This window comes from Phycodurus eques, chromosome 2 (assembly GCF_024500275.1).
Source record: "Phycodurus eques isolate BA_2022a chromosome 2, UOR_Pequ_1.1, whole genome shotgun sequence".
Classification (NCBI taxonomy): domain Eukaryota; kingdom Metazoa; phylum Chordata; class Actinopteri; order Syngnathiformes; family Syngnathidae; genus Phycodurus; species Phycodurus eques.
In genome coordinates this window covers 44,708,731-44,852,909 of record NC_084526.1, presented here as the reverse complement: position 1 = coordinate 44,852,909, position 144,179 = coordinate 44,708,731, and the positions used below count along the sequence as shown (strand labels likewise).

General features: G+C 43.9%; 3 protein-coding genes across 3 annotated transcripts; all 3 read left to right on the top strand.

Annotated features, from left to right (window-relative positions):
* Nucleotides 1-25,585: 25,585 nt before the first annotated feature.
* Nucleotides 25,586-47,739, top strand: c1qtnf4 (C1q and TNF related 4). The gene is given in 3 exon segments (XM_061703863.1): nucleotides 25,586-25,758; nucleotides 33,787-34,150; nucleotides 45,344-47,739. Coding segments are annotated over 3 exon segments (1,350 nt in total). The 3' UTR covers nucleotides 46,157-47,739.
* A 24,907-nt stretch (nucleotides 47,740-72,646) lies between these two features.
* On the top strand, nucleotides 72,647-100,086 carry LOC133399394 (V-type proton ATPase subunit d 1). The gene is made up of 8 exons (XM_061670973.1): nucleotides 72,647-72,839; nucleotides 75,121-75,292; nucleotides 88,121-88,299; nucleotides 90,023-90,102; nucleotides 95,349-95,426; nucleotides 96,711-96,887; nucleotides 97,068-97,145; nucleotides 98,909-100,086. Exons 1-8 carry the CDS (start codon nucleotides 72,713-72,715, stop codon nucleotides 99,068-99,070), a joined length of 1,053 nt encoding a protein of 350 aa, XP_061526957.1. The 5' UTR covers nucleotides 72,647-72,712; the 3' UTR covers nucleotides 99,071-100,086.
* Nucleotides 100,087-111,217: 11,131 nt separating this feature from the next.
* foxr1 (forkhead box R1) lies at nucleotides 111,218-115,713 on the top strand. The gene is given in 8 exon segments (XM_061703849.1): nucleotides 111,218-111,287; nucleotides 111,290-111,433; nucleotides 111,934-112,026; nucleotides 113,958-114,172; nucleotides 114,371-114,433; nucleotides 114,558-114,685; nucleotides 115,354-115,586; nucleotides 115,685-115,713. Coding segments are annotated over 8 exon segments (975 nt in total).
* Nucleotides 115,714-144,179: the final 28,466 nt, after the last annotated feature.

The window sequence follows — 144,179 nt, the reverse complement described above, 5'->3', positions numbered from 1 at the left end:
TTTAATTCTTAATTTTTATATCTCCTTATCCAATCCTAGCTCCTAATCTTAACCACTTACATCCCCTTCTAACCCTAGTCCTATCCTATCCCCATTTCCAACCCCACACCCTAATCTTAACATTCTATCCCCTTATCCTACCCTAACCCTAATCTTAACCACTCCCAATTAATTCTTAACTCTATTATATCTCCTTATCCAATCCTAGCTCCTAATCTTAACCACTCACATCCCTTTCTAACTCTAGTCCTATCCTATCCCCATTTCCAACCCCATACCCTAATCTTAAACCCTAACCACTTCAAACCCTAACCACTTCAAACCCCAACCACTTCATTCCTATCCCTATCCCCATTTCCAACTTTAACCCTAGGGGGAACAAAGTTTATTTAAGGTTACATCACAGAAAGTTGAGGGGACCTAGAGGAGTTGAAAAATTGTGAAAATACATTAAAAAGTATAAAACGGCATAAAACTATGAAAAAACTACACAATTATTAAAATGGTATAAAAACGAGTTACAATACAAAGGTTCAATTACATTGGGGATTTTTGCATTCAGAATATCAATTGTACAGAAGGATTGGCAATTATGGGGTTAATTTAAAGTGGGTGTTACTTTGGACATATTCTTTTTGAGAAGCCAAAAAACAGCAAGTAGAAAGAGGGGGAGAACGTTTGCACTGACTCAGTTTGGTTTGGGAGTTTGGACAGTTAACAATACTTATTTGTACAAGTGCAATTATTGAATTCAGTGTGCCAAGACCTGAGGAAGGCTCCTTAGAGCCGAAACGTTGTCGAGGCACACCGTTTGGTCGACAAAAATTGTTTTTTTTGAAAAATTTTTTTTGGGGTTTTTTTGTTTTGTGTTTTTTTGTTGTTGTAATTAGAGATACATTACAAATTAATAACTGTTAATAAATAGCACATTTAAAATACAAAATATTACATAAATAACAAAGGCGACTCCATACAATTCATTTTGAAATATAAAAAAGAACAGGGATGACTGGTGGAGAGTGGAAAGTGGTCCACTATGACCGGCGGGGCCAGCAGGCACGCCGCCAGGAATGGGGAAATGGAGACGGGAGATGGCGTAGGGGGATGGACCGTGCATCTCCCCCCCGATCCCGGAAGGGGAATTATTTCCCCTATACTGGGAGAGGGAGGGTTCGGTTCCCCTCACCTAACCCTAACCCTAACCTCTAACCCTAACCCTAACCCTAACCCTAACTAACCCTAACCCTACTAACTAACCCTAACCCTAACCCTAACCCTAACCCTAACTAACCCTAACTAACCCTAACCCTAACCCTAACCCTAACCCTAACCCTAACCCTAACCCTAACCCCTAACCTAACCCTAACCCTAACCCTAACCCTAACCCTAACCCTAACCCTAACCCTAACCCTAACCCTAACCCTAACCTAACCCTAACCCTAACCCTAACTAACCCTAACCCTAACCCTAACCCTAACCCTAACCCTAACTAACCCTAACCCTAACCCTAACCCTAACCCTAACCCTAACCCTAACCCTAACCCTAACCCTAACCTAACCCTAACTAACCCTAACCCTAACCCTAACCCTAACCCTAACCCTAACCCTAACCCTAACCCTAACCCTAACCCTAACCCTAACCCTAACTAACCCTAACCCTAACCCTAACCCTAACCCTAACCCTAACCCTAACCCTAACCCTAACCTAACCCTAACCCTAACAGTAGGCAAGGTACTACACAATAAAATAAAACAAAATTTTAAGGAAATTTCGGAAACGACTACAAGAATCCCAAAATTAAATATAATCTCAGCATATAAAAGGAATAAGAATTTGAAAGATTTGTTAGTTAGAGCCAAATTACCATCACTATTAACACAAAAACAATTGTTACTAGATAAACAATTTTTGAAACTAAAATTTATCAAAAACACATTGGAGAAAACGATCATAAAAATTGAGCAGACATTTACTGCGAGGTCCACAAATTGTATTTATTTAATAATTTGTAATAAATGTGGGATTAAATATGTAGGGGAAACAAAGAATTCGTTATCAGTACGAATTACACAACATAGATATAATATTAAAAATAAAAAAGAAATGGAAACACCCCTGGTACAGCATTTCCTAATACATGGATTAGAGTCATTACGAATGGCTGGATTACAAAAAAATCTTAATTGGACCGATTTAGAAAGAAAATGTAAAGAAAGACAATGGATACATAAATTAGCGACAAAACAACCATATGGGTTAAATAAAAAGATGGGTTGAAATTATGAGTGACAATTGACAGAAGAAAATTACAAAAACATTTTTTAAGATTATTAAATTAATTTATATACACATGCATATCCCTGCTTATTTAACCTAACCATTTAATCCCAAACTAAATTCAGTTAACCCTAAATAATCCTAATTCTAAATTTAACCCTAATCTTCACCCTAATTTTAATTTCAATTCTACCCTGATTCCACTTAACCCTAATTCAACTAGTCCAACTTCTAAATTAACCCTAACCTTAACCATTTTATCCAACCCTAATTTTAGTTAACCCTTAATTTGTTAACCCTAATCTGTTAACCCTAATTTTAAGTCCCTAATTTATAATTAACCCTAACCCTAGAGTTAACCCTAACCTTAACCATTGGTTCACCCTAATTTAATTTTACCCAAATTCCACTTAACCATAACTCAATTAATCCAATTTCTAATTTAACCCTAATCTTAACCATTCATCCAACCCTAATTTTAGTTAACCCTTAATTTGTTAACCCTAATTGTAAGTAACCCTAGTTAAATTAATCCCAACCCTAGATTTATTAACCCTAACTTTGATTTAACCCTAACCTTAACCATTGGTTAACCCTAATTTTAAATTAACCCCAATCACACTCAACCCTAATTGGATTAATCCTAATTTTAACCTTACCCTAACCTTAACCATTTCATCCAACCCTAATTTTAGTTAACCCTTAATTTGTTAACCCTAATTGTAAGTAACCCTAGTTTACCCAATGTTAAATTAATCCCAACCCTAGATTTATTAACCCTAACTTTGATTTAACCCTAACCTTAACCATTTGTTAACCCTAATTTTAAATTAACCCCAATCACACTCAACCCTAATTGGATTAATCCTAATTTTAACCTTACCCTAACCTTAACCATTTGATCCCACCCTAATTTATGCAACCTAATTATCAATTAACCCTAATTAACCCTAATTCCATAATTAATTAGTTATAAATTTGATTATTTAAGGAGTTCTACATTTACAGAATTAAAAACAAAATAATAATTGCTAACCTACTATATACACAATATACAGGATTTAATTAATTAATTAATTAATTAAAAACATATATATACACTATTTACACTAATTACATATAAGAATAAGACTGGTGAAGAAAAGACATTGGAATAAATACACTGGTAAAAACTAAAAATGAGTCACTAAAACAGAGACTATAAAAGGGGAACCAGCTAAATCTTGTCACTTCACTTTCACTTTTGCTAAAAGACTTCACTTTCACTTTTGCTTTCGAACGAGCAACAGCTCTTGATATAACAGTAGGATAGTAGAAATTGTGTGCTAAAACCTGAAGAAGGCTTGACATAAGCCGAAACGTTGTTGGCACACACAAAGACAGAATTGGATAAAGACAAATATAATTGAATAAAAACAACTTTGTTTGATAGTTTCTTTATTATTTTTTATTTTTTTATTAAAACATTTTTTTTGAAAAAACATTTTTTGGCATCTTTACAATAACAATCCATACATTAGCAATACTATACCTGATAATTCATTGTAGAACATACAATTTATAAACTAGACAATAGAACATTTATTAATTATATAGCAAAGGCGACAGGAAAATCCGTAAATGAATGACAAAGACAGAAAACTAAGAAACAGATACAAAAACAATAAAAACTGAAAAAATACAACAAAACATACAAAAACATTACAAAAACATATACTAAAACAACAAAAACAATTAAAAAACTAAAAGTATAAAAAAACAAAAAAAGTGTTCATAAAAATACAAATTACACAAATTGACAACAAAATGATGGATGAGGGATGGACAGTGGCCCGGTATGGTCGCCGAGGCCAAAATAAATATCAGACAGGAGTTGGGAATCAAGGTGGAGGGAGATTCCAAGGGTGGAAGGCCAGTGCACCTCCCTTTCGCTCCGACGGTCGGCCGGAGGCCTTTAACCATCGGGGTGGAAGGGTTCAGCCTCAATTTCCTAACCCTAACCCTAACCCTAACCCTAACCTAACCTAAATTCTATCCATTTATAACCCACACCCCCTTCCCTGTCTAACCCGAACCCTAATCCTATCCTATCCCCATTTCCAACCCTAACCACTTCCATCCCTGTCTAACCCCAACCCCAGTTCTTTCCTATCCCCAATTCCCAACCATTTCTTATTTTCTATTCTATCCCCTTATCCAACACTATCCCCTAATCTTAACATTCTATCCCCTTATCCTACCCTAACCCTAATCTTAACCACTCCCTTTTAATTCTTAATTTTTATATCTCCTTATCCAATCCTAGCTCCTAATCTTAACCACTTACATCCCCTTCTAACCCTAGTCCTATCCTATCCCCATTTCCAACCCCACACCCTAATCTTAACATTCTATCCCCTTATCCTACCCTAACCCTAATCTTAACCACTCCCAATTAATTCTTAACTCTATTATATCTCCTTATCCAATCCTAGCTCCTAATCTTAACCACTCACATCCCTTTCTAACTCTAGTCCTATCCTATCCCCATTTCCAACCCCATACCCTAATCTTAAACCCTAACCACTTCAAACCCTAACCACTTCAAACCCCAACCACTTCATTCCTATCCCTATCCCCATTTCCAACTTTAACCCTAGGGGGAACAAAGTTTATTTAAGGTTACATCACAGAAAGTTGAGGGGACCTAGAGGAGTTGAAAAATTGTGAAAATACATTAAAAAGTATAAAACGGCATAAAACTATGAAAAAACTACACAATTATTAAAATGGTATAAAAACGAGTTACAATACAAAGGTTCAATTACATTGGGGATTTTTGCATTCAGAATATCAATTGTACAGAAGGATTGGCAATTATGGGGTTAATTTAAAGTGGGTGTTACTTTGGACATATTCTTTTTGAGAAGCCAAAAAACAGCAAGTAGAAAGAGGGGGAGAACGTTTTGCACTGACTCAGTTTGGTTTGGGAGTTTGGACAGTTAACAATACTTATTTGTACAAGTGCAATTATTGAATTCAGTGTGCCAAGACCTGAGGAAGGCTCCTTAGAGCCGAAACGTTGTCGAGGCACACCGTTTGGTCGACAAAAATTGTTTTTTTTTGAAAAATTTTTTTTGGGGTTTTTTTGTTTTGTGTTTTTTTGTTGTTGTAATTAGAGATACATTACAAATTAATAACTGTTAATAAATAGCACATTTAAAATACAAAATATTACATAAATAACAAAGGCGACTCCATACAATTCATTTTGAAATATAAAAAAGAACAGGGATGACTGGTGGAGAGTGGAAAGTGGTCCACTATGACCGGCGGGGCCAGCAGGCACGCCGCCAGGAATGGGGAAATGGAGACGGGAGATGGCGTAGGGGGATGGACCGTGCATCTCCCCCCCGATCCCGGAAGGGGAATTATTTCCCCTATACTGGGAGAGGGAGGGTTCGGTTCCCCTCACCTAACCCTAACCCTAACCCTAACCCTAACCCTAATCCTAACCCTAATCTTAACCACACTCTATTCTCACAGCTAACCCTAACCATAGTGGTCTTCTGATCTCTACCCTACCAACCCAACTCACTAACCCTAACCCTAGATGTTACTGAATTCTAATTAACTAACCCTAGCTGTCTTCTGATTGGTACTCTACTAACCCTACCCACTAACTCTAACCATAGTCGTCATCTTCATCTTTTAACTCTAACTATAGCTGTCTTCGCAACCCTAACCCTAACCCTAGCATATAAATAAATAAATAAATAAAAGATATCATTGGATGAAACAGACTTATACTTTACTAACCCTATCCACTAACTCTAACCCTAGCCGTCATCTTCACATTTAAACTCTAACTCTAGCTGTCTTCGCAACCCTAACCCTAACCCTAACCCTAACCCTAGTATAGAAATAAATAAATAAAGATATAATTGGATAAAACAGACTCGTACTTTACTAACCAACCCTATCCACTAACTCTAACCTTAGCCGTCATCTTCACCTTTTAATTCTAACGCTAATTGTCTTCGTAACCCTAACCCTAACCCTAACCCTAGCATAGAAATAAAGAAATAATTAATTAAATATATCATTGAGTAAAACAGAGATAAAAACCATTTAGGGTTAAGGGTAATGGTGAAAAATAAATTCGGTTCATTGTTGGGAGAAAAAGTTATGCAAATGAGGGATATAAAAGCCAGCGCACACGAAGAGCCTCAGTTTGCATTTGACCACCGGAGTGACAACACAAAGAGCTGCGCTTGGGGAATCTGTGTGCCAGGGACCTGAAGAAGGCTCACAAGAGCCGAAACGTCGTCCAGGCACACGGGGATACAATTCTTGGGGGGTTTTTTTTTGGTTGTTTTTTTGGTTTTTGGTTTTTTTCAATTGTTTTTTGGTTTTTTTTGGTTGATTATTATAAAAATACATTACAAATTGATACCTTGGCTAATAAATACAAAACAAATCAAACAATTCATTACTTATATAACCAAGGCGAATTCATTAATTATATAACCAAGGCGAACTCAGAATTAAAAAATAAAAATAAATAAATAAATAAATAAATAAATAAATAAATAATTACAACCTAAGTAACAAAACATGGGTTGGGATGGCCAGTGGACTACGGTCCGTTATGGAGGACGTGGCCGGACGGACCGTCAGCAACAGGGGCGGCGGGAGGACGGGTATGGGCGCGGGGGGATGGACCGTGCACTTCCTTCCCGATCCCGGGGTGGGGATTATCGCCCCAACACCGGGAGAGGGAGGGATCGGTTTCATTCCCCTATCCAGCCAGTGCCTCCCCCACGCGCCACCCGTCAACCCAAGCCCACGCGCCAATCGTATGCAGACGCAGTACGCAAAGGCCCTAAGGACCCCGTTAATACGGGACGCTCCTCCTCAATGGAGAAAGAGGCGGTCAGGCGCCAGCCAGCGGATCCTCAATTAGGGAGGCTTGTGAGAAAGCTGCATGCGCTGATTAAAGTGGTACACCATCTGAACAATGTGGACCCGAGGGGGGACCAGCCGCAACCCAGGGCGATTGCTCGGATGGTCGGCATGCTGTCAAATATGATCAAGCCAGCCCTTCCTAAGGGGCGCACCCTCGAGTTCATAGTGGGGAATGCGAAAAACTGGGGGCATACCACGTGCCAGGTGTTGGCCCAGCACTATGAGGAAGTGCTGGAAGAGCTGATGGAAGACCTGGAAGATCTCCTCACCTCTGACTGGGAGGCGGCCTTTGAGGTCGCGGCCAGATGGGCCAAAAGGAATCTTTTTTGGATTGGTCAGGATGTCATTGACCATGCAGAGGCATTAGTGGTTGACCTGTGGGATTCTGGGAGAAGTAGGGCCCGCCCCACGCTGAAAAGGGCGGTGCCGCCGGATCCACCGGCTCCGACCACCAGGGCGCTACTGCCAGATCGACCTGCTACGGCCACCAGGGCGCGGGTGGAGGAGAATCCACCCTTGACTATCCTGGAGGCTCCACGGGAGCGCAGGGTGATTCAGCGCTTCCAAATGAGACCCAAGGTGGTGACAGCGAAACCGCCGGTCTCTATACAGCTGCCTCAAACGGAGGAGCAGATGGAAACCCCACGCCTTGACAGACGCACCAGAGGGGTTGTCTTAACCGAAGTCAATGCGGAAGAGGAGTTGCGGAGACCTCAAGCAGAGGATCCGGAGGAAATTGAGGCCCTGGAATCTCCGGCCCAATCCTCTTCTCACATTGAACGGGAGCAATTTTTGGAAGAGCCACAGTCGGATGAAGGGGGAGGAGCCAGGGTTGTTCTGGGACCGGAACAGATACAGGTCCATAACGAGGAAGACGATGGGGAGTTCTTTTTGGATTCCTCGGACCAGGACCAGGTCCACGGGGAAAAGAACAACGAAGAGGTCTTTCAAGACTCCCCGGACCGCTTCACCGACCCGGAACCCAGGCGGTACAGTGTTATCAGGCACGATAACACTCAAAGGAAGCTGACTGATTGGGATTTGGTGGCGAGGAAAAAGTGGTTGATCATAGGGGATTCAAATCTCAGTATGATCCCAGCCTATTTCAACAAAAACTTGCAAATAGATAGCTTTCCGGGCAGCCATTTTCGGCACGGACAAGCGTTGCTTGAAAAGATGAAGGCTCCGGAGGACTTTGTGGTCGAGAAACTGGTTCTCTCGTTTGGGATCAATAGTAGGGTCAACAAGTCCAGGGAGACGACAATCAAGAACCTACAGGGGGCCATTAGGGCAGCCAAAAGAAAATTTCCCTACGCGGAGATTTGGGTCCCGCTGATCAATTTTTCCGACAACCTCCCAGCGGAGGAAAAGGAGAACCTGGGGATACTCAATGACCATATTTTGAAAAATATGGGTCATCTGCCAGTGCTACCGGAGAGCCGCTTTGAAGTGCAAGCGGACGATATTCACTGGACTCGGGAAACAGGGGCTGAAATGTTGGCTCATTGGACCAGCTGTTTAAACTTGACCGCCCTCTGAGCCCGCATAAGGAGGAGGGGGTCAAGGGATCGAAATCCTTGGTGGCCCAAGAGGTGGTGGTGCTTGCAAAAAACTTCAAGTTGACCAAACCACAACATACCCTGCTGAGCAAAGGATTGTCGTTTGTACCATCTCTAGACCTAGATAAGAATCAAAAGATGCAATTCCAGTTTGATCTACAAAATTTTCACCGCAAAGTTAAATTGGCCGCCTATTTTGGGAACTCAGGTAGGAGGGAACCGCTCCCCTTTGTCGGCCCTTCGACCTGGGTGCCTCCGAAGAGCGGTTTGCCTGAGGAAATTATACGGTTGATAGAAGAAGATTTGGAAACATTTAAAAAGTACTACATACCACAAAAAGAGAAATACAATTTATCAGTGGATGAAGTCAAAGCACTGCGGGATCTCATGCATGCCAAGCAGATTGTCATCAAGCCTGCAGACAAAGGGTCGGCAGTTGTCGTCATGAGCAGGGACCAATACATCATGGAAGTGACAAGGCAGCTAAATGATAAAACGTACTATCAAAAATTACAGAAACCAATATTCTGGGATACTATTCCGATGATTGTGGAAATTGTAAAAAGATTAAAAAAGAAGAAATTCATAACGGGCAAACAACAACAATATTTAATTGGAAATACAGAACCTCGGGAACGCAGATTTTATGTACTCCCGAAAATCCACAAGGACCCCGAAAAATGGACGGTGCCGTTCGAGGTCCCTCCGGGCAGGCCCATTGTGTCGGACTGCGGTAGCGATACGTATGCTACGGCGGAGTTTTTGGATTTTTTCATGAACCCGCTGTCTACCAAGCATCCGTCTTATGTCCGGGACACCTATCAGTTTCTAGAGATGGTTAAAACGATACGGGTTGAGACGGAATTTTTCTTTTTCTCAATGGATGTGGAGAGTTTGTATACAAATATCCCAACTGAGACTGGAATGCAAGCGGTAAAAAAGATTTTCGATAAGTACCCAGATCCGAAACGACCGGACAGTGAACTGTTAGAATTATTGGCGATCAATCTCACAAGAAATGATTTTGTGTTTAATGAGGAATATTACCTACAAATTAAAGGCACAGCCATGGGCAAAAAGTTTGCCCCTGCCTACGCAAATATATTTATGGCCAATTGGGAGGATGAAGTATTGACAAAATGTAAACAAAAACCAGCATGTTATTTACGGTACTTAGATGATATATTCGGAATATGGATTGGCACTGAAAAGGAATTTGACCTATTTGTGAAAACACTAAATTCGCATGATCCCTCCATTCAACTGAAAACAGAAACAAATCATCATTCCATAGATTTTTTAGATACCACAGTGTTTAAAGGACCAAAATTTCATCGAGATTTCAAATTAGATATCAAAGTTCACTTTAAAATCACGGATACACACGCGTTGGTGCATAGGTCGAGTTTCCATCCAGCACACACGTTCAGAGGGATTATGAAGTCACAAATTCTCCGCTTCCATCGGATTTGTACACAAAAGAAACACTTCTTTGAGGCAGTGAAAATTTTATTTATTTCTTTGCGAAAACGTGGATATGGAAGGACTTTCTTGAGACACTGCTTAAAAAAATTTCCTAAAGAAAAAAGAGAAGACCACAGAAAACTTCATTCCACTAATTACAACATATTTTACGGCATCAAAAACATTACATGGAAAATTAAAACAAAATTTTGAGAAATTATTGGGAACGGTAAAATGGATGCCAAAGACAAGAGTGATTTCTGCATTCAGGCGAAATAAGAATTTGTCAGACTTACTAGTTCGGGCGAAATTGTCTTCGTTGAGGAAAGTAAGACCACAGCCATTAAGTAAACACTTTGCAAAAATGCAATTGGTCAGAAATGCCACAGACAAAAATATAACTAAAATAGAACAGGATTTCACGCCCAACTCAATAAATTGTGTTTACATGATTTATTGTGAAAAATGTGGCAAACAATATGTTGGGGAAACAAAAAATTCTTTAATAACACGCATCACTCAACATCGATATAACATTAAAAATGGGAAGGAATTAAACACGCTCATAGTCCAGCATTTTATAAAACATGGACTGACGGCTATGAAAATTTGTGGTTTACAGCGAAATGTGAATTGGACAGACAGGGAACGGAAAACAGGAGAACGGCGCTGGATTTACAAACTGGGGACCAAATTCCCGGGGGGGTTGAATCTGGAATGAAAAAGGAGAGATTTGGTTAGAAAAAAAAGGGGGGGTTAGATTTTGGGTTGACCGAATTATTGGCAATATGCCCTAACCCTAACCACACTATTCCCATATCTAATCCTAACCCTAATCTTAACCACACTCTATTCTCACAGCTAACCCTAACCATAGTGGTCTTCTGATCTCTACCCTACCAACCCAACTCACTAACCCTAACCCTAGATGTTACTGAATTCTAATTAACTAACCCTAGCTGTCTTCTGATTGGTACTCTACTAACCCTACCCACTAACTCTAACCATAGTCGTCATCTTCATCTTTTAACTCTAACTATAGCTGTCTTCGCAACCCTAACCCTAACCCTAGCATATAAATAAATAAATAAATAAAAGATATCATTGGATGAAACAGACTTATACTTTACTAACCCTATCCACTAACTCTAACCCTAGCCGTCATCTTCACATTTAAACTCTAACTCTAGCTGTCTTCGCAACCCTAACCCTAACCCTAACCCTAACCCTAGTATAGAAATAAATAAATAAAGATATAATTGGATAAAACAGACTCGTACTTTACTAACCAACCCTATCCACTAACTCTAACCTTAGCCGTCATCTTCACCTTTTAATTCTAACGCTAATTGTCTTCGTAACCCTAACCCTAACCCTAACCCTAGCATAGAAATAAAGAAATAATTAATTAAATATATCATTGAGTAAAACAGAGATAAAAACCATTTAGGGTTAAGGGTAATGGTGAAAAATAAATTCGGTTCATTGTTGGGAGAAAAAGTTATGCAAATGAGGGATATAAAAGCCAGCGCACACGAAGAGCCTCAGTTTGCATTTGACCACCGGAGTGACAACACAAAGAGCTGCGCTTGGGGAATCTGTGTGCCAGGGACCTGAAGAAGGCTCACAAGAGCCGAAACGTCGTCCAGGCACACGGGGATACAATTCTTGGGGGGTTTTTTTTTGGTTGTTTTTTTGGTTTTTGGTTTTTTCAATTGTTTTTTGGTTTTTTTGGTTGATTATTATAAAAATACATTACAAATTGATACCTTGGCTAATAAATACAAAACAAATCAAACAATTCATTACTTATATAACCAAGGCGAATTCATTAATTATATAACCAAGGCGAACTCAGAATTAAAAAATAAAAATAAATAAATAAATAAATAAATAAATAAATAAATAATTACAACCTAAGTAACAAAACATGGGTTGGGATGGCCAGTGGACTACGGTCCGCTATGGAGGACGTGGCCGGACGGACCGTCAGCAACAGGGGCGGCGGGAGGACGGGTATGGGCGCGGGGGGATGGACCGTGCACTTCCTTCCCGATCCCGGGGTGGGGATTATCGCCCCAACACCGGGAGAGGGAGGGATCGGTTTCATTCCCCTATCCAGCCAGTGCCTCCCCCACGCGCCACCCGTCAACCCAAGCCCACGCGCCAATCGTATGCAGACGCAGTACGCAAAGGCCCTAAGGACCCCGTTAATACGGGACGCTCCTCCTCAATGGAGAAAGAGGCGGTCAGGCGCCAGCCAGCGGATCCTCAATTAGGGAGGCTTGTGAGAAAGCTGCATGCGCTGATTAAAGTGGTACACCATCTGAACAATGTGGACCCGAGGGGGGACCAGCCGCAACCCAGGGCGATTGCTCGGATGGTCGGCATGCTGTCAAATATGATCAAGCCAGCCCTTCCTAAGGGGCGCACCCTCGAGTTCATAGTGGGGAATGCGAAAAACTGGGGGCATACCACGTGCCAGGTGTTGGCCCAGCACTATGAGGAAGTGCTGGAAGAGCTGATGGAAGACCTGGAAGATCTCCTCACCTCTGACTGGGAGGCGGCCTTTGAGGTCGCGGCCAGATGGGCCAAAAGGAATCTTTTTTGGATTGGTCAGGATGTCATTGACCATGCAGAGGCATTAGTGGTTGACCTGTGGGATTCTGGGAGAAGTAGGGCCCGCCCCACGCTGAAAAGGGCGGTGCCGCCGGATCCACCGGCTCCGACCACCAGGGCGCTACTGCCAGATCGACCTGCTACGGCCACCAGGGCGCGGGTGGAGGAGAATCCACCCTTGACTATCCTGGAGGCTCCACGGGAGCGCAGGGTGATTCAGCGCTTCCAAATGAGACCCAAGGTGGTGACAGCGAAACCGCCGGTCTCTATACAGCTGCCTCAAACGGAGGAGCAGATGGAAACCCCACGCCTTGACAGACGCACCAGAGGGGTTGTCTTAACCGAAGTCAATGCGGAAGAGGAGTTGCGGAGACCTCAAGCAGAGGATCCGGAGGAAATTGAGGCCCTGGAATCTCCGGCCCAATCCTCTTCTCACATTGAACGGGAGCAATTTTTGGAAGAGCCACAGTCGGATGAAGGGGGAGGAGCCAGGGTTGTTCTGGGACCGGAACAGATACAGGTCCATAACGAGGAAGACGATGGGGAGTTCTTTTTGGATTCCTCGGACCAGGACCAGGTCCACGGGGAAAAGAACAACGAAGAGGTCTTTCAAGACTCCCCGGACCGCTTCACCGACCCGGAACCCAGGCGGTACAGTGTTATCAGGCACGATAACACTCAAAGGAAGCTGACTGATTGGGATTTGGTGGCGAGGAAAAAGTGGTTGATCATAGGGGATTCAAATCTCAGTATGATCCCAGCCTATTTCAACAAAAACTTGCAAATAGATAGCTTTCCGGGCAGCCATTTTCGGCACGGACAAGCGTTGCTTGAAAAGATGAAGGCTCCGGAGGACTTTGTGGTCGAGAAACTGGTTCTCTCGTTTGGGATCAATAGTAGGGTCAACAAGTCCAGGGAGACGACAATCAAGAACCTACAGGGGGCCATTAGGGCAGCCAAAAGAAAATTTCCCTACGCGGAGATTTGGGTCCCGCTGATCAATTTTTCCGACAACCTCCCAGCGGAGGAAAAGGAGAACCTGGGGATACTCAATGACCATATTTTGAAAAATATGGGTCATCTGCCAGTGCTACCGGAGAGCCGCTTTGAAGTGCAAGCGGACGATATTCACTGGACTCGGGAAACAGGGGCTGAAATGTTGGCTCATTGGACCAGCTGTTTAAACTTGACCGCCCTCTGAGCCCGCATAAGGAGGAGGGGGTCAAGGGATCGAAATCCTTGGTGGCCCAAGAGGTGGTGGTGCTTGCAAAAAACTTCAAGTTGACCAAACCACAACATACCCTGCTGAGCAAAGGATTGTCGTTTGTACCATCTCTAGACCTAGATAAGAATCAAAAGATGCAATTCCAGTTTGATCTACAAAATTTTCACCGCAAAGTTAAATTGGCCGCCTATTTTGGGAACTCAGGTAGGAGGGAACCGCTCCCCTTTGTCGGCCCTTCGACCTGGGTGCCTCCGAAGAGCGGTTTGCCTGAGGAAATTATACGGTTGATAGAAGAAGATTTGGAAACATTTAAAAAGTACTACATACCACAAAAAGAGAAATACAATTTATCAGTGGATGAAGTCAAAGCACTGCGGGATCTCATGCATGCCAAGCAGATTGTCATCAAGCCTGCAGACAAAGGGTCGGCAGTTGTCGTCATGAGCAGGGACCAATACATCATGGAAGTGACAAGGCAGCTAAATGATAAAACGTACTATCAAAAATTACAGAAACCAATATTCTGGGATACTATTCCGATGATTGTGGAAATTGTAAAAAGATTAAAAAAGAAGAAATTCATAACGGGCAAACAACAACAATATTTAATTGGAAATACAGAACCTCGGGAACGCAGATTTTATGTACTCCCGAAAATCCACAAGGACCCCGAAAAATGGACGGTGCCGTTCGAGGTCCCTCCGGGCAGGCCCATTGTGTCGGACTGCGGTAGCGATACGTATGCTACGGCGGAGTTTTTGGATTTTTTCATGAACCCGCTGTCTACCAAGCATCCGTCTTATGTCCGGGACACCTATCAGTTTCTAGAGATGGTTAAAACGATACGGGTTGAGACGGAATTTTTCTTTTTCTCAATGGATGTGGAGAGTTTGTATACAAATATCCCAACTGAGACTGGAATGCAAGCGGTAAAAAAGATTTTCGATAAGTACCCAGATCCGAAACGACCGGACAGTGAACTGTTAGAATTATTGGCGATCAATCTCACAAGAAATGATTTTGTGTTTAATGAGGAATATTACCTACAAATTAAAGGCACAGCCATGGGCAAAAAGTTTGCCCCTGCCTACGCAAATATATTTATGGCCAATTGGGAGGATGAAGTATTGACAAAATGTAAACAAAAACCAGCATGTTATTTACGGTACTTAGATGATATATTCGGAATATGGATTGGCACTGAAAAGGAATTTGACCTATTTGTGAAAACACTAAATTCGCATGATCCCTCCATTCAACTGAAAACAGAAACAAATCATCATTCCATAGATTTTTTAGATACCACAGTGTTTAAAGGACCAAAATTTCATCGAGATTTCAAATTAGATATCAAAGTTCACTTTAAAATCACGGATACACACGCGTTGGTGCATAGGTCGAGTTTCCATCCAGCACACACGTTCAGAGGGATTATGAAGTCACAAATTCTCCGCTTCCATCGGATTTGTACACAAAAGAAACACTTCTTTGAGGCAGTGAAAATTTTATTTATTTCTTTGCGAAAACGTGGATATGGAAGGACTTTCTTGAGACACTGCTTAAAAAATTTCCTAAAGAAAAAAGAGAAGACCACAGAAAACTTCATTCCACTAATTACAACATATTTTACGGCATCAAAAACATTACATGGAAAATTAAAACAAAATTTTGAGAAATTATTGGGAACGGTAAAATGGATGCCAAAGACAAGAGTGATTTCTGCATTCAGGCGAAATAAGAATTTGTCAGACTTACTAGTTCGGGCGAAATTGTCTTCGTTGAGGAAAGTAAGACCACAGCCATTAAGTAAACACTTTGCAAAAATGCAATTGGTCAGAAATGCCACAGACAAAAATATAACTAAAATAGAACAGGATTTCACGCCCAACTCAATAAATTGTGTTTACATGATTTATTGTGAAAAATGTGGCAAACAATATGTTGGGGAAACAAAAAATTCTTTAATAACACGCATCACTCAACATCGATATAACATTAAAAATGGGAAGGAATTAAACACGCTCATAGTCCAGCATTTTATAAAACATGGACTGACGGCTATGAAAATTTGTGGTTTACAGCGAAATGTGAATTGGACAGACAGGGAACGGAAAACAGGAGAACGGCGCTGGATTTACAAACTGGGGACCAAATTCCCGGGGGGGTTGAATCTGGAATGAAAAAGGAGAGATTTGGTTAGGAAAAAAAAGGGGGGGTTAGATTTTGGGTTGACCGAATTATTGGCAATATGCCCTAACCCTAACCACACTATTCCCATATCTAATCCTAACCCTAATCTTAACCACACTCTATTCTCACAGCTAACCCTAACCATAGTGGTCTTCTGATCTCTACCCTACCAACCCAACTCACTAACCCTAACCCTAGATGTTACTGAATTCTAATTAACTAACCCTAGCTGTCTTCTGATTGGTACTCTACTAACCCTACCCACTAACTCTAACCATAGTCGTCATCTTCATCTTTTAACTCTAACTATAGCTGTCTTCGCAACCCTAACCCTAACCCTAGCATATAAATAAATAAATAAATAAAAGATATCATTGGATGAAACAGACTTATACTTTACTAACCCTATCCACTAACTCTAACCCTAGCCGTCATCTTCACATTTAAACTCTAACTCTAGCTGTCTTCGCAACCCTAACCCTAACCCTAACCCTAACCCTAGTATAGAAATAAATAAATAAAGATATAATTGGATAAAACAGACTCGTACTTTACTAACCAACCCTATCCACTAACTCTAACCTTAGCCGTCATCTTCACCTTTTAATTCTAACGCTAATTGTCTTCGTAACCCTAACCCTAACCCTAACCCTAGCATAGAAATAAAGAAATAATTAATTAAATATATCATTGAGTAAAACAGAGATAAAAACCATTTAGGGTTAAGGGTAATGGTGAAAAATAAATTCGGTTCATTGTTGGGAGAAAAAGTTATGCAAATGAGGGATATAAAAGCCAGCGCACACGAAGAGCCTCAGTTTGCATTTGACCACCGGAGTGACAACACAAAGAGCTGCGCTTGGGGAATCTGTGTGCCAGGGACCTGAAGAAGGCTCACAAGAGCCGAAACGTCGTCCAGGCACACGGGGATACAATTCTTGGGGGGTTTTTTTTTGGTTGTTTTTTTGGTTTTTGGTTTTTTTCAATTGTTTTTTGGTTTTTTTGGTTGATTATTATAAAAATACATTACAAATTGATACCTTGGCTAATAAATACAAAACAAATCAAACAATTCATTACTTATATAACCAAGGCGAATTCATTAATTATATAACCAAGGCGAACTCAGAATTAAAAAATAAAAATAAATAAATAAATAAATAAATAAATAAATAAATAATTACAACCTAAGTAACAAAACATGGGTTGGGATGGCCAGTGGACTACGGTCCGCTATGGAGGACGTGGCCGGACGGACCGTCAGCAACAGGGGCGGCGGGAGGACGGGTATGGGCGCGGGGGGATGGACCGTGCACTTCCTTCCCGATCCCGGGGTGGGGATTATCGCCCCAACACCGGGAGAGGGAGGGATCGGTTTCATTCCCCTATCCAGCCAGTGCCTCCCCCACGCGCCACCCGTCAACCCAAGCCCACGCGCCAATCGTATGCAGACGCAGTACGCAAAGGCCCTAAGGACCCCGTTAATACGGGACGCTCCTCCTCAATGGAGAAAGAGGCGGTCAGGCGCCAGCCAGCGGATCCTCAATTAGGGAGGCTTGTGAGAAAGCTGCATGCGCTGATTAAAGTGGTACACCATCTGAACAATGTGGACCCGAGGGGGGACCAGCCGCAACCCAGGGCGATTGCTCGGATGGTCGGCATGCTGTCAAATATGATCAAGCCAGCCCTTCCTAAGGGGCGCACCCTCGAGTTCATAGTGGGGAATGCGAAAAACTGGGGGCATACCACGTGCCAGGTGTTGGCCCAGCACTATGAGGAAGTGCTGGAAGAGCTGATGGAAGACCTGGAAGATCTCCTCACCTCTGACTGGGAGGCGGCCTTTGAGGTCGCGGCCAGATGGGCCAAAAGGAATCTTTTTTGGATTGGTCAGGATGTCATTGACCATGCAGAGGCATTAGTGGTTGACCTGTGGGATTCTGGGAGAAGTAGGGCCCGCCCCACGCTGAAAAGGGCGGTGCCGCCGGATCCACCGGCTCCGACCACCAGGGCGCTACTGCCAGATCGACCTGCTACGGCCACCAGGGCGCGGGTGGAGGAGAATCCACCCTTGACTATCCTGGAGGCTCCACGGGAGCGCAGGGTGATTCAGCGCTTCCAAATGAGACCCAAGGTGGTGACAGCGAAACCGCCGGTCTCTATACAGCTGCCTCAAACGGAGGAGCAGATGGAAACCCCACGCCTTGACAGACGCACCAGAGGGGTTGTCTTAACCGAAGTCAATGCGGAAGAGGAGTTGCGGAGACCTCAAGCAGAGGATCCGGAGGAAATTGAGGCCCTGGAATCTCCGGCCCAATCCTCTTCTCACATTGAACGGGAGCAATTTTTGGAAGAGCCACAGTCGGATGAAGGGGGAGGAGCCAGGGTTGTTCTGGGACCGGAACAGATACAGGTCCATAACGAGGAAGACGATGGGGAGTTCTTTTTGGATTCCTCGGACCAGGACCAGGTCCACGGGGAAAAGAACAACGAAGAGGTCTTTCAAGACTCCCCGGACCGCTTCACCGACCCGGAACCCAGGCGGTACAGTGTTATCAGGCACGATAACACTCAAAGGAAGCTGACTGATTGGGATTTGGTGGCGAGGAAAAAGTGGTTGATCATAGGGGATTCAAATCTCAGTATGATCCCAGCCTATTTCAACAAAAACTTGCAAATAGATAGCTTTCCGGGCAGCCATTTTCGGCACGGACAAGCGTTGCTTGAAAAGATGAAGGCTCCGGAGGACTTTGTGGTCGAGAAACTGGTTCTCTCGTTTGGGATCAATAGTAGGGTCAACAAGTCCAGGGAGACGACAATCAAGAACCTACAGGGGGCCATTAGGGCAGCCAAAAGAAAATTTCCCTACGCGGAGATTTGGGTCCCGCTGATCAATTTTTCCGACAACCTCCCAGCGGAGGAAAAGGAGAACCTGGGGATACTCAATGACCATATTTTGAAAAATATGGGTCATCTGCCAGTGCTACCGGAGAGCCGCTTTGAAGTGCAAGCGGACGATATTCACTGGACTCGGGAAACAGGGGCTGAAATGTTGGCTCATTGGACCAGCTGTTTAAACTTGACCGCCCTCTGAGCCCGCATAAGGAGGAGGGGGTCAAGGGATCGAAATCCTTGGTGGCCCAAGAGGTGGTGGTGCTTGCAAAAAACTTCAAGTTGACCAAACCACAACATACCCTGCTGAGCAAAGGATTGTCGTTTGTACCATCTCTAGACCTAGATAAGAATCAAAAGATGCAATTCCAGTTTGATCTACAAAATTTTCACCGCAAAGTTAAATTGGCCGCCTATTTTGGGAACTCAGGTAGGAGGGAACCGCTCCCCTTTGTCGGCCCTTCGACCTGGGTGCCTCCGAAGAGCGGTTTGCCTGAGGAAATTATACGGTTGATAGAAGAAGATTTGGAAACATTTAAAAAGTACTACATACCACAAAAAGAGAAATACAATTTATCAGTGGATGAAGTCAAAGCACTGCGGGATCTCATGCATGCCAAGCAGATTGTCATCAAGCCTGCAGACAAAGGGTCGGCAGTTGTCGTCATGAGCAGGGACCAATACATCATGGAAGTGACAAGGCAGCTAAATGATAAAACGTACTATCAAAAATTACAGAAACCAATATTCTGGGATACTATTCCGATGATTGTGGAAATTGTAAAAAGATTAAAAAAGAAGAAATTCATAACGGGCAAACAACAACAATATTTAATTGGAAATACAGAACCTCGGGAACGCAGATTTTATGTACTCCCGAAAATCCACAAGGACCCCGAAAAATGGACGGTGCCGTTCGAGGTCCCTCCGGGCAGGCCCATTGTGTCGGACTGCGGTAGCGATACGTATGCTACGGCGGAGTTTTTGGATTTTTTCATGAACCCGCTGTCTACCAAGCATCCGTCTTATGTCCGGGACACCTATCAGTTTCTAGAGATGGTTAAAACGATACGGGTTGAGACGGAATTTTTCTTTTTCTCAATGGATGTGGAGAGTTTGTATACAAATATCCCAACTGAGACTGGAATGCAAGCGGTAAAAAAGATTTTCGATAAGTACCCAGATCCGAAACGACCGGACAGTGAACTGTTAGAATTATTGGCGATCAATCTCACAAGAAATGATTTTGTGTTTAATGAGGAATATTACCTACAAATTAAAGGCACAGCCATGGGCAAAAAGTTTGCCCCTGCCTACGCAAATATATTTATGGCCAATTGGGAGGATGAAGTATTGACAAAATGTAAACAAAAACCAGCATGTTATTTACGGTACTTAGATGATATATTCGGAATATGGATTGGCACTGAAAAGGAATTTGACCTATTTGTGAAAACACTAAATTCGCATGATCCCTCCATTCAACTGAAAACAGAAACAAATCATCATTCCATAGATTTTTTAGATACCACAGTGTTTAAAGGACCAAAATTTCATCGAGATTTCAAATTAGATATCAAAGTTCACTTTAAAATCACGGATACACACGCGTTGGTGCATAGGTCGAGTTTCCATCCAGCACACACGTTCAGAGGGATTATGAAGTCACAAATTCTCCGCTTCCATCGGATTTGTACACAAAAGAAACACTTCTTTGAGGCAGTGAAAATTTTATTTATTTCTTTGCGAAAACGTGGATATGGAAGGACTTTCTTGAGACACTGCTTAAAAAATTTCCTAAAGAAAAAAGAGAAGACCACAGAAAACTTCATTCCACTAATTACAACATATTTTACGGCATCAAAAACATTACATGGAAAATTAAAACAAAATTTTGAGAAATTATTGGGAACGGTAAAATGGATGCCAAAGACAAGAGTGATTTCTGCATTCAGGCGAAATAAGAATTTGTCAGACTTACTAGTTCGGGCGAAATTGTCTTCGTTGAGGAAAGTAAGACCACAGCCATTAAGTAAACACTTTGCAAAAATGCAATTGGTCAGAAATGCCACAGACAAAAATATAACTAAAATAGAACAGGATTTCACGCCCAACTCAATAAATTGTGTTTACATGATTTATTGTGAAAAATGTGGCAAACAATATGTTGGGGAAACAAAAAATTCTTTAATAACACGCATCACTCAACATCGATATAACATTAAAAATGGGAAGGAATTAAACACGCTCATAGTCCAGCATTTTATAAAACATGGACTGACGGCTATGAAAATTTGTGGTTTACAGCGAAATGTGAATTGGACAGACAGGGAACGGAAAACAGGAGAACGGCGCTGGATTTACAAACTGGGGACCAAATTCCCGGGGGGGTTGAATCTGGAATGAAAAAGGAGAGATTTGGTTAGGAAAAAAAAGGGGGGGTTAGATTTTGGGTTGACCGAATTATTGGCAATATGCCCTAACCCTAACCACACTATTCCCATATCTAATCCTAACCCTAATCTTAACCACACTCTATTCTCACAGCTAACCCTAACCATAGTGGTCTTCTGATCTCTACCCTACCAACCCAACTCACTAACCCTAACCCTAGATGTTACTGAATTCTAATTAACTAACCCTAGCTGTCTTCTGATTGGTACTCTACTAACCCTACCCACTAACTCTAACCATAGTCGTCATCTTCATCTTTTAACTCTAACTATAGCTGTCTTCGCAACCCTAACCCTAACCCTAGCATATAAATAAATAAATAAATAAAAGATATCATTGGATGAAACAGACTTATACTTTACTAACCCTATCCACTAACTCTAACCCTAGCCGTCATCTTCACATTTAAACTCTAACTCTAGCTGTCTTCGCAACCCTAACCCTAACCCTAACCCTAACCCTAGTATAGAAATAAATAAATAAAGATATAATTGGATAAAACAGACTCGTACTTTACTAACCAACCCTATCCACTAACTCTAACCTTAGCCGTCATCTTCACCTTTTAATTCTAACGCTAATTGTCTTCGTAACCCTAACCCTAACCCTAGCATAGAAATAAAGAAATAATTAATTAAATATATCATTGAGTAAAACAGAGATAAAAACCATTTAGGGTTAAGGGTAATGGTGAAAAATAAATTCGGTTCATTGTTGGGAGAAAAAGTTATGCAAATGAGGGATATAAAAGCCAGCGCACACGAAGAGCCTCAGTTTGCATTTGACCACCGGAGTGACAACACAAAGAGCTGCGCTTGGGGAATCTGTGTGCCAGGGACCTGAAGAAGGCTCACAAGAGCCGAAACGTCGTCCAGGCACACGGGGATACAATTCTTGGGGGGTTTTTTTTGGTTGTTTTTTTGGTTTTTGGTTTTTTCAATTGTTTTTTGGTTTTTTTGGTTGATTATTATAAAAATACATTACAAATTGATACCTTGGCTAATAAATACAAAACAAATCAAACAATTCATTACTTATATAACCAAGGCGAATTCATTAATTATATAACCAAGGCGAACTCAGAATTAAAAAATAAAAATAAATAAATAAATAAATAAATAAATAAATAAATAATTACAACCTAAGTAACAAAACATGGGTTGGGATGGCCAGTGGACTACGGTCCGCTATGGAGGACGTGGCCGGACGGACCGTCAGCAACAGGGGCGGCGGGAGGACGGGTATGGGCGCGGGGGGATGGACCGTGCACTTCCTTCCCGATCCCGGGGTGGGGATTATCGCCCCAACACCGGGAGAGGGAGGGATCGGTTTCATTCCCCTAACCCTAACCCTAACTAACCCTAACCCTAACCCTAACCCTAACCCTAACCCTAACCCTAACCCTAACTAACCCTAACCCTACTAACCCTAACCCTAACCCTAACCCTAACCCTAACCCTAACCCTAACTCTAACCCTAACCCTAACCCTAACCCTAACTAACCCTAACCCTAACCCTAACCCTAACCCTAACCCTAACCCTAACCTAACCCTAACCCTAACCCTAACCTACACATATAAAACAATTAAAACACCAATACATTCAACAAACTTCAGATTAAAAGTTAAAAATATCAAAGGTGGTATGAAGATTAAAATCCATTTAATAATAATTAATATAGTTATAATGCATTATATGTGCAGTTTTACAATGGCAAAACTCATGAGAACTACATTTCATTGGGGGATTATAGGGTTAAGGGTAATGGTGAAAAATAAATTCGGTTCATTGTTGGGAGAAAAAGTTATGCAAATGAGGGATATAAAAGCCAGCGCACACGAAGAGCCTCAGTTTGCATTTGACCACCGGAGTGACAACACAAAGAGCTGCGCTTGGGGAATCTGTGTGCCAGGGACCTGAAGAAGGCTCACAAGAGCCGAAACGTCGTCCAGGCACACGGGGATACAATTCTTGGGGGGTTTTGTTTGGTTGTTTTTTTTGTTTTGGTTTTTTCAATTGTTTTTTGGTTTTTTGGTTGATTATTATAAAAATACATTACAAATTGATACCTTGGCTAATAAATACAAAACAAATCAAACAATTCATTACTTATATAACCAAGGCGAATTCTTTACTTATATAACCAAGGCGAACTCATAATTAAAAAATACAAATAAATAAATAAATAAATAAATAAATAATTACAACCTAAGTAACAAAACATGGGTTGGGATGGCCAGTGGACTACGGTCCGCTATGGAGGACGTGGCCGGACGGACCGTCAGCAACAGGGGCGGCGGGAGGACGGGTATGGGCGCGGGGGGATGGACCGTGCACTTCCTTCCCGATCCCGGGGTGGGGATTATCGCCCCAACACCGGGAGAGGGAGGGATCGGTTTCATTCCCCTAACCCTAAACAATTACATTGCTAAAAAGATGAGAGTATTACAATATAGAATATCGGGATAGAAACTATACATAGGGGTATATAGGGTTCCTATTAAAATGAAAAAAACTATATAACATTAAAAAAACCCAAAAACATTATAAAAACTATAAAACATATTAAAAAACTAAAACAGTTAAAAGATATAAATAAAGTTAAAATTTTAGTTGAAATGGTTAAATACAGTTAAAATATAGGTTATGTAATGCATTTAGTAGTAAAAGATAACAACATAGGGTTAATTTGGAAGTTATGTTACTTTTAACACAAGTTAAAATGTTTTTTTAAAAAAGAGCAGCAAAAAAAAGGGGGACATGCCTAGAAGCCTCAGTTTGTTTTGGATGTCGGAGGGTGAACATCACTTAAGAGTAGAGCTGCTTTGCTAGTGTTATTATTAAAAGAAAGTGTGCCACGACCTGAAGAAGGCCCTTACAGGCCGAAACGTTGTCAGGGCACACGCATAATAGGTTGTTACAGGTATTTTGCTTTGAATTACGGATTTTTTTGTTTTTTTGTTTTATTGACTTTTGGTTTTGTTTCTTTCATTCTAATACATTATAAATTGATACCGAAACTAATAAATAAGAAACAACAAAAATAAAGATTACGTAAATAGCCAAGGCAAACTCAAATTAAGGAAGTAAATATCATGGAGGGTGGGGGTTGGACAGAGGTCCGCTATGGGCGGGGCCACCAGCCCACATACCCCAGGGATTGGAACCAGGGTTACGGGAGGCGTAACCAAGGGTGGATGGACCGTGCACCATCCTTTCCTACAGGAAGAGGGGGCAATGCCCCCAATTCCTGGTGGGGAAGTGTTCAGTTCCCCAAACCTAACCTCAGTTCCCCAAACCTAACCCTACTAACCAGCCTCACTTTCCTAACCCTAACCTAACCCTATGAAAAACATAGACCATAATGCCAATGTTAGTGGCGGTTTCACATATCATCATCTTCCAATGTCAGAGCAGACGCATGCTGGACTTGGTTGGCCTCATTCTGGAGCTCTGCTGCCCACTCTTAAATCTATTACTGTGCGTGGGGCAAAATACAAACAGCACAGCAGTTTGCTGCAAAGACTAAGATGATCAGATGCAATCGAATTCAGCAGGCTGCCAAATGCCTGTGGGGGGGGGGAAGCGAAGCACAGGAGAGGTCTGTGCATATTTGAGTGAGACATTTTAAATATAGGGAATTAGGGTGGGCTGAATTTCAATTCAAAAGCGTTACATGTATTTTCTTTGTCTGCTGCACCATAAATAAAAAGAATGGTGAGATGAAGACATCTCACAATGAGGTGGGGGTGGGGGATGGGGTCTGCTGAAATATCACCAGCACCCAACAAATCTCATCTAAACTGCATCTCTGCAGTGTATGCATTGCACCTCTAAAAAAAATCAGATTACAACCCACCATAGTATATGATATGTGTGTAAGGGTGGGGGAAGGGGTGGAGTGGAGGTGTGTTAACAGAACATACAAAATGAGAGAAAGAGCACATGGAACAATGAGTGATGGGCAAAGGAGGGGAGAGCTAATAGAAGGAAAAAGAGGAGGGTGAGCAGGGGGAGATAGAGAGGAAGGGAGAGAGGTTTATCCAAACGGCGCTCGGGAGTCGGAAGTTTCAATGCTGCTCTATGCTTCGCGCACACAACCAAGAGAGATTACCCAAAACACATATGCAAAGGTGAGAATACATCATCATTATCACCATCATCACTGCGATCACTATCCTCATCATCATGTGATACTTTTAGTGGTTTTGCCAAATATGGTATGTGATGCTGACATCCAGGCATGAATGTGAATGCTGTGTGCAAGCAGTGAACTTAGCCACAGCCCAAGTTTAGAGTGTGTGGGTATGCAATATAAACAGCAACACCGCCAGGTTCTGGGGAGTCGTTCTTGCATCCTGAGAGATTAGTGTTGCCATAAACGGGAGCAATAGAATTGTTCTTATTTTATTTGGTAACAAGTAAGATTAATGAATACTTAATATCTGTGGGTTGCATGGATTTTTCTGATAACAACAGATTGCACATCACGCTATAGCGATGCATGTTGGGGTATAGTGATTTCTGTTTACATTCAGCACATTTCAGCAGTATGTGATATTTATCTGCTGCTAAATAGCGATATCTCAACTAGGAAAGGAATCTATACACTGTACTCTAAAGCATGCCTCCATTGTTATACAGTATGTGATACCAACACTGATAAATATGGGAGAAGAGAAGACCCAGAGAAGAGCCGTAACACTTGCTTATTAACACGGAAGAGTATGCATGGCAATTTTAGGATTTACATACAGTATATCTCGTTATCTGTGGTGGTGGCAGTGGAGGTCCCCCAGGCAACAAGAAGCTGTGATGTGAATAACGCTGAGGTGATGAGCTCTCTCATCTAAAATGGGCTTCCACACAAAGGGGACCTTTTGTTTGCGGTTACACTATCCTATTCCATCAGTGTAAGACATGGCTGCTACAGAAAACCCAGTGCGGATATCAAATTTGTAAGCAGCACAGGTTTCTGTTTGTTACAGTCTGTGTGTGTTTGTTCTTCCATTCCTGTCATACGCTGGTGTATATGTGCATGCTTTTTGCACAAACCAGTAAGACAAAATGCATTCTGTATTTCTTTCAATCTTGACAGTGACCACAGAATGGTGAGGAATGACATTATGTGGCTTAGGTGCAAAAGCCAAATAAAAGGCAAATAGGGTTAGGGTTAATCTGTTGTTGATAAGCAGCGAGATTGTATACTGTATATGTGGTTGCAAGCTACAAAAGATAGATGGATATGTTCCCTGTTCACAGTCTACAAATCAAGGAATTGTGTTTTGTGAATTGCAGTATCTTGTTACACGTTACCACTACTACTTACTATTGCAATTGCTACCTCACAGAAGCGTGTCAAAATGCACATAGCAATTTTGACTACTCTTTTTAACTTTTATCTATGAAAGCCAAACATTTCTGTGGTAATCTGAATCAAATGAGATTTTCTTTTAGCCTGCTGCCATATTTCTCGTCCTTCTGCCCTTCCCCTGTTCATTCTTTTTAGTTGTATTTGGTAAAAGAGTAGCAGTCTTGTTGCTGCTTTGTTGTCAGGCAGTGGCAGGAGATAGAAGACAGGATGGCTTGAAGCTCTGAGAAATACATCTCCTCTGGTGTCCAAGCTTCAGATGACAAACCTGGCATGTAGGTTGAAATCTTACTTTCTATCTTTTGCTCTTCCCTTCACTGACATTCATTACGTCGCAAGGCTGGTTCTCTGTCTGCAGCCAAACAGGCATCTGACAGCTTACTGACAAGTGTTGAAGATGAGAAGCAGGGAAGAGCGGAAGTGAGACTAATGAGAGGGATTGCAGCAGTAGGGTCTATCACTGCACCTACAGATAACTTACTGGCTCTTTGATATGTTCCAAGTGCCCAGGGGCCTCATGTACAAAAGGTGCATACACACAAAGAACATGGCGTACGTTCTTTTTCACAGCAAAGGTCAGATGTATCAAGAGTGAAATGAGTGTGGAAATGTGCGGTGCCTCACGCCAATTGCATGGCTGGCGTACGCACATTTCCACAGCTTTTGGTGCTTTGGAGACACTTAGAGGTGATGATGGGAAAGTGTTATCATAAATCTGCATATCAGAGACACATGAACAATTAGCACTGATGAACAATTCATGCCCGGTAACATTTGATTTCAACAATGTAATTGAGGCAAGGACTCAGAATTCATTTGTTAATCAGTGTATTTAATGAACCACTGATATTTGTGAGAACACCTATTCATTGATCAAGGCGATCATTTATGCCACCTCACAATCGGTTCGTGACTCCAGCACATGCACTGAAAAAAAAAACCTTTGAATGTACTTAATTTGAACATGTACATTGGTTGCACATGATTAAAATGGGTTTAAATAAAAAAAATTTTTTAGGAGAAGAGGGGTAAATTATGTAATTTTAACATATTTTAATCACGTGCAACCCATGTACGTTCAAATTAAGTAAATTCAAAGGACTCTTTTTATCACTCTGCACGGGTGCAGCAGCAGCCGGTTGTTGGAGCGTAATTGGATCGGATACCCTGGGGATGCCGGAGGAGACGATAGAGACGGTGGACGAATCCCCCGAACATGTCGCGCATGGCTGCGAATGCACATAAAAACAGTCCTTTGAATTTCCATGTACATGGGTTGCACATGATTAAAATGTGTTCAAATGGCATAATTGACATAAAAAAACAATTGGTTATTTTTTTAGGAGAAGAGTACCCCTCTTCTCCGAAAAAAAAAAAAAAATCTTTTTCAATGTGCCTGTCCTCTCCTGTGTATTAAAATAATAAATTGAGTCATCAAAAAGGACTCAAAGTTTTTGATATCCTCTTTCATATGCTGATGTGCTTCTATTTGAATTCAAAAGATTTATTACAAATACCATACATACAACATTTACACATGAACCTTTATCTCACAGGGCTGAGTGTAGGTTACTGTATGAACACATTTGTTATGAGTTATAAAAATACATGGTATTAACCTTATGGGGTGAGCAGAGTCACCCATGATCGCAACGATTCTCTCCTGGAACGGGGTGAGGCCCTCCGCGTCGGTTCTTCCGCCTGTTTTGGGAACACTTTGGGGGTGGGCAGCTGTCCTCCGCTTCACATCCACCTTAATGTCTGACCACTTCTTTTTTAGTTCAGCATGTGTGGACTGTTCCGACCCCACAGCATTGACAGCTTAGCGTTGAGTCACCTCAACGCTAAATTTTAACATTTTACTTTTACATTTGTTTTCACTTTTTCAGACTATTTAGAATTTTTTATAGAAGAGTAGCCCTGTTTTCGAGGCTACTGGTTTCAGCCGCATCACTGCCGGACACCGACGAGGTTATTTGGCTAACCCCACAGACTTCTCCTCGAAATCTACGACCAAATAAATATGAGTATGGACTCGTGCACCACAGCCATTTTTTACAATTTTGACAGATTTTTGAAGGCGTCCAGAAAATTGTGTTCTATCACTATAAACACATGGAACCCAGCACAGAAAGATTTAACCGTCTTCTTTCATCAGGAAAAAAAAGTACATTTCTACCTTATACCGTTCTGTAGTAAGCAGCAGTTGAACATGGGTAGGTTTCGTGAAAATACCCGTTTCCAAGAAAAAAACTGAGAAAAAGCGCTTTTTGTGAAATTATGCATTTCAAGCAGAACTTTCACTTTTATGCTATTGTTTTCCCTTTTATGATAGCTCAAATATCTAAAAAATGTTTTCCTACTATATAACAATGTAAAAAAACATTTGCAGCGGATGATTTCATGCAATTTGTTACTAAAAAAAATCAGCTCATTAGGAATGAAATTAAGGGCAGAGAAATGGACAGAGGGTTTGGGGGAGGAATCATAAGAAAATGTGCATAACATAGAGTAGATGTTGTCACGTTACGATGGTATAATTTTACTCTGGACCCAGAAGCAAGCAGAAGCTGAGATGGTTGTGGTGAAAGGTTTATTGGAGGAGAATTATCAAGGTGGATCCCTGGGGCATATTGGCAGGTCGTCGGGACAAGGAACTTGCAGAAGGCGGTGGAGTGAGCAGGTGGATGGCTTGGCGACGTGATGGAGGAGGTCAGCACAGCAGGGAATGAACTGAGGACAAGGAAGAACAGGGAGGTCAGAGGTATGGCATGACTGGCGTAGCATACATGCAGTTTTGAGAGCCGTTGTACCACAGAAGAACGTTAATACTCTGGCGAGAGTTTCTGGCAGGCTTTTATGCAAGTGATGATGAAGGCTGATTGATGACAGGTGCACGGCCGAGGTGGTGCTGATTAGAGAGAGAGAGAGAGAGACAGAGAGGGAGGGAGAGAGAGAGGGCAAGAGGAGCGCAAAGCACCACCCAAGCTCCAACGAAAGAACTGCAGGGCACAGCACATGACAAATGTATCAATAACAGTAATAATGCTGTGATGAAGATTGATAGTGAGGGCAGTACATTTGTAAAACAACTATTAATAGGATTACTACTACGACTGAGAATAGTAGCACTGAACCTATCATCCATCCATTCTCAACACCGCTTATCCTGTTCAGGGTCGCAGGGCGATGGAGCCTATCCCAGCTGACTTCGGGCGAAAGGCGGACTACACCCTGAAGTGGTCGCCAGTCAGTTGCAGGGCACTTATAGACAGGGCACATATAGACACGGACAACCATTCGCACTCACATTCACACCGTCACTGAGTGGGAACTGAACCCCCAACGGACACAAATTCCGCATCACTGCAGACGCTGCACCAATCCGCCTGTCAAGCTCCCTTTCCATTCTTACCTCACTGGTGAACAAGACGCCAAAATACTTGAACTCCTCCACTTGGGGAAGGATCTCAACCCCAACCTGGAGAGGGCACGCCACCCTTTTCTGACTGAGGACCATGGTCTCAGAATTGGAGGTGCTCATTTTCATCAGAATAATCTTTATTTGCCAAGTATGTCCAAAAACACACAAGGAACTTGTCTCCGGTAGTTGGAGCCGCTGTAGTACGACAACAGACAGTCAATACAACACTTTGAAGACAGAAAGACATTGACAAAAAAAATAAAACAGTCACTGAGCAGTAAAGGGTTGCTAGTTATCTGGTAATGCCGTAATGCCATTTTTTTTTTTTTGACAATTGTGCAAAAAGATACAGAGTCCTCTAGCACTTAGAGCAGTTCGAATGACTAATATTGCAATAGTCCGGTGCAATGCATCACAGCCACTTCACACTCGGCTGAGAGTTGGAGATCATGGCTTGATGAAGCCAACAGAACCACATGATCTACACAATCCATATTTATTTATCAAAACAGATTTTATTTAAAAAAAGTGCATTGAACCTTTCTAAGAAAACAAGGGGGCTGATCAAAATCTTTACACCTTCAAAGCCAATCGCGTTGACATCTGTGGTCATGAAGTCCTTTGAACGTCTCGTGCTGGACCACCTCAAGAGCGTCACAGGTCCCCTGCAGTTTGCCTACCGAGCAAACAGGTCTGCGGATGATGCAGTCAACATGGGACTGCACTTCATCCTAGAACCCCTCGACAGTGCGGGGACCTACGCGAGGATCCTGTTCGTGGACTTCAGCTCAGTGTTCAACACCATCATCCCTGAACTCCTTTCATCCAAGCTTCTCCAGTCCAGGAATCAGTCCTGTGTTCTTCCATCACAGTCTGGTTTGGTGCTGCTACAAAAAAGGACAAAGTCCGACTGCAACGGACAATCAAAACTGCTGAAAGGATTGTCGGTACTCCCCTACCCACCCTTGAGGACTTGCACGCTGCCAGAACTAAGACAAGAGGTGCAAAATCCTCTCGGACCCTCCGCATCCCGGTCACCGGCTCTTCCGGCTCTTTCCCTCAGGTAGGCGCTACCGATCAATACAAACTAGAACTAGCAGACATTCCAACAGCTTCTTCCCTCTTGCAATCATCTTCTTAAACAGCTAACCTACAATTCCATTACAACATGCTGGCAATTTTTTGACTTGAGTTCGTTGTCACATTTTACTCGTGCACTCACTGTAGTAGTCTTGCCACGCTGCGCTATTTGCATATCTGTTGTTGACCAATACTGGCCACTCATGCCAGAGTAGCATCTGCTCCATTTGCACACTGACTGAGGAGTATCTGCAACATTTGCGCAATCAACATTGTCCCAGATTATCGCACTACTCGCTTGACGTCTCGGCGCCCTTTGCACAATGGTCATTGCACCGGACTATTGCAATATGAGTCATTCGAACTGCTCTAAGTGCTAGAGGACTCTGCATCTTTTTGCACAATTGTAAAAAAAAAAAAAAAAAAAAAAATTGTACCTCCATTACCAGATTACTAGCAACCTTTTATTGCTCAGTGACTGTTTTTTTTTTAAATCAATGTCTTTATGTCTCCAAAGTATTCTCTGTCAATACTTCTTCTCAGTCAATCCTTCTGTTACCTGGATGGTCAATCCTTCTGTTACCTGGATGGTCAATCCTTCTGTTACCTGGATGAGGACTTCGGCAGGTTGGTTTGAAGAAAAAGGAGAAAAGAGAAAGAAACAGCAAGGACAGAGTGGCTGAAGTGCCTGGGTGACGTTGTTCGCCACGTGCTCAGAAAAAAATTGCAGGTGCAAATCCTTCCTACCTGATTCCTCTTGCTGGTGACTCACGCTCACACAAAAGTGGAGTTGGGGAGTTAGCAGAATAACTCTGCGGTAAGCAATTGTCAGAGCAGCAAGGAAGATTTGGCAGGGCCTAGGCGGTTTTGGGTCACCCCCCCCTTGTGGTGACTTTTTGGCTGGGAGCCAGTGTCTTCGGCGGAGCAGGAAACAAGCCAGAGAACGAAAGGCTTCGGTCTTTTGTACCAAGAAAAAGGGGAGTTGCCCCAAAAGGGCAGAGCAGGAAGGACAGACCACACATCCAATTGTGAATTTCCCTCGAGAATCATCTGTGGTCTAAAACCATTCATCCATCCATTTTCTGAACCGCTTCTCCTCACTCGGGTCGCGGGCGTGCTGGAGCCCATCCCAGCTATCATCGGGCAGGAGGCGGGGTACACCCAGAACTGGTTGCCAGTCAATCGCAGGGCACATACAAACAAACAACCATTCGCACTCACATGCACACCTACGGGCAATTTAGAGTTGTCAATTCACCTACCATGCATGTTTATGAGATGAGGGAGGAAACCGGAGTGCCTGGAGAAAACCTACGCAGGCACGGGGAGAACATGCAAACTCCACACTGGCGTGGCCGGGGATTGAACCCCGGTCCTCAGAACTGTGAGGCAGACGCTCTAACCAGTCGCTCACCGTGCCGCCGGTCTAATCAATTCCCAGCTTTTGTATTGTCTCACACACCATGGTTAATCTATGGAATGTCTGTTTCAACCTTATTTAGTAGCTAAAAACACTTAATGTCTGTGATGTAACATTTTCGTGTTGTCTGAGGTAAAACACAAATCTTATTCGGTTGACAAACAGATTTGACAGCAGACCTGAAAGAAACAGTAATTAGTGACATTGGTATCATTATATACACTGGGAGCATACAAAATAATAACATTTCAAAAGAGACATTTAACGTAGTAAAACTGTGAAACGAAGGTCAAGCTTGCAGTGACTCTTAAATGCCAGCTGGCGTTGCCCATGCTCCACCAATGATCCCTGATGGTCCATTGTAATTCATTTGTGTTCCTGCGGAGGCCTGTGTGTACTATTTCAATTTGTGGCCTGTCTAACTAATAAATCCATTGTTGTCAATGGTCCCGAACTGTCACATTTGAAAAGAAGGTTTCCCAAATTCATGGTCATTAGATCAATCTGCAGAAAAAGGTCTTTTTTGGAGAAATCAGTCAGAATGGCTGGAGGAGGACTCTTGACCAGTTTATGGCCCAGGTGACATAAACCAGATTTTCTGTGTCTTGTGGAAACAGACTGGCTCGTTGAGGGTCAGAAGGCAAAAGTGCAAAGGTTATCAGCTCGTGGGGGTGCCGTCGACACATGTTCCATAGGGCGTATTCGCTACATAGTATAAGTAGTCATGTTCAAATATATCCTGTCCTTCTTGTTTGTTTTGCTGACACTCTCATATATCACAGGTTATTTATCTTTTAACTGCAATGTTATTGTCAGGTGAAATTACAAAAGTTTTTTCAAATTATTTTACATTTCCTTCCTTCCAGAGATACGATGCTGCTCTCAGCAAGCCTGATGATTGGCTTGCTGTGCCTGAGCCACACGGGTGCTGTGATGGGTTTCGCTCAGCTGCTGAACAATGCTGAATTACGGTCAGCTTTCTCAGTCGCACGAACCAACAGCATGGAAGGTGGACCCAAGATGACGGTGATCTTTGACACAGTCTACGTCAACATTGGTGGAGATTTTGACCCAAAAACTGGCTTGTTTCACTGCCGCATCCCTGGGGCCTACTACTTCTCATTTACAGTGGGAAAATTCCCCCATAAAGACTTGTCTGTGATGCTGATGAAGAACAGAAATGAGGTGCAAGCCATTGTGTATGAAGAGAATGCTGGAGAGGAGAGGAAGGTAGGTCGGTCACTGCAGCATTCCAAACACACTGATGCATTGGAGAGGAATGGCAACTCCATTCCTCTCCAATGGAAGGCCGAAGAGGGGTGCACATACGCACATCCAGCAAATACATGGAAAAACACAATTCTAATATTTTTTTCTTTTTCTTTGGCACTTACAAGAAATAAAATATTTTTGTTGCAATTGTAATCATCCATCAATCCATTTTCTGAGCCGCTTATCCTCACTAGGGTTGCGGGCGGGCTGGAGCCTATCCCAGCTGACTCTCGGCGAGAGGCCGGGTACACCCTGAACTGGCCGCCAGCCAATCACAGGGCAGATATCAACAAACAACCATTCGCACTCACATTCACACCTACGGGCAATTTAAGGTCTTCAATTAACCTACCATGGATTTTTTGGGGGAATGTGGAGGAACCTGGACTACCCAGAGAAAACCCACACAGGCATGGGAGAACATGCAAACTCCACACAAGCAGGCCGGATTTCAACCCAGGTTCTCAGAACTGTGAGGCAGACGTGCTAACCAGTCGTCTACCGTGCCGCTCAGTTGTAATCATTACAGATTGAACATTCAGTATATTCATCCATGACCCAAAGGTTTGTTTCACAATGGAAAACAATAATTATGTATAACCATATACAGACAATTCTTAAATAGGTAATGTTTGCTCATCAGTCAGATAGTTTTGGTTTGTGGTTGGTTATGTAATTTTGGGATAAAATAGAGAATAGAGAATTTGGCTTTTGTACAGGTTGTACCCTTGGAGTGTTTATGGCCCTGACCCTTGACCTTCGTAAGTGTAATGATGGATCATGTGACATAATTAATGACTCCCCCTGAAGTTGTAAAAGTATCACGAGATATAATTAGTGAGCACTTCAATGGGTTATGATCAGTGTTACAAAGTTACTCCCAAAATCCGCCATTTTGAGTAACGAGCAAAGTCACGTGTTACTTTCCCCGGGAAAGTAATTAGATGACAGTTACTTCTTCAAACCAACAATAGTTACTTTTTCATCATCAATGTCTCTTACCAAATACTAATTTCTCGCTGGTGATTCGAACAAAGAGCTGTTCAGCTTTGCAGACCCATTTATCCAAGATCGCTCTTTTTTTCAACAAATGGAAGAAAGCGATTGGGAAGTGATTGTTTATTACACAATGCACAGTGATGGTGCAGTAGCATAAACGTGCAAAGAAATGCACGATTTCACTATCGGCACACTATTTGTTTTTTTGTGTACCAACAAAATCTTTTCGCTAATTCAACAACAACAAGCCGTGGTTCACTGCTAAACTTAAGCAGCTTCGCCAAGCTAAGGAGGATGCATATCAGAGCGGGAAGAGGGCCCTGTATAATCGAGCTAGAAACCAGCTGACTAAAGAAATTAACATTGCAAAAAGAAACTATGCAGCAAAGTTGGAAAAACAGTTTAGCACAAACGACTCTAAATCAGTCTGGCATACATTCCAATCGCTGACTCATTACAAGCGATGATCCCCCCGAGCTGAGAACAATAGCACACTAGCCAACGACTTGAATACCTTCTACTGCAGATTTGAAAAGGACACTTTCACACCACACACCCACCCGGCCGCACCCGCGACCTCAACCACACCGCTGACTTCTGCGTTAACCATTAATGAACAGGATGTGAGACGCATCTTCAAACAACGAAAGATTAACAAAGCGGCAGGCCCGGACCATGTGTCCCCATCCTGCCTCAAAGTCTGCGCGAACCAGCTCGCTCCAGTCTTCACTCAGATCTTCAATAGATCTCTGGAACTGTGCGAAGTTCCATCCTGTTTCAAACGCTCCACCATTATTCCAGTCCCCAAGAAACCTGCAATCTCGGGTCTGAATGACTACAGGCCTGTCGCTTTGACATCTGTGGTCATGAAGTCCTTTTAACGGCTCGTGCTGGACCACCTCAAGAGTGTCACAGGTCCCCTGCTGGACCCCCTACAGTTTGCCTACCAAGCGAACAGGTCTGCGGGTGATGCAGTCAACATGGGACTGCACTTCATCCTAGAACACCTTGACAGTGCAGGGACCTACGCGAGGATCCTGTTCGTGGACCTCAGCTCAGCGTTCAACACCATCATCCCTAAACTCCTTTCATCCAAGCTTCTCCAGCTCAGCGTCTCACCTGCCATCTGCCAGTGGATTTACAGCTTTCTGACGGGCAGGACACAGCAGGTCAGGCTGGGGGAGGCCACCTCATCCACACGCAGCATCAGCACTGGGGCACCCCAAGGTTGTGTCCTCTCTCCGCTGCTCTTCTCTCTCTACACGAACGACTGCACCTCAGCGAACCCGACTGTCAAACTCCTGAAGTTTGCAGATGACACCACCATCATCGGCCACATCAAGGACGGTGACGAGTCTCCATATCGACAGGAAGCGGAGCGGCTGGAGCTGTGGTGCGGCCGACACAACCTGGAGCTGAACACGCTCAAGACTGTAGAGATGATCGTGGACTTCAGGAGGCATCCTTTGCCGCAGCTGCCCCCCACGTTGTCCAGCTGCCTTGTGTCAACCATCGAGACCTTCAAGTTCCTGGGAATTACAATCTTTCAGGACCTGAAGTGGGCGACTAACATCAACTCCGTCCTCAAAAAGGCCCAGCAGAGGATGTACTTCCTGCGGCTTCTGAGAAAGCACGGCCTGCCACCGGAGCTGCTGAGACAGTTCCACACAGCGGTCATCGAATCAGTCCTGTGTTCTTCCATCACAGTCTGGTTCGGTGCTGCTACAAAAAAGGACAAACTCCGACTGCAACGAAAAATCAAAACTGCTGAAAGGATTGTCGGTACCCCCCTATCCACCATTGAGGACTTGCACGCTGCCAGAGCTAAGACAAGGGCGTGCAAAATCCTCTCGGACCCTCCGCACCCCGGTCACCAGCTCTTCCAGCTCCTTCCCTCAGGTAGGCGCTACCGATCAATGCAAACTAGAACTAGTAGACACTCCAACAGCTTCTTCCCTCTTGCGATCAACTTCTTAAACACCTAACCTATAATTCCATTACAACAAGCTGGCAATTTTGTTTTGACTGAGTTCGTTGTCACATTTCTGTGGGGCCAATTATGTATTACTCGTGCACTCACTGTAGTTGTCTCGCCATGCTGCACTATTTGCATATACTGGCCACTCATGCCAGAGTAGCATCTGCTCCATTTGCACACTGTTTGAGGAGTATCTGTAACATTTGCACAACCAACATTGTCCCAGATGATCGCACTACTCGTCACTTTAAACCACATACACTCCTTGAAGTCTCAGCGCCCCTTGCACAATGGTCATTGCACCGGTCTATTGCAATATTTGTCATTCGAACTCCTCTAAGTGCTAGAGGACGCTGCATCTTTTTGCACAATTGTTTTTTGTCAATGTCTTTGTCTCCAAAGTGTTCTGTAAATTGACTGTCTGTTGTACTCGAGCGGCTCCAACTACCGGAGACAAATTCCTTGTGTGTTTTGGACAAACTTGGCAAATAAAGATGATTCTGATTCTGATTCTGATTCGGATTTACGTATTAAGAATACAGTTTTACTGGCGTGTTAATCATGCAATTTATTGTGGGTTAATTATTCATCCGGAAGTGCGCGGTCATAAATTGGTCATGGAGGGTAATACCTAGCTAAATAATATTTACAATGAAAAGTGAGAACTCTCAACTTCGTCTGGACTCCGGACTGTGAGCTGGTTTAACGCGCTGCACGGTTGACGTCATGTACCGTATTTTCACGACCGTATGGCGCACCGTTATAAAAGGCGCAGTCTCGGTTACGGGGTCGATTTCTGTATTTAACACAAACATAAGGTGCACCGTACTATTGGGCGCTGGCAGGGTAAAACATACGCTAGCTTAAAACATACGGTAGCATGCATGCACGCTAAAACAATGTTTTTAAAAAGGCAGCGGGAGCAAAACTGAGTTCGGTTGTACTTTATTGAAGTATTTAACAATGTACTCGCGTTATTTTTAGATCAATCCTCATCCACAAATCCATCAAAGTCCTCATCTTCTGTATCCAAAATGAACAGATGGGCAAGTTCTCAATCAAACACGGCAGGTTCGAGTCAGTCTCGTTGCCGTGCGAAAGCTCGAACAACAGTGCAAGCAGACACGTTAGCCCAGCATCCACAATCCATTCACAAATTGTGGCGTAACTCGCCCGGTGCTGCCTCCTAGTCTTAATAAAGCTGTGTTCGCCATCTGTCATCCGCGGCTCCCACGCCGCTCACAACTTCACTTTGAACGCCCTGTTTACACGGATGTCCAGCGGTTCGTCAAGCCTCCCGGAATGATGGCAAGTTATTGCACTCAGTCGAATGGTAACTGTAGAGACGCTTCTCCCGGCTGTTCGTTGCTCATTAATCCCTTGCCCGGGCACCTCCCCTTGTTTCCGTGTTTTGTTTTTCTTTTTTTTCCGCGGAAACTCAGCTTTGACTTCTTGACTTGGCGAAGCTCGTTTTCCTGCTTCCTCCACTTGCGAACCATGGATTAATTGACTGGACTCGTGGCTGCTCGATGCCCATGTTCATCCGCATAACTGATAGCTTGCAGTTTAGACTGTGCTTCGTAAGCATCTCTTTGTAGGTAACATTTTCGGGGGTCCTTAGCCAAACCGACGTTGTTTTGCACAATGCACACCCCGGAAATGCTCCCAGTCAGTCAAGCGGTAAAAAAAACAAAAAAAACCTGCCGCTATATACCTACTGGGGGCGTGGCTTTAGCGTCCTACTTGATGCACCCTTCCCCTGTCCTCAGCCACGTCCTCTTTTCCTCTGTTTAAGCAGCGTGTCGGCAGGAAATGCTAAAATAAATAAATAAAATGAAAACAATTCAAGCAGAGCGCTCATCACACAACAACATTTATAGATGTTGTCGGTGCACACATAAGGCGCGTCGCATTATAAGGCGCCCCGTCCATTTTGGAGAAAATTTAAGACTTTTAAGTGCGCCATATGGTCATGAAAATACGGTAGTAAGGAAGAAAGGTTTTCTTGCTCTTCGCATCAAAATTACTGTGGTGGGAGCAATGGTGTGTGTGTCTGTGTGTGTGTGTCACTCACTTTTATGTTTACGTACATGCATGCACAAACGCACGCACACACACACAGTTGCCTTCATGGACCAAAATCGGCAGTATACTGAGAATGGTGTGCTTGTTTAGGTTCTTACTGGACTGTGTTGGCATGTCTAGTCTGCACTAAGTTATTGATTTAAATTGTGATAAATTTAAATTGATTTAAATTCCATTGCAACATGCTGGCAATTTTTTGTCTTTTTGTCTTGAGTTTGTTGTCACATTTCTGTCGGGACAATTATATATTACTCGTGCACTCAGTGTAGTAGTCTCGCCACGCTGCACTATTTTCATATCTGTTGTTGACCAATACTGGCCACTCACGCCAGAGTAGCATCTGCTCCATTTGCACACTGACTGAGGAGTATCTGCAACATTTGCACAATCAACATTGTCCCAGACTATCGTACTACTCGCTTGAAGTCTCGGCGCCCTTTGCACAATGGTCATTGCACCGGACTATTGCAATATTAGTCTTTTGAACTGCTCTAAGTGCTAGAGGACTCTGCATCTTTTTGCACAATTGTCAAAAAAAAAAATGTACCGGCATTACCAAATAACTAGCAACCCTTTATTGCTCAGTGACTGTTTTTTCAATGTCTTTATGTCTCAAAAGTGTTCTCTGTCAATTCACTGTCTGTTGTCGTACTAGAGCGGCTCCAATTACCGGAGACAAATTCCTTGTGTGTTTTTTGGACATACTTGGCAAATAAAGATGATTCTGATGATTCTGATTCTGATTCTGAAATCCACCTACTGTGGGTAGAAGACGAAGGAGAGGTGGAAAGGGGGTTCTTTGGCAGAAAGAGAAGAGAAAAGCACAGAGTGTCACAGTCTATAACCGTAAGATAATGGACTGGACCCAAAATCAGCCGGAAGTAGAGAGAACAGGTTTATTCGGGGATATCTCGGAGGCAGGATATTTGAAGGGTGAGGGTGGTTGGCCGGAGCAGGGATCATGCAGGAAGCAGGAGCTTGGGCAAGAGAAGGAGCTTGGCGGTGTGGCTGGAACAGACGGCAGGGCAGGTGACACGGAAGGAGCACTGGAGGCGGAGAAGACAAGGGTAAGGGTACTAGTGGAGACAGGCTTGAGCAGAGACACATGGAATGTAGGATGGATTTTGAGGGATTGAGGAAGCTTTTATTGAATGACTGATCATTTTAGTGATCTGAAAGGGACCAATAAATCGTGACGTGAGCTTACGTGATTCGGTTTGGAGGGGAAGGTTGTGGGAGGAGAGCCAAACCGATTGGCTATGCCGATTTACCCTTGTAAATAGGCATAGGGGAGCAATGCAGGTCCGGCAACCGCTTGTTTCTTTCAGCTATCCGACCCAAGGCAGCCCTGACGTCTTTCCAAAGGGATTTTACCCGTCGCAGGTGCTCCCTCACCAAATGAACCGCCACTGTGTGCTCTTGTTCCTTAAACAGGGGTGGTTGGAAACCATAACAAGCCATAAATGGAGACACACCTGTGGCGGAGCTGGTGAAGAAATTGTGGCCATATTACACCCACAGAAGAAAGGTGCTCCAAGAGGTGGTATGCGTGCGGCGACGCATGCGAAGAGCTGACTCCAAAGTCTGATTTGCCTGCTCCGTCTGGCCGTTGGACTGTGGACGGTACCCAGAAGACAGACTGGCTGCTGCGCCAACCGCCTGACAGAACTCCTTCCATACCTGGGAGGAGAACTGAAGACCTTGGTCCGAGCCGATGTCAATAGGGATTCTGTGGAGTTTAAAGACGTGACTGACAAGGAGGTTAGCGGTTTCAAAGACAGATGGTAATTTGGGAAGGGGTGCGCAAGGGAAATACTTGGAGAATCGATCAATAATAGTAAGAATGATAGTATTACCTTAAGAGGGAGGTAGGCCGGTTACAAAGTCCAAGCTGATGTGGGACCAGGTGGGGCTAGGGATAGGAAAGGGGCGCAGCAGACCAGCTGGGGGCAGATGTGAAGTCTTCCCTAGGGCACAGACGGAGCAGACTCGGACAAACTCCCGGGTGTCTTTCACAAGGCTGGGCAACCAGAAGTGCTGTTGTATGAACTGGATGGTGCGGGTGATTCCGGGTTGACAGGTAAGCTTGGAATTGTGGGCCCACTGAAGGACGTCAGAGTGCATGGAGTTGGGCACGAACAGCCGGTTAGGAGGTCTGGTCTTGCGTCTTCTGAGCCTCCTTAACCACCTGTTCAATCTCCCACATGGCCGCCCCAACAAAGCAATTAACTTGGGCTGGAAGGGGGGAAATGGAGGCAGGAGAGGGCATCAGGCTTGCCATTATGGGACCAGGCTTGCCAATACGGGACCAGGGCGGAAGGAGAGGCTGAAGTTAAACCGGCTGAGGAATAATGCCCAACGAGCTTGACGGGGGTTCAACCGCCTAGCAGAACGGAGGTAAGCAAGATTTTTATGGTTGGTCCAGATGATGAATGGAGTAACGGTCCCTCCAGCCAAGGCCTCAATTCTTCTACAACCCAGACGATGGCTAGAAGCTCCCTGTTTCTGACGTCATAATTGCGTTCCGATGGAGAGAGGCGACGGGAAAAGAAGACACAAGGATGACGTTTTTGGGATTCAGGGTCTTTCTGGGAGAGCACAGCACTCCGCTCCAGTGTCATAGGCGTCAACCTCCACAACGAATTGGAGGGAGGGTTAGGGTGTCTCAGGATGGGGGCACTGGTGAATAAATCTTTTAGGCGACCGAAGGCTTGGGGTGCAGCAGGAGTCCACCGGAAGGAAGAGCTGGTGGAGGTGAGGCTGGTGAGAGGAATGGCCACTTTGGTGTAATTAACGATTAATCTTCGGTAGAAATTGACAAATCCCAGGAAACGTTGCAGCTCTTTGCAGGTAGAGGGAATGGGCCAGTCAACGACTGCTTGAATTTTCGCTGGGTCCAGTTGTAGTTCTCCCTTGGCGATGATGTAACCTAAGAAGTGTACGGCGGTAAGGTGGAATTCACATTTCTCAGGTTTGACGAAGCGATGGTTCCCAAGAAGACGCTGTAGGACTTGGTGGTGATGTTCTTCAAGAGAGCGGGAGAGATGAGGATGTTGTCCAAATAGACAAAGATGAACCGGTTCAGCATATCACGGAGGACATTGTTGATAAAGGTTTGGGACACAGCGGGCGCATTGGTTAACCCAAAGGGTATGGCAAGATACTCAAAATGTCCGTGGGATGTATTGTAGGTGGTTTTCCATTTGTTCCCCTCCTTAATGCGGATGAGATGGTAGGCGTTGCACAGGTCCAACTTTAATATTTGGGCGTCACAGAGGGGTTTGAAGGAAGGGTTTATGAGAGGTAGTGGGGCTGTATTTTTCCCAGTGATGTCGTTGAGGCCTCGGAGGTCAATGCAGGGGCAGAGAATGGTGTCTTTTTTTATCAACAAAGAAAAACCCGGCCCCCAGGGGGGAAGAAGAGGATCGGATAAGTACAGAGGCAAGGGAATCATGGATATAATTCTCCATGGCTTCCTTTTCTGGGCGGGAAAGGCCTCGGCTGGTGGGGAGAGGGGCTCCAGGCAGCAAGTCAATGGCGCAGTCATAGAGGCGGTGGGGGGGAAGTGAGATGGCAAGGTATTCACTGAAGACAGGAGAGAGGTCATGGTATTCTTTCGGAACCCGGGAGGTGTGGCAGGTGGCTGAGGTTTGCTGGAGGGCAGAACAGCCGAAAGAAGATAATGGAAATGACAGAAAGGACTCCACCCGGTGAGCAATAAGTGGGTCGAGTCGAGGGCGGGGTTGTGCTTCTTGAGCCAGGGGATACCGGAACTAATGGGGTGTCCGGGATGGTTGGCCGGTGATTACCTGATATACGTAACGTAAAGTTTGGTGAGTGACGGGATATGAGTCGTCCATCCAGGGCAGTGACTTTCTTAGGGACCTGAAGCGTTTCGAGGGGGAGCTGAAGTTGACGTGCTAAGCCCTCATGAACGAAATTATCGTCGGCGCCGGAGTCGATGAGGGCAGGAACCAGAGTTTTACCTTCAGAGGCAAGGACAAACAAAGAAATTGTCCTGCAGGAGAGAGAGCTGGGTATGGTATTGGTTTTGCTCACCACGACGTCCTCCGTTTGTGGGGAGCCCTGTCTTTTTGGTTTAACGGAGCATGTAGCAATGAAATGGCCTGGCTGTCCGCAATAGATGCATAAATCCTGGCAAAAGCATCGCTGACGTTCCCGAGGGTCTAATCTGGGCCAAGCCACATGGACTCCTCTTCAGCAGCGTGGGATGACAAGGAAGCGGCCGGAAGCTCAGGCTGCAGCGCGGTGTCAGCGGAGGGTACCAAACTGCGAGCTAGAACCTCTCTCTCTCTTACCCTTTCCCGTAATAGATTGTCCAGTTTAATAGTCAAGGAGATTAATTCCTCGAGTGAGGTGGGCTCGTCCCTGGCTGCGAGCTCATCTTTGAGTCACTCCCAAACTCCCTTAAAAAAGATTTCTCTCAGCGCAGCGTCATCCCACCCACACTCACTCGGTAAAATCCTAAACTTAATGGAATATGTTGCAATGGAACCAATGGAATCAAAGACCTTCTTCAGTTCGGCCGAAAAACAGTCAAGGTAGCAAGTACCGGGGATGAATTATGCCACAGCGTGGTTGCCCATTTAGGTGCTCTGCCGCGTAAAAGGTTGATAATGAATGCGACTTTGAATCGTTCTGTGGGATAACTTAACGGTTGAAGGTAAAAAACTAATGAAAAGGTTAACAGGAAATGACTACACGTACCTTGATCCCCCGAGTACGGTTCGGGAAGTAAAACGTGAGGCTCTTTGAACAGGAGGAGGGGTAATCTGGGCGGAAGTGACGAGAACACATCCACAGATCTTTCGTTAGCTCAACTCTTCCATTCCGCATCCTCCCACCGTTTCCTCAACTTTCTCTCTTTAGGAAAGCTATGAATGCCTACCACCTTTTTTGCATTCCGTCCTGATTGGAAATTGCATCCAAAAGCGGCGCAGTATGGCATTTTTAACTCTTTTCGCTGACGATAATTTTTTCGCAAGTGGCTATCTTAGCTCCGCAGAGAGCAGCAACGTAACAATTTTCCAACAGCCATTCTACGTCATCATTCCCAGAATGCTTTCCACACGCTAAAACATGGCGGCGATAAAGTATCAAATTGTCTAAAGGTAGTTGTAAAATTAAATGTATTTGTCATTTCAATCGGAGCTCACTTTAAATGCTCACTTTAAATTTCAGCCGCTGTATAAATGAATGAATAAATAAAAAAAATATTCATGAATACAATTAGTCTCCTGGGCAACATGTAAAAGTAAAATAAAACTACGTATTATGTATTGTATCTATACTGTAATGTTCATGTTCATTCAGTGACATTTTCCAAAGATGTAATTAAATCCCTAACCATTATCATTAACAAATGTAATGAATGAGCTATCTTTAGTTCAGTTTATTTTTTAAATATAGAAATCAATACATCCTGCGATTGGCTGGCGACCAGTTCAGGGTGTACCTGCCTCTCGCCTGAAGATAGCTGGGATAGGCTCCGGCAGGCCCGCGACCCTAGCGGGGTTCAATCCCTGGCCCCGCCTGTGTGGAGTTTGCATGTTCTCCCCGTGCCTGCGTGGGTTTTCTCCGGGCACTCCAGTTTCCTCCCACATCCCAAAAACATGCATGAATTGGAGACTCTAAATTGCCCGTAGGTGTGCATGTGAGTGCGAATGGTTGTTTGTTTGTATGTGCCCTGCGATTGGCTGGCAACCAGTTTAGGGTGTACCCCGCCTCCTGCCCGATGATAGCTGGGATAGGCTCCAGCACGCCCACGACCCTAGTGAGGAGAAGCGGCTCAGAAAATGGATGGATGGATGGGCATCCGTTTTTTGAAAGAGCACACCTCTTCTCCTTTTTGGAGTTAATTTGATTTAGTCCCGTGCATACTGTAACTGCAACTGGACCTCTCCAGTTTTTGCCCACCTCTCCGCTCCAAGCATTTTTACTGTAGCTTGGTAGTACGTTAAGGTTGATGTTGCTTTATTAAAAGCTTTTATCTAAATGTGTCCCCAAAAAAATCTTAGAATTGTGTCGATTTGTTGAGACCTCACATGCAGTCTGCTTCAACCCTTTAGGTACAGAGCCAGAGTATCATGCTGCAGCTGGAGTTTGGCGACACCATCTGGCTCCGTCTCCATGGGGATCCGCGCTATGCCCTCTATAGCAACACTGGGCACTACACCACCTTCAATGGTTACCTCATCTACCCTGACACATACGACTACCAGGCACACCGCTCGCAGCAGCACCATACAGCCTATAACTCCCACAAGCTTCAACAGGACAACATGCCAATGTGGAATAGTCACCAGACCACAGTGGATGTTGGGTCTGATCTGAAGAACACGGTGGGCGAGATGGAGCCACGTCGTGATGATGACGAGGAGCAAGAGGAAGAGGAGGAGGAAGACCCACAATCTGCTTTCTCAGTGGGGCGTACACAGAGTATATTAGGAGTGAATAAGATAGGTATGTCACAGCACAAGCCAGTCAGCTTTGACACGGCGTTTGTCAACATCGGGGAGGACTTCAACTTGACGGAGGGGATTTTCAAGTGCCGTGTTCCTGGTGCGTACTATTTCTCGTTCAACATGGGCAAGCTTCCTCAGAAGACTCTTTCCGTCAAGCTGATGAAGAACCACCTGGAAGTGCAGGCAATGATCTATGATGACAGCCCCGGAGAGAAAGCTCTGCAGAGTCAGAGCTTGATGCTCTCGCTGAAAGCAGGTGACATAGTGTGGCTCTACTCCCACCAGAGAGATGGCTTTGGAGCTTACAGCAACCACGCCAAATACATCACTTTCACTGGCTTCTTAGTGTACCCAGACTTCCCCGCCACAACTGCTATTAATGCCACCAGTCAGTCACATGCAGAAAAGAAGCCCTAGCTACAGTGTCTTCGCTACAAACTAAATGTTGAGGGTGGAATTCATGCAAATTGGTGGGCATTATTGATTATTCATGGCATACTTCCTCTTCCTGTGAATTCCTTTGTTATGTTACAAAGACCTTGGACTGAAAGCAGAGCTTGATTGAATGAATGATTATCTCCATAACTTCCAGTAAAGGGCCTCCAAAGATGAGACTTAATGTTTTTTCCTTATACTGTGTTGTAGTTCAGACTGTGGTTGAAAGTTAGTGGTTGAATGTCATGAAAACATCATTACCTCATATTCAAATCATTATTGTCTCACATCGAACTGAACAAAGCACAGCTGAATTTACTTCGAACTGTAGTTTAATGTCATTAAATGGGGTGGCACATTTTTTTAATTCCTGAAACTTCACTCTGGACCTTTGGTCATGTGCAGAAATGTGAGCCAACCTCTTCAGTTTTTTAAACAGCTATTAAACTAAAAAAAGTAAGGAAGGACAAATGTTTAATTTTAAATTTATTGTGTCTAGTGTTTCTGCCTGTAAGTCTTCTTTTTCATTCTATTTACCAAAACAAAACAAAAATGTCATTGTTGACAAAATTGATTATTCCCATTTTAAGTGTCACTCACACTTTAAAAGAGCCACAAGGACAGCTGAGGACAAAACTAACTTAACACCTCCATATTCATCCCTTATGCGTTGTTGACCACATGCCATGACTAAGCCTGTGGAAGTGGGCAGTGTAATTTGATTTCTAATGAACGCAGTAAAATATTTAATTTCAACCTTTTCTTAAAGTAATTAATTAAAGCACTCATGCAAAGAGGATAACCAATCACCATATCAGAAGGCTCAGGCACTTGAAGAGATTTTACAAATCAACATGTTTTTATGACATCATTTAAAAACAAGATTCAATATTTGTAAGAAAAAGAGCAACAGTGGGGGAATTTTTGAAACATGTATAGGAATGATTTTACCTTGAGCAAAAATAAAGCATTTATATTTTCACCTCTAAAAATTATTTATATTAAATTTGACAAAACATAGCTCCATCAAGTAATATAAAGCAACTTTCTAGTGAAAGCATTTATACTGCACTCATCATAACAGAAGACTGCAGAAAGAGTTTCTTTTGCAGGAGTAGCAAAAGATTGACTTACTGTACAGTCATGGTTCATTTTCCGACAGACACACGCATGCATGCACGCACGGACACATAAACACACACACTTAATTCTCCAACCTCACAGTGATCTCTTTGGCACAAAAGAGATTTTAGTCTGACTCATCTGATTAAAAACTAACTACGTGTTAAGTGTCCTGGCTCACACTCCCATCAGACTGCCCTCTGCCTCAGTCGCGTTAATTGACATTTTTGTAAAGGTTACTCAAATTACGCTGTGAGCTGCAGCTCATTCCATTTGTATGTTCTGTTTTTTGCTGCAACTTTTCCCGATCCAGCCACTTAGTGTCATTCACAGCGGACCCTTGTGAAACTCACGATCTTTCCCAAAACATTGTACTTGTTACAAATTATGGAAAATCCTAATCAATCCGTGTTGTGTGAAGTGATTTGACTATTCTCATCTGAAACGTCCAGAAGCATTTAATGTATGCATGTAACTGAAAGTGTAATGAATTAAAAAAAAAAAAGATCACAGCCCCAGGTGAATGCCTGTTACTGTTTTTTTTTTTTTTCTTTCTCTTAATTCCACTGTAATTTATCTTTACAGTTCCTGCAATATGTTTAATGCTGCTGCTCGGTGTTTCCCTATTATAAAGGATGATTATAATTTATTAAGTTGACACGGCTCAAAACGTACCTAAAAAGGCATTTTGAAACAAGATACTGTCAGGTGTGGGATGTAGCTGAACCCAAGAGCAGGCGGAGGCTGATGTAAAATGATGAACAGTTTATTGAGCAAAGGTTATGGAAGTGGTCCTGGATGTGTTGACAGGCGGCGGCGTGGACAGGTGGCGGGCAGTGGACAGAATAGGGGGCTGGCAGGAATGACGTGGGTCAGGAACACTGGGAACGAGGAGACACAAGAGTTAACAAGGGAACGAGGAGTTGAGTAGCTTACATGAGTACGGTGGGCCGTGGTACCGCTAGGAGAGGCTGCAATACTTTGGCGAGGATTTCCGGGAACAGGCAGGCTTAAATGTAGGTGGTGATGAGGGTTGATTGGAGACAGGTGCATGGCTTGAGGAGAAGCTGAAACAGAGAGGGGAGGGGAGAGAGAGGACGAGAGGGCGCAAAGCGCCATCCAGGCTCCAAAACGGTACTGCAGGGCAGCACATGACACATACCCCACTTAACTCCATTTAACTTGACCTGTTGAAAACAAACTGACGAAATACATTTTGAACCATGATAAATGTGGCTTTTAATTGTTAAATTCTTTTCAATTGACTGAACCAATTTTGGTGATTGACAAAATAAAACAATTTTAAAAAGATGTATTGGTTCCATGTATAAACACACACACACTGGAACCTTGATAATAATAACGGAAATCGGATAAAACTAAACGTCAGGACAGAACCGTGTGTCCAAAAATAGTGTCTATTTGTCACTTACACTGCTCTTTCAGTATCAGAATTGGCCGCTGTTGTTTACTGGCAGTGGCTCAATGCTGGTAGAGAATGGGACTGACGTATTTCCGGGTCACAGATATACAATATGACTACATCCAAGTCCAAAAGAGGTACCTTCCATTCCTACGTGGTGGCCATGTTGAATGTGCGGCATTGACGTGGCGGCCATGGTGATAATGGCTATTGTCTATTGTGCATAGAGCGCTGTACAGAGAGAGAGAGCGGCATGGCTGGGGTGTTAACTCTTGTGAATACAAAACACGAGTATCTGGAGTCTGGAACATGCTATTTTTGGTACAGCCAAAGGTTCTTTTGTCAAGCCGTTCGCCAATAGCAACAGATTTGGGACAAGGACGCACACTTAATTCCTTGTGGCTCATGAGAGCGACTTGCCTATGATGTGTACTGTACGTCAACAATGTCACCATGAACAAGTACACTGGCATGGTAAGTTTGGATACAAGGTGAAACTTTCAAACATTTTCAAGCTTTTTAAAAATGTATTTACAATAACATTCTGCTGGGCATTTTAGGCCATGAAAAAAACAAACCAAAAAAATAATTTTGTACTGTAAAGTAATATGGGTGCATATGGCTAAGCCCTTCAGTCCAGCGGAAAATTGCCGATATCAGACAACCCCCCCCCCCCCCCCCCCCGCCTCTTTTAGTCTGTTATATTGAGGTTCCACTGTATATACATTAGGGTTCGAGACTCTGACCAAATTGGTGGGATATTTCAGCTTGTGCGATTAAAAATTTCATTTTGTCGTATTTGCGGGAGTACGCCTTTTTTCAATGTAGTCTATTGTACGCCATGAGAGAGAGAGAGAGTGAGAGTGACAGAGAGAGAGCGCCATCTTGATCATTGTTACAAATTGATTTGAGTTAAAAGTGACCCGCTGCAATAGGATTGGCTGTCTGCTGCAACATAATTAACTGCTTTTTACAGACAGGACACACTATTATCCACAGCATTGTCGAGTTCAAGAACATTTGCGCGTCACAGACAGGCCAGTACGCCCTTGTGTCTGGCCAGTGGCCACCATTTATCTAATTGACGCTGGCCCGGCTGCTACTTATTCATTTTAAATGACGTGTGAGCTGTCAACACATCTGGAATGCAGGTGAGCAAGCTAGCTAGTCCGTACCTACCTTGTAAACTAAGATAAGACAGTAAACTCCTCCCACCGCAAGTCACCCTCTGCTTTTCTTTTCACACACAACATTATCAATGCTGCTTGCTACATTTGTTGTTGTTTCCCTGAGTGACATCACGTATGATCGTCTCAAAATTACGAGGGTCCGAAGGTTCGCAACGCGGCTTTTAGATCTGGGGATGAGGAGGACCTGAGGACAGCCAGGGCCAATTTGTCCCGTGGCATCAGGGAGGCCAAGAGGGAGTACTCCAGGAAGATCGCCTACCGCTTCATTGACAGTAGTGACACCAGGTGTCTGTGGCGAGGTATTCAGACCATTACGGACTATAAACCCTCACCACAGACCATAGACAGCTCCACCTCTGCTAAATGAGCTAAATGACTTATTTGCTCGCTTAGAGGCACACAGCAGCACCCCTGCACACAAGACTCCACCCCCTCCTGGATGTGGTGACACTGACCCAGGACAACGTGAAAAGTCTCTCGACAGGATCAACACACGAAAAGCCCAGGGCCCAGATAACATACCTGGTAGTGTTCTGAGGGGCTGTGCAGCTGAACTCACAAATGTCTTCATGGACATCTTTAACACCTCCTTGATTGGGTGTTGTGTTGTCTCCACATGCTTCAAAGCCACCACCATCATCCTGGTCCTGAAGAAATCGTCTCCCTCCTGCCACACATCCATCACACGGCCTCTTCAGTCTACTTCCATCAGGGAGGAGACTGCGGATACTGCGGAGTCTGCGGGCCAGGACTAGCCGACTCAAAGACAGTTTTATTCATCAGGCTGTCAGGAATTTGAACTCTCTGCCCGCTCTGCCCCCTCGACCTCTTCTGTCCTCTGCCCACCTGAACTCTGACGCCCCACATACATCCACATGCACACACACACACACACACACACACACACACACACACACACACCAATACACACAGATGCAAAGATTGCTTGATTAATTTGTATCTCGTTTTCATTTCACTCGTTATAACAAATAGTCATGTGCAAAGGTTAGCTAACATTATCTATCTATCTATCTGTCTATCTATCTGTCTAATCTAAAGCTTGTGAACAGGTGGGTGCCATTATTGGGTATAAAAGGAGTTTCCCTGAATTGCTCAGTCATTCACAAGCAAAGATGGGGTGAGGTTCACCTCTTTGTTAATAAGTGCGTGAGAAAATAGTTGAACAGTTTAAGGACAATGTTCCTCAACGTACAATTGGAAGGAATTTAGGGATTTCATCATCTACGGTCCATAATATCATCAAAAGGTTCCGAGAATCCGGAGAAATCACTGCATGTAAGCGGCAAGGCCGAAAACCAACATTGAATGCCCGTGACCTTCAATCTCTCAAGCGGCACTGCAACAAAAACCAATATCAATGTGTAAAGGATATCACCGCAAGGGCTCAGAAACACTTCAGAAAACCAATGTCAGTAAATACAGTTCGGCGCTACATCCGTAAGTGCAACTTCAAACACTACTATGCAAAGCAAAAGCCATTTATCAACAACAGCTGGAAACGCCGCCGGCTTATCTGGGCACGAGCTCATCTAAGATGGACTGATGCAAAGAGGAAAAGAACCATCCGGACTGTTATGGACGCAAAGTTCAAAAGCCAGCATCTGCGATGGTATGGGGCTGTGTTAGTGCCAATGGCATGGGCGTGGCTTCGTAGTAAAAGAGTGTGGGTACAAGACTGGCCTACCTGCACTCCAGACCTGTCTCCCATTGAAAATGTCTGGCGCATTATGAAGTGTAAAATACGACAACGGAGACCCCGGACTGTTGAACAGCTTAAGCTGTACATCAAGCAAGAGTAGGAAAGAACTCCAACTACAAAGCTTCAACAATTAGTGTCTCAGTTCCCAAACGTTTATTGAATGTTGTTAAAAGAAAAGGTGATGTAACACAGTGGTAAACATGACCCTGTCCCAGCTTTTTGGGCACGCGTTTCAGCCAAAAACAAAAAAGCTTATCAGTTTGAACATTAAATATCTTGTCTTTGTAGTGGATTGAATTCAATATAGGTTGAACATGATTTGCGAATCATTGTATTCTGTTTTTATTTATGTTTAACACATCCCAACTTCATTGGAATTGGGGTTGTAAGTCTCGTCTTTACCTTCAAATCCCGAGTCAAACTGCATTTTGTCTACAAACAATTTCAAACATAAATACAAATAAATAAAACACAAATATAAATAGATTTCAGTTTAAACTTGGCATTTCTTGTATCAAAAATATAAGGGATTAATTTAAAAACCAGGAACACAAGAGAGTGGTAATAGCCAGCAAATGCCATTTTTACAGATAATGATTCATGACATAATGACTTCATCTCGTCTCGACTTGTCTAGCCCCCTCCCCCCGCCCCCCATAAATGGCATAACCCCCTTCCATCGACAGGTGGCCTCTTTTTATCGATAGAACATATACATTTTGACAAACAAACGAGTGGACAGGGGGAATAGGGTTGCAAACCACAGCAGAACACCAATCTTATTTGTGGTTGGGGGGGCAGCCAGTGAGAACGCGCAACAACTAGCCGGTGAGCTCGTCCAGCGGAGGACCCAACCAGGGGGATGCCATCCTCTCCCCAGGCCCCAGGGCGATCCCCAGCCCAACCGAAGCACCCCGACCAGTCCCAAAGGGAGGGGCACGGGAACCGGCCCACCGTCCCCCACGCCCAATATCCCCCCCGACCCCCCACGCAGTATGCCCCACTGCCGCCACCGCCCCCACCACCCTAGGAGAGCATGGGGTTCGCAGCCACCAACAGAGCCCAACGCAGTAACCAGCCGCCACCCAATAACGGTCATAGCCCACCAAAAACGAGCCTATGTTAAAAGCATCCATCATGAGCAAGGATGGCCAGGGTGCTGAGAGAGGGGAGAGTAAGGCGGGGCCCCAATGGGAGGGAGGGGCCGGGGGACAACCAGACCGGAAACCAGCACAGATGTGCCAGTACCCGGCCTGGTGCCCTCCCCATCATGCCTCGTGCCAGTCCCCCAGGGGACCCTGAATGAGATGTGAATGTGCCCAATGTGTTAAGTATGTACAGTGTGAGTAGTAGAAGCGTGCAAAGGTGTGAAGTAAGAGGCGGGAATCTTGCGAGTCCGGCTCGGCCCGACCGGCTGGAAGGAACTTGGAACGGCCCCAAGTCAGCCATGGACCCCACACAGCCCGAGAAAGAGATGGGCAATGACCACGGTGGAGGCCCCAGGGAGAAGGAAGAGGACGACACAGGCCCGGCGCAGCAGCACGGCCCCCAAGCCAAAAACTGGTGACCAGGACGAGACCAGGACAACCAGACCCAAGAGGAGTAGGGGGAACAGGCCCAGCATCCCCAGAGGCCCACATCGCAGATCCAGAAGGATAGGGGTTCAAGTACATGCAATTGACCCTATGGCGTGCACAGGGGTCTAAAATGAGAAGCTATGATTTGGTCACATTACACTACATTTATATTACACCTGACATTACATGACATTTCTGGATGACATTCTTTCCCAGGCAAACAAGAATCAAGCTTCAGTTGAATAAAAGGTGAACACTTTTTCTTAAACCTATCCATAGCTTATTACGTTTTGCAGAGATATTTTCGAGTGTTATATATGACAAGATTTTGCCATTGGTTAATGTTAATAGCTTGTTTATCTTTCCAGTTTAACAATATTTTTTTTTTTTTTTTTAGCAATTGCTAGAAGTCCAAGTATTGGTTGAGCATGTCTATTTGGAAAATCTATATTAGGAGAAATTGGAATCCCACATTTCAAAACAGGAAAGGTTCTGTGTAACTAGTGACCAGAAGCGCTGTATGGGTGTACAATACCAAAGAGCGTGAAAATAAGTGTCTGGAGCGTTTTCAGTACAATGAGTGCATATGTTTGATTTTGAATCGCCCATTTTATGCAACTGAACTGGATTAGCTGTAAATTACTGTTTTTTTTTTGTCATTGAGAATGCATTTCTGCATATTTGTGCCCAGTAATCATTGTCAGTAGACACAGAGTTCTTTTTCCCATTTTGTTATTGGTAAGTTTACTGAATTTGTACTTGAGATTAATTTGTATACTTTTGAAAGGAGTTTTTTAGTTTGTGGGAGTAGTTCTACTATTTTCTAGGCGTCATGAAATTGCTTCAGTTTGGTTCAATTGTCTCAGTTGGGTTCAATATGGGGAAGACTGCAGACTTGACAACTGGCCAGAAGACCATCATTGATACCCTTCATAGGATGGGTAGCTAAAAAAAATAATTCATAGCTAAGGAGGCTGGCTGTTCACAGAGTGCTGTGTCCAAGCATATCAATGAAAAGTCTAGTAGAAGGACAAAATGTGGCAGGAGAAGATCCACCAGCAAAAGAGACCGAGGGCCGCAGCGGATTATCAAACAGAGAAGATTCAGGAATCTAGCAGAGATCCAGAAAGAGTGGAATGAGGCGGGAGTCACAGCTTCAAAAACCACCACATTCAGATGCATCCGGGAGATGAGCAACAACTGTCGGATTCCTCGGGTCAAGCCACTTCTGAGCCTGAGCCAACGTAGGAAGCGTCTCAACTGGGTCAAGGAGAATAAGGATTGGATTGCTGGCCAGTGGTCCGAGGTCCTCTTTTCCGATGAAAGTAAAGTGTGCCTTTCATTCGGGAATCAAGGTCCAAGGGTTTGGAGGAAGATGGGTGAAGAACATAACCCAATCTGCTTGAGGTCCAGTTTGAAATATCCACAGTCAGTCATGATTTGGGGGTGCAATGTCCAGTGCAGGTGTTGTTAAACCCCATCCATCCATTCATTTTCTACCGCTTATCCGAGGTCAGATCGTGGGGGCAGTAGCTTTAGCAGGGACGCCGAGACTTCCCTCTTCCCAGCCACTTCATCCACCTCTTCGGGGTGGATCCCGAGGCGTTCCCAGGCCAGCCGAAGGACGTAGTCTCTCCAGCGTGTCCTGGGTCGTCCCCGGGGTCTCCTCCCGGTGGGACGTGCCCGGAACACCTCACTAGGGAGGTGTCCGGGAGGCATCCGAATCAGATGCCCCAGCCACTTCATCTGGCTCCTCTCAACGTGGAGACGCAGCGGCTCTACTCCAAGAGCCTCCCGGATGAATGAGCTTCTCACCCTATCTCTAAGGGAGAGCCCGGACACCGTGCGGATGAAACTCATTTCAAGCGCAGGGTCGATGCCTCTCGAAGCAGGCTGAGCAGCTTGCTACCCTCCACTTTCATCTAGAGGGACTGTCAGAGCATCAGGACAATATGATGAAACAGGTGGCCTCACAGTTTGACATGCTAATGAATATGCTTCAGAAGAAGAAACCAGGTGGCGCAGCACTTTACCATCGTTTCCAGGTGAAGCAGTCACCTGCCACCTTCGTTGCTGTCTGCCCACAGCTCTCTCGACCGGAGAGGTTCTCTGGAGGTTCTGGGACTATTAAGCCGTTCATCACTCAGTGCGAACTCCACTTTGAGTTGCAGGCAGCTGCCTTCCCCACCGAGGGGGCAAAAATCGCTTTCATCATTTCCCACCTGACAGGTCGTGCGGCGGCGTGGGCTACTGCTGAATGGAGCCGCAATTCCGCTGAGTGTCATTCATGGTCTTTGTTCATAAAGACTATGGAGCAAATTTGTCAGTTTTCCACACCAGATTTTTCTTTGTGGACAAGAAGGACAAGACTCTGCGACCCTGTATCGATTACTGGGGTAACGACAACGACATAACAGTGAAAAACAGGTACCCTCTTCCTCTCATCTCCACCGCCTTAGAGTTCCTGGAGGGAGCCAAGGTTTTCATCAAACTCGACTTAAGAAATGTGATGGAAAAATGTAAATAAGTTATCATGTGTTGTGCTTTTCTGCTTACTTCTAGTTAGAGAAATGTTTTATCACTGTGTGCAAAGCTTTTTCCCACAGGATGAGTCATGTGCTTGCAGGTGCAAGGACAAACTTGAGCCGAGGAGTTTCCTGTTTCTTGATAAGAAGCATATAACTCTTCTACTGTCTCGACCACAACAAAGAGTGTTATGTGCTGATCACATGAGTTGCAACAAGCATGTATGCCCCCATCTTTTAGACGTTGTAACTCACATGCAACAAGGGAACTGCCCTAAGGAAATAAAAAGAGAGGGTTCGGCAGAGTGAACTTAGAACGGGTTGGAGATTGTAACTAAGTACACTCGTCCGTCCTCCTTGCAAGTCTGAAAACTGAACTGCCTCTGTGTCTGTCTTGATTTTACAAATGTTCTACGTGTCTTGAACCTGACAAAATGCATATCATTTAGTCAGGATAAGGGAGGGGGATGAATGGAAAACAGCATTCAACACACCAACGGGACATTACGAGTATTTGGTGATGCCTTTTGGACTAACTAACGCTCCAGCTGTGTTCCAGAACTTTGTCAATGATGTCCTGCGCGACATGTTGAATGTGTAAATGTTTGTATATTTGGATGATATTTTGATATTCTCCCCGGATAAGGTGACTCACATCATTCATGTCCGCTCTGTGTTGCAGCAGTTACTTAATGAATGAACTATACGTCAAGGCTGAGAAATGTGAGTTCCACAAGGCGTCCGTTTCTTTTCTGGGGTTCGTGCTGGCTCCAGGTGAAATCAAAATGGACCCTTGCAAAGTTGATGCCGTGACTAATTAGCCCACTCCCATGTCACGCAAAGACGTACAAAGGTTCTTAGGGTTTGCTAATTTCTAGAGAAAGTTCATTAGAAACTTCAGTTCTATAGCCTCGCCTTTGCATGATCTTACCCCACCACACAGACCTTTCGTATGGAACCCGCTTTGTCAAGCAGCTTTTCAGAAACTTAAATCGAGCTTTACCTCTGCTCCCATCCTCACTTTGCCAGATCTCAAACAGCAGTTTGTGGTAGAAGTCGATGCGTCTTATGGAGCTGTGCTCTCCCAGAAATGTCTCAAGGATGGTAAATTACATCCTTGTGCTTATCTCTCCAAAAAACTGACCCTAGCCGAGAGAAATTATGACATTGGTGACCTTGAACTGCTGGCAGTCAGGGTGGCTTTGGTGGAGTGGAGGCACTGGCAAGAGGGGGCACATACTCTGTTTTTAGTATGGACAGATCACAAGAACCTGGAATATCTTAAATCTGCTAAGAGATTAAATGCGAGGCAGGCTAGATGGGCTCTGTTTTTCACTAGATTCAATTTCACGTTATCCTACCAACCTGGTTCTAAAAACGGTAAGCCAGATGCTTTATCACGCATTTTCTGTGCAGAGAATTCTTTGTCCGACCCTAAGACTATTTTGCCCAAGTCATGTTTCATTTCTGCTTTTGTTTGGGACATTGAGACTGCGGAGGCTCAGAAGAACACTCTTAACCCTGAAAATTGCCTTGAAAACAGGCTTTATGTGGTTCCGACCTTAAGGGGAAGAGTCCTCCACTGGGCCAATACTAACCGGACTGTATGTCACCCAGGCATTGCCAAGACTCAATCTGTGGTCGAACAGCGCTTTTGGTGGCCCAATGTTAGAAGGGATGTTACCAATTATATCAATGCTTGCCAGGTATGTGCTGCTAACAAGTCCTCTCGTAAACGTCCTTCTGGGGAGTTGCGACCCCTGCCAATACCACAACGTCCTTGGTCAGACATCACCGTAGACTTTGTGACGGGATTACCGGCCTCGAAAGGAAATACCACCATTCTTACAGTCGTGGACAGGTTCTCTAAAATGGCACACTTCATTGCACTCCTGAAACTCCCCTCAGCTAAAGACACTGCCGAGTTAATGATACACCAGGTATTCAAGTTCCATGGTTTCCCCAAGAATGTGGTATCCGATAGGGGTCCCCAATTCATTTCGCAATTTTGGAAAGAGTTTTGCAATCTCATAGGTGCTACCGTCAGTCTGTCATCTGGGTTTCACCCTAAAACCAACGGCCAAACCGAGAGGCTGAACCAGGACCTGCAGACTGGGCTCCGATGTCTCGCTTCACAGGAGCCACGATCCTGGTCTCAGAAACTGGTTTGGGTCGAATTCTCGCACAATTCCCTCCCCTCTGCATCCACTGGTCTATCGCCTTTTCACGTTTTGCATGGGTACCAACCATCTCTATTTCCTGCCATAGCCCCAGAGTCCACAGTTCCAGCGGCATTGACCTTGGTGAGATGCTGCAGGAGGACCTGGGAGCGAGCCCTCCAGGGACGGACCTACAAAACCGCTGCTGACCGTCAGAGGACACCGGCCCCGAGCTACAAAGTGGGTCAGCGAGTTTGGCTCTCCACCAAGCATATTCCACTCCGGGTGGAGTCCCGGAAGCTCGCTCCCATGTTCGTTGGGCCCTTCCCCATCACAAAGATCATCAACCGTGTCACCGTGAAGCTTAGGCTCCCAAGGTCGATGCGGGTCCACCCTGCTTTTCACATCAGCCTGCTCAAGCCAGCCCGGGTGTCCCCTCTGGTCCCGCCTTCCAGGCCCCCTCCTCCACCCCGGTTCGTGGATGGGGGCCCTGTCTTCACTGTGAGCCGGCTGTTGTGGTCTCGTCGGAGGGGGAGGGGGTTTCAATATCTGGTGGACTGGGAGGGCTACGGGCCTGAGGAATATTCATGGGTGGCGTCTGCGTTTATCGTGGATGACTCGCTCATTCGGGACTTCCAAGTTGCGCATCCAGGGTCTCCGGGGCGTCTGTAGCCGGCGTTAAGGGGGGGGTGTGTGTTCCGGTTTTTGTCTTCACCCTGTTTCATACACACCTGATCCTGAGAGCATCTTCAGCAGCTGTGCCTCGTTCACCCTAATTACACCTTGCATTTAACCTCGTGTCTCATTCTTTCTCGTCCCCAGTTCGTTGTACCTTGTCGTCGCATTCCAGCATTCCTTGTTTCCATGTCACCGACTCACAGTAAGACTAGACCCTGTTCCGATTATCGACCTCGTCTTTTTGCCTCACGTTTTGGGATACTGTTGCCTTTTTTGAATTACCTGCCTGTGTACCGACCTCTGCCCATATATCAAACCTCTCTTTTTGAAACTGTCAATTTGTTTTGGAGTTGTGCATTTTTGGGTCCTATTCTCTGTTCCGTTCATGACACTGGAAGCCCAAATTATGTAAAAATCCATCCATCCATCCATTTTCTACCACTTATCCGGGTCGGGTCGCGGGGGCAGTAGCTTTAGCAGGGACGCCCAGACTTCCCTCTCCCCAGCCACTTCATCCAGCTCTTCCAGGGGGATCCCGAGGGCATTCCCAGGCCAGCCGAAGGACGTCTCTCCAGCGTGTCCTGGGTCGTCCCCGCGGTCTCCTCCCGGTGGGACATGCCCAGAACACCTCACCAGGGAGGCGTCCAGGAGGCATCCGAATCAGATGCCCCAGCCACCTCATCTGGCTCCTCTCAATGCGGAGGAGCAGCGGCTCTACTCTGAGATCCTCCCGGATGACCGAGCTTCTCACCCTATCTCTAAGGGAGAGACCGGACACCCTGCAGAGGAAACTCATTTCGGCCGCTTGTATCCGGGATGTTGTTCTTTTCGGTCACAACCCACAGCTCATGACCATAGGTGAGGGTAGGAACGAAGATCGACCGGTAAATTCGTCTTTCGGCTTAACTCCTTCTTTACCACAACGGACCAATACAAAGTCCGCATCACTGCAGACGCTGCACCGATCCGCCTGCTGATCTCCCGTTCCATTTTCCCTCACTCGTGAACAAGACCCCAAGATACTTGAACTCCTCCACTTGGGGCAGGATCTCATCCCCGACCTGGAGAGGGCATGCCACCCTTTTCCGACTGAGGACCATGGTCTCAGATTTGGAGGTGCTGATTCTCATCCCAGGCGCTTCACACTCAGCTGCGAACTGCTCCAGTAAGAGTTGGAGCTCACGGCTTGATGAAGCCAACAGAACCACATCATCAGCAAAAAGCAGAGATGTAATACTGAGGCCACCAAACCGGACCCCCTCTACACCTTGGCTGCGGCTAGAAATTCTGTCCATAAAATTTATGAACAGAATCGGCGACAAAGGGCAGCCTTGGTGGAGTCCAACCCTCACCGGGAACGAGTCCGACTTACTGCCGGATATGCGGACCAAACTCTGACTCCGATCGTACAGGGACCACACAGGGGGTTCGGTACCCCATAATCGCGAAGCACCCTCCACAGGACTCCCCGAGGGACACGGTCGAACACCTTCTCCAAGTCCACAAAACACATGTAGACTGGTTGGGCAAACTCCCATGCACCCTCGAGGACCCTGCCGAGGGTGTAGATCTGGTCCACTGTTCCACGGCCAGGACGAAAACAACACTGCTCCTCCTGAATCTGAGATTTGACTTCCCGACGGACCCTCCTCTCCAGCAACCCTGAATAGACCTTTCCAGGGAGGCTGAGCAGTGTGATCCCCCTGTAGTTGGAACACACCCTCCGGTCCCCCTTCTTAAAAAGGGGGACCACCACCCCAGTCTGCCAATCCAGAGGCACTGTCCCCGATGTCCACGCGATGTTGCAGAGGCGTGTCAACCAGGACAGCCCTACAACATCCAGAGCCTTTAGGAACTCCGGGCGAATCTCATCCACCCCCGGGGCCCTGCCACCAAGGAGCTTTTTAACTACCTCGGTGACCTCAAACCCAGAGATAGGAGAGTCCCCCTCAGAGAACCCACACTCTGCTTCCTCATGGGAAGGCGTGTCAGTGGAATTGAGAAGGTCTTCAAAGTATTCTCCCCACCGACTCACAACTTCCCGAGTCGAGGTCAGCAGCGCCCCATCCCCACTATACACAGTGTTGGTGGTGCACTGCTTTCCTCTCCTGAGACGTCGGATGGTGGACCAGAATTTCCTCGAAGCCGCCCGTAAGTCTTTCTCCATGGCCTCACCGAACTCCTCCCATACCCGAGTTTTTGCTTCAGCGACCACCAGAGTTGCATTCCGCTTGGCCAGCCGGTACCCATCAGCTGCCTCAGGAGTCCTACAGGCCAAAAAGGCCCAATAGGACTCCTTCTTCAGCTTGACGGCATCCCTCACCGTTGGTGTCCACCAACGGGTTCGGGGATTGCCGCCACAACAGGCACCGAGCACCTTACGGCCACAGCTCCGGTCGGCCGCCTCAGCAATGGAGGCGTGGGACATGGTCCATTCGGACTCGATGTCCCCCGCCTCCCCCGGAACATGAGCAAAGTTCTGTCGGAGGTGGTAGTTGAAACTCCTTCTGACAGGAGATTCTGCCAGACGTTCCCAGCAGACCCTCACAATACGTTTGGGCCTGCCACGTCGGACCGTCACCTTCCCCCACCATCGGAGCCAACTCACCACCAGGTGGTGATCAGTTGACAGCTCCGCTCCTCTCTTCAACCGAGTGTCCAAGACATGCGGCCGCCAGTCCGATGACACGACCACAAAGTCGATCATAGAAACTGCGACCTAGGGTGTCCTGGTGCCAAGTGCACGTGTGGACACCCTTATGCTTGAACATGGTGTTCGTTATGGACAATCCGTGACGAGCACAGAAGTCCAATAACAGAACACCGTTCGGGTTCTGATCGGGGGGGCCGTTCCTCCCAATCACGCCCTTCCAGGTCTCACTGTCATTGCCCACGTGAGCATTGAAGTCCCCCAACCGAACAATGGAGTCCCCAGCGGGAGCGCTCTCCAGCACCCCCTCCAAGGACTCCAAAAAGGGTGGGTACTCTTAACTGCTGTTTGGTGCATAGGCACAAACAACAGTCAGAACCCGTCCCCCCACCCGAAGGCGGAGGGAGGCTACCCTCTCGTCCACCGGGGTGAACCCCAACGTACAGCCGCCGAGCCGGGGGGCAATAAGTATACCCACACCTGCTCGGCGCCTCTCACCGTGGGCAAATCCAGAGTGGAAGAGAGTCCAACCCCTCTCGAGAGGACTGGTACCAGAGCCCAAGCTGTATGTGGAGGCGAGTCCGACTATATCTAGTCGGAACTTCTCGACCTCACACACCAGCTCGGGCTCCTTCCCTGCCATAGAGGTGACATTTTATGTAAAAATAAACAAATACTTGAAATTGTTTAAGTGTTGGGACCCGAATCTATAATCTATGTAAATGTAACTTTTTTCGTGGAATTATGGAAATAAATTAACTTTATGATATTCAAATTTTTTGGAAAGGGTCTGTATGTGTGGCTGACTGGTTAGAGCGTCTGCCTCACAGTTCTGAAGACCGGGTTTCAATCCCCGGCTCCGCCTGTGTGGAGTTTGTATGTTCTCCCCGTGCCTGCGTGGGTTTTCTCCGGGTACTCCGGTTTCCTCCCACATCCCAAAAACATGCATGGTAGGTTAATTGACAACTCTAAATTGCCCGTAGGTGTGCATGTGAGTGCGAATGGTTGTTTGTTTGTATGTGCCCTGCGATTGTTTGGCAACCAGTTCAGGGTGTACCCCGCCTCCTGCCCGATGATAGCTGGGATAGGCTCCAGCGCGCCCGCGACCCTAGTGAGGAGAAGCGGTAAAGAAAATGGATGGATGGGTCTGTATGTGCTCAGCCTCAGCTACCATTGAATAAATCAGTGCACTAACCTGGACAGATTTGTTAGCTTTATAGCTTCCCTGTACTGTGAAAACCTTTGTTTCAAATCCTGCCAGGTGGTGGGCTTTGTCAAATCCAGCAGGCAAAACTTCGCCATGGCAACACACAAACTTGTCCAAAGTGATTCAACGCAATTGTTTGATTTCTCCTCTCACCCTCAGTTTGACTTCTGACACCATGTAGCCTTGTCACATGCTCGATGAATTAACACGATGGTGATATAAATGACGGACATGCAGCTGCTCAGTTTACAGTGCATCCAGAATGTATTCACAGTGCTTCACTTTTTTTCACATTTTGTTATGTTACACCCTCATTCCAAAATGGAATAAATTCATATTTTTCATCAGACTTCTACACACACACCACCTCATAATGACGTGAAATTTTTTTATTTTACAAATTTATGAAAAATAGAATTCTAACTACTTGTACATAAGTATTCTCAGCCTTTGCCACAAAGCTAAAAATTTATCTCAGGTGCCTCATGTTTTCACTGATCATCCTTGAGAGGTTTCTACAGGTTAACTGGAGTCCACCTGTGGTAAATTCAGTTGATTGGACATGATTTGGAAAGGCACACACCAGTCTATATAAGCATCAGATCAATCTCAATTAATCAATCAATGAATCTACTTTATTTCTCCCTGAGGGCAATTTAATGTCATGAGGAGTATCATTTAAAAAAAAAAAACACACAACAACAAAAGGGGCTTTTCCACCAACCAGCCCAGCAACTTTAAGTCCCTGGTCGCAGGAGTTCCTCATATTAAAAGGTTCCTGTGGCACATGTGGTTTGTGTTTCCATGTCATGAAAGGAACAGAGGATAGGACCCAGATGGGACTCCCGGGCTGGCTTGAGTAGGCCGACGTGTAAAGCAGGGTGGACCCGCATCGACCTTGGGAGCCTAAGCTTCATGGTGACAGGGTTGATCTTTGTGATGGGGAAGGGCCCAATGAACCTGGGAGCGAGCTTCTTGGACTCCACCCGGAGTGGAATAGGTTTGGTCGAGAGCCAAACTCGCTGACCCACTTTGTAGTTCCTCCAACGGTCAGCAGCGGCTTTTTAGGATCGTCCCTGGCGCAGCAGCAACTGGTGGACTAACTCCCAGGTCCTCCTGCAGCATCTCACCAAGGTCAATGTCACTGGAACTGTGGACTGTGGGGCTATGGCAAGAAACAGAGATGGTTGGTAACCATGCACAACGTGAAAAGGCGATAGACTAGTGGATGTAGAGGGGAGGGAATTGTGGGAGAATTCGACCCAAACCAGTTTCGAGACCAGGATCGCAGCTCCTGTGAAGAGAGACATCGGAGCCTAGTCTCCAGGTCCTGGTTCAGCCTCTCGGTTTGGCTGTTGGTTTCAGGGTGAAACCCAGATGACAGACTGACTGTAGCACCTATGAGATTGCAAAACTCCTTCCAAAATTGGGAAATGAATTGGGCACCCCTATCAGACACCACATTCTTGGGGAAACCATGGAATTTGAATACCTGATTGATCATTAACTCTGCAGTATCTTTAGCTGAGGGGAGTTTCGGGAGTGCAATGAAGTGAGCCATTTTAGAGAACCTGTCAACAACGGTGAGAATTGTGGTATTTTGTTGAATAAATTGGAGAAGTTATCATTTATTTGCTAAGCTTGCATTAGTATTATGGACGATTTTGAGAAAGGAAGATATCTCGCCTTCAAGATGACTCAGCAGGAATCAGCCGATGGAAGGGCGTCTTGACCAAGGACGTGGTCGCGGACGTGGCAGGTGTTGGTCCCATGTCTTCACCTTGAAACCCTCCCCTTAGTGTGTTGTGTCTTGTTGCTTAGAACGTTATGTCTTGTAAAACCTTCCTATTTCAAATAAATGCAGGAGCGACGCGAGAAATTGTTTAGAGCGTGATGAGAGGCTGTAATCTGAACAATCTCCCATACGCCCTCCTCATGAGAAAAAGGAACCAGCGTCTTCATTCCTTTTGTGCATTTTTATAGGTGTTGGGTGAGATAGATCCAACATATTTCCTTTCGAAGCCGGTAATCCTGTCACAAAGTCTACTGAAATGTCTGACCAAAGATGTTGTGGTATTGGCAGGGGTCGCAACTCCCCAGAAGGACGTTGTCGAGAGGGTTTGTTAGCAGCACATACCTGGCAAGCATTGACGTAATCGATAACATCCCTCCTAACATTAGGCCACCAAAAGCGCTGTTCGACCACTGATTGAGTCTTGGCAATGCCTGGGTGACATACAGTTCGGTTCGTGTGAGCCCAGTGGATGACTCTTCCCCTTAAGGTCGGAACCACATAAAGCCTGTTTTCAGGGCAATCTTCAGGGCTAAGAGTGTTTTTCAGAGCCCCTTTAACCGCAGTTTCAATTTCCCAAACAAAAGCGGAAATGAAACAGGACTTGGGCAAAATAGTCTTAGGGTCGGACAAAGAATTCTCTTCGCAGAAAATATGTGACAAAGCATCTGGCTTACCATTTTTAGAACTAGGTTGGTAGGATAACATGAAATTAAATCTAGTGAAGAACAGAGCCCATCTAGCCTGCCTCGCATTTAATCTTTTAGAAGATTTAATATACTCAAGGTTCTTGTGATCTGTCCATACTAAAAACAGAGTCTGTGCCCCCTCTAGCCAGTGCCTCCACTCCATCAAAGCCACCTTGACTGCCAGCAGTTCACGGTCACCTATGTCATATTTTTTGTCAGCTGGGGTCAGTTTTTTGGAGAGAAAAGCACAAGGATGTAATTTATCATCCCTGAGAGATTTCTGGGAGAGCACTGCTCCTGTTCCGGCATCAGACGCATCGACTTCTACCACAAACTGCTGTTTGAGATCTGGCAAAGTAAGGATGGGAGCGGAGGTAAAGCTTTAAGTTTTTGAAAAGCTGCATGACAAAGCGGGTTCCATACAAAAGGTTTGTGTGGCGAGGTAAGATCATGCAAAGGAGAGGCTATAGAACTGAAATTTCTGATGAATTTTCTGTAGAAGTTTGCGAACCCTCAGAACCTTTGTACATCTTTGCGTGATGTGAGAGTAGGCCAATTAATAACGGCATCGACTTTGCAAAGATCCATTTTGACTTCACCTTGAGCCAGGACGAAACCCAGAAAAGAAACGGACGCCTTGTGGAACTCACATTTCTCAGCCTTGACATATAGTTGATTCTGCAGTAACCGCTGCAATACAGAGCGGACATGAATAATGTGAGTCTCCTCAGCCGGGGAGAATATCAAAATGTCGTCCAAATAGACAAAAACAAACATTCAATGTCTTGTCCTTTTTGTCCACAAAGAAAAATCCTGCTCCCGCAGGGGATGAAGCTGGCCGAATGATCCTGGCTGCCAGTGATTCTTCCACATACTCCTTCATGGCCTTGTGTTCCGGCCCTGAAAGAGAGAACAACCTCCCTCGTGGGGGTGTGGTTCCAAGCAGCAAGTCAACAGCACAGTCATAAGGTCTGTGGGGTGGAAGAGATTTATCCTTGGACTTGGAAAAAACATCTTTAATATCCTGGTAACAGGTGGGCATTTGAGATAAATCAGGATCCCCAGATGGGGTCTGTGGATTGTCCTTAGAATCATAGCCCTGAACATCACATGGCAGCTTGAAACAGTTCCGGGTGCAATTGGTGCCCCATGACATAACCTGCCCAGAGGACCAGTCAATGTGGGGGTTATGTAATTTCAACCATGGGTTCCCTAAGATAAGGTCATGATTCATGGCATCAAAAAAATGAAAACTAATGCGTTCCGAGTGAGAATCAGGAAATGTCAATGCGAGTGTTTGGGTGCGGTGAGTGATCTTGCCCATAAAACTGCCGTCTGCAGCATAGGTGTTGCGGTGGAGTTTTATTTGAAAGGTTCTAAAGGTGCATACGTCTAACGAGGAGGGAGTTAAGTAAGTTAGCGTCAGAACCAGAGTCAATTAATACAGGTGTATGAATTTCTTGATTAGGAGAGCATAGTGTCATTTTCGGAAGAACCCGTGTAGGGTCTTCCTTAATGAAATTCAGACTCACCTCTCCCGTGCCCTTGCTACCGGCACCGGCAACTTTGACGTGACAGTTGCTCACGGAATGACCCAACTGACCGCAGTAGAAGCACCGCCCTTCCCTCAGCCGGCGTTGACATTCCTCAGGGGAGAAACGGAACCTGCCCAGTTGCATGGGTTCATCCGTGGGGACGCAAGCCAGTGGGTTGAGACTGGAAACAGGTGATCTGCCTTGGTTTGGCTGGTCACCGAGGCTCGTCCTCCAAGTGCGCGGTGACGCAGCCCTCCGCCGATCTCCATCCAGCTCGGGATCCAAAAGACTCTTGTCGATTTTTACGGCGAGAGCAATGAGAGTGCCCAAGTCGGTCGGCAGGTCTAGCGGGACTAAATGATCCTTGACGGCGGGGGATAGTCCTTGAAAAAAGGCATCGAGTAGCGCCCGATTATTCCAATGACTCTCAGCTGCTAGAATGCGAAACTCAATCGCGTAATCTGACATCCTGCGCTTGCCTTGTTGTAAGGTGACAAGGGAGCGAGCTGCCTCACGATCTGGTGTGGAAAATTGAAAAATTTGCTCCATAGTCTTTACGAAAAAAGCCCATGAATGACACGCGGCGGAATTGCGGATCCATTCAGCAGTAGCCCACACTTCCACATGACTAGTCAGGTGGGCAATGACGAAAGCGATTTTTGCCCGCTTGGTGGGGAAGGCAGCTGCCTGCAGCTCAAAGTGGAGTTCGCACTGCGTGATGAACGGCTTAATGTTCCCAGAATCTCCAGAGAACCTCTCCGGTCGAGAGAGCTGTGGGCAGACAGCACCGGAGGTGGCTGCATGGTGACTGCTTCACATGGAAATGTTGGTACCGTGGCGGTATCGGGTGTGGTGCCAACTGGTTCCTTCTCTTGAATCATTTTCATAAGAATTTCAAACTGCGAGGCCACCTGTCTCATCATATTGTCCTGATGCCTTGACAGTCCCTCTAAATGAAGGTGGAGGGCAGCAAGTTGCTCATCCTGCTTCGAGAGGCGTTGACCCTTCGCTTGAAGGGCTTTGCGCACCGGGTCTGAGTCTGCTGGGTCCATGTTATGGCCAGTTCGTTCTGTCATGAACGGAACAGCGGGTAGGACCCAAAAATGCACGACTCCAAAACAAATGGACAGTTTCCAAAAAGAGAGGTTTAATATACGGGCATAGGTCAGTACACAGGCAGCCAATCCAAGAAAGGCAACAGTATCCAAAAACATGAGGCGAGGTCGATAATCGGAACAGGGTCAAGTCTTACTGTGAGTCTGTGACGTGGAAACAAGGAATGCTGGAACGCGACGACAAGGTACAACGAACTGGCGACGAAAGGGCATGAGACACGAGGTTAAATACAAGGGGTAATTAGGGTGAACGAGGCACAGGTGGTGAAGATGCTCACAGGAGCAGGTGTGTGTGAAACAGGGGGAAGACAAAAACCGGAACACACACCCATGACATTCCATCGCACTCATTAAGCAAAGGAGGCTGATATTGCTCATTACTGACACCTACTGGATAAAAAAATGCTGGTATTTCAAGCTTTCAATGTCTTATTTTATATCTTAAAATCCATCCATCCATCCATTTTCTGAGCCGCTTCTCCTCACTAGGGTCGCGGGCGTGCTGGAGCCTATCCCAGCTGTCATCAGGCAGGAGGCGGGGTACACCCTGAACTGGTTGCCAGCCAATCGCAGGGCACATAGAAACAAACAACCATTCGCACTCACAGTCATGCCTACGGGCAATTTAGAGTCTCCAATTCATGCATGTTTTTGGGATGTGGGAGGAAACCGGAGTGCCCGGAGAAAAGCCACGCAGGCACGGGGAGAACATGCAAACTCCACACAGGCGGGGACGGGGATTGAACCCCGCACCTCAGAACTGTGAGGCTGACGGTCTAACCAGTCGGCCAACGTGCTGCTATATCTTAAAATTTCAAACAATAATGTTGTTATAATATTTTAAATTTCTAATATTTTTGATACATTTAAAACCTAACCTTTTATCCAGCTGAGGCAATTGAGAACTGATTCGCATTTGCAATGCCAACCTGGCTGCAGACACTCTTTGAGGCAGGAGGTTTTTTTATATACAGGTACATTCCAATAAATTAGAAAATATTTATTCTATTTTATTGAGATGACATACCTAAATAGATTCTGCAACAGAAGCTTGCAGATGACTATAGATCTGATTTCTCAGCTGGAAAAGGCAATAGGGACACGAGCCTGAATCCTGACAGAGCTCTACTACAAATTTAAGAACAATAAATCTCATCTATAGTCATCTTCATATGGTGATTATTCATATATGTTTTTATTCAAAAAGACAAGTTTTTCTTATGTCTTGGCATTCAGGCAATTACATTGTCAAGTTTTATTTTATAGGTCACATAACTTTGCGGAGGAACCTGTGTACGAATATTTCAGGCCCCATTTTGTGCGTATGCAGGGTTGCTAAATGAGGCCTGCATGCTTTTTCCCCCCGTCAAGTTTTATTTATTAATTTTTTTTTTTTTTGATAGGTCACTTGGATACATATATTTCAGGCCCCATTTTGTGCATAAGCAGTGTTGATAAGTGAGGTCCCTGGACCTGAATGATCCCAGTTTTTGAGTACAGGGGAGGTTAAATCAGAATTTAGGTTTAAGATTAAGAGCATTTAGAACCTGCTTGCTGGAATACCCCTCTGGGAAATAAAATTATTGATTTTTAACTGTTATTATTTAAAATTATTTTGATGATTATTGATGCAGCTATCAGAATCAGAATCATCTTTATTTGCCAAGTATGTCCAAAACACACAAGGAATTTGTCTCCGGTAGTTGGAGCCGCTCGAGTACAACAGACGGTCAATTTACAGAACACTTTGGAGACATAAAGACATTGACAAAAAACAATTGTGCAAAAAGATGCAGAGTCCTCTAGCACTTCAAATAACCATTAATAACATTTTATAAATGAATAAAAAGTAAATAATAATGAATAACAATGTAAAATGGTTTATTTTCAAATATTTATTTATTCTCATTTCAAAATGTAATTATTTAGAATTAAGGTAAATTAACTTCAATAACCAAATAATTATTACAAATAAATCATTGTTAAATGTATTTGTATTTATTTGTATTAATATTCAATCAAGCAACCAATTCTAAGAGAAATGATTACAAAATAGAGAAAATGAAAAAATACATTTAATCCCATTTTTAGATAAATCAATTGAAAAAAATTTTGTGACTCTTGATAAATCCTCGTTGGGACATGATTTGATAAAACTAAATATGTTTAGATAAATGATTTGTACATCAATCACTTGCAATCCTGGGGAACTCTTTTTTTTCTTAAACACCATAACAGCCATTTCACTGCGACGGTGACTTTTGTCATCGTCGGACACGTCACTGCACAAAATTTGCACAGACATCAGCACAATTCCGCTGTGTTGAATGGGTAAGAAGTACAAAGGTTTTTGATCAGAAATTAGTTTGGAAATACCAGCATATCATTTTATTTATAGTTTTGCCTCAATATCGATGAGATTGCAGAGAAACAGACAAGCCGTGTTTGCTTAAGATGTGAGGAGACTCGTAGAAAGTCAGGATTTAGCATACCTAGCGAGTAGATTCACAGAGTCAGTTACTGTGGTAACTGAGTCAGAATTCCTCTTCCCCAGCTCTTTGGAATTAAATGATCAGGCTTTTTCTCATCTCGGGGTCAACTTCCTCTGAGTTTTCACATAACCTGCTTGCTGGAATACACCCCTGCCCTCTGGAAGATGTTGCTGATGTCACCAGCAGTTGTTTTGGGCTTTTCTTCTGAGCTGTCAGAATATTTCTGTCTTCAATGAATGAGAGGGGCGGAGGGGGAAGAGTGAGGCTACAGGGAAAAGAGATTGCAAGGGTGGATGACTTTAAATTATTGGCATCAACAGTCCAGAGCAATGGTGAGTGTGGTAAGGAATTGAAGAAACGGGTCCAAGCAGGTTGGAACGGGTGCAGGAAGGTGTCAGGTGTGACATGTGACAGAAGAGTCTCTGATAGGATGAAGGGCAAAGTTTATAAAACAGTGGTGAGGCCAGCCATGATGTACGGATTAGAGACAGTGGCACTGAAGAGACAACAGGAAGCAGAGCTGGAAATTAATATGTTGAGGTTCTCTCTCAGAGTGAGCAGGTTGGATAGGATTAAAAATGAGCTCATCACATGGACAGCCAAGGTTAGATGTTTTGCAGACAAAGTTAGAGGGCCAGACTTTGATGGTTTGGACACGTCCAGAGGAGAGATAGTGTTTTGGTAGAAGGATGAGCTTCCAGGCAAGAGAGCTCGAGGAAGACCAAAGAGAAGGTCGATAGATGTAGTGAGGGAAGACATGAGAGCAGTTGGTGTTAGAGAGGAAGATGCAGGAGATAGGCTTTCATGGAAAAGGATGACGCACTGTGGTGATCCATAACGGGACAAGCCGAAAGGAAAAGAAGAAGACTGGTTTCCTCCCACAGTCCAAAAACATGCATGGTAGGTTAATTGAAGACACTAAATTGTCCGTAGGTGTGAATGTGAATGGTTGTTTGTTTATATGTGCCCTGTGCTTGGCTGGCGATCTGTTGTTCACAAGTGAGTACAGTTGTACTTGCCCCCATTTTAGCGAGTACATTTCACCATCTCTTGCTATTAGTACACAGCATTTCTCCTGCATTACTATGGAGACTACTTACAATAACCTGTTAGCGAACACTCTCTCCTGCTCCGAGGGGGAAAAAGCTCACTTCTGATCAATCTTTCCTGAAATATTACATGTATCCATAACATATACTCCCATATCCTTAAACATACAACATGACAAAAAATACTTTATTTTCAAAATTTCATTGTCAATTCCACTTGGACACTGAAAGGTGGTTAATTGACAACTCAAAATTGCCCGTAGGTTTAATGGTTGTTAGTTTTGTATGTGCCCTGCAATTGGCTGGCAACCAGTTCAGGGTGTACCCCGCCTCCAGCCCGATGATAGCTGGGATAGGCTCCAGCACGACCGCGACCCTAGTGTGGAGAAACGGCTCAGAAAATGGATGGATGGATGGATGGATACATTGAAAGGTCCAATCACTTCATCATTTTTCTCACAAATACCTGCGTGGGCACAGATAATTGTGGGTTCCTAACTCTTAGTTACCAAAAATATTTGTAATAAGCTGTTACAGGTTAAATATGTTTGATAATATGCATTAAGCCAGCAAATGAGTATAAGACTGTATCAGCATGTCTGTTTAAGACACGTCATCACGTGTTAGATCTTCACTTTGGCACCATCCGGTGGACGTTTACGATACATCTGGTTTATCATCATAATGTTTTCCTGGGCCTGTACCCGACCTGTAATTTGAGACAGAATTTGTACCATCAATTATACTAATTTAGACAGAATTTGTACCATCACTTATACTATCTATCCTCAATCGGGTCACGGGCGTGCTGTAGCCTATCCAAGCTGACTCTGGGCGAGAGGTGGGGAACACCCTGGACTGATCGCCAGCCAATTGCAGGCTTTGTTGACCATTTGAGGTAATATTGCGTTACATAACATTACCTGTAGGTAATATTACATTACAAAAGGAAAATGGAAGGCACGATGGACGACCGGTGAGAGCGTCTGCCTCACAGTTCTGAGAACCGGGGTTCAATGCCCGGCCCCGCCTGTGTGGAGTTTGCATGTTCTCCCCGTCCCTGCGTGGGTTTTCTCCGGGCACTCCGGTTTCCTCCCACATCCCAAAAACATGCATGGTAGGTTAATTGACGACTCTAAATTGCCCGTAGGTGTGACTGTGAGTGTGACTGGTTGTTTGTGCCCTGCGATTGGCTGGCTACAAATTCAGGGTGTACCCCAACTCCTGCCCTATGATAGCTGGTATAGGGTCCAGCACGCCCACTACCCTAGTGAGGAGAAGCGGCTCAGAAAATGGATGGATGGAAAAGGAAAAAGGAAAACTATTGAGCTGTGTGAAAGCAAGTTACATTAAAATAGTTTTCTTTGACTCTTAAGGCACTATCAACTGTTTGGAATATGTTTTAAATTTAGTGCAATTTTATTGTCACATTTTTAAAATACAGATTTGGCGTCATCTCGTGTGCATTTCTTAAAACAAAACCTGTCACAAATTGGTGGCGAAAGAGAACTGATGACAGATCCGATCAGGTGACAGTCACATGGTTTGGTCAGCTGATCCTAAAGCTAATGCTAAAGCTAAGCAAGTAGTCGGACGGTTCTGACGATCGGACAAGATGCCTTTCTCTGAGCTTTACTTTAACGTCGATAACGGCTACCTCGAAGGCCTGGTCAGGGGGTTTAAAGCTGGAATACTGTCTCAGGCTGATTATTTAAACCTTGTTCAATGTGAAACCCTCGAAGGTGAGTTTCATATGACAAGTGATCCCTACCGTGCAAGCTAACTGCAGCAATGCTAGCTGTCATGCACAAACTGGCCGGTTAAACGAACAAAAATGAATAAGCGACGTGAACAATTATCCCGCTGTATTTTATTTTGAGACTAGCAAGGTATTTAATGTAATACGCAAGACTCGTTTGGTATTTGTCATCAGTAAAATGGGAACTACAGTGTAACTACCAACCTATCCTCAATATTTCATAAAAGCTGAAAATACTATTATAAGTTAAAATAAGTATATAGCCACATAATTAAATAATTCAAAAGGAATTCCTGAGCCAAGAGATATGCTTTAGACAAATACATAATCTTCTCTGATGATCAGTGCAGTAAATGAACAAGAAATAATTTGTATAGTTAAAACACTAAAAATTAAAAGGTCCACTGATTGCTACAATATTGACATGATATGAGGTAAAAGTATTATTAATCATATAGTACAACCTGTCGCACACATTATTAACCGGTCCTTTCGAATTGGAATTTTTTCATCTAAAATGAAAACAGCTAAACTAATACCAGTCTTCAAAAACTGAGAAAAACATTGATTCACGCGCTACAGACCAATATTACGACTTCCGCAGTTCTCTAAAATCTTGACAGACTTGACAGATTCGAAGACAAACACGGTCTTTTAAGTGAAAAACAATTTGGCTTCAGAGCAAGAAGGTCCACGTTGATGGCAGTCATAGAGTTGGTGGAGGAGATATCCACAAATATAGTGATATAATTAATTATTGGTGTTTTTATAGTCTGTGATCTGCGAGTCTGTGATGCGTTGCATTTTTGTCTCTTGTGAATATATTACAAAACAATGTTTGACAAAGTAATTTCCCGACAAAGTATATAATACATTTTCGGAAAATGGCATGGGCTGAATCAGGCAGAGGACTTTGAAAGTGGTTCTTTAGAAATCACAGTTTATTCTTTTTTTTTTTTTTTTTTTTTTTTTTTTTTTTTGCTTTAAGTGAGTCATTTAAGAGTAAGTGGGGAACAGTAATTTTTCCTTTCCCAGTTAGGTTTTATTGTACCCTACTTTCTTGGAACATAATAAACACCTCACCTTTGAATAAAATAAGAAACGGTGGGAAATAGTTCTTGATAAACAAATGTAGGGGGCACGTTGGAGACTGGTTAGCACATCTGCCTCACAGTTCTGAGGACCGGGACTCAAATCCCGGCCCCGCCTGTGTGGAGTTTGCGTGTTCTCCTCGTGCCTGCGTGGGTTTCCTCCCACATTCCAAAAACATGCGTGGTAGGTTAATGAAGACTCTAAATTGCCCATAGGTGTGAATGTGAGTGTGAATGGTTGGTTGTTTGTATGTGCCCTGTGATTGGCTGGGAATCAGTTCAGGGTGTACCCTGCCCCTCGCCCGAAGATAGGCTCTAGCACGCCCGTGAGTCACGGGCGTAAGCGGTACAGAAAATGGATGGATGGCTAAACAAACGTAATTAATAAGCCTCAAGTTCCATCCATCCATCCATTTTCTGAGCCGCTTCTCCTCACTCGGGTCGCGGGCGTGCTGGAGCCTATCCCAGCTATCATCGGGCAGGAGCCGGGGTACACCCTGAACTGGTTACCAGCCAATCGCAGGGCACATACAAACAAACAACCAGTCGCACTCACATGCAAACCTACGAGCAATTTAGATTCTCCAATTAATGCATGTTTTTGGGATGTGGGAGGAAACCGGAGTGCTCGGAGAAAACCCACGCAGGCACGTGGAGAACATGGAAACTCCACACAGGTGGGGCTGGGGATTGAACCCGGGTCCTCAGAACTGTGAGGCAGACGCTCTAACCATTATTTTATGTGGCCCGCGAAAGCAAATCATGCTCCTCAACTTCCGTGATTTTTGCTAAAATCTGTACCCAGATTCCAAATTGTCATACTAATAAACACTAATGTTGAGATATTGCATTTTTCTGTTACCAAATCCTTCTTCTACAGTCACTAAAACAATACTTGAACAAACTATTATCCTTGTCTTCTGATTTCAAAAGTAGTTATCCCTCAATTTGTTGTGTAATGGTAATAATATGATTGGTGATTAAACATTTTCATGGTTTCACTGTTCTAACGGCTCTCTGAGGGAAATCATAACTACAATGCGGCCCGAGACAAAAATTAGTTTGACACCCCTGCTCTATGTTGTACTGAAACTCAAGTTATTATCTCTTAGCGTTGTTTTGAAACCGTAGATATCTACCACTCAGTCGATCTTGTTATTGTCTCCCTTGTAGACCTGAAACTTCACCTGCAGAGCACAGACTATGGCAGCTTCCTGGCTAATGAGGCTTCACCTCTCACTGTGTCTGTCATTGACGACAAGCTGAAGGAGAAGATGGTTGTGGAGTTTCGCCACATGAGGAACCAGTCGTATGAGCCACTGGCCAGCTTCATGGATTTCATCACGTGAGGAAGTTGCTCTTGTGTTGGAAGACTTTATATAACATCACATTTCCTATATACACCAACTGTATTCTCCAGTTTCTTGACCACTTACACAATCCAGTGAGGTCCAGTACAAGAGCTCCAACCACTAGAAGATAGGGCTGCATAATTAGGGTGAAAATGATCATCACAATTATTTTTCTCAATATCATAATCATCATTATTAATCACGGTTATTCCTCATATTTGGGAAACATCTTGATTTTTATTACATTACTTTTTCAACAAACGTGAATAGTTTTCAGTGCAAAATGAATCTTTAGATAAGAATAAATGATGGTTAATAAAAATATAATGTATCCAAGAAATACAAATTTACCAAGGGCTAACGGAATAAATATACTATTACAGAGTGCAATCACAAATTACAAATAATGGAAGCAAATGCTGTTTATGCATAAAAGACAATAACAGGCTGCAAGCATTGACTTTTCATTTGAAAATCCATGTCAATATAGTGAATTGGCAAGGACAGCTCCATTGTTCTGCTTGACCAGTTATGGTCGCAAACTGCAAAGAAGTCGGCAGTTGTGATTTCCCTCTCGGTGTTTTTCACTGCGGTTAGTTAGGCCAGCCTCTAGTCGAAGTCAAGGCAGCCGCTACAACAATTGTTAATACTATGCATTACGGTAACACACTGCCAAAGTGCTTCGAGGGCCAACTTAAAAATAAAAGCCTCACATATTAGTCTCTGGCCTTGAATCAAAACATTTCCAGACAATGGATGTGGATCCCGTTCCGAGTCGCTAGCTCTAATATTTGCTGTACTTGACTCTCTTGGTATTATTCACTCTCGTAATTCCACCGAGAGTGACTGAGAGGCTACCGCTGCAGAGAATGCTGTTTAGGGAGCTCAATGAAGCCTTCGCCCCCTGGTGGCTGGCTGACTAAGTTGAGAAAGTGCTTCATATGCCACAGAGCCTGCTTTTTAAATGTAAAAAAAGATCAAATAAAAATCACGACGATCAGGCTCATTTAACCGTGGCAGCCGAAATTGTGATCACGATTAAAATGTGATTAATTATGAAGCCCCACTCAAAGATAATGTTCAATTATGATTGAAATTGTCAATAGGGTCAGACGTTAAGCCTTTTTGAGTGGTGGCCTGACAGCTTGTAGTGGCCCTCTCAGAACCTGTTCTGGCCCTGTATATTTATGATATAATATGTTAATTAACATGAGTTTTTGTGATAATTTCGTAGTCCGCCTCTTTACACTGTATTATTTAGGCCCCCTTAAGAAATTATTAGTACGATTGCATTCAAGGTACTAACCTCAATAAAATCAAGGCATTGCAATTGCACGATGAATAATAATCCCTCAAAGAATAAATCACTTAAATTCTTATATTTACTTAGAGCATTGTTGGAATGTCAATGCTATCTTGTTTCTTGATGTTGTGTACACTACACATATATATTCATATACATGTACATGCATATTGTAAAATATTGGCTGGTTGGTTGAGGTTTAGGGGACCATTGTGTGTTTTTGTGTGTAGGTCTGTGTGTGCGTTATGATTTTGATATACAACCACAATTCCAATGAAGTTGAGACGTTGTGTTAAACATAAAAACAGAATACAATGATTTGCAAATCATGTTCAACCTATATTTAATTGAATATACGACAAAGACAAGCTATTTAATGTTCAAATGGATAAACTTTATTGTTTTTAGCAAATAATCATTAACTTTGAATTTTATGGCTGCAATACGATCCAAAACAGCTGGGACAGGGTCATGTTTACCACTGTGTTACATCCGAGGTCTCCGTTGTTTTATTTTATGCTTCATAATGAGGCACACATTTTCAATGGGAGACTGGTCTGGACTACAGGCAGGCCAGTGTAGTACCCGCACTCTTTTACTACGAAGCCACGCTCACGTGCAGAATGTGGTTTGGCATTGTCTTGCTGAAATAAGCAGGGGCGTCCATGAAAAAGAAGTTGCTTGGATGGCAACATATGTTTCTCCAATACCTTTCAGCATTAATGGTGCCTTCACAGATGTGTAAGTTACCCATCCATTGGCACTAACACAGCCCCATACCATCACAGATGCTGGCTTTTGAACTTTGCATCCATAACAATCCGGCTGGTTCTTTTCCTCTTTGGCCCGGAGGACACGACGTCCACAATTTCCCAAAACAATTTGAAATGGGAACTCGTCGGACCACAGAACACTTTTGCACTTTGTATCAGTCCATCTTAGATGAGCTCGGGCCCAGAGAAGCTGGTGGCGTTTCTGGATGTTGTTGATAAATGGATTTTGCTTTGCATGGTAGAGTTTAAAGTTGCACTTACAGATATAGCTCCGAACTGTATTTACTGACAAGAAGTGTTCCTGAGCCCATGTGGTGATATCCTTTACACATTGATGTCGGTTTTTGATGCAGTGCCGCCTGAGGGATCGAAGGTCAAAAGCATTCATTGTTGGTTTTTGGACTTGCCGGTTATATGCAATGATTTCTCCATATTCTCTGAACCTTTTGATGATGATATGGACCGTAGATGATAAAATCCCTAAATTCCTTGCAATTGTACGTTGAGGAACATTGTCCTTAAACTGTTCGGCTATTTTGTCACGCACTTGTTCACGAAGTGGTGAACCTCGCCCCATCTTTGATTGTGAATGACTGAGCAATTCAGGAAAGCTCCTTTTATACCCAATCATGGCACCCACCTGTTCCCAATTAGCCTGTTCACCTGTGGGATGTTCCAAGTTGAGCATTCCTCAACTTTCTCAGTCTTTTTTTACCACCTGTCCCAGCTTTTTTGGAATGTGTCAGCCATAAAATTCTAAGTTAATGATAATTTGCTAAAAACAAAGTTTATCAGTTTGAACGTTAAATATCGTGTCTTTGTAGTGTATTCAATTAAATATAGGTTGAACATGCTTCGAAAATCATTGTATTCTGTTTTTATTTATGTTTAACACAATGTCCCAACTTCATTGGAATTGGGGTTGTACCTTTTAATTATCATTTTGTATACTGGTGATTATCTGTATGTATTGACAGGACCTCTTGAAAATTAGATGATGCATCCCAACGGGCTATCCTTGAAATAAATAAATACTGTTACATTAACCATTTATGCACAATGTAAAATATTTTTTATATAAAAGAAGTGTTTCCCAAACTTTTTACCGCCTTTGGCCGGTTTAATGTGAAGGCATTTTTGGTTCTTTACACCATAAAGATAAAAACCATGTTTTTACGATAGCTATGATTCACACACGCCCGCACGCTGGCCGTATGCCGTATTTCGACAAGTGTTGCCACAGTGTAAAGTGTCGTGTTTGTTGGTGTGCTTTGCCTTACTTTTTTTGATAACTAGTCCTCGTTAGCACATGGTTTTTGTCCGCACATTATTGAACATGATAATCTGGTAATGAAACTTCACTTTGTGTCGCTATCCTTGTTCTTCGCTGCCATTTCGTGGTCCCGTTACCACTCGAGTGACTGTGTTAAGTCTAGCTTTGTTAGCTTCGACAATCCTTGTTCTTCGCTGCCATTTCGTGGTCGCGTTACCACTCGAGTGACTGTGTTAAGTCTAGCTTTGTTAGCTTCGACTGTTGTCTTGAGGCTGTTTGTGTCCGTTTATCCAGTAAAGGCTTCTTTATACTCGCGTGGACGGCGACCGCGCTGACATCACTGCGGCTATCCCGCACGCAGTTTGCCTTTATACTCGAGCACAACCCACGCGCGCTGTTTTGAAATTGTGCTGCAGTTCTCCTCCAAGTCGGGAGTGTCACTACGGCTGGTATGGGCTAGGACGCCACAGGGTGGAGATGCCTCTGCATTTCTTTGGCCATTTCCGGTAGCCGTTTTTACTTTACTTTCCGTAACAAGGAACAAAGCAACAACAGTGGCGACCGTGGAACAGTCTGCTACAACAAATGGACCTAGATGGCCAGATGATGCGTTGAATTATGCTGCAAAATCGATCAAGAAGGCGGGGGCGTAGGGTCTATGTGGAACTGGGAGGAACGCTGATTACATCATCACAGCATGTGACTAAAACGGACCAATCACGAGAGATGATCTCCGCGGCATTCTATGCGCAGCAACAATTTTTGCCGTGTGCGCGTCAAGCGACGCAGAGGCGTCGCGCGGGCCAATTCGTCGGTCACGTGATGCAATGCGGGTGTTTAAAGAGGCCTTAAGAAGGTACTCGCCGCGGTTTCTCCTTGCGTCATCACAACATCCTGTCTCGGGCGGGATGTTTCGGTGATAAAAAAAATTTAAGACCGACACTGAAAATTTTAGTTCCGGGCCATTTTTGGCGGCCGAAAATCTTCGTTGACTTGGAAATTTGTACTGGCCTAAGCGGGCCATCGTCTATACGTAGACGCATTAGCGTAGTGGCCCCAGGCCATTGGACCACCGTTAATGTCAGACCCTGTTTCAAAGAGGTATTGGGTTAACAATATGTTTATTACTGGGGTTGCAGTGTTGTAGAACTACACACTCAGAGCTGTTTCTAATAATTTGACTCATATGGCGTGAAATGAGGTATCCATCCATCCATCCATCCATCCATTTTCTGAGCCACTTCTCCTCACTAGGGTCGCGGGCTGAAATGAGGTAATTAACTAAAATACATGATATTGCCAAAATTATTTGCTCACCTGCCTTGACTCAGATATGAAATTTAGTGACATCTCATTCTTAATCCATAGGGTTTGACATCGGTCCACCCGCTGCAGTTCTAACGTCTTAAACTCTTCTGGAAAATGAAAAAAATAGAAGTAAAACAGCATACAAGATCATTTAAAAGTGGAAATGCTCTAAAATGCATGAGGGGAACAATGTATGTGCGCAGCATAACAGCTAAATGCTGCTTCACTATGTTGGCTTTGGACTCTGTGCTCCACTATTTGACCTGAGTCTGTAGATCGTAGAGCCCTACTGGGTTTATATCCATTAACATTTCTTTCATGTATTCAGGACATAAGCCATTTAGTGATTTATAGACCACTAGCCGAACTTTAAAATCTATTCTGAAGCTGACTGGGAGCCAGTGTAGAGACTTTAGAATTGGAGTAATATGTTCTGACCTCTTTGTACTGGTCAGAACCCGAGCTGCAGCATTATGAAAGAGCTGCAGCTGTTTAAAGGTCAGAGGACAAAGGAGGGCAATGTTTCTTGATAACTCTAGAACCCCTTTACAAACCACATCTGCCATTTTTTTGTGATCATATAGCAGATATACAGCAGTTAAATCGATAAATATGATGCAGAATGAGCCTTCTGCTTTTTGCATCTAGCGCCTTCCGGTCTTTGACGCTATTCCGGTGCTGTGATGTCACACGAGCCAAACAGCCTGTTCATTTGGCGTTGTGTGCTGTTGTTCCATGCTGTTGTTCCCGTCCTTATATATTTGATGTCCTATGGTATAACAATGCCACGATGCATTAGTCTGTGGCAGTTGGTTATTCAAATGGTTCAGCCATCCATCCATCCATCCATTTTCTGAGCCGCTTCTCCTCACTAGGGTCGCGGGCGTGCTGGAGCCTATCCCAGCTGTCATCGGGCAGGAGGCGGGGTACACCCTGAACTGGTTGCCAGCCAATCACAGGGCACAGAAACAAACAGCCATTCGCACTCACAGTTATGCCTACGGGCAATTTAGAGTCTCCAATTAATGCATGTTTTTCGGATGTGGGAGGAAACCGGAGTACCCGGAGAAAACCCACGCAGGCACGGGGAGAACATGCAAACTCCACACAGGCGGGGACGGGGATTGAACCCCGCACCTCAGAACTGTGAGGCTGAAGCTCTAACCAGTCGTCCACCGTGCCGCATGGTTCAGCCAGTGGTAAGAATTTTTTTTGGCTTTCCAAGTGAAAAAGGAATACGTGACCAGTGGATAAGGAAAGTCAATCGACAGAGGGAAGAAACGTGGTCAACTATGGGTGCCTAGCAAGCATTTCAAACTCTGTGCTGATCACTTAGAACCGGCGTGTTTTGAGAAAGAGGTAGAAGCTGAAATCAGCTGCGTTGCCAACTATTTTTCCTACGGCCATCAGGACCTCAAACGCCAGCAAGAGAACTAAATTGCACAGCTGCCACGGTGCCACGGCATGCTTTTGACATGGCAGTGTTCTAGGCTAGCTCATTCACTGCCAGCCGTTTCCTGAGAAGGGAACCCCCAGACTGCCAGGCATTTTTGAGCAATTTCACTCATTTTTCAAGCCCCACAGAATATTGTGGACTATGACTGTGTAAACACCAAAACCACCAAAAGAAAGATCAGACTCTCTTCTTTAATCAGAAAAAAGTTTGTCTCGAGCTTATACCATTCTTTAGTAATCAGCATTCAAATATAGGCTAGTTTCAGCCAAATCTGTTTCTGAAGAAAAAAACTGAGAAAACAGCCTTTTTGTGGAAGCAGACAGATCAACCAGAACAATGACTTTGACACCAATATTTTTTTTCTTTTGTGAAAATCTCAAACATCTGAACATAAAACAACACTGAGAAAGTACTTTTGACAGAAAACATTATTTATTTATAAGAACAACTATGTACAGAATTTACATTAGACAAAACTGCATGAACGAATGGGGCTCCCACAATTGCACTTTCTTCCTCTTAATTGTCCTCCTCTACCGTTTTCTCAATAGTCCAGGTTTTTATTACTTTGCGCATAAAATCTCGCAAGATTTTATCCACATCTGGATTTTATTCTTCAGTGGTGGTGAATGGGATCTGGTGTGGTTGTCATTGTCCTTGAAACCAGTCCCTACCTTTGCTTGAAGCACAACGCAGTTTAGAAATATAACTATTACCATAAAAGTACATTGTTAAAATTGCTGTCGTGGGACGTGGAGAAAAAAAAGCTTTCAATTACCTTTTTTTTGTCTGCACTGCGTACTGGCATGGGAGTCGAATGTCTGCTACATGCATAACCTGTAAGTTTTAAAAAATACATACGATTACTAGACAATACTTTTTATTGATGTGTTTTGCAAGGGTAAAAAACATTACTTTTCTTCGTCGCAATTCTAAAAGACGTTCGACTCGCGGGTGTTGAATTACTGCAAGATGGACCAGCTGGAAATGGGAAACTGAAATCAGTACTGGCAACAGATATTACATTGTAATGTGAACTAGTGGGACTAAATTAAGTGTATGTAACAAGAATTGAAGGAGCGTGTTTGATCGCTAAATGTAGCTAACGCTAGCTGGAAACGAGTTACCTTCGTTTCCGTTATCATACGGAGGAAGCTCGCGATGAAGCTCGGCTGCTTCCAGGCGATCTAGAAGAAGTTCACTCATCACGATTCCGGATCCCGTTTACTCAAATCCTGGTCGGCAGATGATCAGGTGGCAAGCGGCCGAGAGCATTTCTCCATATGGTAACAAGTGTATCCGGTCGCATTTGAGTTGACAAGATAAAGCCCAATGATTGTAAAAAAACGAGACATGGTGGTATCGGAATACATGCTTTTATTGCAGTAGTCTGACACAGTGCAATCTTGAAAGAGCAAGTTTGTCTTGTAGTCTGATCCCCCGGGAATTACATGATTTCTGTCTCAGATGTGTTGTCTGTCCCACATTTTTTTTTATAACTTTATTGGCCGTCAGATATTTACAGTACTACGTCAAGACACGCGACAAGGCTAAAAATAAACTAGCCCATACCGATCACGCCGATAAAATCGGTGTAAAATCTATTAATTCCTTGCATGATCTAAGGCGTCATTCCTGTCGGTCGCAGGAATATTTTTCTTGCCTTGGCACAATACATTTCTTGTTTGTTTTTCATTGACTTCTCTCTTTTCCACCATTATGCTTGCATCTTCTCATTGTCTCCTTATCCCCGCCTCCTCCTTCCTCTGAGGGAGGGATGTTCACCTCAAGGCATTGTTGCCCTCTACAGGGTGCCATTCCTCATTGCAGTTATCCAGAGGCTTGAAGATTACACATGAACTGCACAAGATCCTCCCTCAGCCATTCCCGTTAAAAAACACCATTAACGTCTTTAGACGGCATTGGCAGGGAATAGTTCAATACTGAATTACTTTTTTGGACGTTATTGGCAGGGAATGAGTTCAAGAAATTTCTGAGTTGATAAAAAATAACTTTCTCGAGAATCTTGGCTATGAAAGGGAGATTTGATGAAATGGGTCTACAGCTTGCTAACATGGAGGCGTCCAGCGTTCTATTTTTTAGAAGAGGCTTTTTTTTTGGTCCTGTTTCGCTGTAGGTCAAGCAGAAAGGAAGATCTGTATCCCTTTTATGCCGGAACAGTTTTACTGTGTCAGAGTGGACTTTTTATGCTGCCACTGTGTTTTTTTGTATTCTGATGGATATTTATTGAGAATTACAGTCGTTCAGTTGAACAGAACAAAGTTTTTAAAGGGGAGTCACAGAAAAAACAAAGGAGAGTGTGAAATGGTAAATACATAATATAGAAAAAGAAGACAACAAAAGACAAAGCACTCTTCTTGTAATATATATTTATATATATATATATTACAAGAAGAGTTGGCTAAGAATGTCTTGGAGGTGAAAAGAGTATCAGATCGAGTGATGAGGCTGAAACTTTAAATTGAGGGTATTATGTGTAATGTGATTAGTGGCTATGCCCCACAGGTGGGATGTGACCTAGAGGTGAAAGAGAAATTCTGGAAGGAGCTCGACGAAGTAGTTCTGAGCATCCCAGACAGAGAGAGAGTCGTAATTGGTGCAGATTGTAATGGACATGTTGGTGAAGGTAATAGCGGTGATGAAGAAGTGATGGTATGTATGGCATCCAGGAAAGGAACTTGGAGGGACAGATGGTGGTAGACTTTGCAACAAGGATGCAAATGGCTTTACTGAACACTTTTTTTCCAGAAGAGGCACGAACATAGGGTGACCTACAAGAGCGGAGGTAGAAGCACTCAAGTGGATTACATCTTGTGCAGACGATGTAATCTGAATAAGGTTACCAACTGTAAGGTAGTGGTAGGGGAGAGTGTGGCTAGACAGCATAGGATGGTGGTGTGTAAGATGACTCTGGTGGTGGGGAGGAAGATTAGGAAGACAAAGGCAGAGAAGAAAACCATGTGGTGGAAGCTGAGACAGGACGAGTGTTGTGCAGCTTTTCGGGAAGAGGTGAGACAGGCTCTCGGTGGATGGGAGGAGCTTCCAGAAGACTGGACCACTGAACCCAAGGTGATCAGAGAGGCAGGCAGGAGAGTACTTGGTGTATCTTCAGGCAGGAAAGGAGAGAAGGAGACTTGGTGGTGGAACCTCACAGTACAGGACATCATACAAGGAAAAAAGTTAGCTAAGACGAAGTGGGACACTGAGAGGACTGAGGAGAGGCGAAAGGAATACATTGAGATGCGACACAGGGCAAAGGTAGTGTGGCAAAGGCCAAACAAGAGGCATATGATGACATGTATGGCAGGTTGGACACTAAAGAAGGAGAAAATGATCTATACAGGCTGGCCATAAAGAGGGATAGAGATGGGAAGGATGTGCAGCAGGTTAGGGTGATTAAGGATAGAGATGGAAATGTGTTGACTGGTGCCAGAAGTGTGCTAGCTAGATGGAAAGAATAGTTCGAGGAGTTGATGAATGAGGAAAATGAGAGAGAAGGGAGAGTAGAAGAGGCAAGTGTGGTGGACCAGGAAGTGGCAATGATTAGTAAGGGGGAAGTTAGAAAGGCATTAAAGAGGATGAAAAATGGAAAGGCAGTTGGTCCTGATGACATTCCTGTGGAAGTATGGAAGCATCTAGGAGAGGTGGCTGTGGAGTTTTTGACCAGCTTGTTCAATAGAATTCTAGTGTGTGAGAAGATGCCTGAGGAATGGAGGAAAAGTGTACTGGTGCCCATTTTTAAGAACAAAGATGTTGTGCAGAGCTGTGGGAACTATAGCGCAATAAAGTTGATGAGGCACACAATGAAGTTATGGAAAGAGTAGTGGAGGCTAGACTCAGGACAGAAGTGAGTATTTGCGAGCAACAATATGGTTTCATGCCTAGAAAGAGTACCACAGATGCATTATTTGCCTTGAGGATGTTGATGGAAAAGTACAGAGAAGGTCAGAAGGAGCTACATTGTGTCTTTGTAGATCAAGAGAAAGCCTATGACAGAGTACCCAGAGAGAAACTGTGGTACTGCATGCGGAAGTCTGGAGTGGCAGAGAAGCATGTTAGAATAATACAGGACATGTACGAGGGCAGCAGAACAGCGGTGAGGTGTGCTGTAGGTGTGACAGTAGAATTTAAGGTGGACGTGGGACTGCATCAGGGATCAGCCCTGAGCCCCTTCCTTTTTGCAGTGGTGATGGATAGGCTGACAGATGAGGTTAGACTGGAATCCCCGTGGACCATGATGTTTGCAGATGACATTGTGATCTGCAGTGAAAGCCGGGAGCAGCTGGAGGAACAGTTAGAAAGATGGAGGCATGCACTGGAAAGCAGAGCAATGAAGATTAGCCGAAGTAAGACAGAATATAATGTGCATGAATGAGAGTGGTGTTTGGGGAAGAGTGAGGCTACAGGGAGAAGAGATAGCAAGGGTGGAGGACTTTAAATACTTGGGGTCAACCGTCCAGAGCAATGGTGAGTGTGGTCAGGAAGTGAAAAAATGGGTCCAAGCAGGTTGGAACGGGTGGAGGAAGGTGTCAGGTGTTTTATGTGACAGAAGAATCTCTGCTAGGATGAAGGGCAACGTTTATAAAACAGTGGTGAGGCCAGCCATGATGTACGGATTAGAGACAGTGGCACTGAAGAGACAACAGGAAGCAGAGTTGGAGGTGGCGGAAATGAAGATGTTGAGGTTCGCTCTCGGAGTGACCAGGTTGGATAAAATTAGAAATGAGCTCATCGGAGGGACAGCCAAGGTTCGATGTTTTTGAGACAAAGTTAGAGAGAGCAGACTTCGATGGTTTGGACACGTCCAGAGGAGAAATAGTGAGTATATTGGTAGAAAGATGATGAGGATGGAGCTTCCAGGCAAGAGAGCTAGAGGAAGACCAAAGAGAAGGTTGATGGATGGCGTGAGGGAAGACATAAGGGCAGTTGGTGTTCGAGAAGAGGATGCAGGAGATAGGCTTACATGGAAAAGGAGGACGCGTTGTGGCGACCCCTAAAGGGACAAGCCGAAAGGAAAATAATAAGAAGAAGGAAGACATAAAATACCACTGAAATGATCACAAGAACGTTGAGCAAAAATCCCAGAATCACACGGGGGGACCTAGTCAATGACCTGCAGAGAGCTGGGACCAACGTAACAAAGGCTACAATCAGTAACACACTACGCCGCCAGGGACTCAAATCCTGCAGTGCCAGACGTGTCCCTCTGCTTAAGCCAGTACATGTCCAGGCCCATCTGAAGTTTGCAAGAGAGCATTTGGGTAATCCAGAAGAGGATTGGGAGAATGTCATATGGTCAGATGAAACCAAAATAGAACCTTTTGGTAAAAACTCAACTTGTCATGTTTGGAGGAGAAAGAATGCTGAGTTGCATCCAAAGAACACCACACCTACTGTGAAGCATGAAAATAATGCTTTGGGGCTGTTTTTCTACAGAGGGACCAGGACGGCTGATCCATGTAAAGGAAAGAATTAATGGGGCCATGTATCGTGAGATTTTGAGTGAAAACCTCCTTCCATCAGCAAGGGCAGTGAAGATGAAATGTTGCTGGGTCTTTCAGCATGGCAATGATCCCAAACACACCGCCCGGGCAACGAAGGAGTGGCTTCGTAAGAAGCATTTCAAGTTCCTAGAGTGGTCTAGCCAGTCTCCAGATCTCAACCCCAAAGAAAATCTTTGGAAGGAGTTGAGAATCTGCGTTGCCCCATGACAGCCCCAAAACATCCCTGCTCTCGATGAGATCTGCATGGAGGAATGGGCCAAAATACCAGCAACTGTGTGTGAAAACCATGTGAAGACTTACAGAAAACGTTTGACCTGTCATTGTCAACAAAGGGTATAACAAAGTATTGAGATGAACTTCTGTTATTGATCAAGTACTTATTTTCCACCATAATTTGCTAATAAATTATTTAAAACTCAATGTGATTTTCTGTATTTTTGTTTCTCATTTTGTCTCTCAGGTTAGGTATGACTATGACGAAAATTACAGGTGTCTCATCTTTTTAAGGGGGAGAACTTGCACAATTGGTGGCTGACCATATACTTATTTTGCCCCACTTTATATATACGTGTGTGTCGGATGGGGACGGATGGTAACGGCAGATGCTTAAAATCAAAGACTCTGACTCTGGTGCAAAAAAATGTGATCGGGACATCCCTCATTTTGAGTGGACAATAAGCCAACTTTGTTGAAAGCCTTCCAACAAGAGTTGAAGCTGTTACAGCTGCAAAGGGTTGACCAACATCATATTAAACCAAATGGATTTAGACTGGGATATAACTTAAAATCAAATGTGAGCGAATACCTTTGACATGCCCCTTGAAGCCATTTTAAAACTCTTATCTCAAGGTCAAATTACATTTTATATTGTTGCAGTAAATCGGGATTTTTGTCTTTGTTGCTGCTTCAGTTTAGTGATGGCATGATGGCAATCAGTTAAATAGCATTGCTATTCCAGAAAGATCAGCCTTTCTCCTATTTCGCTTTACAGAACTACAGTTTCTTCTCCATTCCATTTCACTTTCTAAACAGTGGCCCATGCTACTCCTTGTACATTCATCTCAGTGAGACCATTGAATGCAGCACCACCATTAAAGTAGTTAGTCCGTTTGTAATGGGAATAAAACGTTAACTGTGTTGGTCTATTGAGCGTGGTCTATTGTTCCTCTGGTGGTGACCACAGGTACAGTTACATGATTGATAACGTCATCCTGCTCATCACGGGAACGCTTCATCAGCGGGCCATCTCCGAGCTGGTACCAAAGTGTCACCCGCTTGGAAGCTTCGAGCAGATGGAGGCCGTCAACATCGCTCAAACGCCAGCTGAGCTGTACAATGCCATTCTGGTGGACACACCCCTTGGTAACTGCCTTCTCACCCTCAGTCAAGCGGACACTAAATTGTCTGTTGCCTATTGCAGAACAAAAGATGCTTTTAAATACAACCCCAGTTCCAGTGAAGTTGGGCCGTTGTGTTAAACATAAATGAAAACAGAATACAATCAAATCATGTTCAACCGATATTTAATTGAATACACCACAAAGACAAGATGTTTAATGTTCAAACTGATAACCTTTATTGTTTTGAGCAATTAATCATTAACTTAGAATTTTATGGCTGCAACACGTTCCAAAAAAGCTGGGACAGGGTCATGTTTACCACTGTGTTACATCACCTTTTCGTTTAACAACATTCAATAAACGTTTGTGAACTGAGGATAGTAATTGTTGAAGCTTTGTAGGTGTAATTCTTTCCCATTCTTGCTTGATGTACAACTTCAGCTGTTCAACAATCCAGGGTCTCCGTTGTCATATTATACACTTCATAATGCGCCACACATTTTCAATGGGAGACAGGTCTGGTACCCGCACTCTTTTACTACGAAGCCACGTTGTTGTAACACGTGCAGAATGTGGTTTGGCGTTGTCTTTCTGAAATAAGCAGGGGTGTCCATAAAAAAATACTTTGCTTGGATGGCAGCATATGCTTCTCCAAAACATGTATGTGCCTTTCAGCATTAATGGTGCCTTCACAGATGTGGAAGTTACCCATGCCATTGGCACTAACACAGCCCCATACCATCACAGATGGTGGCTTTTGAACTTTGCGTCCATAACAGTCCGGATGTTTTTTCTTTCCTCTTTGGCCCGGAGGACATGACGTCCACAATTTCCAAAAACGATTTCAAATGTGGACTCGTCGGACCACAGAACACTTTTCCACTTTGCATCACTCCATCTTAGGTGACCTCGGGCCTAGAGAAGCCAGCGGCGTTTCTGGGTGTTGTTGATAAATGGCTTTTGCTCTGCATAGTAGAGTTTAAAGTTGCACTTACGGATGTAGTGCCGAACTTTATTTACTGTCATTGGTTTTCTGAAGTGTTCCTGAGCCCATGTGGTGATATTCTTTACACATCGATGTTGGTTTTTGATGCAGTGCCGCCTGAGGGATCGAAGGTCACGGGCATTCAATGTTGGTTTTCGGCCTTGCCGCTTACATTCAGTGATTTCTCCAGATTCTCTGGACCTTTTGATGATTATATGGACGGTAGATGAAATCCCTAAATTCCTTGCAATTGTACGTTGAGGAACATTGTCCTTGAACTGTTTGACTATTTTCTCACGCACTTGTTCACAAAGAGGTGAACCTCGCCCCATCTTTGCTTATGAATGACTGAGCAATTCAGGGAATCTCCGTTTATACCCAATCATGGCACCCACCTGTTCCCCATTAGTCTGTTCACCTGTGGGATGTTCCAAACCGGTGTTTGATGAGGATTCCTCAACTTTCTCAGTCTTTTTTGCCACCTGTCCCAGCTTTTTTGGAACGTGTTGCAGCCATAATCATTAACCTAGAATTGGTTAACCTAGAATTGGTTAATGATTATGTGCTAAAAACAGTTACGTTTATCAGTTTGAACATTAAATATCGTGTCTTTGTAGTGTATTCAATTAAATATAGGTTTGATATGATTTGCAAATCATTGTATTCTGTTTTTATTTATGTTTAACACAATGTCCCAACTTCATTGGAATTGGGGTTGTATATGAGAAACAATTCACTTTATGTCCTACTTTGTTTCCAGCTGCATTTTTCCAGGATTGTATATCTGAGCAGGATTTAGACGAAATGAACATTGAAATCATCCGGAACACACTCTACAAGGTAAAACATTTAATGGTGGTAAAACCGATCTTTTTTTACTGTACTTTTCATACGAAGCGTTTACCATACAAATCCAGAGATGGACTCAATAACATCGGGAGGAACAACAAAGTACAGTGGAAGATTTCAGATTACCATCAGGATACGTAGGCTTATTCCTGATTAGTGTGTTAAATGAGATACAACCACTCAAACTTATTAGTTTTTTCAAGTAGTAATAAACTCCCATTAATCATAAAACCTTATATTCTGTATATATACACACATCCCCTCCTTGAGGCGTCACCTTATTGTGGTGGAGGGGTTTGTGTGTCCCAATGATCCTAAGAGCTAAATTCTCCGGGGCTTTATGCCCCTGGCAGGGTCACCCATGGCAAACAGGTCCTAGGTGAGGGACCATGGCTCAAAGACCCCTTATGATGACGACAAAAAATGAACTCAGGACGCGGGTCACAGGCCCCCCCCCCCCCTCTGGAGCCAGGCCTGGAGGTGGGGCTCAAAGGCGAGCGCCTGCACCCATGGGGCCCGGCCAGGCACGCCCCGAAAGGGTAACGTAGGTCCCCCTTCCCATGGGCTCACCACCTGTGGGAGGGGCCATAGGGGTCGGGTGCAATGCGAGCTGGGCGGTGGCCGAAGGCGGGGACCTTGGTGATCCGATCCCCGGCTACAGAAGCTGGCTCTAGGGACGTGGAATGTCCAGGTAGGGAAGGACCCCGAGCTAGTGTGTGAGGTCAAGAAGTTCCGACTAGATATAGTTGGACTCACAGCTTGGGCTCTGGTACCAGTCCTCTCGAGAGGGGTTGGACTCTCTTCCACTCTGGAGTTGCCCACGATGAGAGGCGCCGAGCAGGTGTGGGTATACTCATTGCTCCCCGCCTCGGCGCCTGTACGTTGGGGTTCACCCCGGTGGACGAGAGGGTAGTCTCCCTCTGCCTTCGGGTGGGGGGACGGGTCCTGACTGTTGTTAGTGCCTATGCACCAAACAGCAGTTCAGAGTACTCACCCTTTTTTATCAGAACCCGAGCGGTGTTCTGTTATTGGACTTCTGTGCTCATCACGGCTTGTCCATAACGAATACCATGTTCAAGCATAAGGGTGTCCACACGTGCAGTTGGCACCAGGACACCCTAGGTCGCAGTGCAGTTTGATGATCGACTTTGTTGTCATGTCATCGGACTTGCGGCCGCATGTCTTGGACACTCGGGTGCAGAGAGGGGCGGAGCTGTCAACTGATTACCACCTGGGGGTGAGTTGGCTCCGATTGTGGGTGAGGGATACCGTCAAGCTGAAGAAGGAGTCCTATCGGACCTTTTTGGCCTTTAGGACTCCTGAGGCAGCTGATGGGTACCGGCTGGCCAAGCGGAATGCAGCTTTGGTGGTCGCTGAAGCAAAAACCCGGGCGTGGGAAGAGTTTGGTGAGGCCATGGAGAAAGACTTCCGGACAGCTTCGAGGAAATTCTGGTCCACAATCCGGCGTCTCAGGAGGGGGAAGCAGTGCACCATCAACACTGTGTATCGTGGGGATGGGACGCTGCTGACCTCGACTCGGGACGTTGTGAGCCGGTGGGGAGAAAACTTCGAAGACCTCCTCAATTCCACCGACACGCCTTCCCATGAGGGAGCAGAGTTCAGTCATTAGTCGTATTAAAAATAAACTAATAAAAAAAAAAACTATTTCACTAATTCTGCCATGGTATGTAAACATAGGAGCACAACTGTACATATATGCAGTCATAAATACCCCTGTCATAATGGAATGAAAGTGTAGGGTCCACCTTTTTCATAACCTCTAGGTGGCGGTGGTATATTAGAATAAAGGTGTACACCTTTCTCATGACCTAGGTGGTGGTGACACATTGGAATGAAAGTGTACAGCTTTTTCATAACCTGTAGATCACGGCATACATTTATAAAATCTGAAAGTTTCTTTAATTTTCCCCTATACCTATGTATAATACGCACTATTTACTTTTGACAATGTTTTGGGGAAAGAAATGCGCATTATACACGAGAAATTATGGTACCTGGCCCTGTATGAAAAAGTAATTACCCCCCCTTGTTAAATCATGAATTAATTGTGGTTAATCAAAATTTTTGGTTAATTTTCACACCCAACGAAGCCTGATTTCTTTCAGACGTGTTTAATCAAGAAATCACTTAAACAGAATCTGTCCCAACACGATCACGTCAGACAAAAGAACTAAAAAACCAGCAACAAAGCGACACAATTATCTATTCACACAGCCAGATAACTTTTTTTAGTTTTTAAAAAAATAATAAATATGCTCTCACAAATTGCAACCTAATGGAAGCAAATACAGTTAATGCATAAAATGCAATAGCATTAGGCTGTAAGGACCGTTTGTATTTGAAAAATACGTGTTCGTTTTCGTGAAAGAACTACAATTATAACGACGTGTTAAAAGCCAACCAATTTATTCCTGACAGAGGAGTCTAAACATTTTACAGAGCTCCTGGTCAGCAGCTACGCTCATCCTAGCCTCAGCAGAGACAGCACAGACTGAACAAAGCTATCTGTTCCTGCCCCAGACTTATACAATTTTTCAAAGAGCAAGTATGGAATTGTCGTCTGATTGGTCCATGGTCCATTGACGTCATCGTTGCAATGCAGAATGATGGCCATTTGCCGCTGGCTCCAGACTCTGTCTCCACATTCTTGCTTCTCATAAAGTTTACAGCAACCCCCCGCAGCCATTGTCATCTCCAACAGATGTTCCTTGTGGCCTCCTCATGCACCCTTCTGGGAGGTTTCCTGCATCACACTCCACACCCTTAACTAATTTACATTTTATCCTTTCTGCAATAAAACACCCATCTTCACACCCCGACCAGTGACACAATAAAACCATTTAAGACATTAACCCCCCTTTTGATCTCTGTTAATCAGAGATCAACACCCTCTAAACATGAAGCCTAGTTCGCTATAATACTCAAAAAAGCTCAAACTAAATACAGCAAATATCAAAAGACTTAAGGAGAAGATACAAAGGCGTCGTTCAACGGAGCGAGCGTGCTCATGGTCTCCACGTCCTCTTTCAGGGGCAGCAGCTGATATTGGCCGTGGGGGTCCTTCCCCTCAAAGGCCTTGAGAACAATCCTGAGGACAAGACTCCTGAGAAAAGCAATAATACAACACCCACACAAAGCAAGCACAGCAATGACAACCACGATGGTAGTTGCTAAAGTCAGCATGAGACCTTTCCATTTTCCAAGCATCCTATTCAGCAGGCCATTGAATGAGTTGTCATCCACTCCAGACATTGATTTAAGTTTAACAGACATGGCTTGCAAACTTTCATGGCTCTGGTGATCTTTCCGCTTGATGCCGTATTATTGGGGATAATCGTGCAACAGTGACACTTGATTCGAGAGCAGGCACCCCCTTCTTCGGCTAACATACTATCGAGGACCAGCCTATTTTGGAATGCCATGAGAGAGGTAGCTGATCGTTGCTCATGGACGCCCTCTGCCAATTGGGAGATGACGTTCACCACTCTTTGAATTTGGTAATGAATGGTAATTTATAAAATCACAATTTTTTTTCGGGGTTACCCATATAAAAATACTCTCAAAACCTGCGGAAATTTGACAGCGGCCAAATGATCGGGAAAGTTTGTTATTGGGGCATAAAGTTACCTTACTCTTATTTTGGGAGATGCAAGGTAGGAACGGGAACATTTCGACATCATAGAGGGGAGCGCCTTTTACTTTAGTTCGAGACCATGTGTATCCTCAAACTCACCCTCCAGATTGTCATTAGTCATCAGCTGCTTCCAGCTGTAACACAAATCCACATGGTGGTTCGCGCTGAACTTGTGATTCACCAGGTACCGGTTAGCAACTCCATGTCCTACACTCAAAGCGCACAAGTAAATCTCGTTTCCCGCCGGATCGCCCCAGTTTACACAATCTACCACCTTACACAAATCAAATTGGTATACCGTCCTTTCCCCCAGCGTGTAGTTCAACTCTAGGGCCCCTGTTGCCTTCACGGCCCTCTTTTCCACTCGTTCTTCTAGTTTTGAGGGCATTCCGAAATAGATTCTTGTAACTATAATCAGGGAGATCACCAGAGTCATGATTATGACCTTCTTCGGCCAGACATACAGGATGTACATATTTCCCCCCATGTTAAATGACCAATTTAACACCAAAACACAATATCCCTAAAACACCATCCAGAATTAAACAGGTTGTCTTCCCCGTCGCAGAGGCCCAGCTGGCAAGTCCTGCAAACAAACCCATCCATCCATCCATTTTCTACCACTTATCCGAGGTCGGGTCGCGGGGGCAGCAGCTTTAGCAGGGACGCCCAGACTTCCCTCGTCCCAGCCACTTCATCCAGCTCTTCCGGGGGTATCCCGAGGCGTTCCCAGGCCAGCGAAGGATGAAAACAAATCCTTTTATAAATTAATCACAACTCTGAAGATACTCCTGCCAAAGGGGTGGACTACATAATTCCTGTATACATACTCCAGAGAAGGGACAAGTCGGCAATTGTCACCCAACATTGATACCATTCCCCAATTCATTGTTAACAGGTTTCACAAAAGTGTTAATGTCAATAGACCAAGAATCACATAAAAATCAGCGTTAAGTCAGCAATCCAACAACACAATCAAGCTGCATCCTCCTTGATGCGCTGTGGCATTGAGGCAATCAGCCTGTGGCATTTCCTGGGAGTTATGGAAGGCCAGATTTCCTTGATGCTTTCTGTCAGTTCTTTGTTTTTGGGTCTGGTGCCCCTCGATAACACCCCATAGATTATCAATGTGGTTTAGATCCGGCGAGTTGGCTGGCCAGTCAAGCACTGTGATGGCATGGGCATAAAACCAGATTTTGGTGGTTCTGGTGGTAAGGACTGGCCTCATGTACAAAAGGTGAGTACGCACAAAAACATGGCGTACGTTATTTTTCACGGCAAAGTTCAGATGTACGGACTAGGACTCGTATTTCATAAAATGTAGCAATCTATAGATTATGAGACTGATAAAAGGTTTCCCGTCGCTTTTCCTACATTATACACGTATAAAAAGAGACGTGGAGCCCTTTACGAAACAATATTAGTTTGATTCAGACATTAAACGTATATCGGAGTAAACTGGAAGTGAAGATTTTATCCAAACGCCAATATACGCTACAACAGTCAGTCAGTACTGTTGAAGTTACAGGGTTTTCCCCCTGGCAGTAATTTTATTTTCTGTTTGTGTAATGCTTTTTTTCAGGCTTATCTCGAAGCATTCTATAAATTCTGTTCCAACCTGGGAGGAACCACAGCTGATACCATGTGTCCCATCCTGGAGGTTAGCATCTACTTGCCTTGTAAATTGAAAATAACGTGCAATATTCAGTTGATCCACTTGGAGATTGTGGCTTTAAATCCTCACTCTACCTCAGAGTTTCTCCATGCTGGCGTAACCATGGGCGCCGTAAGGAAATAATAAGAAATAGTATTTTTAATTTGCAGCAATGAACTGACGGGGCCCGAAGTGATATTTCTTTTCATGTGGGGTCCCAAATTCCTGGATGCGCCTTTGGGTGTTAGTGCACAAACATAATATCCAGTATTGTTGAAGATATAGGGGTTTGATCCTTCCACCTTCATGAGTAAGGAAAAGAAACAGCAGTTCGCATTCATTCAATTCAACAAACTGTCTTCATTTTTCACCTTTTTATATTTATTATTATTATTTTTTTGCAGTTGACACCAGCCTAATGATATTTATAAAGAATTTATCAAAAAGTCAGTTGAAGCCACACATTCACGCTGTAGGCCAATATTTCATTGTTAAATTTAGTACTTAATCAAGTTCCATATCATGCATGCAGTTCCACTAAGCCAAGGGTTGACAATTTAATTTCCAAAGGGGCCATGTGAAAAACTGGAACAGTTGCTGAGGTCCACTTCTCAATTGTTAAAAATTAACTTAATTTATTCAAACTAACCATAAAATTACATTGTTTGAATAAACTGCTACGTTCGTGTATATGGTATGTTTTTATAATGAGTGAAAAATCTTAAGATTATAAGCATAAATTAAAATTATATTAACATTGTATCACTATTGACATTATATGACTTTAATCAACATTAACCAAATATATGTCAACAGTTGTGCATCAATTATGTATTTGTATTGAAAGTGTACTGACATTATAACCATAAAAAAACTCATATTCGCCATTCCTTGTTGGGACTTCCAAATGATTATTCGGCTAAATTCACATGGCCCTCTTCCCTACACAGTGCAGTTATTCGGCTAAATTCACCTGGCCCTCTTCCCTACACAGTGCAGTAATGTTTCCAACATAAAGACCACTTTTGGCTTTCTCGATAGTCACCTCTTTTTGAGGAGGGAGTCGGGGGGGTCAAGTTCCTGGATGTGTCGAAAAAGTCACTAAAAATATTGTGTTAAAATCGCTTATGTCGGCAACACCGAATACACAAGTCATTGCCTTTGCTCGCTGGTACTGCCACACACATGCACATCCAAATAAAAGCACTGTATGGTTTACATTTTATTTTGACTCCAATCATTGGACGGACTGGATCCCGGTCTGCTCTAACCTTTCTGTTTTTACTGCAGTTTGAGGCTGATAGAAGAGCCTTCATCATTACCATCAACTCATTTGGCACAGAGCTTTCCAAAGAGGACCGTGCCAAGCTCTTTCCCCACTGTGGCAAGCTATACCCAGAAGGCCTTGCTCAGCTGGCCCGGGCTGATGACTATGAGCAGGTCAAGGTTGTGGCTGATTATTATCCTGTAAGTTCTAAAGCCATTTGGACTTATTTTTCACAGTGGGCCTGCTTGAATTAGTTATTTATGTGTTGAATGTTTGACAAGCAAAAACTTTCTTAATCGCTCCATTTTCCTTTCAAGTTTGTATTCCGTTTATTAGCATCCAATTGTACAATTAAAATTCATTTGCGTTGTCTTCTGTAGGAGTACAAGCTGCTGTTTGAGGGTGCTGGCAGCAACCCCGGTGACAAAACACTGGAGGATCGCTTCTTTGAGCATGAGGTGACAAACACACGCAAAAGCAGAGTACCGACTTTTGCTAGACGTTTGCTTTGTATTGAACATATCTTAATTGAAAAAAAAAAAATACCATGATTTTTCAACATTGTGTGATCAAGTAGCCAATAGGTGTTGTCTATAGCAGTGATTCCCAATCATTTTGATTGGAGGAGCGGAGCTGTCAACTGGTGGTGAGTTTGCACCGATGGTGGGGGAAGATGCCGGTCCGACCTGGCAGGCACAAACGTATAGTGATCGCCTGCTGGGAACGTCTGGCAGAATCCTCTGTCAGAAGAATTTTCAACTCCCACCTCCTGCAGAACTTCATCCAGGTCCCGGGGGAGGCAGGGGACATTGAATCTGAGTGGACCATGTTCTGCGCCTCCATTGCTGAGGCGGCTGACCAGAGCTGTGGCTGTAAGGCGGTCGGTGCCTGTCGTGGCAGCAATCCCTGAACCCGTTGGTGGACACCAGCGGTGAGGAATGCCGTCAAGGTGAAGGAGGAGTCCTATCGGGCCTTTTTAGCCTGTGGTGTGGACTTTTATGGACAGAATTTCTAGGAGCAGCCGAAGCGTAGAGGTGGTCCGGTTTGGTGGCCTCAGTATTGCATCTTTGCTTTTTGCAGATGATGTGATTATGTTGGCTTCATCAAGCCGTGATCGCCAACTCTCACTGGAGCGGTTCGCAGCTGAGTGTGAAGCGGCTGGGATGAGAATCAGCACCTCCAAATCTGAGACCATGGTCCTCAGTCAAAAAAGTGTGGAGTGCCCTCTCCAGGTCGGGGATGAGATCCTGGCCCAGGTGGAGGAGTATATTGGGGTCTTGTTCACGAGTGAGGGAAAAATGGATCGGGAGATCTTTCAGGCAGATCGGTGCAGTGTCTGCAGTGATGCAGAGTTCGTATCGGTCCGTTGTGGTGAAGAAGGAGCTAAGCCGAAAGGCAAAACTCTCTATTTACCGGTCGATCTCTACCTTCACCTATGGTCACGAGCTGTGGGTCGTGACGGAAAGAAAAAGACCCGGTTACAAGCGGCCGAAATGAGTTTTCTCCGCAGTACAGGCTCTCCCCTTTAGATAGGGTGAGAAGCTCGGTGGAGCCAGATGAGGTGGCTCGGGCATCTGATTAGGATGCCTCCTGGACGCCTCCCTGGTGAGGTAGTCTGGGCACGTCACACCGGGAGGAGACTCAGTACACGGTGGAGAGACTACGTCTCGGCTTTTCTGGGAACACCTTGGGATCCCTCGGGAAGAGCTGAAGGAAGTGGCTGGGGAGAGGGAAGTCCGGGCTTCCCTGATAAAGCTACTGCCCCCGCGACCCGACCTCTGATAAGTGGAAGAAGATGGATGGATGGTTGTTTTTGTTTATATGTGCCCTGCGATCGGCTGGCAACCAGTTTAGGGTGTACCCCACCTCTCGCCCAGAATTTGTTGAGATATGAGGATAAGCGGTACGAAAAATAGATGGATAGGTATGCGAGTGACGTATAGTCACAGGCAGAATAATTAAATGTTCTTTCACTAGATCTGTGTAACAAACATTATTTTCTTGTGAGAGTTTTGTCTTGGGGTGTGCCATGAGACTTTTCAACGTAAAAAATGTGCCTTGGCTCAATAAAGGTTGGGAAGCATCTTTCAAAAGACCTACTCTGAAGATTAAACGTCTAAGTTAACTCTTCTCTTTTCGTGATCATAACTGACTATTTTTGTCATATTCTGGTGTTTTGCCATGCCAATGTCTCTTCCTGTTCTTCTTCCTCTTCCTACAGGTAAAGTTGAACAAACTGGCTTTCCTCAACCAATTCCATTTCAGTGTTTTCTATGCTTACGTCAAGCTGAAGGAGCAGGAGTGCAGGAACATTGTCTGGATTGCTGAGTGCATTGCCCAGCGACACCGTGCAAAGATTGACAACTACATTCCTATCTTTTAAGAGTCACACTTTCCTTTACAGCCAGCCCCATGTCATTTGGCTCAGTCTGTCCACTCCCACCCTGGTGTTAAAGCATCTGATGCCTCCATTCTTTAGGTGTTGATGTGAGTTGGTACAGAAGTCTTCATTCATTGGTTATTGGCAAAGCACTAGTGATAATCTTGTAATGCATTATATATTATTCATAGCATTTTATTATAAATATTCTTTATGATAACAGGTTGTGGAAAGAATTTAACAGTTTAGATGGCTGACTAATAGAAACATGACTCGAGTCATACTTTGGAGTTATCTGCAACATTTGTAGATTAAAAGTTCCTCGTAAAAGACCAATAATGGAAACATTACATATAAGAGCCAATAATAAAAGGTTTACTTTAGAAGTTACTGTTTTACAGACTTGAAACGTTTGTGTCGTCAGAGTTAGTCAGCCTTATTTTAAAAACACAATCATTTGTAATGTTTTCAGATGGACTCCTCTGGTGCCCTCAATAACATAATCAGGAATCAAAATTGAAAAAGTGCACAGACAGTCAAGATGTCCTTCACTTGAAAGTAAAAGCTAATTCCCTTCTGAGATACTTTTCATCCCCAGGCTCACTAACAATTGACGGTACCGTGTAGCATGTGTTTTGATTCATCAGCTCGGCAATCAGTAAAATGAAATCCACGAGTACCCTGAGCATCTATCAGAAGAAAACATTCAGCATTAAAACAGAGTAAAATGTGAGTCATTATCTTCTTGTTGGCTAACTTGAGTGTTGTTTGATATAAAATGTGTAATAGAACGTGAGTTTCCATTCTGTATCAAACCTGTTGTGTGATATGTTTGAACTCTAGAATGATGCATGTTATTGTAAGTGTATGAAAGATATAACTATAAAAAAGGATAGTTCTTTTTTTGACAATATCCATTTGATCATATTTTCCATGCTGTACAAATTGCTTCATGTCCATTTTGTTTCCTGTGAATTGTGTTGTAAATGTTACAAAAAATAAACAAGACTGCACATGTATGTCTGGGTGATATATAGATATAGATAGATAGATATACAACACTGCTTCCATTGTTTTGATATACAGGGTGGGTAAAAGGAACTATATTAAAAGAAACGTTGGATTTCTTTGACAGAAAAAGGTAAATGAAAAGAAAGATTGTTCGACGTTTTACTTAGAATTTGATATGGGCACCACCAGCCAACACAGTCGAGAAGTGGTGGGTACGTCTGCCTCACAATTGTGAGGGACGGGGTTCAAATCTCAGCTCCGTCCTTGTGTGGAGTTTGCATGTTCACCCTGGAGAGGAATTCAGTTTCTTTTTTTTTTGTTCTGTACGGCTGTTAGGTTAAAAAGAAAGGACGTGTATCCCTTTTATGTACCATTCAAAACCCTTTTATGCCAGAACAGTTGTCTTTGTGTTATAATGGATTTTTATTGAAATTTCAGTCGGACATAAAAAAGTTTTAAAGGGGAGTGACAGTGAAAATATAACTAAATAATATAGGAAGAGAAGAGAACAAAAAACAGGACATTAGCTGTGATAAAGATGAGGAAAGTAAATCATTATCTGCCTAGTACAATCTAATACACATTAGATTCAAGTGTTGTATGGAGCAATAGTACTACAGGACTAGGACAAGAGGAGAAGCATGCAGGACAGAGGTATTGTGCCTGGGTGTACAACTGAAGTGTGGTGGGAGTGGTTATGTAAATTCTAAACATCTTTAGAAATGGAGTGCAAGTGAGGAGATACCCAGGAAGATTGCAGAGTTGAGTTATTTATCGCAATGAGTGAGTGGCCCCACACCAAGCGGTGAGTATCCGCTGACAAGAGATGAATTGACACCGTCTTGCGTGCACAATAACCTTCAGATGTGACCTGTAATTGCTGCGCCTGCACTGCGGGGGCTGAGGAACCCACCCCATCTAGCCGGGAGGCGACGTTAGTCCCAGGAGCCCACCAGAGAGTGGCCCAGTGGACGGGATACCACTGAGGCACCGCAAAATCGGCCACTCGGAAGAGGCTGCAGGGGCCCAAAGCAACCCCCCAGCCAACCACCACCACCCCACATGCCCACTCCACCCCAGGAGAGCGAGACACCCCCCACCCACACACTGGGCCCGCCAATGTAGCCAGTCCCCACCCAGCCAGAGTGCGATACACTGTCCCCCACTTGGTGGAAAGGAGAGCGGATAGGGCTGCCCAACAGGGGAACGATAAGGGGGGCACCCAGGAGAGCAGCCACGGGGCATGAGAGGGGAGCCCCCGCCCCGAGCAACCATCCAGCCTGAGGGGCCTGGCGCCAGGAGTACCGCCATGAGCCTAGTAGAAACCCACCTCCCCCCTTTTATTGGTTGGCCTTACCCCGTGCATAGATTAATGGTGTAGTGCATTAAAATCTGTTGTGGCACATGAGGGGGGCTGCGAGGCACTGCAGCCCAATCCCCCCGACCCAAATGCCACCGCCCCACAGAAATCAGTGTATGTAGTGCAGCTGTGGATCAGAAGTAGAGGGGGTTGTCCAATGACCGAAGGGTTCCTGGTTCAAATCCCGGCTACAATTGTCTGCATGTCGAAGTGTCCAAGGGCAAGACACTGAACCGTAATTTGCTCCCAGTGGGCCTGGCAGCACCTTGCATGGCAGCAGTCGCCCATTAGGCCACCTCATCCACACGCAGCATCAGCACTGGGGCGCCCCAAGGTTGTGTCCTCTCTCCGCTGCTCTTCTCTCTCTACACGAACGACTGCACCTCAACGCACCCGGCTGTCAAACTCCTGAAGTTTGCAGATGACACCACTGTCATCGGCCTCATCAAGGACGGTGACGAGTCCGCATATTGACAGGAAGCGGAGCGGCTGGAGCTGCGGTGCGGCCGACACAACCTGTAGCTGAACACGCTCAAGACGGTAGAGATGATCGTGGACTTCAGGAGGCATCCTTCGCCACAGCTGCCCCTCATGCTGTCCAGCTGCCTTGTGTCAACCGTCGAGACCTTCAAGTTCCTGGGAATTACAGTCTCTCAGGGCCTGAAGTGGGCGATCAACATCAACTCCGTCCTCAAAAAGGACAGCAGAGGATGTACTTCCCGCGGCTTCTGAGAAAGCATGGCCTGCCACAGGAGCTGCTGAGGCAGTTCTACACAGCGGTCATCGAATCAGTCCTGTGTTCTTCCATCACAGTCTGGTTGGTGCTGCTACAAAAAAGGACAAACTCCGACTGCAACGGACAATCAAACTGCTGAAAGGATTGTCGTAGCCCCCTACCCACCCTAGAGGACTTGCACGCTGCCAGAACTAAGACACGAGCATGCAAAATCCTCTTGGACCCTCCACAACCCGGTCACCAGCTCTTCCGGCTCCTTCCCTCAGGTAGGCGCTACCGTCAATACAAACTAGAACTAGCAGACATTCCAACAGCTTCTCCCCTCTTGCAATCAACATCTTAAACACCTAACCTATAATTCCATTGCAACATTCTGGAAATTTTTTGTCTTTTTGTCTTGAGTTTATTGTCACATTTCGGTCGGGCCAATTATATATTACTCGTGCACTCACTGTAGTAGTCTCGCCACGCTGCACTATTTGCATATCTGTTGTTGACCAATACTGGCCACTCATGCCAGAGTAGCATCTGCTCCATTTGCACACTGACTGAGGAGTATCTGCAACATTTGCACAATCAACATTGTCCCAGATTATCGCACTACTCGCTTGAGGTCTCGGCACCCTTTGCACAATGGTCATTGCACCGGACTATTGCAATATTAGTCCTTTGAACTGCTCTAAGTGCTAGAGGACTCTGCATCTTTTTGCACAATTGTAAAAAAAAAAATTAGCAACCCTTTATTGCTCAGTGACTGTTTTTGTCAATGTCTTTATGTCTCAAAAGTGTTCTCTGTCAATTGACTGTCTGTTTTCGTACTAGAGCGGCTCCAATTACCGGAGACAAATTCCTTGTGTGTTTTTTGGACATACTCGGCAAATAAAGATGATTCTGATTAGTGTATGAATGTGTGTGTGAATGGGTGAATGTGAAGCTTTGTAAAGCGCTTTGGGCACTGTGATGGCGCCTACCAGTGTGGTCGCCTCGGTAACGCGCTCTCTTGTATTGTCTTTGTTTTTGTGTTTTTCGTCCGTCTTTGGAGACCTTACACGACTCACTTACACGAGGGGAGACCTGCTAACCATCAAGGAGGCTACTCCGGACTTTCTGTCACCAACTTTCGAAAATCCGCTCAGTTTTTTCCCCGAGTTACTCACCGGAGCGGCGTCCGCGGTTTTCGGCGCATGGATGCGGAAGCGGCGCCACAGAGGAAAACGAGCCGCCATTCAGGTGAAACTCCGCAAGAGAGGACACAGATTGGCGTTCCCGTCGATCCACCTCGCGAATGTACGCTCCCTACCCAACAAAATGGACGAGCTTCATCTTCTGTTAAAGACCAGTAAAGACTTCGGACGTTCCGCGGCCATGTGCTTCACGGAGACCTGGCTTTGCGACGCTGTACCCGATGGCGCCGTCATGCTTCCCGGCTTCAACATTCATCGAGCGGACCGCGACATGGAATCATCGGGGAAAACGAAGGGCGGCAGGATATGCCTCGTATAAACGAAAAATGGTGTACGGACATCACGGTGCTCAGCACACTCTGCAGCCCGCATTTGGAGTCGCTGTTTTTGAACTGTAAATCATTTTACTCGCCACGTGAGTTTGCATCGTTTATACTGGCTGGAGTCTATATTACACCGCAAGCTAACACGAACGCCGCATTGCTAACGCTCGCCGAACAAGTCAACGAAATTGAAAAAAAACACCCTGACTCACCCCTCATTATTCTCGGGGACTTTAACAAAGCTAAACTCAACCACGAACTCCCTAAATACAAGCAGCACATCGACTGTCCTACCAGGGAAAATAATACTTTAGACCACTGCTACACTACGGTAAAAAACGCATACCGTGCTATACCTCGTGCAGCCCTGGGCTCGTCTGATCACTGCTTAATTCACTTAATACCGACGTACAAGCAAGAACTTAAATGTGCGAAGCCTACAGTGAAAACAGTCAAAAAGTGGACCAATGAAGCAAAGATGGAACTTCAAAGCTGTTTAGACTGCACAGACTGGAGTGTCTTTGAAAATTCAGCCGGCAGCCTGGATGAATATACGGACACTGTCACATCCTATATCAGTTTCTGTGAAGAGGTTTGTGTACCAACAAAATCATTTCGGACATTCAACAACAACAAGCCGTGGTTCACTGCTAAACTTAAGCAGCTTCGCCAAGCTAAGGAAGATGCATATCAGAGCGGGGACAGGGCCCTATATAATCGAGATAGAAACCAGCTTACTAAAGAAATTAACATTGCAAAGAGGATCTATGCAGCAAAGTTGGAAAAACAGTTTAGCGTGAACGACTCAAAATCAGTCTGGCGTGCATTCCAATCGCTGACTAATTACAAGCGACGATCCCCCCAAGCTGAGAACAATAGCACACTAGCCAACGACTTGAATACCTTCTATTGCAGATTTGAAAAGGACAGTTTCACTCCACACACACACCCGGCCGCACCCGCGACCACAACCACACCTCTGACTTCTGCGTTAACCATCCATGAACAGGATGTGAGACGCATCTTCAAACAACAGAAGATTAACAAAGCGACAGGACCGGACCATGTGTCCCCATCCTGCCTCAAAGTCTGCACGGACCAGCTCGCTCCAGTCTTCACTCAGATCTTTAACAGATCTTTGGAAATGTGCGAAGTTCCATCCTGTTTCAAACGCTCCACCATCATTCCAGTCCCCAAGAAACCTGCAATCTCTGGTCTGAATGACTACAGGCCTGTCGCTTTGACATCTGTGGTCATGAAGTCCTTTGAACGTCTCGTGCTGGACCACCTCAAGAGTGTCACAGGTCCCCTGCTGGAGCCCCTGCAGTTTGCCTACCAAGCGAACAGGTCTGCGGATGATGCAGTCAACATGGGACTGCACTTCATCCTAGAACACCTCGACAGTGCAGGGACCTACGCGAGGATCCTGTTCGTGGACTTCAGCTCAGCGTTCAACACCATCATCCCTGAACTCCTTTCAAGCAAGCTTCTCCAGCTCAGCGTCTCACCTGCCATCTGCCAGTGGATTTACAGCTTTCTGACGGGCAGGACACAGCAGGTCAGGCTGGGGGAGGCCACCTCATCCACACGCAGCATCAGCACTGGGGCGCCCCAAGGTTGTGTCCTCTCTCCGCTGCTCTTCTCTCTCTACACGAACGACTGCACCTCAGCGAACCCGACTGTCAAGCTCCTGACGTTTGCAGATGACACCACTGTCATCGGCCTCATCAAGGACGGTGACGAGTCTGCATATCGACAGGAAGCGGAGCGGCTGGAGCTGTGGTGCGGCCGACACAACCTGGAGCTGAACACGCTCAAGACTGTAGAGATGATCGTGGACTTCAGGAGGCATCCTTCGCCACAGCTGCCCCTCACGTTGTCCAGCTGCCTTGTGTCAACCGTCGAGACCTTCAAGTTCCTGGGAATTACAATCTCTCAGGACCTGAAGTGGGCGAACAACATCAACTCCGTCCTCAAAAAGGCCCAGCAGAGGATGTACTTCCTGCGGCTTCTGAGAAAGCACGGCCTGCCACCGGAGCTGCTGAGACAGTTCTACACAGCGGTCATCGAATCAGTCCTGTGTTCTTCCATCACAGTCTGGTTTGGTGCTGCTACAAAAAAGGACAAACTCCGACTGCAACGGACAATCAAAACTGCTGAAAGGATTGTCGGTACCTCCCTACCCACCATTGAGGGCTTGCACGCTGCCAGAACTAAGACAAGGGCGTGCAAAATCCTCTCCGACCGTCTGCACCCCGGTCACCAGCTCTTCCGGCTCCTTCCCTCAGGTCGGCGCTACCGATCAACGCAAACTAGAACTAGTAGACATTCCGACAGCTTCTTCCCTCTTGCGATCAACTTCTTCAACACCTAACCTATAATTCCATTACAACAAGCTGGCAATTTTTTGACTTGAGTTCGTTGTCACATTTCTGTGGGGCCAATTATGTATTACTCGTGCACTCACTGTACTTGTCTCGCCGTGCTGCACTATTTGCATATACTGGCCACTCATGCCAGAGTAGCATCTGCTCCATTTGCACACTGACTGAGGAGTATCTGTAACATTTGCACAACCAACAATTGTCCCAGATGATCGCACTACTCGTCACTTTAAACCGCATACACTCCTTGAAGTCTCAGCGCCCTTTGCACAATGGTCATTGCACCGGACTATTGCAATATTAGTCGTTCGAACTGCTCTAAGTGCTAGAGGACTCTGCATCTTTTTGCACAATTGTTTTTTGTCAATGTCTTTATGTCCCCAAAGTGTTCTGTAAATTGACTGTCTGTTGTACTAGAGCGGCTCCAACTACCGGAGACAAATTCCTTGTGTGCTTTGGACATAGTTGGCAAATAAAGATGATTCTGATTCTGATTTTGATGGTGTAGATACAGTGCTGTATAAGTGCAGTCCATTTATCAAAAAAAAAAAAAAAACAGGGATGGATCTGTGTTAATGCATTAAAAGACCCGGGGAGCAGGCAGGGCGGAGGAGCAAAGCGTCTAGACCGGGAACCAGCACTGACATACTAAATCGCGGTCTGACGCCTGCATCCCCCCTACCCCACACCAGCCCCCCAAGAAACCATGAGTGTGTGTGTGTGCCCCAATGTGGTTAGTGAAAAAATATTTTCAGTGAATAGTGTGGGTGTGTGCTCAGTGAGTGGTTAAGAGGCATGGCTCCTGCAGGCTGGGCCCACCCAGCTGGACAACAACAGGGAGAGAGGACCGTCACACCCAGCCCAGCAGTACGACCCCCCTGGAGAGGAGTTCCGACTCAGTTACCAATGTAACTGACTGTGAATTTTACCTGCTCACTAGCTCAAGCCTGACTTTTTACTTTTTTGCAAACACGACTTGTCTTTTTCTCCGCAATCCCATTGATATTGAGGCACAACTAAATATAAAATGGTATGCTGGTATTCCCAAACTAATTTCTGATCAAAACCAATTGCTTTTCATACTCAGTCATCACAACTGATTTTTATTGACATCGGTGCAAATTTTGTGCAATGTCCGCCGGTGAGAAAAGTCACCGTTGCAGTGAAACGGCCATTATGGTGGAAGAAAAATAGTTCCACAGGATTGCAAGTGATTGATGTAGAAACCATTTATCTAAACATTCATTCATTCATTCATTTTCCATACCGCTTATCCTCACTCGGGTCACGGGCGTGCTGGAGGTCCCAGCTATCTTTGGGCGCGAGGCTGGGTACTCCCTGAACTGGTCGCCAGCCAATCGCAGTTATCTCAACATATTTTGTTTTATTAAATCATGACCTGATGAGCATTTATCAAGAGTCACAAATATTTTTGCATAAAGTCGATTGTCCTAAAAATGGGATTGATTGTATTTTGTTCATTTGATCTATTTTGTAATTATTTCTCTTAGAATTGGTTGATTGATTGAATATTAATACAATTAAATTCAACATTGATTTGTTTATTTGTATGCATAATTGGTTATTTAAGCCAATGTAGCTTAATTCTAAGTATTTACATTTTGAGATGAGAATAAACTATTTGTAAAATAAATAATGTTCCATTTTTATTCAGCATTAATTACTTTTCATTCATTTATAAAATGTAATTATTGGTTAATTGATTTATTTTCAATAAATTAAAAAGTAGTAGTAGTAGCTGTAGTAGTACTATTTTATGAACATCACTAAAAATTTTTTTACATACATTATACACTATGTTGCCAGGCGGCTCGGTGTATGACTGGTTAGTACATCTGACTCACAGTTCTGAGGACTCTGGTTCCAATCCGGCCTTGCTTCTGTGGAATTGGCATGTTCCCCTCGTGCCTGCGTGATTTTTCTCCGGTTTCCTCCCAAATTCCAAAACCATTAATGGTAGGTTAATTGAAGACTCTAAATTGCCTGTAAATGTAAGTGTGAATGGTTGTTTGTTTATATGTGCCCTGCGATTGGCTGGCGACCAGTTCAGAGTGTACCCTGCCTCTTGCCTGGAGTCAGCTAGGATAGGCTCCAGCATGCCCGGCGACCCCAGTGAGGATAAGTGGTACGGAAAATGGATGGATGGACTATATTGCCACATGTATTCACTCACCTGCCTTGACTCACATATGAATTTAAGTAACATCCCATTCCTAATCCACAGGGTTCAATATGACGTCGGTCCACCCTTTGCAGCTATAACAGCTTCAACTCTTCTGGGAAGGCTGTCCACAAGTTTAGGTGTATGTTTCTGGGAATTTTTGACCATTCTTCCAGAAGCACATTTGTGAGGTCACACACTGATGTTTGCCGAGAAAGCCTGGCTCTCAGTCTCCACTCTAATTCATCCCAAAGGTGTTCTCTCAGATTGGTGTCAGGACTTTCCACAGGCCAGTGAAGTTCATACCCACGAAACTCTCTCATCCATGTGTTTCAGGACATTGCTTTGTGCACTGGTGCACAGCCATGTTAGAAATGGAAGAACTGGGCATGGAATTGTCCAAAACATTGTTTCCTCAGTTCCAGTGAAAGGAATTCTGAAGCATTCAGAACACCATGAATTTTTGGACAATTCATTGCTGTGCATTTTTGTCGGAACAGTTTGGGGATGTCCCATGCCTGTTGCATAACTGTGCACCAATGCGCAAAACAATGTCCATAAAGACATGGATGAGAGAGTTTGTTGGGGATGAACTTCACTGGCCTGCAAATAATCCTGACACCAACCTGACAGAACACCTGTGGCATGAATTAGAGTGTAGATTGAGAGCCAGGCCTTCTTGTCCAAAATCACTGTGTGGCCTCACAAATGCGCTTCTGGAAGCCTGGTCAGAAAATCCCTACACACACTCCTGAACCTTGTGGACAGCCTTCACAGAAGAGTTATAGCTGTAAAAGGTGGAGCAATGTCATATTAAACCCTCTTGATTAAGAAGGGGATTTCACTTCAGATCATACATGAGTAAATACTTTTGTCAATATATTGTACATTTGAAATATTAACATTTAAATAATTGCTTCATTATTAATCATTAAACTATTCATCCATCCATCCATTTTCTGAGCCGCTTCTGCTCACTAGGGTCGCGGGCGCGCTGGAGCCTATCCCAGCTGTCATTGGGCAGGAGGCAGGGTACACCCTGAACTGGTTGCCAACCAATCGCAGGGCACAAAGAAACAAACAACCATTCGCACTCACAGTCATGCCTACGGTCAATTTAGAGTCTCCAATTAATACATGTATTTTGGGATGTGGGAGGAAACCGGAGTGCTCGGAGAAAACCCATGCAGGCACGGGGGGAACATGCAAACTCCACACAAGCGGGGCCGGGGATAGAACCCGGGTCCTCAGAACTGTGAGGCTGACGCTCTAACCAGTCGGCCAACGTGCCACCTTCATTAAACTAATTAAAAATAATATTTAAAATGTGAGTGAATAATTTTATTGGTTAAATATTTTTCATGTTTATTCATTTTGTTTTTTGTTTTTATTCACGTATCGAATAAATAATTGGTTAATTGATTTATTGTAAATAAAATAAAACAGGCGGCACGGCGGCCGACTGGTTAGTGCATCTGTCTCACAGTTCTGAGGACCGGGGTCCAAATCCTGGCCCCGCCAATGTGGAGTTTGCATGTTCTCTGGTTCTCGGCTACTCTGGTTTCTTTCCATATCGCTAAAACATGCGTGGTAGGTTGATTGGAGACTCTAAATTGCCCGTAGGTGTGTATGTGACCGCGAATGATTGTTTGTTTATATGTGCCCTGCGATTGGCTGGCGACCAGTTCAGGGTGTATCCCGCCTCTCGTCCAAAGATAGCTGGGATAGGCTCCAGCACGCCCGCCCCCCTAATGAGGATAAGCGGTACAGAAAGTGGATGGATGGAAGTAAAAGAGATATTTATTTTGACTTCATTTACAAATGACCTGGCCCATCTGTCCATTTAAAGGAGTATCTGCAGCATTTGCACAATCAACATTGTCCCAGATTATCGCGCTACTCGTCACTTTAAACTGCATACACTCCTTGAAGTCTCGGCGCCCTTTGCGCAATGGTCATTGCACCGGACTATTGCAATATTAGTCATTCGAACTGCTCTAAGTGCTTGAGGACTCTGCATCTTTTGCACAATTGTCAAAAAACCCCCCCCAAAAAAACAGATAACTATTAACCCTTTTTTTTTTTTTTTTTTTTGTCAATGTCTTCATGTCTCAAAAGTGTTCTCTGTCAATTGACTGTCTGTTGTCGTAGTGGAGCGGCTCCAACTACCGGAGACAAATTCCTTGCGTGTTTTTTGGACATACTTGGCAAATAAAGATGATTCTGATTCTGAAAAAATCCAATGTATCCTTTAAACACAAAAAGTTTTCTCCCCCAATGCAGTCTGGGTGTCTTTTTGGCTTCCAAATGTGCACTCCGGTTTCATCCTACATCCCAAAAACATGCCTGGTAGGTTAATTGACAACTCTAAATTGCCCGTAGGTGTGAATGTGAGTGCGAATGGTTGTTTGTTTATATGTGCCCTGCGATTGGCTGGCAACCATTTCAGGGTGTACCCCGCCTCCTGCCCGATGATCGCTGGGATAGGCTCCAGCACGCCCGCGACCCTAGTGAGGAGAAGCGCCACAGAAAATGGATGGATGGATATTTCCATCTTACTAAACACCTTCATAAGCACCTCAAATTTCAAGGAGGATAGTAACCCTAACCCTAACCATGGTGAATCAACATGTCGGGGCTCCATCCAATGTCTTTTGGTTGTGGCCATGAATGAGCTTAGCTCAAGGTAGCGTACTTAGACTTGATTGAACTAATTCAGATCAACTTGTCTGGACCTGAATTATCTCAGTTTTTGAGTTCAGGGTTAAAATATGAACAATGGCTTGTTGAACAAACATCTGTATCACTTTTGTTTTTTTTCGGGGAGCAGGGGGGGTGTTGTTGCAGCTAAATTTTTTTTTCTTTTATGTTCAGAAATTACCTTTTAAATTATTGTACACAAAGCTGTGGAGCAAATAGTGCTGAAGGTGTTTCAGAAGGTTAAACTCTTTCTTGGTTTAATTAAGTGCAATGAGCTGCAGCTGCAGCAGCATGCATTGGCCTCCAGGTTTGTCTGAATAAAAGGGTCCAAAAGCGGAAGGGAGCCTTCTTTTCAAGGTCTTGACATGACGTTAAAGCTTAAAACCCATGCCCGACTCTTTGACCTGCACTGCTCTGTAGGTTTGACAGACTGGGACATGGACAAGGAGCTGAAACTGGTTACAACTACTGACCAGTTTTGCCATGGTGAATATTTAAATCCCTCTTTGGTTTAAATTTAGCACAAACATTACCTCACTATCAAAATTAGTTAATGAATAAGTGTGTAATTTGTTTTGACTTGTGTTGACGTGCTGTTACTCTTGTTCTCACAATGAATGTCTGTATGTTAAATGCAACCAACTGTTGTTGAATGGGATTTTTGGCATTAAATTTCTACCAAATTCTTGGGTCCAATCTGTGCAAAAATCATTTTGACATCATAATTTTCCATTTGATCCAGACATTTATTTAAATGTTCTGCTCATTATGAGAGGGATTTTTTTTTTTAATTTGATTATTTTATTTTTTTGTTTGTATGGTAAATATTTTTTTGTCCTCAATGTGTGGATTCTAACAAAAAATGGATGGAATAGATTAAAGTCCAGAATAAACAACATTGGCTCAAGAAAACTGACACCACTTCCCTCACCACCAAAAGTTCATAACGGGCAATGTAAAAGCTATGTGTCTGTTTTCCCCTCAAGATGATAAACTTGGTGATCCATATGTGGCACAGAGGTCTTTGGCAAGAGCCTGCAGAAGAAAAGACGAGTTTGTTTGGTATGACAAAACATCAGGCGAGTAAAGGTTTTTGTTTTGTTTTTTCTTCTCCCCTTTTCCAAGTAAGTGAAACTTAATTTCTGGTGTTTTACTATTTTGCAGACACTGAGTTGAAATCAGGGCAAAACTGTGCGCAAATGTGTATATGTACGTATGTGTGTACATTTGTTCCTGCTATCTTTGTCTTATCATACAACCCCAATTCCAATGAAGTTGGACATTGTGTTAAACAAAAAGAGAATACAATGATTTGCAAATCATGTTCAACCTATATTTAATTGAATACACGACAAAGACAAGATATTTAATGTTCAAACTGAAACTTTGTTTTTAGCAAATTAACTTTAATTTTATGGCTGCAACACGTTCAAAAAAAGCTGGGACAGGGTCATGTTTACCACTGTTACATCACCTTTTTTTTTTACAACATTCAATAAATGTTTGGGAAATAAGGACGCTAATTGTTGAAGCTTTGTTGGTGGAATTCTTTCCCATTCTTGCTTGATGTACAGCTTCAGCTGTTCAACAGTCCGGGGTCTCCCTTGTCATATTTTACGCTTCATAATGCGCCACACATTTTAAATGGGAGACAGGTCTGGACTGTTGGCAGGCTTGTCTAGTACCCGCACTCTTTTACTACTAAGCCCCACGCTGTTATGTGTGCAGAATGTGGTTTGGCATAGTCTTCCTGAAATAAGCAGGGGCGTCCATGAAAAGGACGTTGCTTGGATGGCAGCATATGTTTCTCCAAAACAGCATTAATGGTGCCTTCACAGATGTGTAAATTATCCATGCCATTGGCACTAACACCGCCCCATACCATCACAGATGCTGGCTTTTGAATTTTGCTGTCTATAGGTCCGGATGGTTCTTTTCCTCTTTGACCCGGAGGACACGACGTCCACAATTTCGAAAAACAATTTGAAATGTGGACTCGTCGGACCACAAAACACTTTTCCACTTTGCATCAGTCCATCTTAGATAAGCTCGGGCCAGAGAAGTCGGCGGTGTTTCTGATTCGTGGCTTTTGGTTTCCATAGAGTTTCAAGTTGCACTTACGAATGTAGCGCCAAACTATATTTACTGACATTGGTTTTCTGAAGTGTTCCTGAGCCCATGTGGTGCTAGCCTTTACACATTGATGTTGGTTTTTGATGCAGTGCAGCCTGAGGGATCAAAGTACACAGGCATTCAATGTTGGTTTTCAGCCTTGCCGCTAGCATGCAGTGACTTCTCCAGCTTCTCTGAACCTTTTGATTAAATCCCTAAAGTTCTTGCAATTGCACATTGTGGAACATTGTCCTTAAACTGTTCGATTATTTTCTCACGCACTTGTTCACAAAGAGGTGAACCTCGCCCCATCTTTGCTTGTGAATGACTGAGCAATTTAGGGAAGCTCCTTTTATACCCAATCATGGCACCCACCTGTTCCCAATGAGCCTGTTCACCTGTGTGATGTTCCAAACAGGTTGTTTGATGAGCATTCCTCAACTTTCTCAGTCTTTTTTGCCACCTGTCCAAGCTTTTTTGGAACGTGTTGAAGCTATAAAATTCCAAGTCAATAATTACTTGCTAAAAACAATAGTTTATCAGTTTGAATATTAAATATATTTTCTTTCTAGTGTTTTAAATTAAATATAGGTTGAACATGATTTGCAAATCATTGTATTGTTTTTGTTTAACACAACGTCCCAACTTCATTGGAATTGGGGTTGTAGTTGTAAGTTAACCTGTGATGTTTTGCTTTTCACATAAGTGCAAGTGATGGAGTAAAACACAACAGATTATAGAAAAAGAACTTTGTCCCTACACTGGGTCTGTATTTGCACTTAAATCAATGGTTTGTTTTTCACCTTACCAACTGTGCACTTGTCATAGTGCGTTCTCAGCTAATAATGCGTACAATTTTTCAATCTGAAAAATATACTGCCTGTTTTTCCTTTGTCAGACACCTTTGTGAAGCCAAACCTGTGGCTCCTTGTCAATCCTAACATTGCTTGTCCACTCATCTATGGAGAAGCTGCAGTAGATTGTCGGAATCTCCAAGAACTTGCAGCGGAAGTCCAAAAGCCACTGATTCAGTGTTCACAAGCCACAAAATGTCACAGGTTTTCTCCCCAGGGGGAAAGAGTGCATGTTCTCTCCTCATCCACAGACTACATGGTATATAACCATACATACTGGACATGGTGTAACATAATGTATGTTTTTACATTTTTTTTTTTTAATTAAATGTCCAGTGCGTCATATTTAGTCCGTAATATGACTTGACAAAAATATTTACTTGCAGAAGAGACAAATGATCAGATCACAAACAGAATCAAATTGATGCAGACTCTTTTCATTTTGTCTCTGACAAAGGATGACGGCACCTCCTGCCAGACTACACACTGCAGACGCAAGGGGAGAAACACAAAAGTATGGGTGAGGAGACATTATCCTAATGCATGATAGATCTTTGTGAAATGGTATGGTCTTTTAAAAAAAAAAAAAAAAAAAAAAAAAAAAAGGAAGTATCAAGAAATCCTTAGCATCTGTTTGTTTCCAGGACAATGAACTCTTGAAGCCAGGATGTTGGCCTCGTCCGCCTGTAAATTATTGCATCCTCATTGCTCTAGCACTTAAAAGCAGCCATAATGGGAGCCTCAGAGTGCAGCAGATTTACAACTTCACCAGGTCAGAAAATGACAGTGGCAAAGCTGGTACAAGATGAAAGGTTTTGTTGTCATATTCAACCACAATTGACATACACTGCAAACATAAGCACCATTTTTAATACTTGGAATTGATATCCTTTGTAATTAATGGAGAGTGTGTTTTCAGTTGCTCCTTGTTTTTAGGTTTTGTCTTCTGTAAGTGAAATGCACTGTCTTGGAGCTCAAGCCATTGACTTGACCATTGAAGAATATTGAATTGCTTTGACTTCAAAGTCTTGTTGCCTTTCTTATTACCTCTGCTGTGGGGGGAATAAACAAAACTAACTACTGGATGATCATAGATTGCTTTTCATCCCCATTCACGGCAACACAAGTGGGGAATACACAGGAGTAGTTGTGTACTGTCAATCTTTTAAAACAATGTACAAATTACTGGTAAACTTTCTGCAGAACAGTACGTTTTGAGACTCTGACCAAGATACACCACATTGTGGTGAAATTGCAGAATTTGGAGTGACTGCAATGGATTCTAAATTTGTATTTACCATTGTCTGAATTTCATTGTGTGCCTTTTTTTTATTTATTTTATTTTAACAGCACACTTTATGAAAATGAGGTAAATCTCACATTTTATTTGGAGGATTGTTACACTGCAGCCTGATCGTACTCCTTTCTGTTCTTCCCCAGAGAACACTTCCCTTTCTTTCAGACGGCTCCTGATGGCTGGAAGAACACAATTCGACATAACCTGTGCTTCAACAGTAGCTTCCGTAAAACTTGCAACCAAATGCGCAGAGATGGAAAAAGAAAGTCCTGCTTTTGGCACCTGACTCGAGATGGCCAACGCCGACTGAAGGATGAGATCTGCATGTTGTCGGGAGAAGCTTTAAAGCAGTTGGAGAGGAGCATGTCCTGTCCAGGTGAATGTGATCAAACTACAGTATGTAAAAGATTTGAACTGGCAAAACAACTTGGACAGGGTGAGGATGTGATTATCAATTTGCGTTTCTTATTACAGATATTATTGCAAAACTACTTGGAATGTGATTGCAATTAACAAAGGTATGAGAGTGAACAGATGCAAAAAAGCATTATGATTTGTGTTATTCATATTCATTTCAAATCAGTTTCACAATTTCAGTTAAAATCTGAAAATTACATTTAACTGTCTGCAGGCATCATTTTTCTGGGTGAATAATATTCTGCTTGTAAATTTACCTGGAAATTCATGCAAATCTGTGTTAATTTTTCTTCTCAGTGCTTCATACACAAAGTAAGCATGTGACACACACGGGGACAACTGATGCAACTCTGAGAGCATTCGAAGGAATCTGGTGCCCTTGAGCAAGGTGGTCAACAGCACTGAAGTTTTTGTTTTGTACATATCCTACTGTCACTCAGGTTCCTTATCACAGGTTGTGGCATGAAACATTTAGCGCTTGGCTACAGAGAAATACTTTTTAAATAGTCCTCTTCGGGTTCTCCAATCTCCGAACCTTTATGCCACCTTTCCTTAACCTTTGGAATATGTCACGGGATCAAGGAGAGATGGAAAGGTGCCCCCTTTCGAACATAGGAAAGAACAGCGCTGTTTCAAAGGAATTCGGCTCCACTTTTCCTGACGTTATCGCATGATGGAGAGTATTGCTGAAGTCTATAACTTGCAGGCTTTACCTGAACAATATTTACGTCATAGTAAAATGACAGTAAAAACATATCTTTTATAATTGACATTCTAGCCGTTAAATATATAGGGATGGTAAAATTAAGTTAAACAATATATTAGGACACTTCAAAGGCCATTAAAACCTTGGATATACAGTATGTGCTCTTAGTTTTGTAATACGATCTCACCACTGATTGCATGTCACCCCCTGGGGATTGTGTTCTGAATAAAGAAAAAGTCTCAAGCTTGCTTTTCCTGTCCTTTTTCTCTCACTTGAGGTTTTATCCCTTGATATTTCTGTAGTTCATATTTTGCTTTTACAGGTGTTGTGTGGATATATTAGTTGTGCAATTATTGAGGTAAATTATATTTTGACATTGCTATTCACTCTGCATATATTCTTGAGGCATGTTTGTTTATACTGTTCTGTACTATTTGTTTTAAGTCAGTCTCTAGCGTGACACTCAAGGGTCTTCGTGAAGTCTGTAACCTTGTTGGTGGTCTGGGGGGTATTCCAGCATGCAGGGTCAAAATTCTTAATTGACTTCACCTGAACTAAAACTGGGATCATTCCGGTCCAGAACAGCTGATCTGAATTAGTTCAAGTCTTTAGGGGACAACTGTGCCTCATTGCAACAGGGGAAAAAAAAGAAAACAAATGTCACTAACTGTCAGACCTGCAGCAAGTCATTTCTGATCACACCTGTGCTAAATAATGTCACTTACAGCTACGCCTCACATCTATAACATGTGACCTTATATCTGATCATGCCCGATCAGCCATGCCCACTCCCCTGGAAAGGTTTAACGCCTATGCATATTTCCTAGGTCACAACCCCGGCTTGCTTGGGTATATTATATCATTTGGGGTCTCTCTCAAAATAAAATGCTCAAGTGTGTGTAATGGTAAGAGGTTGTACCTGGTTCTATAGACCTTGTTAGGTACGTAACATTCCAGAGATGAAGTTGCGTTTAATTTTCTATTCCATCTTCCTTGCAAACCTGTTTTTCCATTAATGTTGGAGCCTCTTGTTTCTTTTGAATTGCAGAAGTGTGTATTGGTAACAGGTTGTACCAGGTTCTATAAATGCCTTGTAAGGTGTTGTATATAAATGTTTACATTCTAAAAATTAAGTTTTTATTTTTTTTTAAATTTATTTCCCCCTCCTTGCAAATACTTGTTTGAGCCCATTGCGTCTGAAAAATTCCTGATCAATATGCATTTATTTCCATGTAAAGAGTCCGCCCCCCTTACCTGGCGCCTTACTTGGCAGTTACTTACATGGGGTTGTACTTACTTCATTAGATCATGGAGCATAAATGTTTACATTTCCCAGATAAAATTTGTGAGTAGTCTGACTTTTGTGAGTAGTCTGACAACAAAAATAAAAAACAATCTCGGAGGGGTTGCATATGTAATTTTCAAATTAAAAAAAAAAAAAAAAGAAACTGGACTTGTACTGGACTTGGCTGGAAGTTTTTTTTCAGTCTACATTCAGAGGATTGTCCCGAAGGCATGTCCAGACATTCTTGACATGAAAATATAAGTCCGATGGTACTGAAGATGTTTGAATTTTGTGAACAGGATATATGTGGTTCAAAAGACAATAGTCTTGTGCATCAACAATTGCATATGGGCAGAATGCATCAACCTGTTTTCAAGAAGGCCATGTTTTAGCAATGTCAAAGCAATTCATACTTGATACTGATTTTCCACACACTTTACATTCTCACATGCCCTTTCACAGATTCAACCTTTAAAAAAAAACAAAAAAAAAAACAGTTGGAAATATAATTTCAGGAAAGAGGAAAAGCGGTATGGAAAATGGGTGGGAGTTTAAAACAGTTTATCAAAAAACTATGGCTTAATTTCGGTTCAACTATTAGCAGTGCTAAACTGTAGGCCACTCAACTAATGTGACAGTTTGCCCATACAAAATATTTGTTGATCTGGTTCTTTGCTGAAGTGCCTTATATAATAGGAAAATTCAGTTCGTTAGTTTCCAATTTTGAATGAGCTGTGGAAATATGCCCAAGTAAGAGTGAGAAGGTAAAGGAAAAGGAGGCAGTGAGTGTATGTGTGTTTACATTTAGAGTGGAGAGAAAGTGCTAGGGAGTAGGAAAAGGTGGAAGAGATGGAGGTGATGTGGGTCTATGGACTTTAAAATATCTTAAAATTATTGCTACATGAAGAATTGTAATGCTGAAGGGATTCCCACATGACCCTAAACTCCGGCCTCCTGTACCTTAGGCACTAAGGGAGTCCTGACCGGCTCTCCATTTAAAGGGTTAAAGCTCCTCGTTATCCCTTTGTATTACACAATGGACCGTAAACGGCGACAGAGCTTGCTCAAGCCGGTGTCGAGAGAGATTCCCTCACAGCCTCTTATGAAGCGTCGGCCCCGCTTAAGTTAGGCCACACCTCGACAGAATAACCTTAGCAAATGTCAAATGAAACTCTAACCACGCTTCTTTAAAGCTGCTCTCTCTCTCACGATCCTTTGTACATGGTACTGACCTAGGAAAATTAGATGGTCTGGATACAGCAGTCAGGATCTGTTGTTATTTAAATTATAGCCAAAACAACCTTTCAAAATGGGAGTAAAATAGTCACATGCAATGTTGGTAAAGTGTTATGTCTGCTAACATGGTTAACACTATGCCCATCATTCTTAAAGTAATAGGAAAGGAAATTTGATTGATCAGGTCGAGCATTCCTCCGAGCCACTTTTCCAAAATTTGTGTTGCCATTTGCCGTGGGTTTAGAAGTGAGACGTCAAGGGCTCAGTCCCTGGGGTCGTTGCAAAACTCCTCTATTTTGATCTTGCCTATTCTCTGTCAAAGGTTCTTCATACTGTCTTTTCAAAAGCTACTTCTCTAATCATTCTGCATCTTACACAAAGATAGATATGAGACTAAGCTGCTGGACCTCAGTTGCTGACTGACGGGCAAGCAAGAGCACTAAAAGCAATAGTTTTTGGCTTATATAGAATAGCCATACCAGGGGCTTTAGGTCAACCCTCTTGCGTTTACTCTGGTGAATAAGAGCACTACAGAGCCATCGAGGGCCGGCTCACTCTCATGTCCCTAAAAGGTAATATTATATAATGCTTAAAAACAATAGGTTCATTTCTATTTTCTGCCTTTAAAAAGTAACAACAGTAAAGCTCAAAAACCTAAGTTAGGCTACAGCTCTCATACAGTGGGCTGAAATGTCTCGCCAGCTACGTTTTACTTCCCTGTTGTTCATTTTCAGTCTTCAGCATTTGTCCTGTGTTGTCATGTAAACAAAACGTGGTTAAGCTTAGCTCCATTTAGCGAACATTATATTACTAAACCCTCTATGTCAAGCATGGCTCCATCTAGTGGACATTATGTTAACTAATCCTCTGTATCACTTTAGTGCCAAGGGTAGCTCTCACCTGATCAATCATGTAACAGTGTATGCGTACACAAAATATTCTTCATTAAATCACCAATCATCATCAACATCATCAAGCATAATTAAAAACACACAATGTATTCAGTAAATAACATTTCATTGCTACTACCACTTATACAATGAAAGGTCCTATTACATCTATTTCACATATCACAGTGTGGGCACCAATGATTGTGGGTTCCTAACACTTAGTTACCAAAATATATGTAATAAACTGTTACAGATTATATATGTTTGCTAATGTGCACTAAGCAAGCAAATGAGTATAACTGGATTGGCTTTTCTGTGTAGAAAAATTTACATGACCTTTTAACCTCTACTTTGGCTCCATCTTGTGGACAATTTGTGGTTGTATATGATTGGTTGACCTTTATTTATGGCTTCCTCTGATGGACTTTTGTAGTATCTTTTTTTCTGGCACCATCTGGTGGACATTTGTAATATCTGTAGTCAATTGCAATTATAGTTTCCTGAACATGTATCCGATCAACAATTTAGGTATATTTTGTCGAGAGCCGAGAGATGTAGTCTCTCCAGCGTGTCCTGGGTCGTCTCCGGGGTGTCCTCCCGGTGGGACGTGCCCGGAACACCTCATCAGGGAAGCGTCCGGGTGGCATCCGAATCAGATGCCCCAGCCACCTCATCTGGCTCCTCTCAATGTGGAGGAGCAGCGGTTCTACTCTGAGCTCCTCCCGGATGACCGAGCTTCTCACCCTATCTCTAAAGGAGAGCCCGGACACCATGCAGAGGAAACTCATTTCGGCCGCATGTATCCGGGATCTTGTTCTTTCGGTCACGACCCACAGCTTGTGACCATAGGTGAGGGTAGGAACGTAGATTGACCGGTAAATTGAGAGCTTCGGCTTTCGGCTTAGCTCCTTCTTTACCACAACGTAGCGATATAAAATCCGCATCACTGCAGATGCTACACTGATCCGCCTGTCAACCCAACAGCGACATCCACAGGCGACAGAACGTCACTACAGACATGGGCTTATGAAACACAGTCTGTACTGGACTTGGCTGGAAGTTAATATTTTAAGAACTCTAGATGAACGCCACTAGTGACTGTATTGCTGCAAACTTGAATGTCTGATGTCAACTGAACCAGATGAAATGTTTCACTTCACACCACACAAATTCCACATTGAAAATAGTGGTGTTCTCAACAACGACATAACATTTGAAACATTCGTTACAGGTATTAAAGAGGATGAGCATGGGACAATACAAAGCGGGAAAATTGTCTCGTTATCTTAAATCCATCCATCCATCCATCCATTCATTTTCTGAGCCGCTTCTCCTCACTAGGGTCGCAGGCGTGCTGGAGCCTATCCCAGCTATCATCGGGCAGGAGGCGGGGTACACCCTGAACTGGCTGCCAGCCAATCGCAGGGCACATAGAAACAAACTACCATTCACACTCAGATTCACACCTACGGGCAATTTAGAGTTGTCAATTAACCTACCATGAATGCAGCCCTATGGGGGACACAAGTCAGTGCAAACTGTAGACCGGTCCCAAGCCCGGATAAATGCAGAGGGTTGTGTCAGGAAGGGCATCCGGCTTAAAACCTTGCCAAACAAATATGAGCGTTCATCCAAAGAATTCCATACCGGATCGGTCGTGGCCCGGGTTAACAACGTCCACCACCAGCGCCGTCAACCTGCGGGGCGCCGTTGGAAATTCAGCTACTGTGGGTCGAAGACAAAGAAGAAGAGGTGGAAAGCGGGTTCTGCGGCAGAAAGAGAAGAGGAAAACACAGAGCCTAGAACTGAATGTGGGGACTTTGAATGTTGGGACTATGACAGGAAAATCTCGGGAGTTGGTTGACATGATGATTAGGAGAAAGGTTGATATATTGTGTGTCCAGGAGACCAGGTGGAACGGCAGTAAGGCTAGAAGTTTAGGGGCAGGGTTTAAATTATTTTACCATGGTGTAGATGGGAAGAGAAATGGAGTTGGGGCTATTTTAAAAGAAGAGTTGGCTAAGAATGTCTTGGAGGTGAAAAGAGTATTAGATCGAGTGATGAGGCTGAAATTTGAACTTGAGGGTGTTATGTGTGATTTGATTAGTGGCTATGCCCCACAAGTGGGATGTGACCTAGAGGTGAAAGAGAAATTCTGGAAGGAGCTCGACGAAGTAGTTCTGAGCATCCCAGACAGAGAGAGAGTCGTAATTGGTGCAGATTGTAATGGACATGTTGGTGAAGGTAATAGGGGTGATGAAGAAGTGATGGGTAAGTACGGCATCCAGGAAAGGAACTTGGAGGGACAGATGGTGGTGGACTTTGCAACAAGGATGCAAATGGCTTTACTGAACACTTTTTTTCCAGAAGAGGCACGAACATAGGGTGACCTACAAGAGCGGAGGTATAAGCACTCAAGTGGATTACATCTTGTGCAGACGATGTCATCTGAAGGAGGTTACCAACTGTAAGGTAGTGGTAGGGGAGAGTGTGGCTAGACAGCATAGGATGGTGGTGTGTAAGATGACTCTGGTGGTGGGGAGGAGGATTAGGAAGAGAAAGGCTGAGAAGAGAACCATGTGGTGGAAGCTGAGACAGGACGAGTGTTGTGCAGCTTTTCGGGAAGAGGTGAGACAGTCTCTCGGTGGACGGGAGGAGCTTCCAGAAGACTGGACCAATGCAGCCAAGATGATCAGAGAGTCAGGCAGGAGAGCACTTGGTGTATCTTCTGGCAGGAAAGGAGAGAAGGAGAGTTGGTGGTGGAACCTCACAGTACAGGAAATCATACAAGGAAAAAGGTTAGCTAAGAAGAAGTGGGACACTGAGAGGACCGAGGAGAGGCGAAGGGAATACATTGAGATGCGACACAGGGCAAAGGTAGAGGTGGCAAAGGCCAACCAAGAGGCATATGATGACATGTATGGCAGGTTGGACACTAAAGAAGGAGAAAAGGATCTATACAGGCTGGCCAGACAGAGGGATAGAGATGGGAAGGATGTGCAGCAGGTTAGGGTGATTAAGGATAGAGATGGAAATATGAGCCTCATTTATGAAGTGAGTATTTGCGAGCAACAGTATGGTTTCATACCTAGAAAGAGTACCACAGATGCATTATTTGCATTGAGGATGTTGATGGAAAAGTACAGAGGTCAGAAGGAGCTACATTGTGTCTTTGTATATCTAGAGAAAGCCTATGACAGAGTACCCAGAGAGGAACTGTGGTACTACATGCGGAATTCTGGAGTGGCAGATGTTAGAATAATACAGGACATGTACGAGGGCAGCAGAACAGCGGTGAGGTGTGCTGTAGGTGTGACAGATGAATTTAAGGTGGAGGTGGGACTGCATCAGGGATCATCCCTGAGCACCTTCCTTTTTGCAGTGGTGATGGATAGGCTAACAGATGAGGTTAGACTGGAATCCCCGTGGACTATGATGTTTGCAGATGACATTGTGATCTGTAGTGAAAGCAGGGAGCAGCTGGAGGAACAGTTAGAAAGATGGAGGCATGCACCGGAAAGAAGAGGAATGAAGATTAGCCGAAGTAAAACAGAATATATGTGCATGAATGAGAGGGGTGGTGGGGGAAGAGTGAGGCTGCAGGGAGAAGAGATAGCAAGGGTGGAGGACTTTAAATACTTGGGGTCAACCGTCCAGAGCAATGGTGAGTGTGGTCAGGAAGTGAAGAAACGGGTCCAAGCAGGTTGGAGTGGGTGGAGGAAGGTGTCAGGTGTGTTATGTGAGAGAAGAGTTTCTGCTAAGATGAAGGGCAAAGTTTATAAAACAATGGTGAGGCCAGCCATGATGTACGGATTAGAGACAGTGGCACTGAAGAGACAACAGGAAACAGAGCTGGAGGTGGCGGAAATGTAGATGTGGTGGTTCGCTCTTGGAGTGACCGGGTTGGATAAAATTAGAAATGAGCTCATCAGAGGGACAGCCAAGGTTCGATGTTTTGGAGACAAAGTTAGAGAGAGCAGACTTAAATGGTTTGGACACGTCCAGAGGAGAAATAGTGAGTATATTGGTAGAAGGATGATGAGGATGGAGCTGCCAGGCAAGAGAGCTACAGGAAGACCAAAGGGAAGTTTGATGGATGTCGTGAGGGAAGACATGATGGCAGTTGGTGTTCGAGGATGCAGGAGATAGGCTTACATGGAAAAGGATGACGCGCTGTGGCGACCCCTAACGGGACAAGCCGAAAGGAAAAGAAGAATTAACCTACCATGCATGTTTATGGGATGTGGGAGGAAAGCGGAGTGCCCGGAGAAAACCCACACGCAACATGTAAACTCCAAACAGACGGGGCCGGGGATTGAATCCCGGTCCTCAAAACTGTGAGGCAGACGCTCTAACCAGTCGTCCACCGTGCTGCAGGGTGGGATGTGGACTCATCAAAATTTAGATAATCTCATGTAGTGCTGTTGATTCAGTCTATCATCCACGGGTCATATACTCATTGTTTGTCTGAAGCTTCGAATAAAACACTTGTGACCATCTCAACTCATGTCTTCTGATTTTTATCTGGCCCGTAGAGTGTTAGTTTTATCCTTGGTTCCTGAAAACTTAGCAATATGTCTCATCAAGAAAGCAATCAGCAATCGATTCTAGAAGGTCTTGCCTCACATCCGCCCGAGGGAACTGACCAAGATGCTGTACGCCAGGGTTGAGGCCTGAGACCCCCATTTGCTTTCCAACCAGAGGGCATCTTCCAGTCCGAAATGACAGATTGAGACATTTCATTGTGGCGAGCCAGCCATGAGGTGTAAAGTGAACCATCCAAGCTGATTGACACGTCAGTACTCAGACCCAGGCCACCAAATTGTGAAGGTAAGCAGAAACCTTTTATTCTGTATAATTATTGGTGTCTGATTGCTGTGTCAGCTCACGCCCAGTTGGGTACCTGCTGAGACTTAAGCCTTGCTGACCTAATCAAAAACATTTGATAAAATTGTTCACAAACTTAATGTAACTTGCTCGAGGCACAGTGGAGCTGGTCATAACTATATGTTTGTATGTCCTGCAATATGTTTGAATGTCCAAGGTTTGTTGGATTAGACCAACGCTATGATCCGACCTTGTTTATAAAAGAGTTTGGGTCTCTAAAATTCCACTTCCTGTGTGTACTGTGTGTGTGTTTGAGTCCAAAACAGTTGACCGCTGAAATCGAGAACCTTTATTTCTATTAATGTAGCAAGCCTTCTAAAGTGACAGAGATTGATGGAAGTTTTTCATCACTTTTCCTAAAATTTACAAATATAAAAAGAAATGTGGTGCCCTACACGAGACAAATATCGTTTGATTATAACCTTCTAAAGTTCATTAGATCATTCCGGAAGTAGAATGGACAATCAAAACTGCTGAAAGGATTGTCGGTACCCCCCTACCCACCATTGAGGACTTGCACGCTGCCAGAACTAAGACAAGGGCGTGCAAAATCCTCTCGGACCGTCTGCACCCCGGTCACCAGCTCTTCCAGCTCCTTCCCTCAGGTAGGCGCTACCGATCAACGCAAACTAGAACTAGTAGACATTCCAACAGCTTCTTCCCTCTTGCGATCAACTTCTTAAACACCTAACCTATAATTCCATTACAATTAGCTGGCAGTTTTTGACTTGAGTTCGTTGTCACATTTCTGTGGGGCCAATTATGTATTACTCGTGCACTCACTGTAGTTGTCTCGCCATGCTGCACTATTTGCATATACTGGCCACTCATGCCAGAGTAGCATCTGCTCCATTTGCACACTGATTGAGGAGTAGCTGTAACATTTGCACAACCGACATTGTCCCAGATGATCGCACTACTCGTCACTTTAAACCGCATACACTCCTTGAAGTCTCAGCGTCCTTTGCACAATGGTCATTGCACCGGACTATCGCAATATTAGTCATTCGAACTGCTCTAAGTGCTAGAGGACTCGGCATCTTTTTGCACAATTGTTTTTTGTCAATGTCTTTATGTCTCCAAAGTGTTCTGTAAATTGACTGTCTGTTGTACTAGAGCGGCTCCAACTACCGGAGACAAATTCCTTGTGTGTTTTGGACATACTTGGCAAATAAAGATGATTCTGATTCTGATTCTGATTCTGAAATGTTTCTTTTCCCAAATTATGGAAGTAAATTATGTAAGCTTTTCCCCAAACCAATATACACTACAGTGGTAAGCGAGTAATTGGCTGTGGGTGAATGAAAAACACAGCTCAAAATAGTGGCGCATTGGTTCCATTGGATACATACCTCAAAAGGGCGACTCTGAAAGTCAGGGCATAAGGACACATTTCTGGTGCGGCTACAGCAATTACAGGACACTTCTGTCAGTCTTTGTGTATGTAAAACGGTATCAATTCACTTGCATGTATCCGCAGGCACACACCCCTTACTGCAACAAATAACTCATGAATAATCAAATCGCTTGTGTAGCCCCCTCATTTATACTCTTGTCCTGTCCACTTTTATAATTTACATAATTGAAACCACCACGCTTCAGTTGTACAGCCGGGTTCACGACCCTGGTCCTGCTTGCTTCTTCTATCCTTGTCCTGTTCTATCTTTTCCTGTCCTTCCCTCACAGGGTGTAGCACTACAGCCCCATGCAACACTCATATTTAACGTTTCATTGTTGTAGATAATGTAATGATTTACTTCACTCATCTACTTGCTTGCACTTACTTCACTTTGCTCTGTTAGACTGATCAAGTCTGATTCTCAATCCCGGCCCTGCCTGTGTGGAGTTTGCATATTCTCCCTGTGCCTGCGTGGGTTTGTTAATTGAAGACTCTAAATTGTCCGTAGATGTGAATGTGAGTGCAAACGGTTGTTTGTCTCTATGTGCCCTGCGATTGGCTGGTGACCAGTTCAGGGTGTATAGTGAGTCACCTCTGTTTTGTATTCTATTGTTTCCCAATTCTATAAACGTGTGATTTTCGATGCCGAAAACACTTTTTGCAGTCAGATTTGCGCTGTAGTTTGTCACCGTATGCAACATTCATCAATGTGGAAGGAAGGACATATTACAGTTGGCATAGAATCCATTTCAAGCAAATGAAAAAAAGCAGTTGTCCTGTCTAAGATGACTTTAATTAATGTGGTTTTCTTTTTGTCACCCGGTTTCACAAGAGCCTATTTTGTTCCATTATGGATGGATGGAAAACTTAACAGTTTTATCTACTGTATATGTTAGGGTAATGTTCAAATACAGAAATGTTTACATTCAATATAGAGCCTTAAGTGTTCTTAGAGGTACCAGAAGATATATAATGGAAACACATTCCCTAGGTTTGTCTTTCAGGACACTACCTAATTGGAACTATGGATCATCTTCCACTTTTATTGAATTGTAATTACAAACTAAATACAGTGTTTAAAAAGTGCAGGAAATAAAAAGCAGTGGAATTCAAATTTATGCATTCTTTGTCAGCACCACAGAGTGAACAGAGTAATAATAATAAATGAGGCTCTAGATAGCTTATTGGGTTAAAGAAGCCTCAAAGAAATTCCATATGATTAAGATCATTTTCATTTTAAGACTGTGGGAGACATTCAAGAGTCAAAACCTTTACAACCACTCTATGCGTACTCTTGCAGAACACACAGCAGAAATTACCCCTTAAACTGTGAAATCTAACACTAATATATAGTGGTAACACATTTTCTTCTATCACTTCCTTTTTCTTTAATAGTCTGCATACAGAAGACCCAACTAGCATGACATCATCATTATTAACTTAAAAATTCCAACCTTAGCTCAGGATTATTACTGTTTGTATAATTACAGGCCCACATTAAACAGCCATGCTATCATCTGATTCACAGTTCCATTCTAAACATTTACATTGCACAGCTCATTAAATCGGCGGCACGGTGACAGACTTGTTAGCACATGTGCCTCACAGCTCTGAGGTCCGGGGTTCAAATCCCGAATCTGCCTGTGTGGAGTTTGCATGTTCACCCCGTGCCTGCGTGTGTTTTCTCCGGGTACTCCGGTTTCCTCCCATATCCCAAAAACATGCGTGGTAGGTTGATTGAACTCTAAATTGCCTGTAGGCGTGAATGTGAGTATGAATGGTTTGTTTATCTGTGCCCTGCGATTGGCTGGCAACCAGTTCAGGATGTACCCCGCCTCTTGCCCGAAGATGGGTGGGATAGGCTCCAGCACTCCCGCGACCCTAGTGAGGATAAGCGTTACAGAAAATGAAATGGAGATCATTAGATCACCATACTGTATCTCCACTTCGGTTTTCCTGACTTGGTTGATTCACCAAACATCGACTGACATACGCATTTCCCTCCATGCGTGACTTACAGAAACTCTCTATCCAATAATCATTAAAAAATGCATTGTCTATGTTGAGTTAGGAATGTAAATCCATATTTAGTCCAGTGATTTAGAACTCACCATTTAACACCTATAAATACAAAGATGTAGCAAGCCAAATGATATAGTCTTATTCTCAACAGTACAACTGTAATCGACTCTGGCTCTGAATCTGTGATCAAATTAAAAGGGTTCCTCTGATTTGTTCACCATATGATTTGACAACTTAAAAATTTGCAAATCAAAAGTGCAAAGATGCCTTTGTAATACAGCTCTAGCACATGATGCATATTGCATATTCACAGTAAACACGCTGCCCCCCACTATTTCCACCATTAAGACCATGTTTTTAAAAAATGCAAATGCATGAGTGACCAGTACTTAAGAAAGGTTTGATCAATATTGCATTTTTTTTCCCCACTTAATTTTGCTTCTTAATTTGGCTTAACTGAACACATTTGTGTATACTTGGATTAGTGTTCTCTCACAGGGTTTTTTCTCTCATCTCCAATGATTGAATGACTAATCAATCAACCCCAAACACGTGTCCAAGTTACATTTCTTTTAAGTCGGTCCAAATCCTCTGCTATTCTTTTAAAGTCCTTGCGATCTTCCTCCTGAGTTTTTCCGTTTTAGGAGTCCCCTTTCAAACACTGTTGATATTTTTGTCAATGGCTTCTCTGCTGCCTCTTTTAAATTTTTAGCATCAAATTGAGGACTGTACTGTACCAAAACTGGTCGGAGACTGACAAAGGACAGAACCTCTGCCTGGTTGTCTTTGGAGCCTATTGCCTTTTCAGAATCTTTTTTGGTGGTGTTGATCTGGTGCATGATTCATTTTTTTAGTGGAGAACATCTGAAACAGAAGAGTATCCCACATCTTTAGTGCTTTGGGACTGTCTTTATTCTTGACCATATCTTGATTATCACGTTGGTCTGCTGACAACTTCTCCTTAAAGTCACTATCTGACTTTTAGTTGTCACAGGACTCATCTTGAAATTTGGCCTGTGGTTCTGGAAAGGCAGGTTCCTCTGGTTCAACCACCATGTGTTTCTTGGGCTGTGTCCATCCACTGATTTTTAGCCTTAAGGCCATTTGGGTTTTGGGCTGCCTTAGGCTCAGTGGGTAAAAGAGAGGTTTCTTGTCTAACTGTTTTTTTCTTAGCAATTGAAGATGCAGTTGATGTCGCTGACTTCATGGAGGGTTGGACTGCTGGTCTCTGCATCATTCCTGGTGTGTCCCTCATCTTGAAAACACCCTTGTCTTTGAGTCCAGTGATTTGCTGAGATAGGAGTGACATTCCTTTGTATGGGGATGGAGTTGAGACTGACACTGACGCCTGAGGCAGAGAGGCAGGAGTGGCAGAATCAATCACAGCAGCTCCGGCTATGGATAATTTCATGTCAGTATCTGTTGTTGGATGTGCAGGGGAAATGTTGTCAATTGGCTGCTCTGTCAAATGCTGATCCTTACTGGCAGAAAGATTCGGCTGGACTGGATTGTGCAAGTTTACAACAGAATGTTTTCAATTTACAGTGGCAGATGAAGGGCTAATTTCAGCCTGCTTAGAAGGATGTGTGTTTGGAGTGGGTTTGCCAGTCAAAGGATAGAGAGATGTTTTGGTTTCCATATTTAACTTTAGCTTAGTTTTAATGTTTTTTGATTGGGAATCTGGTTTAATACAAACCTGAGCAGTGCTACAAATTGTGTGTAAATAAATTTTCTCATTTTGCACAAGTACTGTGGAGGGGACATTGTTCACAGGAGCATGATGGGACTGGCGAAAAATCTAATTAAATGCCTGTGTTGGTTTATTACACAATCTTGGTTCTTGTAACAAGGAGGCTCGTGGGCCAACCAAAAATTTGGGCTCAGTGGGGCAGGGACCGATTGAGTTATTGTAGTTAACGAGTGAATAGTCATAGGATTTTGCGTATTTTCAGTACTATTTGAAATGTTTTTAATATTTACATAATGAATGTCAGTATCAACAGCTTTACTGGCTTCTTTGGCAAAGTGCTTCATTTGTTCCACTCTTGTATGAATGGCTGTCAAATTCACAGAAGTTTGAACTTGTTCATCAGATAATGCGTTTTGACTATTCAGTATGTTTGCAGGAACATAGTTATTCAAATCAAAGACACTTTTAACAGGATTTTGATTTATAGTCTCCTCAAGTGGTGTGAAAAGAGGTCTATTTTCAGTATTTTCAGCTATTGCATTGATAACAGGCTTTGTTGCAGATGGTCTTCTTAGATGAGGATTTTCTGAGTCACACGTGTCATTGTACGGCTTGACATCACATTCAGCTTCATGTGGGGTGTAGTACATAATGGTTTACCACCCACCACTGGGTCTGTTGAAATAACCTCGGTGACAGGTAGATTGCTTCCAAAGTTACATTTGTTTTGAGTTCATCGTTTCCGGAACACCTTTATCTTTTAGGCTGTTGTTAAGATCACCGATTTCCACAGGGGAAGCCATGTTTGTTATGTCACTGTTATGGATTGTTTACCTATACTGTCAAGAATGTTGAGCAGTGTGTTTCCATTTGAAAGATTAGAGGTATTTTGGGTATCAGTAAATTTAGCTTTTTAATTTCTTGCCATTACAGATATGCCGGGAAAAGATTCCCCAGGTAATTTTTCAGCCACAGAACCAAAGCTATTGGTTGGCAGTGAAGGCACATTAGGTTGGCATGCTTGGCCTTTTGTATTTGCTTTGCTCATGTCTCTATTTTCAGCACCATTTTGTATTGTTATAGATGCTAGTGGTCTATATGTTGAGGCCTAGCTGGGGTTAACATTGCCACTTGCTTCATGGCTAACTTTACCTTGCAATCTGGAGTCTGGAACTCCATTGATACTTGTTTTGTGAAGATTTATAGTTTCTATATTTGGTTGTTGGTCTCTGCAAAGGGGATTTGGTTGTAATCATTGGTATTTCAGGGAGCTTGGTATCTAGCATAGGGTTATTTGTTGACAAAGTATTTACAGTGTTAGTAGATGTTTTCGAAACAAAACCGTCTCTGAGGAAACACATTTTGTGGCCTACTGTATCACCGAGGTTGTGGTTGTGCACAACATACAGAAGGAGTTATAGCCTCATGTTGAATCACTGATTCTGTAGTAATGATAATTGGGTTTTTAAATTCAGTTTCAAATTGCCAGCCACTGTTTGCTTTTTCAGAGATATTGTTAGTACTGGCCACGGCAGAGGGTAAAATGTCATCAATGTCAACATTACTCTGTAGAATAAATTCTGGACTGGCTTTTAGTTTTTGTTTAAACTCTCCTCCTTGGCTGTGTAAGGTTTTGTTTTCCATTTTGACAAAAGGCTAGGTTTTTGGTCAATTATTTACATTATTGGCTGATAATGAGGGAACACCACTCAAACTTTTGCCAAGCTTCTGCTTGGAATTTATGAGATTAAGTTCTTCAAAAGTAGTTTGATTCTGAAATTGGGTATTTCTTGTCATCTTTTGCACATTTTTCTACATCTATCACTTTTAGAATACACTGTTTCTGTATTTGAATCTTGCTTTACCAGTTTTGGGATTGAATCACAGAAACTATTGCTATTGTTTAGGGATGGGGTCATTTTTAAAGCTGTCTCTCTGGGAAACATTGTCACAGTCTGTGTGTATACCTCACCTGCTTTAGGAATTGGAATTGGAACCTCAGAGTATGAGGCCTTTCGTGTAGATACATCGCTTGTAGACTGACAAATATGTTTCTGTACCACGCCAAAGGGAAGTTCAGGTCTTATTTTTTTCAAACTAGATGTTTCAAATGAAGGTATTTCCAAACACTGAGTTTTGACTTCATGACTTTTCTCAAATTCATCTTTCTTATTTTTGACAGTCCGTTCTGCTTGAAGTTTTGAATCCTTTGACGTTGAAACAAGTTTCACAGTGTTTGCAGTATCACTCTCCAATGCTGGCAGCTTTTGGTGTCCATTACGTTGTTTTGTTGAATCCAATTTTGAGACATAAACATCATCCTCTAATTGTACCTTGGTCAAAGAGGTCAGCTCTATTCTGCGGGGTACAAGGCTTTGATATGATTTTATAGTCCGAATCCCACCATTAGCAGCATACTGAAGTGGAGTAAGTCCATGATATGTTGATTGTGCTTTTGCTTTGGAGGTGGCTAATGATATTTGATTCTCCAGTAGTGATGACAAAGAATTGCGCTCCTCGACAATTGGACAATGATAGGTGGGCATCAGGTAGCTCAAACCTGTGGGTCTTTTTGGATAAATCAATGCTGTAGGAGTCTTTGGTGCAGTGCAGAGAAATGATGGGATTTTGGGCAAATGTGCAGCTTCTCTTTCTGAAATTTGGTCTGTTTTTAGGTTTGGGATGGAATCTATAAGGGCAGTGTCAGGCATAGTAACATTTGATGTCAAAGTCTCTTGAGAAATGAGAGCGTCAGTGGGAAAGCTTAAATTCGGAGTATTTCTACAGGTATTTTGAACAACAATCCCTCTGTGACTGGTATTTTGCCTTTTGTTATAATTGTCATTAAGATTCTGCTGTACTTCATTTTTAGCAGCATACACTTTACTACCAAGATACTCTGTGGAAATTGAGGGAGCAAATCCATTTTGGCAGGACTTCAAAGCTGTACTTGTTACAGATAAAAGAGGATCGGTTTTATATGTTTTGCAAGAGCGAGTGGATACTCTTGACTGTGTGCAAGAGGCAGCCTTGTGTTTTCCACATAAGAGTTTGGGCACAGCTGGTTTCAGATCTTTTGTTTCCTCTGCAGCTTTCCCCCCCATGTATGTAACGACTAATGACTCTTCTTTGTAGGTTGGGTTTACTGTTGTAAGGTCTTGATTGGAAGGAGGCTTAGTGATCTCATTAATTGTTGCTTTTGATGTATACATCAAATTTTCAGGGCCATCACACCTAGTTTCTTGGGATAACTGCCTTACAAAGTTACCACTACTGATAGGTCTGGGGGTCCAAGATATTGATGTATGGAGTAGAGTACGCTTTTTTGAAATAGTTTTTGTCTCTATATGGTTATGCCTAAAATGGTCTTTTTCTGTGTTTGAAATTGATAACAGCACTGGAACAGGAGGCAGATCTGCAACTTGAGAAGGTGTTGGGTCTGGACCATAGTTGAGGATGGCTGAGGATTGTGTCATGTTATGAGTTGATATTTTAGGATTGGGCTCTGACACAGTGACAGGATGGACTGTTATGACTGACGTAAGGGAATTTGGTAATACTGAATTGAAACCAGCTTGAAGTGAGTATAGTGCAACCTGCTTCATTCTTGTTACGGGGGTTGAATCTATAGGTGGCATCATGCCAGGAGTCAATTCATCAAATAAGAATGTGGAGCATTCATATAGTGGTGCCACCTGCTCTTCAGAAGTCCTTATCTGTCTTTTGTAGGTCGGTGGCAGAACATTGTCAATTTGTTTGTAGGAGCTGCTTTCAAGGTGAGGAAATGCAGATGCTGATTGATCCAAAGAGTCCAGTGGGAAAGTGGAACACAAGGATTCCACAGTGCAGACTGAATCAGGTGTCTTTGGTGGGCTCGAAAGGTCACTGTGCTCGAGATCTGTGCTGGCTTCATTGACAGGTGATAAGCAGGAACGAAATGGGATGGGTGTCTGAGAAAGTTTTTTCTTGACTCTCTTCATCTTTATTTTCTGAAGTCTCACATTGTCTTTGGCAGGTTTTGGCAGTAATGGTGGAGGATATCGCTGGGAAAGACCAGACTCAAACCTGTCGTTTACTTCCATCAGCATATCAGCATATCAAGTCCTGGAAAAGATACAGTACATATATGAACCAACGGGCCTTGTTTTACATACACAACTTTAAACAATAATATTCAGAGCAGAAATGTCTGTTCTGTGTCGCCTGCAGTACAGAAATAGAAAAATTTGAATAAATGGTTATTTTAATAGGCGGCACTGGTGAGAGCGTCTGGCTCACAGTTCTGAGGACCGGGGTTCAATCCCCGGCCCCGCCTGTGTGGAGTTTGCACGTTCTCACCATGCCTGCGTGGGTTTTCTCTGGGCACTCCGGTTTCCTCCCACATCACAAAAACATGCATGGTAGGTTAATTGGAGACTCTAAATTGCCAGTAGGTGTGACTGTGAGTGCTTGTTTGTTTGTATGTGCCCTGCGATTGGCTGGCAACCAGTTCAGGGTGTACCCCGCTTCCTGCCTGATCATAGCTGGGATAGGGTCCAGCACCCTTGTGATGATAAGCGGCACAGAAAATGGATGGATGGGTTATTTTAAGTTAAAGTCCATCCATCCATTTTCTACCGCTCATCCGAGGTCGGGTCGCGGGGGCAGAAGCTTTAGCCGAGACTTCCCTCTCCTCAGCCACTTCATCCAGCTCTTCCGGGGGGATCTCAAGGCGTTTCCAGGCCAGCCGAAAGACATAGTCTCTCCAGCGTCGCCTGGGTCGTGCCCGGGGTTTCCTCCTGGTGGGACGTGCCCGGAACACCTCACCAGGGAGGCGTCCGGGTGGCATCCGAATCTGATGGCCCAGCCACCTCATCTGGCTCCTCTCGATGTGGAGGAGCAGCGACTCTACTCTGAGATCCTCCCGGATGACCAAGCTTCTCACCCTATCTCTAAGGGAGAGCCTGGACACCCTGCGGAGGAAACTCATTTCGGCCGGTTGTATCCGGGATCTTGTTCTTTCGGTCACGACCCACAGCTCGTGACCATAGGTGAGGGTAGGAACGTAGATCGACCGGTAAATTGAGAGCTTCGCCTTTCGGCTTAGCTCCTTCTTTTCCACAACGGACCGATACAAAGTCTGCATCACTGCAAACGCTGCACCGTTCCATTCTTCCCTCACTCGTGAACAAAACCCCAAGATACTTGAACTCCTCCACTTGAGGCAGGATCTCATCCCCGACCTGGATAGGGCTCGCCACCCTTTTCCGACTGAGGACCATGGTCTTAGATTTGGAGGTGCTGATTCTCTTCCCAGCCGCTTCACTGCTCCAGTGAAAGTTGGAGATCACGGCTTGATAAAGCCAACAGAACCACATCATCTGCAAAAAGCGAATATGCAATACTGAGGCCACCAAACCGAACCCCATGTGTGCCTCGGCCGCGCCTTGAAATTCTGTCCATAAATGTTATAAACAGAATCGGTGACAAAGGGAAACCTTGGCGGAGTCCAACCCTCACCGGGAACCCTTCACAGGCGTGGAACATGGTCCACTCGGATTCGATGTCCCCTGGTTCCCCCGGAACATGAGCTAAGTGCTGTTGGAGGTGGGAGTTGAAACTCCTTCCGACAGGGGTTTCCGCCAGACGTTCCCATCAGACCCTCACAATACTTTTGGGCCTGCCACATTGGACCGGCATCTTCCCCCACCATTGGAGCCAACTCACCACCAGGTGGTGATCAGTTGACAGCTCCACACCTCTCTTCACCCAAGTGTCCAAGACATGCGGCCGCAAGTCCGATGACATGACCACAAAGTCGATCATCGAACTGCGACCTAGGGTGCCCTGGTGCCAAGTGCACATGTGGACACCCTTATGCTTGAACATGGTGTTCATTATGGACAATCCGCGATGAGCACAGAAGTCCAATAACAGACCACCGCTCGCGTTCTGATCGGTGGGGCCGTTCCTCCCAATCACGCCCTTCCAGGTCTCACTGTCATTGCCCACGTGAGCATTGAAGTCCCCCAGCAGAACGATGGAGTCCCCAGCGGGAGTGCTCTCCAGTACCCCCTCCAAGGACTCCAAAAAGGGTGGGTACTGCTGTTTGGTGCATATGCACAAACAACAGTCAGGACCTGTCCCCCCACCCGAAGGCGGAGGGAGGCTAACCTCTCGTCCACCGGGGTGAACCCCAACGTACAGGCGCCAAGTTGGGGTTAATAAGTATACCCACACCTGCTCGGCGCCTCTCGCCGTGGGCAACTCCAGAGTTGAAGAGAGTCCAACCCCTCTCGAGAGGACTGGTACCAGATCCCAAGCTGTGTGTGGAGGCGAGTCCGACTATATCTAGCCGGAACTTCTCAACCTCACACACCAGCTCGGGCTCCTTCCCTGCCAGAGAGGTGACATTCCACGTCCCTAGAGCCAGATTCTGTAGCCGGAGTTCGGATCGCCAAGGTCCCCGCCTTCTGCCACCGCCCAGCTCGCACTGCACCCGACCCCTATGGCCCCTCCCACAGGTGGTGAGCACATGGGAAGGGAGACCCACGTTACCCTTTCGGGCTGCCCCACAGGTGCAGGCCCGGCCACCAGGCGCTCGCCTTCGAGCCCCACCTCCAGGCCTGGTTCCAGAGGGGGGCCCCGGTGACCCGTGTCCGGGCAAGGGAAAACCAAGTCCATCGTTTGTCGTCATCATAAGGGGTCTTTGAGCCATGATTTGTCTGGTCCCTCACCTAGGACCTGTTTGTCATGGGTGTCCCTGCCAGGGGCACGAAGCCCCAGACAACTTGCCTCCTAGGATCATTGGGACATACAACCCTCCACCACAATAAGGTGACGGCTCAAGGATGGGTAAGTTAAAGTCTTTAAATTCAACAATATTAATTTTCATACAAGTATATACTGTTTCAGCTATTACATTGATAACTGGCTTTGTTACAAATGGTCTTCTTAGATGAGGACAATCTAGAAAGTATACACACATTTTGTCATGTTACAGCCTTATTCCAAACTCTATTTTCCTCAAAGTTCTATACACAACACCTCATAATGAAAAAAACATTAAACATTTTTTTTTCCCCCAAATGTATTAAAAAGTTTTATTTAAAAAAACCTTTTTTTCACCTTTCATTGATGTTCCTTTGGCAGAAATAACAACCTTAAGTCTTTTTTAATATGATGCTACAAGCTTGACACACCTGTCTTTGGGCAGTTGTGCCCATTCCTCTTCACAGCACCTCTCATGCGCCATCAGTTTGGATGGGGAGTGTCTGCGCACAGCAGTTTTAACACCCCTCCAGAGGTGGTCAATGGGATTCAGAATCAGAATCATCTTTATTTGCCAAGTATGTCCAAAAAACACACAAGGAATTTGTCTCTGGTAGTTGGAGCCGCTCTAGTACGACAACAGACAGTCAATTGACAGAGAACACTTTTGAGACATAAAGACATTGACAAAAAAAAACAGTCACTGAGCAATAAAGGGTTAATAGTTATCTGGTAATGCCGGTACATTTTTCTTTTTTTGGCAATTGTGCAAAAAGATGCAGTCCTCTAGCACTTAGAGCAGTTCGAATGACTAACATTGCAATAGTACGGTGCAATGACCATTGTGCAAAGGGCGCATAGACTTCAAGGATTGTACATGGTTTAAAGTGACGAGTAGTGCGATAATCTGGGACAATGTTGATTGTGCAAATGTTGCAGATACTCCTCAATCAGTCTGCAAATGGAGCAGATGCTACTCTGGCATGAGTGGCCAGTATTGGTCAACAGCAGATATGCAAATAGTGCAGCGTGGCGACACAACTACAGTTAGTGCATGAATAATATAGAATTGGCCCCAGAGAAATGTAACAACGAACTCAAGTCATAAAATTGCCAGCATGTTGTCATGGAATTGTAGGTTAGGTGTTTAAGAAGTTGATTGCAAGAGGGAAGAAGCTGTTGAAATGTCTGCTAGTTCTAGTTTGCATTGATCGGTCGCGCCTACCTGAGGGAAGGAGCCGGAAGAGCCGGTGACCGGGATGTGGAGGGTCCCAGAGGATTTTGCACATTCTTGTCTTAGTTCTGGCAGCGTGCAAGTCCTCAAGGGTGGGTAGGGGGGTACCGAAAATACTTTCAGCAGTTTTGATTGTCCGTTGCAGTCGGAGTTTGTCCTTTTTTGTAGCAGCACCAAACCAGACTGTGATGGAAGAACACAGGACTGATTCGATGACTGCTGTGTAGAACTGCCTCAGCAGCTCCCGTGGCAGGCCATGCTTTCTCAGAAGCTGCAGGAAGTACATCCTCTGCTGGGACATTTTGAGGACGGAGTTGATGTTGGTCGCTCACTTCAGGTCCTGAGAGACTGTAATTCCCAGGAACGTGAAGGTCTCGACGGTTGATTGCTTGGGTTCTTCCAAACATGATATCTAGCATTCATGCTAAAGAATTCAATCTCTGAGTCAGATGATTTTTTCTCATGGTCTCTCCAGGTGGACTGTCATGTGCCCTTTACTGAGGATTCGCTTCCGTCTGGCCGCTCTACCTTAGACGCCTGATTGGTGGATTGTTTCAGAGGTGGTTGTCCTTTTGAGCAGTTATCCTCTTTCCTCAGAGGAACACTGCTGCCCTGGCAAAGTAACCATCACCTACTCAGTCACCTCCCTGCCCTTCCCCTTGATCAGTTTAGAAGGTTGGCCATCTCTAGGAAAAGTACAGGTGGAGGCCATTGCGCTCATTTGAACTTTTAAATTGGCAAACATGTTTTTGTACCCTTCCCCAGATCTGTGCCTCAAGATAATCATGTCTCAAAGGTTTACAATTACTTCTTGTTAGGTTTGTGCTCCGACATTCACTGGCAACTGTGGAAACTTAAGTACGAATGTGTGTGCCTTATGAAATCATCTCCAATCAACTAAATTTACTATATACTTACTATATACATTTAAAATTTATTTATTTTTTACCTTGTCACTTGGGGGGACTTTTGAAGGGGGGAAAATGAATCTATTCCATTTTAGAATAAGGCTGTGATATTAAATATTGTGGAAAAGGGAAGTGCTGTGAATACTTTCCGGAAACACTGTTTATATTCTTATGGGGGTTAACAGCTACCGTATCCCAGCTTTGTAATGCAACTCCACTGCAACAAAATCAGAGAAAACTAATTCATTCATTTATTCTGAGTCTTATTGTAGTTAGAGACTTTTATTGTATTTAGTTTGTGTATGGCACATGTAAGTAGGCAGTACAAGCAAACGTGAGCAAGAAGGTGTCTCGTGACTTGTGTCCTCATGTTTGCAACAGTTCCTGAAAAGTGAAGGGAAAAGGGGTATTTGCCCTGATAATGATTTGGGAGTCCAAAATCGGAAAAGTTAAAAGAGTTAGTGGTTGGAGCTTGAATTGTCAGCACACTTTAATCATTTTTAAAAATTGTTGTCACACTGTAGACATGTTTTTTTTTGTATATGATGACAGTGAAATCCTGGAAAAGCATCATGAAAGAAGATTGCAAACGTTTGGTGTTTCCACTTTGTCACAAGCTTGATGCAGTTGCAAGCGATGTATTTGTATTTCAGTTTTTATTTATGTTCATCTATTTGATGTGTGAGAGAGAGAGAGCGAGAAAGAAAGACAGAAAGAGAGAGAGAAAGAGAGAGAGAGAGAGAAAAAGATACTTGGTGAAGCTCAAAATGTATCTTAAGATAATCTTCCTATCGTTGCACTTTTTATTGAATTTTGTTTAAGCTCTACAATTTTGTTTAAGATCTACAATTCCATTACAACATGCTGGCAATTTTTTGACTTGAGTTCGTTGTCACATTTCTGTGGGGCCAATTCTATATTACTCGTGCACTCACTGTAGTTGTCTCGCCACGCTGCACTATTTGCATATCTGTTGTTGACCAATACTGGCCACTCATGCCAGAGTAGCATCTGCTCCATTTGCACTCTGATTGAGGAGTATCTGCAACATTTGCACAATCAACATTATCCCAGATTATCGCACTACTCGTCACTTTAAACTGCATACACTCCTTGAAGTCTCGGCGCCCTTTGCACAATGGTCATTGCACCGGACTATTGCAATATTAGTCATTCGAACTGCTCTAAGTGCTAGAGGACTCTGCATCTTTTGCACAATTGTCAAAAAAAATTTTTTTTTACCGGCATTACCAGATAACTATTAACCCTTTATTGTTCAGTGACTGTTTTTTGTCAATGTCTTTATGTCTCCAAAGTGTTCTCTGTCAATTGACTGTCTGTTGTCGTAGTGGAGCGGCTCCAACTACCGGAGACAAATTCCTTGTGTGTTTTTTGGACATACTAGGCAAATAAAGATGATTCTGATTCTGATGTCTATGTGAGATATTTTTATTTGATTAAAATGTGATGTTTTTGTAACTAATTAAATTTATATATAGTTTTCACTGATTTGTAGATCCATATATCCATCAATTTTAAACACCGCTTATCCTGGTTAGGGTCGCGTGGCGCTGGAGCCTGTCCCAGCTGACTTCGGGCGAAAGGCAGACTACACTCTGAACTGGTCGCCAGTCAGTCGCAGGGCACATATAGACATGGACAACCATTCGCACTCACATTCATACCGTCACTGAGTGGGAACTGAACCCACGCTGCCTGCACCAAAGTCAGGCAAGTGTACCACCATCAGTGACTTTAGATCCATATATATTTTATGTTGATAACTACTTAGTGTGAGTTTCTTCTTTTTTTCAGCCTAAAGGAAAACAGGAGAGGAACATGTCATTTAGGATTTCAAAATAAATTATTGTGTTTCACTGCTAAAAGTGTAGCTATTGCGACCACAGTAGTCTATATGTTTTAACATTTACAATATCAATTTACTCAAATGTTCTTAATCTTCCAAGTCACACCTACCTATCATATCAGCAAAGGTTTGTAAATAAACACGTAATCACGTCACTGTTTATCAGACAGGCGTTCATCAATTCTGCAGTATTTTATCTTGGAATTTAATAAAATTAAATAATTATATATTTTTTTCATAATCTAATGTAACTTCTCTGATTTGTTTCTGTGTATTTTACTACATAAGTTGTGCTGAAGTTGCATACTAACTGTATGTCGTCTTCATGTCCATCTGAATTCATATTGCCTGCTATGACACTGTATAAGGTGGGTTCATGTCTCTGAGCTAAATCTGTAGCTGAAATTATATATGAGCTCTCATCACTGACTCATTTACACATTTTGAAAGTCTTAATTGCGTCCTGAAGATGATGCCTTTCGACCAAAGGCAATATGATTAGAAATAGAAAGGCACGTAAAGCTGTTGCTTATGGCAAGGATACATTGAACTGATGACAAGCTTCTTATGAAAATAGTCTTTCAAGGAGGCAGTCAAATTTGAGAATGACCTTGGCATGAAATAAAAGTAACTGACACATGCAGAAGAGGTTAAAGAGGTGCACACATGCGGGAGGGGAAGGGAGGTTTAGCCAGTGAGGGGGGTACTGAGAAACCTAATATATATATTAGCCAGAGAAAACAAGCCATTTGTTTTACTAATAAAAAAGATTAGGTTTCATTCAATGACTGTTAACATAGTATGCAATACCACCCAGTATTATAATGAATGCATATGGAATATTATAACTATATATACATAAGTTAATTTTATTTAACATACCATAGCTTAGTTTGTTGCTTCTGGTGGCAACATGAGTGGAATTGTCTCCTTTCAGTATAATTAGTACTGTATATTTGGTTGCCACTAGAAAGGCGTCTGCAGTCTAAATTTAGCCTGAGGGAAATAAGAGCAAACATTCGACAATGAGCACCTGCTGCCTGATGTCTTACACTCGCAGAAACAACATCAGTCTGTTTGAAATCAATACGAGGCACAAAATCCTCTCAGAGCTTCTTTAAGCTTCGACTTGTGTCTCTGAAAGTTTATTGGAGTCACATTCACAGACTTTGAGTGAATCTGCAAATCATACATGTTTTTCATGAAAATTACTCCACTGCTGAAGAAAAACAAAGATAATATCCATGTTAAACTTTGTAAATGAGCACTATTTATCCGGTCTAAAGTAAGCATAAACTTGGGTTGGCAAAGAGACTCCAATGTCAAAGAGGCAAGCTGACACATGAGAAGCCATTTTGAAGACTCTGTGCTTGGTATTTTGGATAACGTCGCAGCAGCTCAAAGGTGAAAAGTGTAAGATTATCTCTGGTAAAACTGTGCCATTACTTCAACGACTGTATCTTCAAATAATGCAATCAAACAAAATGGAAACCAAGAGTTTTTATCACATATCTTGTTAATATATTGCAAATCTGAGGAACATACTCTATACTTTATGGTAGAAACAATTGCCATTAATCCGGTAGATACAACAGCAGCTCAATATCGCACGTGAGGTCGAGCCACTCAAGTAATGCTTCAAACTAAGTTGATAAAGTAAAAACGTAAAATGTACTGTTGTAGATGTTTTGATAATTGCTCCCTTTCACTCAGTTTCAATCACAATATAATATTTTTTTCCTCTTTGGACCAACTGTCTTATATGTGTCATGCATTTAAGATTCCCATTGACCCACATAATGCTATCAAGCCCAATGCGCTGTATAGAGGTAAGCTTTTGGCACCTGACCAAACAAGGATACATTGAAATATCACCAGGTTGTCAATCAAGTAACACATTTCGACTGGTTTACCTTTGAAGAGCGGATGTTGGGACAAACTGCTCTCTGCTTGTTAATCCCGGCTCAGAATGCCACTAGGACGTCTCATCCTCTAGTGAACAGGAGCCTGAAGGAGAGAGCCACTGTGAAGTGGGCACTCCAAAAATAAAGCACTTGCTTGCAGTGCATGTTGCAGACAAACTCCCCCCCCCCAGGCTGTCTGACATGATCAAGGTGCAACCCCTACAGGCAGACAATAGCCACCTCACCTGCAAAAAGGCAGCATATATTATCTTCAAAGGTGATTACTTGTATAGTCTGATTTAGATTGAAAACAACACTAAAATTGTAGTGCATGCCCATTTTAGGAGTGTATATATCCTGGAAACATTTAATAAAAACTAAAAAGTCATGGACAGCACAGTGTGCTAAAGGTTAGGACTTCTGGCAACTCACATACTTGTCCTACTAACTAACTTGTATCTAAGTTGTGTGCTTAGGATTGTTATCCTTTTGAACAATTAATCTATTCTTCAGTATGAGGTCCACAGCCTTCTGGAGCCGTATTCATTAAGTAACTCTACGCTGGATAAATTTTTCTTAACCTGTATAGTCTACCAGGTCATGCCACTGAAAAACATACCCACAGCATGACGCTGCCACGCTGACTTCAGGAGGCATCCTTCGCCACAGCTGCCCCTCACGTTGTCCAGCTGCCTTGTGTCAACCGTCGAGACCTTCAAGTTCCTGGGAATTACAATCTCTCAGGACCTGAAGTGGGCGAACAACATCAACTCCGTCCTCAAAAAGGCCCAGCAGAGGATGTACTTCCTGTACTTCTTGCATATCGACAGGAAGCGGGGCGGCTGGAGCTGTGGTGCGGCCGACACAACCTGGAGCTGAACACGCTCAAGACGGTAGAGATGATCGTGGACTTAAGGAGGCATCCTTCGCCACAGCTGCCCCTCACGTTGTCCAGCTGCCTTGTGTCAACCGTCGAGACCTTCAAGTTCCTGGGAATTTCAATCTCTCAGGACCTGAAGTGGGCGAACAACATCAACTCCGTCCTCAAAAAGGCCCAGCAGAGGATGTACTTCCTGCGGCTTCTGAGAAAGCACGGCCTGCCACCGGAGCTGCTGAGACAGTTCTACACAGCGGTCATCGAATCGGTCCTGTGTTCTTCCATCACAGTCTGGTTTGGTGCTGCTACAAAAAAGGACAAACTCCGACTGCAACGGACAATCAAAACTGCTGAAAGGATTGTCGGTACCCCCCTACCCACCATTGAGGACTTGCACGCTGCCAGAACTAAGACAAGGGCGTGCAAAATCCTCTCGGACCGTCTGCACCCCGGTCACTAGCTCTTCCAGCTCCTTCCCTCAGGTAGGCGCTACCGATCAACGCAAACTAGAACTAGTAGACATTCCAACAGCTTCTTCCCTCTTGCGATCAACTTCTTAAACACCTAACCTATAATTCCATTACAATAAGCTGGCAGTTTTTGACTTGAGTTCGTTGTCACATTTCTGTGGGGCCAATTATGTATTACTCGTGCAATCACTGTAGTTGTCTCGCCATGCTGCACTATTTGCATATACTGGCCACTCATGCCAGAGTAGCATCTGCTCCATTTGCACACTGATTGAGGAGTATCTGTAACATTTGCACAACCAACATTGTCCCAGATGATCGCACTACTCGTCACTTTAAACCGCATACACTCCTTGAAGTCTCAGCGCCCTTTGCACAATGGTCATTGCACCGGACTATCGCAATATTAGTCATTCGAACTGCTCTA

Excerpts from the sequence above, each read along its gene's own strand:
- LOC133399394 (XM_061670973.1), top strand. The coding sequence starts at position 72,713 with ATGCCTTTCTCTGAGCTTTACTTTAACGTCGATAACGGCTACCTCGAA. Across the intron at positions 88,300-90,022 it reads TCTGGTGGACACACCCCTTG|CTGCATTTTTCCAGGATTGT; the intron begins GTAACTGCCTTC and ends CTTTGTTTCCAG. Across the intron at positions 96,888-97,067 it reads TTGTGGCTGATTATTATCCT|GAGTACAAGCTGCTGTTTGA; the intron begins GTAAGTTCTAAA and ends TGTCTTCTGTAG.